The following is a 144,179-nucleotide window of genomic DNA, read 5'->3' on the forward strand; positions in this document are numbered from 1 at the left end:
GAGGTTGCAGTGATGGTAATGAATGCAGGAAAGGAAAATAATTTATCTGTTAGGAAAAAACTTCCACTTGCTTAAAAATTCTGTTTCACCTGATGAAGTTTCACTATAAAATGTTTTCTTTTTCTTTAAAAACAAGAAGATGAGAGGACAATAATTATTTTAAAAATTTTACATTAAAGAATACTGGAAACTTACAAAGAATAAATGGAATGCATAAGGCCCATATAAGGCCTTAAGTTGAAAACAGCATGCACCCATGCTAAGTAATCTGATAAATAGAACAAAATCAACATCCTTTAAGTTTTCTGTATACCTCTCATTCTACCTCCCTGCTTCCCCCCAGAGATAGCTACTCTCCTGAACATTAGTGTTTCCACAGTGTTAGCATTTATGTTTGCATACAAAAAATACATTATTTTGCTTAATTTAAAAATGTTTATAAAAATAATGCACTGTTCTTCCTTTTTTCATTTTATGTTTTGTTTTTAAGCGACATCCGTGTAGATATATGTAGCATAACTTAGTTTTCACACTGTGTCCTATTCAGTGGTGTAAATACACTGTAATTGATGCATTCATTTTCCAATCAATGGATTTGGGGACTTTTACTGGATTTTTGCTATTATGAAAAATGTTTCTCTGAGTGTTCTTGTACTCTCCTCATAGGGTGTGTACTCTAATATTCTTCAGACAAAGTATAAGCTGAATCGTCAGGTAGGCACATGTTCAAATTGTTTTCCAAAGTGATTGCAACGATTTATATCACATCAAACAGAGTTTCTAATTGTTGCCAACATCTGGTTTGTCAGGCTTTAAAGTTCTTTGCTTACCTAGGAAATGTAAAATAGTTTCTCAGTAGTGTTTCTAATTTCCTTGGGTTTTTAAGTTAGTTATCTTTTCATTTAGTTTATTGGCCTTTCAGGTTTTCTCTTCTGTAAAATGCCTGTTTTTGTCTTTTTTGTGTATTTAACATTTATTTTTTTCTTCCGAAGTTAATCTAGGCATTCTGCTTGTTTGTGTTATTAATTCTCTATAAGTTATTTGTGTCATGAATATCTTCCTCTTCTGGCTTGTCTTTTTTTTATGATTTTTTTTTTGGTGAATAGAAGTTTTTAGTAATAATGTAGGCAAATTTATTAATCTTTCTGTATTTTTAAAGCCTTTGAGTCTTTTTAAAACTTTTAATTTTACCATTCAGATAATTTCTTATTTTAGATAAATATATTCTTTTGTATTTTATTCTTTTTTATTTTTTTATTTTTATTTATTTATTTTATTTATTTATTTTTATTGCATTTTAGGTTTTGGGGTACATGTGAAAAACATGCAAGATTGTTGCATAGGTGCATACATGGCAGTGTGATTTGCTGCCTTCCTCCCCTTTACCTATATCTGGCATTTCTCCCCATGCTATCTCTCCCCAACTCCCCACCCCCCACTGTCCCCCCCACTCCCCTCCAACAGACCCCAGTGTATAGTGCTCCCCTCCCTGTGTCCATGTGTTCCCATTGTTCAACACCCGTCTATGAGTGAGAACATGCGATGTTTGCTTTTGTGTTCTTGTGTCAGTTTGCTGAGAATGATGGTTTCCAGGTTCATCCATGTCCCTACAAAGGACGCGAACTCATCGTTTTTGATGGCTGCATAATATTCCATGGTGTATATGTGCCACATTTCCCTGTCCAGTCTATCATCGATGGGCATTTGGGTTGGTTCCAGATCTTTACTATTGTAAACTGTGCTGCAATGAACATTCGTGTGCATATGTCCTTATAGTAGAATGATTTATAATCCTTTGGATATATACCCAGTAATGGGATTGCTGGGTCAAACTTTTTTTATTTTTATTTTTTAATTTATTTATTTTACTTTAGGTGCATACTATATCTGGCATTTCTCACCATGTTATCCCTCCCCTCCCTCCCCACCGCCCGCTGTCCCTCCCGTACCCACCCCAACTGCCCCCAGTGTGTGATGCTCCTCTCCCCGAGTCCACGTGTTGTCGTTGTTCGACACCCACCTATGAGTGAGAACATACAGTGTTTGGCTTTCTGTTCTTGTGTCAGTTTGCTGAGAATGATGAGCGTGAACTCCCATTCACTATTGTTACAAAGAGAATAAAATACCTAGGAATACAACTAACAAAAAAGATGTAAAGGACCTCTTCAAGGAGAACTACAAACCACTGTATTTTATTCTTAAAGATGGAAGTCTTGCCTTAGTATGAGATTCATCTGAAGCAGATCTTTTTTCTTTTTTCTTTCTGCATGGGATGAAATAAGGAACCAATTCTGTTTCTTCAGATATGTTTTGCCAGTTGTCCCAGAAATTGTTATTAAACAATGTACATTGCCACCTCTGTCATATACTAACTTTCCATTCGTATTTGTCAGGATAGGAAACATTACAATGAAGTAGCAAAGCTTGAAATCTCAGTGACTTAGTACAACAAAAGTTTATTTCTCACACTTGTTAAGTCTGAAGTTGGTCATTGGCTCTTTTTGGTGGCTCTCTTAGAATGGTGACCTTACCGGGGATCCGGGCCGCTTCCTTCCTGCAACCCTACAAGCTGGGAGTTATTTCCTTCCATAGCTTCACATATAGGAGAAAGATAGGAATGATGGAAACTCACATGAGCTCTTAAATGCCCTGGACCAGTGGCTTGGCCCCAACTATAAACAAGGGAGGCTGTCAAATCTGGGGAGCGTATATACATTTTTAATGAGCATTAATTGTCTCTGCCATATCATCTAAGTGTGGACCTCTTTCTGGATCCTCATCTAGAAATATTGATAAAAGGAAAAAGACCATAAAATATTAGGAATGAACAGGGATGTATAACTATAGAGATGGCAATATTTAAAGATAAGAGAATACCAAAAGTGACTTTAAGCCAATACATTTGAAATTTTAATTCAAAGAACAAATTCCAAGGAAAACATAAGACTAAAGAAAAAATAAAAAATCAGAATAGTTTCATACAATATTAAATATTTGATACTACAAAGAATAGTTTGTACAAAGAAAATAGTTTCTACAAAGAAAATAATTTATGTAAATGATGTTTCAGTGAGTTCTACCAAATATTCAAGCAGTAGATAACATCAATCTTATACAAAATTTCAGAGGATAAAAGTTTAAAAGAAATGCATTCTAGTATATTCTTTCTATGAAGCTGGAATAACATAAACACCAAAACTAGAAAATCCCAATATAAGAAAATAAAATTATATTTCAACCTATAGGTATAAATCTTCAAATAAAATAAAATAATCACTGTATAACCTGTAGTGATTTTAAAAAGATGAGAATTCATTACCATGTTAGGATTAGCCCAGATATAAGGATGACTTAATCTCAGGCAGCCTATTAATATTCTATATCATATACAGAGGGAGGGAAAACCTGAAATTCATAGATGCAAAAATAGTTTTTCATAGTATCCAATATCTATTCTTGATACTCTCTTGGGAAACCAGGAAGAGAGAAGGTCATTCTTAACCCAATAAATGATGTCTACCAAAAACCTAGAAGTAAATTTTGTACTCTATAAAACTCTTGTTCTCTTTAAATCAGGAGCAATACAAGAATTATTATTATCAATTATTTTATTTAATGTTTTACTGGAGTTGCTGGCCAATGGAGCAAGATAAGAAAATCACAAAAGGAAAAAGCACTGTAATAAAATGAATAGAGATGTTATTATTTGAAAATAATATGACCTGTCTACATGGTAAACCCACCAAAAAAATGCTTGTTTTTTACTGATGAGAAGCTAGGTCATATTTGACAATGAAGAATTCTGGAATAAGTTGTGTTTCATCAAATCCCTATTTAATTGCATAGTACACAGCACTGGAACTAATGAGTATGAGAGCCATGCAATAGCATAAAAACTACTTGTTAAGTCAAAAGAGATTATAAAGACTTATGTGCATAGAAAAAGAGTAGATGGGAAGATTGCAAAATGCTAAAAGGAGCTAGGTGGCAAGATCATGAATTAATTTTCCATCTTTCCTTTATGTCCTATATCTTTTGTGTTATGGCTATGTATTTCTTATAATAAAAGTATTTTTAAAATCTGTACTAATGAGAACCTTTGGAATCTTCCTGCAGATTTAGTGATGCCCATTGACTTGTGTCGCAGAGCCATTAAAGACGATGCACTTTCACCTAACATTTAACTGCACAATAAGTTAGATGCATTTATTGGGTTGTGACTCATACTTAGAGCCTGACATAAAATGAACACCAGCAATACATCATCTTACCTTATTAAACACATTAACTTCCTTATTCACTGAAATAACTGAAAATGGCACTGCACCCAAAGTTCACAGAAATGTATACCGAGGCATTGGGATGCAGTAAAAGAGAAGAAAAAGGAGTTAAACAAAGTCTGTAGATCCGAATCCTAGTCTTGGCTTTCCCATGCTAGGCTTGGTTTCCTATTTCAAAATGTGAATAGTAAGAAAGTGCCATGTTTATAACATTGATTTGTCATGAGGGCAAAATGAAGAACCCCAAGACTGAACCCCCAAATTAGAGGGCCTAGAAGAGATGGTAGAAGCAGTTTCCATTGGATGTTCGTACCTGTCCAAGTGCCCTTTGTTTGAGTTATTCCAGGGATGGGACAAACACTGTCTCTGCATTGCTGAGTGCTTCATCTATTGTCATGAAGGGTTTTTTTTACATTGGCCTCCCTGATGTCTACCCCGTTGCCCTTGTTCCATCTCTGGGTTAGGGTACCATGGTTCCTAGCATAGCCTGGTGGCTTCCGGGTGTGCAGATATCAATCCCCTTAGCCTAAGGGCCAGTAGGAGAGCTTAGCTGGTCTTCTTTGGCCATGAACAGTCTTTGTTATTGTTTTCTCTGCATGCCATGACAGGAGAATGTCTGAGGGCATTCTCCAGGCATGACCCTCCTTCGTATCAGAAGGTACACTTCCACTAGGGCAGCTAAGCACGCAGCCTCCTACCACACATGATTCATGGTGGACATCTTAGTCAGTCCAGACTCTGGTACTTGTTTGGTTTTGTTTTCCAGCAGGGCTTTGCTTTTTCATATGCCCTGTCCTGTACTTAACAATATGAGGTTAGGGAAATAAGAATGGGATTTTAGATTTGTCTGTATTGAGTCTCACGATGTCAGATTTGGCCTATGGTTCTATCTTAATGGCAATCTTTTGGGATCCTGATTTGCTCTCTCAGGGAATTCACAGTCCATTTCAACTCCAGGATTCCCAGAATGTGGTGAGCTTGCCCGTTCTGCCCTTCTGCTGTAGAAACCTGTTCTACACCTCCCAACTCCCTCCTCAGCCCCTGCCTTGGCCTAGAGGCATTCTCCTTTCCTGTATCATGGCCTCCAGGAATATTACCACACACCATCTGCACATCATCTGGTTCTTTTGGCCAATGCTCACTTGACAAGTTTTTGGGCTTCAGTTTCCAGTTCTGCTTTCTAAATTTGTATTTGTTTTCTTGGGAAAATGTATTCCTTATTCCTTACCCTCCCTTGTTTCCTGCATTCCTCTGCTCTGTACTTTCCACAGTTGAAGAGTGCCATGACCATGTCCATACCCAGCCTGGCTGTCTCTTTTCTGGGAGGAGAGGTCAGCTCCATACCTCAGAGCCAGGAGGATGGAACCAAGTTCTAGATGGAACCAACCTGGAACTGAGTGTGAGGCTTTCCAGTAGAGCACACTGTTCAGATTGACCCATTTACCATTGAGTATGGGTGTTTATACATGTATCCAACTCTGCTAACCATATTATTCATTTTGCTCACAAGACAGATATTTGTGGATACTTACATGAAGTTCTGATTCACTAAGTTCACAGCATTTGACTGTGATAATCTCACCATCTAATAACCCCATCAAACAAAAGATTGGATGAGCTTCACCAGATCTCGCTTGTTCTTAGTCAGTTCGTGCTTTCTTTTGGCCATTGCAGCTTCATTAAGTGCTGAAAGACTATCCCTGTCATCATTCATCTAGAATCTTTCCCATTCTCTCATCTGTGCTTGCAAAATCTTTTAAACTCGGTGATGGATGTGGAAACTGTCTGGAGGTATGAAGAATTAAGGGATGGCATTCTCCCCAGAGGTTTGATAGAAAGCTGAAGACACAGTGCAGTCTGGAAGAGTCATGGGGATGATCTGAATTGTTCATGAATCATTGCGTGGAGCAGGAGTATGATCAGCAGCCAGCCACTCAAGCCAGATCCTTAGGGCCTGAACACAAAGGTTTCCAGGCAGCCCTCAGGCATGGCATGGTTACTTTTCTCGAGTAAAGAGACAAAGGTTAAACTAATGGAATGTGTCACGCTGGGAAGCATTTTGGAGATCAGGTCGACTAGCGCTTACTGTGTTACTGTGCACCCAAGTCACCCAGGAAGCTTAGTCAAATGTGGATTCAAATTCAGTGGTTCTGGGGTGGGCCCTAACGTTCTTCATTTCCACCATGTGCCCTGGTGATGCTCTTGGCTCATGGGCCACACCTTAGGTCCCAAGAGTTCAGAGTATACTGTTTTTTTTTTTTTCAGATGTAGAAACTGAGATCCAGTGAGGTGAAGTGATTTTCCCAAAGACACATAGATGAAGTTAGAGTTGTAGACACACAGATGAAGTTTCTCTATAGACATATGGATGAAGTTTAACCCAGGTCTGCTGGCATCCAGGTCAGTGTCCCTCTAATTGCAGAGTTGCTGGACCTAGGGTCTTAATGACCCGTAGCATGTGAGGGGGAGTCAAGGTTAGATTCTAGGGATGCACATACTTGCACATACATGCACACACATACACACATGCTTGTGCACACAAATGCACACACATATTGTGCGTGCTTCTTCCTATTCTCCTTTCTCAATTGGGAGGTATGAGAAACACATGGATTATAGCCACATTAAAGATATTCATAGATGCAAACCAATTCTGAATGTGTAAACTTTTCCATAAGAATATTCTGGGAAAATACATGAGTTATTTCTGACCTTTTCTGTATAAACAGACATTCTGGCATTCTACAAAGACCATGTTACTGATAAAATTATATTGGAATGACGTCTTCTGATAGTTTAAATGTTAAAAGCTCTGGGCTTGGCTCAGGGAATTCTATGCTGTAGCATTCATAAAGGACCCTAGAGTTTGGGAGATTGTCCATTAACTTCTGGTATTGAATTTTTGTTGCCAACTATGACTCTATTTGTTTTCCCTGAACTCTGTAGGGGAACAACACAGCTGACAAAACCCAGGCAAAGGTGAGTCGGTAGGTGCGTGTATGTGGCGTGTGTGTGTGTTCACACGTGTTAACTAAACAGTGCAGATTCCTCAAATTTTTCTCCTTTTTGAGAAGTGGGAAGGAGGAAGAGACAAGAAATTGTCTGGAGTGAAAAAAAGGGCCAGAAAAATCCTTGAACTAATAATCTGCCGGTTAATCCAGCTGCTTGGTAATAGCCTGGAATAGGAAGATCTTTTAGGTGCCCTCCAGAAAGGGTGCCAGGAAGTACGAGACAATGGCTGCTAGGAACTTGCACTGTTCCTGCGTAGATAAGCCATATAGTCAAGTAAATTGCAGTGGATCCCTGGTAACACTTGAAGAACAGCGCAAGCCTGGGCTCCACCTGGGCTCCACCCCTGCCTGACTAAGGGAGCTTGGGGAAAGTACTTACATAATCTCAATCAGTTTCCTCACCTGTAAAATGGGCCTAAAGAATTTAAATTTCCATGCAAATCAAAACCATAATGAGATCATCTCACACCAGTCAAAATGGCTATTACTAAAAAGTCAAAAAATAAGGGATGCCAACAAGTCGCAGAGAAAAGGGAATGTTTATATACTGCTTGTGGGAATATAAATTAGTTTACCCACTCTGAAAAGCCATTTGGTGATTTCTCAAAGAACTTAAAAAATACAACTACTGTTCGACTCAGCAATCCCATTATTGGGTATATTCCCACAGGAATATAAATCATTCTACCACAAGGACATGATGTTCATTGCATCACTGTTTCAATAGCAAAGACATGGATTCAACCTAAAGGTCCATCAGGGTAGACTGGATAAAGAAAATGCAGTACATGTACACCATGGAATACTATGCAGCCATAAAAAAGAACAAAATCATGTCTTTTGCAGCAACATGGATACAGTTGGAGGCTGTTATTCTGAGAACTAACACAGAAACAGAAAATCAAATACTGCATGGTCTCACTTGTAAGTGAGAGTTAAACACTGAGTTTATATGGACACAAAGAAGGGAACAACAGACACAGGACCTACTGAGGGTGGAGTGTGAGAGGATAGTGAGGACTGAAACTACCTATAGGGCAGCATGCTTATTACCTGGGTTACAAAAGAAGCTGTACACCAAGCCACCTCAATACACAATTTACCTATATAACAAACCTGCATAAGTACCCCTGAACCTAAAATAAAATTAAAAATAAATAAGTAAATGAATAAATAATTTAAATTTTCTCAAATATTCCCTGGCACCTCTTAAGTGCTCACTCTTGCTATCTCTGTCATCATCACAGAGAGAAGGCACAGTATCAGAGTCGGGAAAATCACCCCACGATGCTTGAGCAGGGGTCTGCTTGAGCGAACGTTGGTGAAGACCGGAAAGAAGGGGAAGGGGCAAAGAGGAGGTGGGCTGTGTCATGCTGGGTGGGGTCACATTGACTAGGATAAGGAGCGGCAGTGGCAGAACTGAGGCTGCAGAGCACTGAAGCAGAGGTTGGAGCAGTGCCTCTTAGGGTCAGCAGGTGGCCCATCCAGGTGAGCACAAAGGGTTCTTGGAAAGGGTAATAAGACCGATGACAGGACGGTGTGTGAGACCAGTCGTCCCAGTGTCTTGAATGCTAGAATTGGAGGCTTGACTCTTCCTCTCTACACTGCAGAGTTTTGAGTAGCATTGTGATAGACTGGACTGTTTCATGTTGAGAATGTTCATCTGAGTGCAGGGCCAGGAGGGATTATGAGAGAAATAAATGAGGTGGGCCAGGTGCGGTGGCTCATGCCTGTAATCCCAGTACTTTGGGTGGCTGAGGCAGGTGGATCACCTGAGGCCAGGAATTCAAGACCAGCCTGGTCAACATGGTGAAATCTTGTGTCTACCAAAAATACAAAAATTAGTTGGGCATGGTGGTGGGTGCCTGTAATCCCAGCTACTTGGGAGGCTGAGGCAGGATAATCGCTTGAACCTGGGAGGCAGAGATTGCAGTGAGCTAAGATCGTGACATTGCACTCCAGCCTGGGTGACAGAGCAAGAAAAAAAAAAAAAAGAGGAGGCTTTGCAGCACCAGCTCTCCTACGTGGATCTGGCTGCGTTTGTGGAAGCTGGAGGCTCTGGCTCTCCTCTTCCTGAGTGAGGGGTGATCAGTGGTCACCCTACCTCCAGGGTGTGGCGAAGGGGGACTTCCAGAGTTCTCAGGGCACATGGCAGGGGTGGTGGGCACCATGAGAAGTGGGCCGGGGTCTGGTACACAAGCAGACTTGAATAAAGAGTTCTGCAGCATTGCCTGGGCTGCCTCTAGGGAGATTGCTCTAAGGATTGGGAGGTAGGCAGAGAGGGAAAGCTTATGCCACCACAGGCCTGGGACTGACTGATCAAGACTCTGATGATGGGAATGTGACAATGACCTGGACTCAGCCAGCAGGCCTTGTCCAGGTTCAACACAAAGTCATGAGAGGAAAACATCAGCTTCGGGAAACATTAGAGGTTACCGTGCAGTGGCGGGTGCTGGTGTTTCTTAAGGGTCTGGCACGTTTGCTGAATGATTCTGGCTGTCTGCCTGGCTCTGAGCTTCCTGTTCATAGTTCCCCAGATGTGTCACGGTCGAGGGATTAAAGCCCTAAGAGGCTCTGACACAGCCGTCTCCAAGACCTACTTTTTCCTTCCTTTGAGCCTCTGTACCAGCTGGGGCATCCGGCAAGATGTGAGCTGTCACTCTGCTGTGGCATAGACCTGAGTTAAAACTCTAGAGAGGGCTGACCTCAAAACGTACTTTCATTTTTAATAACCAACATCAGCTCAGCCTGCTTCATTTGGGAAAAGAAATCTTGCTGGATTACCCTGACAGTCGCCCCCTCCTAGGGGGCCAGCCATTCCCAAATGCCCCAGGGATGAAGAATGCAGTTGGTAAGATGATTAATTGCACTTCAGGTATTTTGTTTCTGTATTTTTTTCCCTCCTTTTTTGGGTTTACTTACACGTTAATGAGGTATTTAGGAAAGACAAACTGAATCTGATAAAAGATAATGTTATGTTGTTTGTTGAAACAAGATTTTAAGGATTTCTTGATGTTATATGGCTCTGTAGGGATGTTTAACTTTAAGATGTGTTTATGAGCCCTATTAAGAGATCAACTGTGATTATCTATGGATGATTATAAATATATGGGAAATATACTTTATAACTGTATATTATTTATAAACCATAAATAGTTACGTGACTTTTGGTATGTGGTGAGAGATGTTAAGTGAAGGGTGTTGTAAGTGAAGTCGTTTTATAAGACTATTGTTACTGTAAGAATCGAAACTTATTTTATCACTTCCCATTAAGCTTCTGCAACGTTAGAGAGGTGTAATCTCACCCAATGTTTGACTGAAAGTGCTATGTTTTGTTTTTGTGTTTTTTTTGACACAGAGTCTCGCTCTGTCGTCCAGGAGGGAGTGCAATGGTGTGATCTTGGTTTACTGCAACCTCTGCCTCCTGGGTTCAAGTAATTCTCCTACCTCAGCCTCCCAAGTAGCTGGGACTGCAGGCACGTGCCACCATGCCCAGCTAATTTTTTGTATTTTTAGTGGAAATGGGGTTTCACTGTGTTAGCCAGGATAGTCTCAATCTCCTGATCTTGTGATCCACCCACCTTGGCCTCCCAAATTTCTGGGATTATAGGCATGAGCCATTGCGCCCAGCCTGAAGGTGCTATGTTATCAATAACAGGCTCTATTCATTTCACTTAAAGGTATAATGCATTTTGTTGGCAAAACTTGTACATACTTTCTTCAAAAATGACTTCAAAGTGAATCTTAAAAGCTTGATCATGTTTTCCCCCTCAGAAGCTTTGCCATTGTTGAACCAATAGCTATAGAGAAGACCATGCACTCTCAGAGGGAATTATAAACATTGCCTTGACTTTTTTATTGGATATCCTTGATCTCCATTATTCCTATCAATAGTGTTGTCGTGTATAAGAATGAGAAAATGGGACTGAACCTGAAACATTAAGGAAAGAAAATAACAAAACAGAAAAGGAGAACCAAATGAAGCTTTTCATTCAATTCAATTTATAACTCCTTACTGCTTATGCAAAATGTGAATTTCTCACTGTGTTGTTGAAGGTGTGAGGAATGGACAGTGAAGAAGGATGCTTCAAAAAATACAGCTAAGGACCAACTGGTTTGGTGAATCATGGCATTCACCCATGAGATAGCTAGAGAATGTGTGTGTGTGTGTGTGTGTGCAAATGTGTGTGCGTGTGTGCGTGTGCATTAGATGCACAAGATTGGTGTTTACTGTAAATGTGTTGATCTGTTAGGAAAAGGAAGAAGACAAGTCTGTCCAGAAAGAGCCAGGAAAACTTTCTGAGATGAATTTGATCTGCCTAATGGTGGTGATGAGTTTAGAAAGATTTTCATGGCCTTTCCTAACACAACATGCTGTTGTTAATCATTGAACTGACAAACCCCATTGGGCACAAGCCTGTTAGTTTACTTAGGAGGAAAACCTGAGAGGCATGGTCAAAGAACGGTGAGGGTATACTTCTAAAATACGTTCTTGAGACATTTACACAAACAGCACAAGAACATTGTCAAGAATAAAATTTTAAGAAATAATAGAGATAATTTTTACAATGAATGAAAAGTAAAAACACACCACTGTGAGATAAACACTGTAAACACTTTGGCAGGTGTATTTCTCTCTGAGTACATTTACACTGTGAAGAAATGTACTTGTACTCTACATGCTGTTTGGTTATCTGCTTTTACTTCTCAGTAATGTTTTATGAGGATCTTTCATGACAGTGAATTTTCTTTTACAAAAGCTTTTCCATTTCATTGCATAGATAGTTTATAAAATCCAGTTGGCAGATATTTGATTGTTTTTCTCTTATTAACAGTGCTAGAACTAACACCCTTGCAGCTAAACCTTGGCATCTCTTCATGAGTTTTCCTTGAGGTAAATCCCCAGAGGTAGAATTGTGGGGTCAAAGGGCATGGGCATTTTAAAAACTCTAGATCTCTGCTGCTAAATTAATCCTAGGAAAGTTTTATTAATTTACATGCCTACTAGCACTGTATGAACATTTTCCAACACTCTCATCGGCATCGGGTTTTATAATTTTTTGAAAAGTGTGCTATTCTGATAATAGGCAAAGGGTATTTTGTTGTCTTAATTTACTTTAAGGAAACCCTTTGCAAAATGTGCTGGCTTCCAATTCTGCCCCTTTAGGTTCAGCCTCTTGTCTTTTTTGGTTACTCATTGCTAAAGCAGTCACCTCTTACAGTAACTTCTGCCAACCTAATTTCTGAGGACTTTGACATCACTTGATGTCTCTCAGAAAGTCTGCCGAGAGAGCAAGAGAACTGGATGCCTTTGCTCTGAATGTTTACCAATTGAGTAACCTGGGGCAAACCTCAGCCTTCGTGATTTTGTCTCCTTTCTAGCTATGAAATTTAGAGAGAAGGCCTGTGCTAGCCTCCTCACAAGCTTGTACTGGGATTATAAAGAGGCAAGATAGACGAGAGCTTTTTGAATAGAGAAAAAGTGAAAATGCAAAACGGTGTTATTATTGTCATTATTCTGAAGTTTAGTGATAAGTCTTGTCTTCTAAAATATATTGTTTCTGGAGAGCTGCATGCCAACATTTTGATGTCTTCTAATTCTAAACGTGAGAAGTGTGTGTGTGTGTGTGTGTGGTGTGTGTATAACATATTTCTATATTTCTTGATTCTTATATTCAGTAGCAGTGTTCCGTGTGTTCCAGTAGTGCATGGATACATTTTAGATTAAACAGGTTTCTATTTTGTTGCTTATTTATTCCATTCGTGTACAGGAAAACCCTCCTATTGCATTCTCATCTCCACGGGCTTTGCTCAGCTCCCCAGTGGACTGAGAGCTCCCAAAGACAGGGGCTGTTGTTATGTGTGTTCCTCTCTCTAGAGTCTGCTTTGGGGTCTGACAACTAGTGGGTGATCAATCAATGTTCCTCAAATGAGTCAACGTAAAGGAGATAGAAACATATTTACCCAGTTCTGCGAAGAAAGGAATATTTTAAAAAGGAATCCCTGAATATTAAAAAAAACAACCTAAATGGACCTTTTCTAGGACAAACTGGTTATTTATTTAGTTTTGTTTGGGTGAGTTTCAGTTACGATTGAGTAAATCTTTAAAGCTCTGAAAGGATATTAAATGAATGCAGGGATAGGACCAGGAAAATGGAGAACATTGTCTTTATAGGTGCAAGTGTCATGGACTTGGCATGAATATCAAAAGCTTTAAGGAGGCATTGATTTTCACTCTGACCCCCAGCTCAGTGCTAGGCTGCAAAAATCAGGAACAAACTGACATTTAGTAATGGTTTGAACTTGGTACTGATTAATAATAACAATAATAATAAAAGGTAATATGTAATACAGCACTTACTAGGTAGGAGACTGGTTTTAAGTACCTCTTGTGTGAAGTAATCAGTATTATTATTTTATTTTGCAGATTAAGAAACTGAGGCACAGAGAAGAGATTTGCTAGGGTTATACCAGCAGTTAGTGCAGAGCTGGAATTATGATGCAGACAGACTCACTCTGGAGCCTGTGGGTTAGTGAGGGTGGGTCTGACCGAACTTTAGAGATAATGTCACATGGTTTTAGGCTTCTGGTGATGTTTCTGCAGTTTACTTGGGTATATGACTACTATTTATTGAGTCGCCTACTACAGGAACATGCACTCTTCCAGGTTCTTTACGTATATTATCCTGAATCTTTCTCACAACCATGCAACATTATTCCAACTCCAGGGCCAGACAAGCTGAGATCGTGAAAAGTTCAGTAAGTTCCCCAAAGCCGCAGGCTAGTGATGGAGCCATCAACCTGCACCGAGTCTATCTGCCTTCTGAGCCTGTGTGCCACGCTGGCCTGGACAATTGAGTGCTGATGTGCTTGGTTCTTCCATCCAAAAGTGCTGAGAGTCCAGTTATACTGCATTTGGAGGTGCTGAGCCTGGAAACTCAGTCACAACAACCCCTCAATTTGGGGGTCAGGCAGGGCTCGGCCTCAGCTTCTCTGAACCTGATTTGATTTTTCAGACAAGATCCTCCCTGGCATGCCCATCCAATTTATCACATCAACCTAGACATGATGGGCGTTTAAAATATTGAGTGCTGTTTCCTTATATTTCCTGTCTGTTGACCCTCCAAATCTGCACTAGGAACTCCAGAGAATGTCTCCCAGGAGGCTGGGGTGGAGTGTGGTGAACGCTAGCTTGGGAGCCAAGGGCAGCTTCGTTTCTTCTGGGCAACTTATCTACCTTATCTTTGCTTAGTGTTTCCAGTTATAAAATGAGGGATGAGAATATATTTTAAAATGGACTTTTACTGTTTTTTTGGTTAAACTTTTCCATATGAGTTTGAAACTCTTTGATTTTTTTTGAGTGGATGACACATGGTTGATTTGCTTTTGAAGGGGTAACACAATTTAAAAGGTTCTTCAGTGAAGTCTCCCTCTCTTTCCTCTCTGCAGGCACCTCTTTCCCTCTTCCTCACCAAAAGGTGAGTCTTGTTAATAGTTTCTAGTTTTTTCTTCCACCTCTTTCACACTCACGGTGTGCACTATTCTGTGCCCCGATCCACAGCTGTATCAAAGTAGGTACATTTTTAGCCTCTCGGTGAACATTCAGGTTGTTTGCAATCTTTTGTTATTTCAGCCAATGTTGCAATGAGTAACAGCCTGCCCTTGTTATTTTGCAGAAGTGTTTGCAAATTGTTGGCTAAATTCCTGGAAGCAGAATTGCAGGGTCAGAGGCTGTGTACACTTGTGATTTCGATATATATTTCAGAATTACCCACCCCCACCCCACCAGGTTATACCAATTAACACTCCCACCAGGAACTTTTAAAAGAATGCTTCTCCAGGTGCTTGCCAACAGTGCCTTCTAGAAAGCTGTCTTTTATTAAACTTTGGCAGTCTTAAATGGGAAAGCTGCAAACTTAGTGAGTTTTCTAGATTTTCCTATCTCATATCATGACTCGTGCAATGTCAGCCCAATTGTGATCTCTTGTGGCAAATACAAGTCTGACAGGTGTTTTATTGACTCAGGTTGGGCATCTATTCAATTGGTTTAAAACCATTTGTGTTCACAACTTTTTTTATTTGGTGATTGTGTTTTGAGGCCTTGCTGTGTGTCCAGTCATGGGATAGCACAGGGGTGAGTGGACCCTGCCAGGTTTGCACAAAACAGCCCGGCAGCTGCAGGAGTTGGCACACATGTGCTGAGCACCGTGAAAGAAATGTAGAGATGGAAGGTTGCAGAGACAGAGACTAGTGGTCATGGTCCATGTAAGCCCAGTGATTGGGACTGTTCAAGGTGAAATGATGAGGTCTGAGGCATGAGAAGGAGCCAGCCAGGCAGAGGAAACAGAGCATAAAAGCCCAGCATGAGGAGCAGAAAGCAGCTCTATATATGGTCAGTGAAGAGAGAGGAAGGGAGGTCAAGGTGAGCTGGAGACAAAGGTAGAGGCTAGAGCATGGGGGGCGTTTAGGGCTGTGGTAAGGAGTTTGGCTGTTATTGTGAGTTTCAGGTTGACTTTAGTCATGGGCTGGGAAGATGATGCCAAGGTCTGTTAACTCTTACCTTGTAGATGTAAATGCTCACATGAATGACACTAGGGAAGCGTGGTTCTACACACAAGCACCTTTGCTACAAGAGATCACAATGGGGCTGACATTGCATATAGGGCTGGTGACCAGAATACTGTATCTCTTGGCCAGCCCTGTCCTCCATTTGAGATAAGTGGAGATATTTTACCTAAATGCATTCTATGTCTCTCCAGAATAAAGCCCAGTTTATGAAAGACTTTCTCATTCATTATCTCATGCATTAATAAACTGACTGATAATTTTGACAGATTATTATTGCATGTCCAACTTGTGCCGAGTCCTGTGTTAGGTGCTGGGGATGATAGGAAGAAAGATTGGAAGGGGAAATAGAAAGCTGAAGAAAATTCAGAGCAACTTACAGTCCATTTGCAAGACAGAATCAAATGTCAACAATGAGAAGGAAAGCAGGAAGGAGACAGTGAAGAGGACCCAGCCACCTCTAGGATCTGGACCAGAACGTGGGTAAACCTGCCCCAGGGACCTGCTTGGTGCCGGGGAGTTTAGGGGATGGGGTCTCAGGAGAGGGCTGCAAGTAGGGCTTCTCTGACATCCTTTTCTCTAGGTGTAGGTAGGGTTATCTTTCTAACTTTAGAGGTGACCAGCTAGGATCTTTCCTCCAGACCGAGGGCAGAGAGTAGAACTAGAACTTTTTCTCCACCCCTGAAATCTGAGGCCATGGCAATGTGTGCGCAGAACAGAACAAAATTCCTGAAGCCCAACCACCTGGGAAGACATTGAAGAGAGTGTCTGTACTATGCATCATCTTTCATGCTGGCCGCGCTGGTTCTGTGATGACAAGGCTGCTTCACTTATGAGTCTGTAGTGTTGGCAGGGCCCTGGGGAAGGGGTGTGCACTGTAGCATGGTCTTAGGGGCTTGGTGGCTCTAAGCCCAGAGGTGTGCTTTCATTGTGTGAAGAAACACAGGGGACTGAGACAAAATATTGTTGATCCGACACTCAGGCCCATTTTGGAGGCAAAACTGTCATAAATGGTCATTTGTGGCCAGCACAAAGTGAGGATTAACGTGTGTGTGTATGTATGTGTGTGTGTGAGTGTGTGTGAGTGTGTGTGTTGTGGGAGGTATTTGGGGGAGGTCTCAGGAACCACTGGCCCTCAGGAGGCACTAATGGATCAGGTTTCCATGGACATAGGAACATCTGAGTAGGAAGTGGGAAGACTGCAAGGTCAGTCTTCACACACTTCAGTGAGCTTCACCTCCCAGTCTAGGAAAAGGAGGGCAGGGCTCACTTCTGAGAAGGGACTTAAGGTGAATTCCAGGAACTGAACGCAGATAGAATTGCCCCAGTCAGATGTAACATGGATTGGGGGTTGTCAAGTGCTAATACTAGGTAAAAGAGGCAGCAAAAGGTGTATTTACCATAGAAAGATCTAGAAATGTAGTCATAAAATTTGAAGTGTGCCTATGCTAATTTTAATGGAAATAAATACTTTAAGATTAATAATTTTTTTTTAGGCTTTGGGTTTTCCTTTATCTGTGCACAATAGTCTGAATGTCTGTGTGTCCCCCAACCCCATAACTAAATTTCTATGTTGAAACTCTAATCCCAGTGATGGAATTAGGAGGTGGGATGCTTGGGAGATGATTAGGTCATGAGGGCAGGGTCCTCATAAATGGGATTAATGCCCCTATAACAAGAGGCCAGAGAACTAGCTAGCCATCATTCTACCGTGTGTGGATACAATGAGAAGTCAGCTGTCTGCAAATCAGAAAGTGGGCCCTCACCAGACACCAGATCTGTCACACCAGATCTGTCAGAACCTTGATCTTAGAATTCCAGGCTCCAGAACTGTAAGACACAAATATTTGTTGTTTAAGCCACCCAGTCTATGATAATTTGTTATAGCAGCCCAGGCTAAGACACTATGTTCAATCAGCCTGTGACAATGGTATGACTATCTTTAAAGACTTTCAGTAAGGATTTAGTAAGTTTCAGGTCTGAGTATTTCCTCAATCAATGAACAAGTGAAATAGACATTGCTGTAGAATAGGCTCAAAGCACGTTTGTGTCTTCTGTGGAAGCTTGCCTTCTTTATCCTTTGAGGGGAAATTATTAGAGGTGAATGTGCTTTTAAGTTATCCATCTTTTCTCCAAAAATGCTGAATCTCTAACCAGGGAGGCAGTGTCACTACCAGAGCCACTCAGTCATTTATACCAATAACATATTCCAACATGGGCCACAAAACCAACGCATTCCAAAGCCATGATTGTGCCCCCTGAATATTGGTGTGGCTTCCCTCATTCTATTCCTGGAGTTACTGAGAGGGTAGAACTTGACTGGAAATCCTGGAACAATTATTTTAGACTTTTCATTGCCGGTGATTTTATTTGCTGTCTCCATGATCTCACTTGCACTGCTCCAGGCTGATTAGTTTTGGAGGCTGTACCAATGATGCTCAGCCTCCTTTCCCTGAAGGCTGGGTACCCACCTCATCTGCCATTCTAGATCCAGCCGGTATCAGCAGCCATCCATCTCCTCCCATGATGTCTGGGAGCTTTTCACACTGCCTGTGTTCCTTACACAGGTTTTATGATTTTGATTTGTCTCTAAGGGAACCGAGGCTTAAAAAATAGCAGGTGCATTTCTTTAGGTCGTGGCAGATCAATAACAGAGTCAGAACTTGAACATGGGTCTGTTGGACTCTCTCAGCTCTATATACATCATTATGCTGAAATAGTAAGGAACACGAGAAAGGGAAACACCAGTTTATGGAAGAGCTCTTTCTCAAATGTCCTTCAAGCAGTCATATTTGTTTGGGCACTGGTTTTTGAGTCCATTCATATCAAGTATGCCATTCAGGCTCTCTTCTGCCACCTCTAAGAGTAATCCAAATTGGCGCATGATACCCATAAACTAGTTTTTAAAAGAGACATGATATGCAAGTGTTATTTATTAGTACCGAAATTGTCAGTACATAGTATGGAAGCCCAAATCAATACAAATGAAATGTATATCACAATAAAGTACAAATTCAAGTAAAGTAGGGACTTGGCAGCTGTTTCTCTGGAATGGCTAAACACACTGTGTGGATTGCATGGGGAACCTGGTTTCACAAACAGTGTCAGCTGTCTGCTAAAGAATCTGTAAAACTACATGCGAAGGTTCACTCACAGGGGTTCTTTTCTGGGGGAAAAAATACATGATTATTGTCAGCTGTGAAGGAGTGTATACTGGAATTTAATTGATTTAAAAAGTCTCATGAGAACCTGCCATGACAACCTCTTTGAAGAAGTTTCCCTCAAGATTTAAGCATTTCTCTAGATTAACACAGTGGGTTTCTGTGCTGACTCACAGGGAGAAGGGGAGGTTACATCTTTGCTATTGTGATAATGTGGGAAATTACACCCAGCATCACTCACTGTGTTTGAATCTTTATCATCAACCTCAAACTCTGGGATTTATGTAACTGCAAGATCAGAACTCTAAGCTTCTTTTTTTCTCCAGTTGAAATTTATTTTAAGTTGGTATGGAAATGTTACATATATATAGAATCTAGGCTCATAGAAAGGTAAACAATGCTTTGGATTGGAGGTAGAGGCAGACATTTACTTTAGTCTGGAATTGATGTCCAGATTGTAAATAGTTGTTCAGGGAAATCTAGTGTGTGTGAATAAGTCTCTGGAGTTGAACTCTCTTTTCTCGGCTGGGCCCTAGTCTGCCACGCCAGTGTTGAAAATGGACATTGCTGCTGCTTCGGTGACATACAAATAGGACAAATGTCTGCAGAATGGAATTACTCTTTGTGCTCTAGGCCAGTAGTTGTCAATCCCGGCTGCGTACTGGAATCACCTGGGAGCCTTTTAAAGACTGATGCCTGGATCCCACCCCCAGAGGTTCTGATGTGATGGGACTGCATGCAGCCTGGCTTTTTAAAACTCCTCAGGTGACTATACTGTGCAGTTAATGCGGTGTGGATTGAGAACCATTGACCCGAGAAGTAGACAGTCACGGAGTCAGTAAATTACCCAAGTAAACAAGAAGCTGGTTAGACCAAGGCTGTCCGTAGTGATTGCCAAATCCTGCCTGGTGGGGGAATTTAGGACCATTTCCCCAGAAAACTTTGTTACTGGAAGTTATCAAAGGCTCTCTGCTTAGTAAGAGTGCTTTCAATTTTTTTAAGGCACTGTGGACGTAAGTTGTATAAATGTAGCCACTTTCATTTATTTGGCAAATATTTAAACATCTGCTCTGTTCAAGCTATACACTCAAGCTCAGCCTACTTTTAAGCATATTAACTGAGCAGCAGGGGAGAGAATTCTAGCAATACAAAGTAGGGGTGCAGAGTGCCATCGGAGAGGGGGAAGAGGAAAAACCTGAAGGTTTCAGTGCAGGGGAGATAGTTGCCCGTTTCTTCTTGTCGGAGGTATGGGAAAATACTAAAGAAGTGGTGTAGTATTTGGGATAGGTCTTGGAGGAGGAGAAGGAGGAGAAAGAGGACTTGAGCTGGAGGAGACAAAAGGATTGTATTCTGGGTAGAGGAAACTGCGCGAACAAGAAAAGAGGTAGAGATTAGGGAAATTTGCAAGGAAACTGGTACATAGCAAACAGGCGCATCAAAGGCAAGGAGAGGAAACATGTTCCTAAAGGTAGGATGAAGGGAAACTGAGGAGCATCTGGAATGCTAGATTGAATGGTCTGGGCTTTGTTTGGGAGGCAGTGGAGCCCTGCACGGCAGGTTTTGACATCCAAGCTTAGAGCAAATGGCAAGTAAGAGCTTGCTCGGCAGCATTTATCTGGCTAATCTGGATTGTTTGGAAGGAAATTGTGTTTTTGTCTCACTGCATGGCCCACGTAGGTTGCATAGTTACAGTATTCTCAACTTTGCATTGACAAGGTGGGTGAGTTGCACTGGGTTGGGATGGTTCAGACGTCCCCCAGCGAGTTGCTGCCTTGGACATCTCTCCATTTCTGTAGCTTCTAATGCTTTCTTAGTCTCTCTTCAACCACCATGCTGAGAAAAAAGTTTAAGAGCTTTTCTTTTTTGCCTCACATAATCTTGGCAAGTAATAACAGTGAAACCCTGGAGACAGAAAAAGTGTGGATGTTAGGAGACTGGATCGCTAGCATGGCATTAACAATTTTTGGCTGTGTTGACTCTCAAGTAAATATGGTAACTGCTTTTTCTTTTCCTTTTCAAAATACAAAGATAAAATTTAAGGGGTAGCCAGATTTTGGCGTAAATGGCCTGCTCTTCTGCAAATAGCATTTCTGGATTAATTTTATTATAACCAATTGCTCTTCAGTGTATTCTGAGAATTTTATTTGTAAGAAAGTTCGTAAGTGCTATTGGTGATTAGCCAGAAAGAGGAGTAGAGAGAGGTCAACTTCCGTGCAGTTGAGATCACTTTGTCTAAGTCTGATTTTAAATTGAATGCTTTGCAGCCACGTTAGAGGATAACAATGAAACAACAGCAGCATCAGGAAGGTCATCCACCAATGCTGAAAACCTCTTCCTCTTGGGTTCGCTTTTTCTTCTAGCAGGGAAAATGGTGAAATCACATTAGCACTTTCTACTCTTGGTCCTAGTGTTTTCTTTATGACCTGGTAACATTTTCCTACATAAAATTTGCATGTCTCTAGCTTCTCCGTTCCACTTCTTACTGTTCTCATGTTCATTCATAATTCCATTGTGACGTGTTTGGCTGAGTTTGAAAGACTCTAATGATAAGTGGGGAAGGAAAAAATGACTTTTATAATAAAAGGTAATGTTTAATGACATGAATCTGAGACACATGACTAAGTAGAAAATAAAATATTGAAAGGTCTTAGTTTTGACGTCTTGGTTTTAAATATTGGGCAACACCATCACATGTTTAGCTCTTTTCTCATGAAACCGCATGTCCAATTTTGGATTAGGAAGACATTCTTACTGTACTTAAGGTACGCCTGCAATCATGGTGCCTCCTCTGTCTGTTTTTGGGTTGACCAAAGAGCAATGCAAAGCACTGAATGCCAACCACTGCAATAAGCGTTTGGTCTATATTCATCCATATGCTTGCACTTCCCCCAAGGTGGGCATTGTCATCCCCGTGAACAGATGAAAGAGGAGAGGCTGATAAAACACAGCTGGAAAGAGCAGGATGGAAGGTCATCTTGGGCCTCTCCCATCAGTGATTAGGTACCGTTTGTGGCCTCTGCAGGCACAGACATGTCTTGTTGACATTACAAAATAAAATGGATGCAAATATTATTTTTTAGTGTCTTCCAACTTCTTGGATCCTTAAGTAGCTGCTAACATTTCTATTCAGTTATTTCTGTACTCACAGAGCCATTTCTGAATATCTGTCCTAACTTTCTTCTGGCCGGTTTCCTGCATATTTATTTATTCCAATGAATCCCACCCATTCCAAAGAGAACTGGAGCAAGCTTGTGGCTTGTTTAGATGTGGCCTGAGTTTGTGTGATCCCCTCAGGAAGGTGTACTACGGATTTCTCAGAAATGGTGTTTGCGTGTAAGGGAACCCTGCTGAGCAGAGAGTGTTTACTTTGCCCGGTGTTCCCAGTGCTTGTTTCAACAGTAATTCTCGTTTATTAGGACCTTGGAAGAGTACCAAAGCTGTGAGCGCCTGAGAGTTTTCCATAAAAATTAGTCCTCCAGCATGGTAAATAATATATTTGTAAAAGATCAAGTATATATATATATATATATATAATTTTTCTAATTTTTATTATGTCACTGTATATATGGTGACATAATACAAATATATATTTGGTCTCTGGCCCTGGTTCCCAGTGCAGAGCTCTTAATCTCTTGGAATTTCCTGGGTGATGGGAGGATCTTTTGTTCTAATAAAGTGACTTGGGCTCCTAGGAGGAGACTGGTCACTAGAAAGAACAGATTGGAAGTTTGGGAATTTCAGTCCCATCCCCCATCCTCTGGGAAGGTCGGGGGGCTGGAGATTGGAGTTAATGATCAGTAATGCTCAAGTAACAAAGTCTTGTAAGAATCCGTGGACTCTGGGGTTCGGGGATCTCCTGGGGTGCTGCACATGTGGTGAGTGGCCTACCTGGAGAGGGTACGGAAGTCCGCATCCCCTTCCATACACTTCGCCCTGCACATCTCTTCATCTGGCTGTCTTCTATATCCTTGATCATATTCTTCATTACATAATAAGCTGGGAAATGTGTTTCCCTGAGGTCTGTGAGCCATCCCAATAAATTATCAGACCCGAGGAGGGGGATTGTAGGAATCCTGGTTTACAGCCAGGATTTGCATCCATTTTATTACCTCTGTCAGTCAGACGTATAGGTGACAACCTCACACTTGTAGTTGGTATCTGAAATGGGGGGAAGTCTTGTAGGACTGAACCCTTAACCTGAGGTCAGTGCTAACTCCAGTTAGTATCAGAATTGAATTGAATTGAATTGAACTGTAGGACACTTAGCTGATGTTATTCAGTTGGTGTCAGAGTATTCCTTGATATCCCTTCCCTCCCTGGTCACAGAAATGTGTGGAGTAAAGGTACAGAAAAAGAAAAATAGTTGGTTTTTATCTATCTCACATTTATTTTAGATTGCTCAAAATAAGCATATTACTCTGCTGGGCAGAGCAATGAAAACATTTACAGAAGGGTAATGATAAAAACTGCAACTTTGTGCTGAAGTGAGGTGGTAAATCTTCTTCAATAATTCAAGCATACCTAGTGAAAATGTAAGTTCTCTATTGCACTTCAAAAATATTCCTTTGTCGATAGAGGGTGTTTCTTCTAAGAACACTTTGTACTCCCTCATGAAGTTGGGATATTTGCTATGGAAACCAAATTGTACTTCCTTTGGTCTACTGAAAATTAGAAAATAAATTTTATGTGGTCAGTAGGTTATTGTTTTAAACTTTACTAAATGAGATTAACTTCTGGAACTGAGATGCCAGTGATGGAATTCCAGAATGCAATTGTTGCACTCATTAAACACTACAGGTTGGGAAAGATCCCTGACATACTTGGTGCCCAGTGGCTTTCTCAGCCTAACAGGGATGTAGTTTGAAGAGTCTTAACCCAAAGTTACATAAGAACCCCAAACCACTAGCCGTTGTTCCATTGGTAGATTTTCTTTTATTATCTTAGTTTTCAGCTTTATTGAGGTACAACTCACAAACAATAATTGTGTATATTTAAGGTATACAACATGAGGATTTGATGTATGTATTCATTGTAAAATGATCACCACAATCAAGCTAATACATTTATCACCTTACATAGTTATCTGTTTTGTGTGTGCATGGTGAAAACAGTTAAAATCAACTCTCTTAGCAAACTTCAAGTATACAACACAGTATTACTCACTTTAGTCACCACACTGTCTTTTAGGCCAGAACTTATTCATCTCATGACAGAAAATATACACGTTTTGATACCATTTCCCCCTTTCCTTTTTGGCAGCCACCACTCTATTCTCTGCAAATCATTCTTGTGGTCATTAGAAGTCTGTGGTGGCCCCTTTAGGAACTAGGTGGACAAATGGTAATCTCCTGAAATGACTCAGTCTGCAAACCTTCCCCTGAGATGTCAAAGCTTTCATTTACTACCTTGGTATAATTAACTTTCTGGCTTATTTGACCAGATCTACCTACAGCCCTCATTGGTCTTTAAAGTAAAAAAAAGTGAAAAGTCTTTAGCATGAAGCCTTTGATGTGTGCGTTGTGTGAGTGTATGTGTTTGAGTGTGTGGGTGCCCATGTGTAGTTTTATGAATCTGTGTGTGGTTTTGATGTGTGTATTGTATGTTGTATCTGAGTGTCGTATGTGTGGTGTGAATGTGCGTGTGTGTTGTGTGTATTTTGTGCGTGTTGCATGTGCTGTGTGGGTGTGTGTTGCATGAATGTGTGTCGTGTGTGCATTGTGTGCATGTGCTGAGTGCCCGGCATGTATTTTACTAGGTGCTTAGTAAACATTTGTCACGTGTAGGGAAGGTCGGAATTCCTGCCTCCATGAAGCTCACTGTGTAAACTCAGATGAATTCTCAATTCCTCAGGCACAGGGACTGTGTTGTGTTCATTTTTCTGTCCTTCAGTGTCACATAGAGGTGGGCCACTCTGGCATAAAATATGGGGCTCAGATGGGAAACGTGTTGTATAATTAAACACACATTTGCTCTCAATTCAGGTTTCTTGAAGCAGAATCTTGTTTTTTTCCAATTCACCTTTGCACACACTACACAGTCCCCTTCGCTATTATGTTTGCTGTGTATTATCCCTCCATGCTCTGTAGGTGGGCAGGAATTTTGTTGGATTTATTCCCAGATACACCTCAAATACCTGGAACACTGCCTGGCACATAGTGTGCACACAATAAAATTGGTTTAATGATCAAATGTAAGAGTGAATGAGCTCTGGCACATTTGGTCCACATCCAGGTTTTTGGCAGAACGTAGATATTATGACGTGTGTCACAGTTCACTCTGAATCTCAGTGGTCTTGGCAGGCAGCTTCTTGGGGGCGCTTCCTCTTGCTCTTGTCAGGCCATCGCATTAATCTACACAGTTTGCCTCTTAGGCTGGCATCATGGAGCTGATCCCAGGGAGATGGCCCTGCCCTTGGGTCCTTGCTGCAGCTCGTGCACTATGTGTCATTGCCCCAGGGGTCTGGGACATCCAGCCACCCAGTGCTGACCACCATGGACTTTGCTGTTGCCCACAGATGTGACCCCCTAAACTCCTGGTTTCTCTCCAGGCCTCTTCTGGTCCTCTGGTTTCTCTAGCAACTTCTATAGCCCTCCTTGGCGCCTAGGAATTCTTGTCAGCTTCCTCCGCATTGCTGGAGGCAGACCCGCAGTTGTGGAGCCACGTGTCACTGATCACTGCCTTCTCGAAGGGGACTGCTGTTTCTGTTTCCAGGTTGCTCCTCCGCCAGCCCGGTGACTCAGTTTCTACTCCTTCTTCCAGAGTTGACCATCAGAGATGAGCTCTTGCCTTCCTTCTTTCTTCTTCTGCAGATCTTCCCTCTAGCTCTACAGGGAGGGCCTCCCTGGCTATGTGGTCAGAAGGTGCCCACTGTTCAAGTCCAGCCCGGCTTACTCTAGGGTTTATGGGTCCAGTCTTTCTCCATGACTCTTGAGATGTCAGACCCAATTTGGAGAATTCAAAAAATATCATTTTTTGTCTCTCAACAAAACCTAGCACATTTTTAAAAACCACATTTTAACATCTCTGAAATTAGGATGCATCTTGCAATGGATAATAGGTCCCAGTTACTTGGAAGCATTTTTTTCTTACTGTACATATTGCAACTAACAATATTTTCACTTAGGCTATTGTCTCGCAATGAACTTAAACTCTATGCTGGAGTTTATAGCTATGTAACCCCCTTTTTGTTCTAGCCTTCATCTTCCTCACCTGAAGGTAATAGATGCCTCTCCTTTAAAGATGTGAAGCTGCCAGGCAACCAGAATCAAGAAAAGGATATATGTTTGTTTCATACATTCAAAAATAGAATTCCCAGTACCTTTCACTCTTTGAATCAATACATGTGTGAGTGGACCAACTTAAGGCCATGGACTGGTTTCCATGCTATACTTTGAAATAAGACCAAAGAATAAGTGTGTCCATCTCACAGAGGCCTGGCCTTCCTGGAAGAAGAAAACATACTGGTCAGTAAATAAGAAGAGCTGGGCCCTTTGGCAGTTATGGATGTAATTTTCCACCAATAAGACAGAATTCCATTCCACACATCTGTCTCATGAGAACATTATGAGTGTGAGACATGGGGAGCCTTTATTTCTGAGTCAGGCCTGCTGAGATCCAGGCCTAAAACTTTCATACTGAAGTCAGAGTTTTCTGTATCGGTTCTCTCTCTCCCTCTCTCCTATGCACACATGTGCACAGATAATAATGAATGAGTGGACATGAAATAGAGAAGTGCTGAACCTGGCAATAGCAATGGAATCTAAGAAAACAGTTTACTAACGGGCATGCCTGAGGGGCACTCAGTTATGAGCTGGTGATTTTAAGTGCCAGGATCAGTTATGGGCCAGGTTTGTACAAGCAAAAAATTATAGTTAATATTCAGAAGGGCCTTGCAAAATGCAAGAGCAAGGACATAGCCATGTTTCTGGAAGAACTTGGACCAGCCCGGGAGGTTGTCTGCCAGGGTCTGAAGGAGTCGTTCTTAATTCCTTGTCTCCATTCCTTTCTTTTCTCTCTCTCTGAAAACTGGCTTTCTTTGCTTTCAGAAAACACAGACACTCTGCATCGCCGAAGTGGTGTTCAAAGCTAAACAGTGTTTTCTTTCTTTTGACTCCATCTATAGCACATAGGCATTAACTGCATGTATTTCAGTGTAGAATTCTTGGGGAGAGCATGTGAATTCTGTAGCTTTGGGTCTAACAAATACTATTGGCCCCATCAGCCACGACCAAGGTAGCTTTTAGACCCATGCCTGTAGACTAAAGTAAGGAATCAGGGAAATTGGATTACTTTACTAAGAAATACAGGTATGCTGAGCAGATATCAACTGAGTAAACATCAACCCAAAGACATCTATGAAAATCATGAAAGACTGAATGCAGCATATTCACTGTGATTCTGCATTCTGATGCAATGTTTGCTGATTCAAAGGATGACATAATATAATGTCAAAGTTTTATCAATCAAATACATTTTACTGCACATGTAATAATACCATGCTATCCTTATTATCTGTGGAATTGTGTTTCTATCTTATGGGAAAAGTGTCATGAAACTCACTTTGAGAAGCAAGCTGAGATTTTTAAAATAAATACATTTAGCTTTTTATGGAATGAGGTATACCCAGCGCTCCATGCTTAAAATGAATTTGAGTAAATCAAAGCAAAATTTCCCATAAATATTAATGGTAAATGAAAAGACTAGAGGAAATCGTTCTAAATTATATCAAAATAATACTTTGTATATCCATAGTCTGGGTACAGTGGCTCATGCTTGTAATACCAGCACTTTGGGAGGCTGAGACAGGCAAATCGCCTGAAGTCAGGAGTCCCAGACCAGCCTGGCCAACATGGTGAAACCCCGTCTCTACTAAAAATACAAAAAAGTTAGCTGGGCGTGGTGGCACACGCCTGTAATCCCAGCTACTAGGGAGGCTGAGGCAGGAGAATCACTTGAGCCCTAGAGGTGGAGGTTGCAGTGAGCCGAAATTGCACCCCTGCACTCCAGCCTGGGCAACAGAGCAAGACTGTCCCAGTAAATAAATAAATAAATAAATAAATAAATAAAATAATGTAACATGAATGCAATTGTAAAAAGATATACAAATATGTCTACAGTGCTTCATATGGGTCTTTCTTGGTTGATAGCAAGGAATGAGACTTGGCAGAGATTAGGAAAGAGATGGTGAGCTAGAGGGTGAAGGAGAGAGGAGAAAGGGATGGAAAGAGGAAGAGGGAAAGAAAAAGGGGTTTATCTAGTGAGATCATCTAAGTAAAGTACTCACACACTACCCTCACTATTCTTGAGGCAGGGAAAGGTTAGACAAGGGAAGTGTGGGAGCTGGCAGGGTATTAGTCTGTTTTTACACTGCTATAAAGAAATACCCGAGACTGGGTGTGGTGGCTCACCCCTGTGGTCCCAGCAATTTGAGAGTCTGAGGCGGGCGGATCAACTGAGGTTAGGAGTTCCAGACTAGCCTGGGCAACATGGTGAAATTCCATGTCTACTAAAAATACAAAAATTAGCGAGGTGTGGTGGCACGTGCCTGTTATCTCAGCTACTCAGGAAGCTGAGGCAGGATAATTACTTGAACCCAGGAGGTGGAAGTTGCAGAAAGCTGACATTGTGCCACTGCACTCCAGTCTGTGTGATAAAGCGAGATTTCATCTCAAAAAAATAAAAATAAAAAAAGAAATACCCGAGACTGGGTAATTGATAAGGAAAAGAGGTGTAATTGACTCACAGTTCTGTACAGCTGGGGAGGCCTCAAGAAGCTTAAAATCGTTGTGGAAGGGGAAGCTAGTGCATCTTACAAGGCAGCAAGTGGGGGAAGTGAAGTGAGAGCACAGGAAAAACTGCCACTTTTAAAACCATCTGGCCAGGAGTAGTGGCTCATGCCTGTAATCCCAGCACTTTGAGACGCTGAGGTGGGCAGATCACTTGAGGTCAAGAGTTTGAGACCAGCCTGGCCAACATGGCAAAACCCCGTCTCTACTAAATACAAAAATTAGCTGGGCATGGTGGCCAGCACCTGTAATCTCAGCTACTTGGGAGGCTGAGGTGGGAGAATTGCTTGAATTTGGAAGGCAGAGGTTGCAGTGAGCCAAGATCATGCCATTGCACTTCAGCCTGGGCAACAGAGCAAGACTCCATCTCAAAAAAAAAAGGAAAAGAAAAAATTCATATCTCCTGAGACTCACCCACTATCATGAGAACAGCATGAGGGAAATCACCCCCATAATCCAATCACTTCCCATTAGGTTTCTCCCTTGACACATGGGGATTGTAAGCCAAGATGAGATTTGGGTGGGGACACACAGCCAAACCATGTCACCGCCCTTGTGCTTGCCAGGCTGATGGCCAGGAGGCTCTCTTGGAGGCTCTGAGATTTGGGTGGGGACACACAGCCAAACCATGTCACCGCCCTTGTGCTTGCCAGGCTGATGGCCAGGAGGCTCTCTTGGAGGCTCTGAGATTTGGGTGGGGACACATAGCCAAACCATATCACCGCCCTTGTGCTTGCCAGGCTGATGGCCGGGAGGCTCTCTTGGAGGCTCTTCCTTGGCTGCCACACAACTGTCTAGAACTCATTGATTCTTTAGCACATGCTGCCTTTACTCTGTGGAGTGTTTTGCTAGGAAAAACATAGGAGAGAACATATTCTTCCAACTCCCTTAATCATCTTTGCATCAAAAATAATTCTTAGCTTGGATTTAGACTGCACAAACAATGTCTCCTTTTCTTCTTGGTCATAACTCTTGATAACCTTATTATTGTTTCTTGGACTGAGAGCTTCCTGAGGAAGTGAGGGAAAAGTTCTGGCATGGGTTGAGGACAGTCATGAAGATATGTTCAGAATGAAGTCGCATGTAGCAATCAGGATAGACAGAGTGGCACCTAGGCAAGAAACAATAAAGAAGTGGGGTATCTAAAAGGGAGAAAGAAACACAGAATGTTGGGCCTTGTGAGGCCCTTCCAGCCCTATTGTGGCACTTACTGCTGGGGTTTCAGCAGACATGGTTGGGCGTAGCCCTCCTGGTGGTCTTGGGTGTAAGAGTTCAAAGCAGGGCTCACATTAGTAAAAACAAGGTCGAATGAGAAAGCTCTAGTTTTCTGTGCTTCTAAAGGAAAGCTGAGGAATGGTAAGAAGGTCTGTAATACACAATTTCCCAGGGGCCTATCCATGAACAAAACTCTTTCATAATGCCTGGGATGCAGTAAGACATGGAATTTGAAATGATTCTCCCCAAAAGACTTATTGCTGAGTAGATCACAAACTGTGGATGAGGGGAGTGGAAAACAGTCAAGGGTGAACAAGTAGACAATCAGGAAAAATCAAACAAAAGAGTGTCTTCAACTCCAATCATTAGCTTGTTTTGAGGGACTGATTAGAAGGTTTAGATCAGTGGTTCTTAACTTCAACAGACTTATAACGCTCTTTTTCTTAATAACTATTTTTTAATATCCCCTCAATGAAATTCATTGACAACATAACCTGCTTATGGATGATATTAAAACTTTAAATATATTACCTTAGCTATAATATAAAGAAGATATAAAAACTACTCCATATTCAGTTTCATACATACAGGTGTAGACATGACTGAGTTAGAAGACAGAAAGAAGCCGTCAGATGCTTGAGCTATACACGGAGAAGTCTGTGATGCAGCGGCTGCAAATGCAGACTGAAACAGCCTGTGCTTCGCTGGAGAGCCAAATAGTATAAGTGGCATTGCTGTTGGGGATGTGATTTTTTTTCCCCTATAATGAAAGATCTTTTATAAACCTTCAGAAGAAAATCAAGTTCAACTTGTTCTCAATTAACATGGTAGGTGCATTTCTAGAAAATTCAATACATATTAAAACTGTGCAAAAAATGTTTTGTGTTTATATGACAAAGAGATGACAAACAGAGCTAGGCTCCAGACTCAGATTTTACCTATATTGAAGTCTGGTGAGATGTTTGAAAAGTTTTTTTAGGATAGAGGACAATTTGTTGTGCTGTGCTGTTCTAGGTATTGCAAAATGTCTAGTAGCCCCAACTTGTTCCTGGTAAATGCATACCCTCCCAAGCATAGACAACCAAAAATGTATAGCTCATTCCCAGGCAGTGTCTGTAGAAATTCTGCTCAGGTAGGGCTCTAGAATGTCCAAGCGGCTGCCCAGCTAGGCATGGGAACCACTGATTCAAGCCCTCCCTCTCTCTAACTCACCAGATCCCTCTGACGTATCTTGGGCCAGTGGCTGTCCAGCCTGTGTTTGAAGGAGTTAGATTTCAGTAAACAATGTCAGTAGGTTCAGTTCTCTTCTCAGCCCTTTTAATGCAGAGGCCAACTTGTCAGCCTAGAAGGCTGTTCTAAGCTCCTGTGCAAACCTCTCTTGTGAGCCCTTGGGTGTGGCAGTCCTGGAGATGGTTGACTGGTCATCCAGATTTCAGCCTTCTCTCTTCTCTGCTTTGCTCAGTGTCATGTTCAGGTCCCCTGTTTTGTCAAAAGTAAGGAACACTTTGCCCTGGGTCTCAATCCTTTGAAATCCCATTGGGTGAGTCAGCTCCCTACTTAGTTTCAGAAGAACCAGGACAGGTTGTCCTAAAATTAATACCTGCACATTCATGGCCAGTGCATGGTGAGAAGAAACAAAGATGGCAGAGGCAACTATAACTGGTTGTGGAAAAGGGTTGAGGGAGAGAAGAGAAAATATTATTAAATGAAAGAGATTGAAAAATACAGAAATCAAGTGCAAGAACCTTTAATGGGCAGAGTTAAATGACACATTTATTCATTCAGTAAACATATAAAATGCATTTACCATATACTAGGCTTCATTCAAGACAATGATAACACAACAGTGCATAAAACAGACTAAAACCTACCCTCATGAAGTGTACATTCTAGTGGGGATAGAGAGTTAATTAACAAGATCAAGAAGTAATATATACAGTAAGTCAGATGGTGACACATGCTAGGAAGCTCCAGTAGGAAGTTTAGGTAAGACCGAAATGTGTGTGTGTGTGTGTGTGTGTGTGTGTGTGTGTGTCCATGCAACATCCAATGATCTGGGATACCTATTTAGCAATAAGAGAGGAAAATCTCTTTGGCAATAGTGATTTGGATGTTAGTTGTGTAGAAGGAATGAGAAAGCCATATTGCAATTATCAAGACAGGAAATGATTCAGGTTTGGATAAAACTTTTTAACAATGAAAAATGAAGAGAAACAAAACCACTTTGACATGGCAATAATTTAATTTCTGAGTTTACATAAAGAATGTTGTGAAACTTCTCATTGCAAGGCAACCTTTTGTTTTCTTTCTTTATTATCTTTGAGTGTTTATATTTCAGTTCTCAATAGTTCTTCACTTATTGACTGAGTTTGCTGTCCTATCACACAAAGATCAAGTTATTTATGCATTTCACACTTGGTAACCTTAGACTTGAGTGTTTGTGTTGAAATACTCTGCTTTTTAACTGTGGTTTTGGTAGGTGTTTTTGGAATGAGGAATTTATCAGCTGCAGTGACTCGTAGATAACTCTGTTAGCCAGAAATACTGGCCTAGTCTTTACCGAAAACTCCCTATTCCAAAATGACATCACATTATGAGTTTATGCCCAATGAAGCTCCAGTGATATTTGCTTATTTGCATAGTAGAAATACTGTCAGTTACATTAATTTTATGTAATTTTCTCAATACCTCTCTGGTATAACTGAATAGGTATATGATGCCCATTTTATAAGTTCAGAGAGGCTGAGTACATAACTACCCAAATATAATGAATGTTTGACAGGTAATGATCATCTCCACCATTGACAATGTGCTGGAAAATGTTTAAATATTTTTTTTTTATTAACTTATTTCGTTCTTCCAACAACCCAATAAGATGGGGACTATTGATAACACTATTTTGCCATCAAGGAAATTATGGCATAAGAGAAGTTAAGTGACTTGCTTAGTGCTACACAGATAGTACATAGGAGACCCTGGGATACATTTGGGGCAGTTGGACTCTGTTGCCTACGCTAGTAACCATCATTCTACACTTCCTCTGGTTCTGGATAGCAAATCTCAAATTCCTATATGTTTTAGGGTGCTTTTTAACTTTACAAAGTGACAGTTGTCAATGGTAGAACAGTAAAAGGCAACAATGTGAAGGGGGAAGACCATCAGCTTTGGAGAGTGTGTTGGATCCCAGTTCAGTTATTTTACTCACTGGGTCATCCTGGGTAAGTTCCTTAACTTCTCTAGGATGTCTGTTGCTGTCTACAAAATAAGAGCAGTAACCAGGCGTAGTGGCTCACTCCTGTAATCCCAGAGTTTTGGGAGGCTGATGCAGGAAGATCACTTGAGGCTGGGAGTTTGAGACCAGTTTGGGTGACATAGCAAGACCCTGTCTCTACAAAAATAAAAAAGTAAACAATGAATAAGCTGGTTGTGGTGGTCCAGGCCTGTAGTCTCAGCTACTTGGGAGGCTGTGATAGGAGGATCACTTGAGCCCAGGAGGTTAAGGCTGCAGTGAGCCAAGATGGCGCCACTGCACTCCAGCCTGGGTGACAGAGTGATACCTTGTCTCGAAAACAAACAAACAAACAAACAAACAAACAAATCTAACAACAAAACCCCCCCAAAACCATCAAAAACAACAAAAAACAAAAACTCGCCCCAAAACAAAAGTAGTAACACCATTCATGGTTATGAGTATTAAATGTGATGTGTCCTATTAAAGTGTCTAAATCATGGTCAGTAACCTGATAGGTGCCTGAAATCTAGATATTTCTTTCCTACATAAGGGCCAATTATTATCCATAGGTCAGATGAACAGTTAAGAAAGCTGTGATGCAGTAAATTGGAAAGGGAATTGGTGATTTTGGGAAATTCAGGGCAGGATTTGTGCCCTCTAAAGGAGCAGTTCAAATATCAATGATGACTTAGGACACAGGTCCTTATGGGGAAGCAGACAGGGGCCTCTGTGCTGTGAAGCATCACTTTGAAATCAGGGTCAGGGGTGAAGCAGCTGTTGACGAGGGTGCTCTCTCTTCTGACCTCTTTGTCTGCCCTTTCTCCTTGCTCCTAGGTAGACACTTTCATGAACTACACAGTGGTCTCAGAGGGTTGCAGAAGCTTTATGTAGAGCGACGTTCTTGAACTTTTGGTCGAAAGACCACTTCATACTCTTAAAAACTGTCCAGAACTTTAAAGAGCTTGTGTCTACATGGTTAATTCTATTGATATTAACCACATTAGATATTAAAACTTAAGAAATAAAAAAAAATTTTTTAACAATTATTTAAAAATGTTGATAAACTCATTGCCTGTTAACATAAATAACATCTCTTTTATAAAAGCATTTTTTTTAAAAAAAAAACCAAAAGTATCAAAAAGAATGACTTTCTAAACTTTGTTTACGTTGTTCTGGAAATCTCTTTAATGCTAAGCTCAACAAAATACAGGTAAATTCTCATATCTGCTTCTGCATTCAATCTTGGAGTCGTTATGCATCAAGTAGGCTCTGGAAAAGTCCCCTGTACCTGTGTATGAAAAAGACATGTACTATGTTTGAATTATTATGAAAGTACTTTTAACCCTGAGGACTCCGAAAGGATCTCAGGAACCTTTGAGAACTGATAATATAACATAACTTTTTCTTTGTAATAACGTTTTTGAACATTCTCAGTGTTCCCTCTCAACTTCCTCCTAATGCCTGTGTTCAACCAATCACAATTGCTAATGATTCTCCTTTCAAAATTCTTGGGTTTGGCAATCCTGGTGACAGCAGATTTGACCTTTAGATGTCTCCCTCCCTCTCACCTTTCTTCTTTCCTTCACAGCTGTTCTTTCCTTTTCGCTCTTGGTGGCACAACCTTGGTAGGTTTTCCATCCAGGCCGGTGCCTCTTAACTTCTCTGTCTGCCTCTAGGGCATGGCAGCTGCCAGGCTGTGCTTTATCTGACGCTGTTCACAGTTTACATCCTTCCTCCAAAGTCTTGGTCTTGACTAACATGTATTAATTCTTTGTTATGTTTTATAAAGATTTCAAAACTTTTTCAACCAAACTTTAAAAAATAAATTTGGGGGAGCATGTGTAAAGAACCTCAGGCATCCTCACTGATAAACTTCAGAAACTATGTCAGTAGATTTCTGATGCCAGCCAGAATAGGCCCTAGATTTACTTTCTAATAAGAAACAAACTAAATTACTGGACAAAATACACAAAACCAGGGTTTTTAAGATACTGGACATCAGTTAAGGAAGGACAGTTATTCATGAGAGGCAGAAAACAAAGCCCTATGACTTCTGCTTACTGATGTGAGAGTTTCCAGGCCATGGCACAGGGAAGGGTGACCCAGGCAGAGGCCAGTGAACTTTCTGACTTGATGAAACAGAGCTGAGAGCCAAGAGAGATCAAGGAAGCTACAGTTCACAGGAAAGGAGACAGCTACTGAGAGGAAGAACTTCAAAGCTCTTCAGTTCAGAGGGTCCCACTCAGGAATTTGGCACACCGCTGCATGTGAGAAGACTACCCAAAGTCAGAAAAAACACTACCCTAAAAGATTAGAGAAAATAGTGGACAAGACTAGGAATAATTCCTATTCTCACCAGCCAGACTGGAAAGTCTTATAATTCATAGGTATTTGTTGGAGAACTCAGAAGGGTCAAGCTTCAGAAGTGGGATAACATGAGTCCTAGAATGAATGGTGCTGTGGTCTTGTCTACTGAGTCTTATGAGCAAGATCCAAAAGAATCAGACTGTTCTCAATAACTCAAACGCAACCCAAGACACAAAGATATTCAGCATCTAACAAATTAAAATCCACAATGTTTGGCATCCAACCAAAAAATTGCCAGGTATGAAAATAAGGATGATAATAATAAAGAGGAAAATGAGTCAAAACCAACCAAGAACTAATAGAGATGTTAGAATTAGGAGACAAAGACATTGAAACAGTTATTATAATTGTATTCCATACACACAAAGAGGTAAGTAGAGAAACAAAAGATGTAAAAACGCCTACATTTAACTTCTAGAGATAACAACTACAATTTCTGAGGTAAAAGGTGACTGGATGAGATTCATAGCAGATTAGATATTGCAGAAGAATAAATTAGTGAATCTAAAGACATAACAATAGAGATTAATCAAAATAAAACAGAGAGGAGGAAAAACAAACAAGCAAAGAACAGAGTCTCACAAAACAGTGGGAAAATTTCAAGTCACCAAGTACACATGTAATTGAAGTGACTCAAGGGAAAAGGGGAATGACAGAAAAAATATTTGAAGAAATAATGGCCAGGGCTTTTCCAAGCTGAATTGAAAATTACAAACCCACATATCCAAGCAGTTCAGTGAACTTTAAGAAACATGAGGACAAGCACATTGTTTCATCATAATTAAATTGCTTAAAACCAGCAATAAAGGAAAAAGTCTTAACAGCATCCTTAGGCAAAAAATAAACCTACCAAGAAATAGCAGCAATACAGATGATAGCAGATTCCTCATGGAAACAGTGCAAGCTGGAAGACTTTGGAGAATGATCTCTAATATACTAGAGAAAAAAACCATCAACCAAGAGTTCTATACACTGAAAACATCCTTCAAAACCAAGAACACAATAAAACCATTTCAGCTACATAAAAGCTGAATTCATCACCAACAGATCTGCACTACAAAAATGTCAGAGGAAATACTTCAGACAGAAGAAAAAGGATACTAGGTGGAGATCTAGGTGTATCCAAAGGATAGAGCCTAGAAATGCCAAATTATTATTTAAATTTCATTAAATGAAAATTATTTAAACAGAAGTAATAATGATGCAGTATGAGGTTTATAGGCTGTGTAAAAGTAAAATGAATGACAAAAATAGCATGAAGGTCAGGCAAGGGAAGATGGAACTATACTATTGTAGGGTTCTTATATGTAGGATGTTACAATATCATTTATGGAGACATTTTTAGCACTAAGTGCCTACTTAAAAAAGAAGAAAACTGTCAAATTTGTGACCATAACCTCCACCTTAAGTAACTAGAAAAAGGAATAAATTACACACCAAATAAGCAAAAGATAAGACATAATCAAGATCAAAGCAGAAAGCAACTAAATAGAAAACAGAAATACAATCTAGAACATCAATGACAGCAAAGCTTTGATGTCATTTAATGACACCTTTGAGAAGATCAATAAAATTGATAAACCTTTATCTGGACTGATTGTGGATTAAAAAGAGAAGACAGAACAATCAATGGTAGGAACTAGGTGAAATCACTACACTACACCACAAATACTAAAAGAATAATAAGGGAATACTTGGAACAAAATTAGGCATAAGACATATACATTTAGATGAAGTAGATAAATTCTTTGAAGGACTCAAGCTACTAGCTTCATTCAAAAAGAAACAGATGACTTGAATAGCCCTCTATCTACTAAAGAAATTGAATTTGTAGTTAAAAATCTTCCCACATGGTAAATTCCAGGCCTAAATAACTCTCCTTGTTAATTCAACCAAACATTTAAGGAAATACATAATATTAATTCTACTCAAACTTTTCCAGAAAATTGAAGAGGAGTAAATGCTTCTCAACTCATGAGTTCTTCCCAACTCTGTGAGACTAATATTATCAAAACAAAACGGGACATTGCAAGAAAAGTACAGACCAGTATTCCTCATGAGCATAGATATGAAACTCTAAACAAAATACTAGTAAATCAAATCCAACAGTTTATTAAAAAAAAGCTAATACATCATGACCAAGCAGGTATTATCCCAGGAATGTAAGGTTGGCTTAGCATTGGAAAAATCCATAAATGTAATTCACCATATTTATGAAACTAAAAAAAGAAAAGCAATCATATAATTTGTCTCAAAAGATGCAGAAAAAGCACTTGACAAAATCCAACATCTATTCCTAGTGAAAACTCTCAGCAAATTAGACATAGAAGGAAACTTCTTCAACCCAGTAAGGGATGCGTAAGAAGATCTACAGCTAACATCATACTTAATGAAAACTATCCTTCTAGGATCAGGAACAAGGCAACAATGTCCACTTTCCCCACTTCTGTTTAACATTGTATTAAGGGATCTAGCCGGCACAAAAAAAAAAAAAAAGGAAGTCAAGATGAAATAAAAGGTATCCAGATTAGAAAAGAACTGCTTTCTATTTGTAGACAACATGGTGGTCTATGTAGGAAACCTTATGGAATCTATTATTAAAAATCTACTAGAACTAATAAGTGAGTTTTGTAGGTCATAAGATCAATACACAAAAATCAGTTGTATACTTACATACTAGTAATGAGCATTCAGGAATTGAAATTTAAAAACAATAGCCTTCACAATAGCATCCAGTAATATAACAACAGGAATACATCTGGCTAAAGATATGCAAGATCTGTGTGTGAAGCATGATGATGGCAGAGACTATTCTGCCCTGGAGCCCACAATGTGCGGGTGCTATTCTTGTTGGTGTTCTCTGCACCCTACCCTTTCTGGCTTAGGCTGCTCTCTCTGCAGTCTGTTTCAGAGTCTTTCCAAATTACTGGCTTTTTCTGGGTCCTTCAGATACCTGCATCACTACTTCCAAGAGGATAGCAGAGAAAACAGAGAAAGCAATCAATACTTTCTCAATCACCATGTTCTTCCTGAGGGTCTCTCCTTAAGAGACGGCATAGGGAAAAAACTCTTATCCTAGTAAACTTGTGGCTCTCTTCTTCATTCAAACTTTGACATGCTGGGATGTATTCTTCATGCTCTTAGGAAAACCTAGGTTCTGGGTGCATACCTACACCTCTTTTTGTGGGCATCTTCTAATTTAGAGACTGTTTCCCTGTGTCATTATTTTCATGCCCAGATTTAGCTGGGATCTTGTTAGGTTGTTTACAAACACACAGTTAATATGTCAAAGGAACAGGGCGGAGGACCATAACCAATTTTTTTTTTTCTTAGAGAATAAACAAAAAGGACTGACAAAAATGTAGAAAGAACATGGTAAGATTTTACAATTTTGTTGGCCAATGTAATGCTATTTAAAATCTGGTTTTTTAAAATCAAAAGGTAATAAACACTCTGTTGCTGATTTTATGACCCTATGTCTGGGAACCACAGTGTTGCCTCTGTCAGAAATCACTGTGGGGGCAGCAGAACTTTGTGGGTGATACCTACAATAAAAAAATGCTTTATATTCTCCTTTTTAGCTGACTGCTTCTGACATTCTGAGCACTGATTGAGTTGCATATGAATGTTTTGGGACAGGGAATAAAGAGATTCTTCACCCCTACAAAGTACATACATTCCTATCTCTGAAGATCTTACCTTTATTTTTACTAGAAAAATTAGAAAAGAGGCATGAATCTATGTATTTACAAAGTATTATGTTAATGAATATAACAATTATAATATTTAAACTGAGAACCTAATATACAGAGGACGTGTGAGAGCAGGTATGATTCAATCGAGCAATGAAATACAGAATGATTGATCACTTGGTTGATCAAAAGGAAAGAGAAACAATGTGAAGAAGATTCTTGCTCGAATATGGATTTTAAATGAGCAGATTGTCCATTTTGGATGAAGACTGGCTTTCCAGAGAAGGACTTTTGTTCTCGAGTCCCTGAATTATCTCAGCCTTAAGCAGCTGTGTCCAATGAACATTTTGCAGTGAAGGAATGTCCTGTATCTGTTCTGTCTAATATGATAGCCTCTAGCAATGTGTGGGTGTTGAGCTCTTGAAATGTGGCTAGTGCAACTGAGGGATTACATTTTTTATTTAATTTAATTTAAAATAGTTTAGCCACATGTTTCTGGAGGCTACATGAATTGCATAGTACAGATCTAGAGGAATAAAAGAGGAAATCTTGTAGCCACCTTATGAGAACCCACGCCTAAGTCACACTCAGGGGGCCTCTGCCCAATATCTTGTCCAGTTCTGGGTCCTGAGTCTTTTATGCCATTACCGGAGAATTCAGATCATAGACTTCTATTATTATCTCTCTCAGAAGGACTCAAGATCCAGTGGCTTTGGCCTCTGAGGACAAACAAGCTTATATTCTAGCTGGTACGCTGAGCTCATCAGCAGGTCTAACTCTCCCAGAGTAGGAACGGCTCAGCACTGCCATCCAGGCTTGTAAAACAGTGATTTACTCACGAAAGTGCAAGAAGCAAAGAAGGAATCAGTGGTCCTATGGCCTCTTCTCCCAACCCCTGGGCCCAAGGCAGAGAACTTTCCCAGCTCGTTTCTCTCTCAGGGCAGTCATGGGTAACAGTAATTCTTGATGGAAAGCCATTCATTTACTACTGAGCTGTTGCCAAGTTGTTTGTTCTGAAGAAATACATGAGGAATAGTTGAATGTGAATATAATGTTTGGACATTAAGGAAATGACTAAGCAAATATGGCACTCCTGCATCTGATTTTTCTTTTTCCTTTGCTGATAGTGGCCTGCTCTTCACCCTTCTAAGTACCTTTGTTAGTGGAGACTTATTTCTCATAGGTTGTACTAGTTCTTAGAAAATCATTGAATAACATCACTAGAAACAAAATCGTTCTAGTCAGCATTTCCTTAAAAGTACATAGTTACAGCTACTTCTTTTACTCAAAGTAGTATATTCAAAACTAAACGTATTTGACCATCTCATAGCTCTGTTTTTATTTGTTTGCTGGTGAGATTTATTTGTTTGCTGGTTACAATCATAATCTTAAGGAAGCCCTTCGTAATTGGACATTGCTGAGAGGTGATGCTGGAGAAGGGAGGACACGTGTTGCTTTAATTCTGAGATACCTTGCATGCTAGTCTGAAGTTATATGGTACAGGATAAGCCATGGAGAACTATGACACATTCCTGAGTATAGTCATTGTTTTGATAATCTATTTTTGTGCTACAATCTACCCTGAAACTCCGTGACTCAAAAAAACAGTGTGTTATTATCTCTCATGATTTTGTGGGTTGATGAGGCTCAGCTGGGTGGTTCTCATTTGGGGGCCTGTCATGCAGATGTAGCCAGATAGCCACTGACTAGAGTTGACTGGCCTAACATCCAAGAGGGTGCACTCCCATGGCTGGAAGTACTTTGGCTGACAGTTGGGGCTGTGGATTGGGGCACTTGTACATGGTCTACATGTGGCTCGAGCTTCCTAACACTATGGTGGTCTCGGAACAGTCATGGTCCTTACCTGGTAGCTCTGGGCACCAAGACTGATTGATCTACGAGGCCCATGAAGAACTTGAAAGGCTTTTTATGACTGAGCTCAGAAGTCCCAGAAAGTCAATTCCACCACATACTGTTGGTTGAAACTGTTTGAGCAAGTCACTAAGGCAGTCCAGATTCAAGGGGAGGGACATTAGACTTTACCTCTGAATTAGATGAGGAGGAAAGAATTTGCAATTATCTTTAGTTTACTACACTGATCTTATTAAAAGGAAGCCATCTAGAGAATATACGTTGACAGTTATATTCAGAAAGATTAAAAGGTTGAAAGGCTCCAACATGAAAATCTAGATTCTGGAAGTTGCTTGTGGGAAAGGAAAAGTGACAAAACTTAGAGACCAATTACAGAAAAATTGCAGGAAACCAAATGCTGGTGGGACTGTGTAGAATTATAAGGGAAAGAGTATTAAATTTAAGAATAAATTTAAAAAGGGTTGTTTTCTTGTTACATGTCTGGCATATGATGGACCACAGAGGTTAGAACAGGCACTTCCTGGGTGACAGAAGGAAGCTGGGAAGGGCTGCCTTGTGGGTGGCCATAGACAGTTCATTTCCTGGTGCTTCAAATTTTATGTGTTAAAGCAATCAGAAGCCAGTGGCATGAGAGACAAAGGCCACCAATCTGGTTCTGTTAGATGCAACAGTACTTGGATGTCGCCAAGTCTATTGGCCTCTGGAACTTGCTGTGCTGTATCTGTTAACATGGGAAAAACCAGGTGCAAGAAACCTTTTTCAGTCATTTGCCTTCACTGGGCAAGATTCAAGCTGCAATTAGAACTAACAGTTGGCTGGTCTGCCTGTCATTTATGTCTTACCTTTCTTCTCTTATTAAGGAGGTTAAGAAATGGTTTATTGTCTGTGACCATCTTATGATATATGTCACACTTTCTCACCAGCTCTTATTTCCTGTTCACATGTGGCTTTCTGCTTGGTAAAGGTCTTATTAAATCAGAGGAATATGAATGGAAAGATGGTCATAGTAGCCTACCACCAATTGCCTAGGGAAAGGGAGAGTGTTGAGTTGATTGAAACTGAGAAGTTGTAGTGAGAAGTAAAGTGAAATGTAGATAAGAAAGTGGTTACTTGAAAGTCAGCAGATAGAACACGTATGAGAGGAGCAAAAACACGTGGGCTATAGAAGGAAGTCCATCTAGGACAGTGGTTTCCAGTCTGTATTATGGTTCCGTGAGAGATTACCGGCAGTGCCGTAAATAACAAAAATATGTGTAGCAAATTAAGAATCACAGAGGCACCCCTGTGCAAAAATATAATTTTCTTTATTTCTTTACAGTTGAAGTCAACTTGGCTTATGAATTCCCATTTCCACTTGATGGCAGAAAAAGATCTCACTAATTTAGAGTTGTTTTGTCTCTACCGCTTCAAGACTCAGTCTTTTTGGGGGTAATGACACAATCTCTTCAGAATTCTTTCCTTCCAAACCCTGCATTTGTTTTTTTCTGAAGGATCAGTGGAGTTCTTTGGGGGTGGTGCGGCTGAAGTGGACAGACTTGAATAACGGTTGTCCTGGTGTCCTGGTTGGGGGTGGGGGGTTCTGGTCCGTAAGTCATCCTCTGTTCTTGGAAACTTCAGCTAGGACCATGCTTGTCTCATCAGCCTCAAGTCCAAGGGCTCCTTGGTCCTCTTATCTCCTTCACAGCCCCCTTTGAGTGTCTGGGGACTCTCAGCTACTTTACCTGAACGCACTGGGATGCAATGGACTTTTCTCAAGGCTGCCTACCCTGAGGCCCAGGCATGTCTGCTGTCAGGCCTGCTTCTTGGCTCAGGCCACGTTGAACACAGGGCTTTGCTATAACCCTGGTGGTGTCCAGAACTACATGCTGGGAAGCCAAGTGGCATTCCTCTCTTCCAGTCTTCTCCATCAACCTCTTCACTCAGGAGGAGGCCAGGTGATGCAGTTTGGATATTTGTCCGTTCCCATATCTCTTATTAAAATGTAATCCCTGGTTGGTTGTGGTGACTCACGCCTGTAATCCCAGCACTTTGGGAGGCTGAGGTGGGTGGGTAATGAGGTCAAGAGATCAAGGCCATCCTGGCCAACATGATAAAACCCCATCTCTATTAAAAATACAAAAATTAGCTGGGAGTGGTGGCCCACTCCTGTAATCCCAGCTACTCGGGAAGCTGAGACAGGAGAATCACTTGAACCTGCGAGGCGGAGGTTGCAGTGAGCCAAGATCATGCCACTGCACTCCAGCCTGGTGACAGAGTGAGACTGTCTCAAAGAAAAAAAAAAAATCCCCAATGTTGGAGGTGGGGCCTGGTGGCAGTTGTTTGGATCATGGGGTTGTATCCCTCAGGAATGTCTTGGGCCATCTCCTTGGTGATAAGTGAGCTTTTGCTCTGAGTTCACATGAGATCTGGTCATTTAAAAGTGACTGGCACCTGCTTCACCTCTCTCTGGCTTCCTCCTGCTCTGGCCATGTGACGTGCCTACACCTCCTTTACCTTCTGCCATGATTGTAAGTTTCCTGAGGCCTCCTCAGAAGCCCAGCAGATGCCAGTGGCATGCTTCCTGTATAACCTGCAGAACCATGAGAGAATTAAACCTCTTTTCTCATAAATTACCCAGTTTCAGGTATTTTTTTTTAAATAGCAATGCAGGAATGGCCTAATGTATCAGCATTTCTCTTGTTAGGTGGCGCTGAAGAGTGGAAGCTCTGGATCACCCCTTAGAGACCTTTCAGGGTCTAGTAAACAGCAGCTTCCTCCCTCTGCTTCTCCCCTTCCCACCTGCTGGTCAACTCTGTTCTTTTGAGTGGGAACAAATACTATATTTGCTTTACATTACCATACATTTTTCTGTACTCCATGGTTTATGATATCAACTTTGTGATCTAAGTTTCCAATAGTTTGGCTTTGGAGGTTCAAGGATAAAAAGCATAAAATACTTCTTTCAAGCCTAGCCTTAATGTTTGTAATGGACAATCTTTCAAAATGTCCTGCCACATGGGCCATAGGAGATGTTTTATTTTTCAGACATTGAATTATGTTGCGTCAGTCAATATGATTTTGTTTCATGTGCATTATCAGAGACTCTTCCCAAAGAGGGTCCTGGAATCTTTGGGACAGCTAGACAGGTGGAGGAGAAACTGAAAACCCTCAGAGGACAAGGTCTCAGTCAAGTCTCCTGAATGATAAGCATTTCAGAGGTGAGAGGGAGATGCTCCAGGTGTCCAGACGCTAAGGATGCTATTTCTGTTTCTTGCAAGTTTTTGTCCAAGATGTGAGCCGTTGAATTGCATGACTAGTATACAATATCAGTGTAAGTGGTAATGTTTACTCTGAAGCATGTTGATGTGCTCAGAGCATTTTTGTGGTACTGAGACCACAGCAGATAGGGATTCAGGGATGACAGTCTCCACCTTATGGGAACCTCCTACCCAGGGGATGGAGTGAGGCAGGCAGGCACACCTGTTATCCGAGGAAAAAATAAAGGGAAGGAGAGTCAGTGAAAGTGGTCAGGATGGCTGAGTGAGGGAGGAGGTGACTTCAAGGTCCCAGATAGAACAGTGGTTGTAAAGTGAGAAAGGGGAGGTCTTCCAATTCCATTTCTGTGTTGGGCGGGTGTTTGAGAGTCCCACCTGGGTCCAGAGGACTGCATGTCTACCAGGACACTGGGTAGGAGTGGCTGAAAGGGGACAACACTTAAAAAAGAGAAAATTGTAGATTTTATGTCTACATAGTTACACAGATCAATTTCACTTTCTACTTGTAAAATGCTTAAAAACCTTTATTATGTAAATGGCAAGACAAGTTTATGTTCACCAGCATAGTACTTCCGGGCTGGTTCCACAGCATCGAGCCAGGCCCACCTGCTGGAGCTTTCAGAACTGCTGTTTGGACACGTGGTTGAAGCAGCGTTCAGTTGGAGGATTCAGAGTAATGGCATCAGTGTGGGAGCTTAGAGGATCAACTGCTTGCAACCCTAGTTGTACACTGGAATCACCTGGGAACTTTAAAATCACTGCCTTTTGGGCCTCAGCCCCAGAGACTCTGATATGACTGCTCTGAACACAGGAGTGCCATATCCCCCATGATTCTAAGTGGAGTCAAGGCTGTGAGACCCTCTGCTGTATAAAGGACTATTAAGAGCTGGGACTGTTAATGAATTCTCATAATGCTACATCACTGGCCTCTGTTGTAAGCCTGCTTCCCTGAGAAAAAGGAACCATAAAAGCTTTTGGAATCAGATTGTTTAAAAATGAGAAATTGTCATGCCAGGTTGCAAGACAGTTTTTAGGGCAGTTAAGCTTCTGCTGCTTATTCCTTCATCTTTCCTCCAGCCCGGAATTGTCTGGGGGCAGCTGAGGCTCAGGTTGTCTCAATTCTTGAGTTTCTAAAGGGTCATATCCAGGGGTGGGGTTAGGGGAACAAGAGCCTGCCCAGTCTGAAAGGATGCAGGAAGGGTGGTGTGTACTGGAAGGAAGGAAGCTATCATCATTTATTAAAGTCTTCTTGGAGGATGTCCCATGAAGACCTCCAAACAAGCTAGAAGGGCCAGTCACTTGCTGAAGACTTGGAACGTGGAGGGGGAAAGCCCAGCGCCCTCCCTTCCCCTCCCTGCACGGAGCCCAAGGTGTGATCCTGCCAGGCGTTTGCTGCATGACTTTGGCTGTTCTTCCATTCCCCTGGGTGTGAATTCTTATTGGTAAAGTGAGCTGATGAGAATACTTGGGTTTTAAGTCTAAAAGTTTAAAAACCTTGTCTGCCCCCAAGTCTGGTATCAATATTTTATAGTATGACACTTAAGTTGCTTTTTTCATCCGCGCGCACAACAATAACAATGAAACCAGCAGATAACGCGTGAGTAGTATCAGCTCTGGGCCTGGCACTATTTTATATGTATTAGCTCATTTTTTTTTTTTTTTTTTTTTTTTGAGACGGAGTTTCGCTCTTGATACCCAGGCTGGAGCGCAATGGCGCGATCTCGGCTCACCGCAATCTCCGCTTCCTGGGTTCAGGCAATTCTGCCTCAGCCTCCTGAGTAGCTGGGATTACAGGCACGCGCCACTGTGCCCAGCTAATTTTTTGTATTAGTAGAGACGGGGTTTCACCATGTTGACCAGGATGGTCTCGATCTCTCTTGACCTCGTGATCCACCCGCCTCGGCCTCCCAAAGTGCTGGGATTACAGGCTTGAGCCACCATTTTTTTTTTTTTTAATGTTCTCAACCACTCCATGAGATGAGTGCTTTTACGATCCCTTTTCACAGAAGAGGAAACAACGGAGCTACAAAGAAATTAGTGCACAGAGCCAGTCGGAGGGAGCCCCGGGCCAGGCACCAAGCTCCAGAGGTCGCTCTGGCGAGCGTTTGCTTCAGGATCTGCTGCCCTGCAGTCGCTAATTCAATTCGCGGGTCGCCGCCAGATTCCAGGGGGGCAGTAGAGCCAGGTTGTGGTGGCTAGGTGAGTTGTCTCAACTAATTCTAGTAGAGCCCTCGCAGCCCTGGAGGAGCCGGGCGGCGACTCGGGAGCGCGCGGCCGCGTTCCAATGCTCTGGAACCGGCGGGACCCCCGGGCTGCCGCAGGATGCCCCGGGCAGGGCGGCGTCCGGAGGGGGCTGTCCAGCCACGCCAGCTCCTCCGGGTGGAGAGTCGGGGGCACCCGGCCAGCTCACTCGCCGCCCGCGGACTGGCCCCGCGGAGCCGTCTCCGCCCGCTCCCCGCCCCCGCAGCGGCGGGGCTGGAGTCGGAGCCGCGCCCCGCAGTTCCCGGCCGCGAGGGCGGGCGCAGCTCGTGCCCAGCGCCCGGAGCCGCCTAGGAGAGCGCGGCGCCGGCCGGGAGGAGCCGGAGCGCGGCCAGGCCGGACAGTGGGGGCGCCGGCCTGTCCCGCGCGCCCCAGGGAGCGGCAGGAATGTGACAGTCGCGCGCCCGCGCTCCGGAGCTCTCCTCGCTCGGCTTCTAGGGCTCTCGCCACTCCGATCTGAGCCGGGTTCCGCCCGGGGCTGGGATCCCCTCACCCCCGACAGCCACCCGTCCACGTAGGAGGAAGATGGAGCATCGGGGGACTAGGTAGGGGTGAGGTGGACTGCGGCCTTGACACCTTCTAGGCCCCCGCTCTGGAGGGCGCTGTGAGCGTCCTCCCTAAGTTGCACTTGGCTGTCAGCGTGTGTTGTGTAAGAAGGGAATGGCGGTGAGGTCTGCGTGTGTGTTTCCTGTGTGGAGCAGGAGTTAACGTTGTTCAGGTCGTTTGAAGGAACTTGCTGAGTGTTCTGGAAGTGGGTTCTAGGTAGGTGTGCTACTCCCCGTGTGAATGGCTTTCAGGTTTTCTATCCCGCTGCGTTCTACAGGTTCAGGAGCGTCCCTCTTAGAGGTTGGGCTCAGGACCCTCAGTCTCCTTAACCAGGTGAGGGCTGAGGCCTTAACTGCACTGGGAAGGGTAACTTGTTGCCCCTCCAGATAAAAGGATGGTGCTAGGGAATGTAACTACGATCAAGTAGGCACTGAGAAGACCCTCATTATTTCCAACAGGCATGCCCAGAACTTTACAGTTTATAAGGCCCTTTACAGAGACTGCTCTTTTATCCTCCCTACAGTCTTGTGAGGAGGGTGCTCTCATTACCCCTGTTTTACAGCGGGAAGCAGAAGCTTAGGTGACTAGCTTGCTGGAGGTTGGTGACATTGTTTTCTGTCTCAATCTCTTCTCATTTATTGTTTGATATCCCTTTTGATATTTGATTTAATATTCTATGTTCATATCCTTTTATGCTAGACAGAAAGGTAGAGCCTTTGGGAATGGGGTTTGCTGGGGCAGGGGTGTGGAACTCTGATTTATTTTCAGTCTCTTTGGCTAGCTGCCGAGCTGCTGTGTGTGAAGTCTCCTGCACCCGTTCGCCCTCATGTGGCCTCCATGCTGTTCAAGAAAGGACATCTGACCAGAATTCTCACAGGACTGTCGCAGTCCAGAGCAGCCCCCTCTATTTTTAGTAGGCCCTGCTTGTATGTCATAATGTGACATCATTTTTTTTTTTATGGTTCTGAAACCTGTGACAGCTTTTGAGTCAAACTTTCACCATTAGTGAAACACTACTTAATATTAGATTTGCTAATTTATTAAAGATTTATTGATTACTATGTGCCAGGCACTGGTGAGTGCTGGGGAGAAAACAGTGAATACAACAGATGAAAACCTCTGTCCCCTAATGGACGTGAGTCCTCTTGGTAAGGTCATAGGATCTGGGCAGTCTCTCTTCAAAAGGGAGGGTCTTTGAAATTCACCCCTTTGTACAAGGGTGTGGATGCACTGGCTGCCTAGAGGACACCACTCAGCAGCTCCAGTGCAGAGGATGAGGATGGGCACAGATGCAGCTCTGTGGTTCCCTAGAGAATAGCAGGGTTGCTATTCTCCACATTCATGGTGTCCCTTGCCTCAGTTCCTAGGATGTGGAGCTCTAGAATGTGGAGCTACATGACTTGGGCATGCACAAGGACAAGGGCGGATGGAAACCATGAGGCCAGGATGTATCAGTGAGAGTTGAGTGTCTACCTGCAAGCTGGGACATTATGGAGAAGACGTCTCAGTAATGAGAGGGGCCAAGCTGGACAATTGCGGTGAAACTACCACAGTATAGGGGGTGGAGAAGGACAGAGATCCTTATATTCTTGTGCTATATAATGGATCCACTTGGAACTTGCCATTTTAAAAGAAGTTGTCGGGGCACCTGGGACTCACCTTTGATGGCACAGCTGCACGATGCTACACATCTGTTGCTGTGAGTGGGTCCTCGGTTTGCGTTTTCCTCTCCTTGAGGTTGTGAGGTAGGCTGGTGGCACAAGACAAGGACCTGCACTGTCAGCAGCCCTTTTCTCCTCTGATTGTCTGCTGTGCTTCCAGGAAATGCTGCTGGAGCCTCCTGGGCATGCCTAGTGCAGGGAGTATGTGGGCAGCCCTGGCACTGATTTATCTCACCAAGTTCTGAAAGAGACTAGAGCTTTTTGAGGCCCCAGTGACTTGCATGTTCTTGGATTCGTGCTGTCTCCTATTTGTGCACATCTGGGAGCACACACATGGCAGCATGATGGAGACCTCTATCACTTCCCAAGAGGACTCATGCCCATGAGAAGACAGGGGTGCCATAAATTAAAAGTAGGGTAAAAGGAAAATAAGAGCGGAGATGAAGTGGAGCCTGAAATGAGGCTTGATGTGTGTAGTGTAAGCCCTGATGACCTAGATGCTGGTAAACTTACCCAAGTGGGGCCGTGGATGTGGAGGGAAGACTGAGTCTTAGCTCTGCCTGCATCTTAGCACTGCCTGAAGCACTCAGAGAAATGCCAAGACTGGATGCAGAGCAAACAAATTAGCACCTCTGGGGGCGTGCTGGGCACGCGTATTTTCAAAGCCCCCCAGGTGGTTCTAACACGTAGCCATGGGTGACAACATAAATATGCTGTCCTGTAGGCAATGGGAAAGAGGAAACCCGGCATATCACAGCCACCAGTGTCTTCAAGATGAAAGCTAAGTGCTCAGGAGAAAAAGCATTCTTGGAACAAAGAGAAGTGGGAACTTTCTTTTAAAGGTCCCTGAAAAAGAGGTGAGAATAATGAGTTTTCGGTGGTCTCTTGAAATGACCTTCCCTGCAAGTGCAGTTCGGTAATCATGGTTCAGCGAGCTGTGAACAGGAAGGGTCTAACCATGGTGATCTATGCACATTTGGCGTCCCAAACTTGAGAACTCATAGATAAAATACAGCCAATGACTAATGACCAAGAGTTAAATGAAAAGTTAGATGGTGTCACTTTCCATCAGTGGGTCTCACCTCATTAAAACTCAACATCCCTCTTAATGCAAATATTTTAAAACACCCCTTTTATAATTTTGAAATGATATAGCAAAACTTATCTACAACATAACTTGTAAAAATCAATGTAATACTTAGATGTTAAAGAGAAATAAAAACAACTTGTATTAAAATTATGCATTTCAGCGTGCAGACACTTGAGCTGAGCTGAACTAGACCCTATAAGGTGAGCCAGTGCTTTCTATAGACTTCAGGACAGCTGACATGGGGTGGGAACAGGTGAGTCTCAGTGGCCATCCAAATGCCACTGAAGGATGAGTGACTCTTGGTCAAGGTCTTGATGGTAGTCAAAGGCCATTCTTCTCTCAGTGTTCATAGTAAGTGCATTCCTGAAAAATTTAGTGTGTATAAACTTGTGCCAACAACATATACATTTTATATAAATGTGGAAGGGAGTTAAGGGCTAGGCTTCAAACACTGCAAATATGTTTCCATCAGTATGAACGTCTGTGAGACCCCTGGAGATCATGCGGGACAGGTCTTTACTGAGCAGAACTGCCTGTGTTGTTCCGGATGTCAATCATCTATGGCCTCCAGTGCTGAATGCATCCTGATCATCCAGGGTCCCCTTCCCCACAGGTTCTGAAATGCTCCCTCCAAGGGCCATACCCACCCCAGTGAGAACCACTGCTTTCCCTGCATTGCTGGGCAGTGAGTGATTAAAGTGCCATTGCAGGTGTGGGCACTGAAATAGCAGGTCACTGGACATGTCTAAGCCAGCCATCAGGAATGCACTTCCCGTTACTTGCTAAAGGATCATAGAGATCAAGTTAGAAATCAGAAAGGTTGGTGCTTTGTGTGTTGGGGTGAAGAATCACAAGGGAGCTTTGAGGGGTGGCAGAAATGGTCTACATCCTGATGAAGCATTCCTGGTACACACAGTTGTTGCAATTTATGGAACTGTCCACATAAGTTTTGTGTTTCACCATGTGCAATATGGTGAAAAATGTTTACCCCAGTAAAAAATTATAGAAGTGAAAACAATGTAAAGATTGTTGTAGAGAAGGCTTAGTCCTCTGAAACTTTCTGTGGATCCCAATCTGAGAAATAGCTGTTCTTGCCTGACTGGGAGGCAGTGCTCCAGGGAGGAGTGTTTCTCGTTCTCAGTCAACTTTTTGGCAAGTCCAGTGCAATAGTGATCTTGGCATCGTAGCCTCTAGTGGCTGGAGAGGAAGTGCGGTGGAGGCATTGGAGAGTCTGGGAAGGTCAAGACAGGGCATTTGGAAAGGGGACAAAGGACAGGAGACGAGGCCCATCCATGTCTCTGGGTTCTGGTTCTGTTGTCCAGGAGCCCTAGGAGGTTTGTAGGGGTGGGGTGGAAAAGTCAGACTTCGACCTAGAACCTAGTGGTCAAGAGGCTTGGGGCAGGTCCATCCCCATCTGTGGCGTCTGGTGACAGTGATCCTGTCTCTCTGTGTCTCATTGCCCCTTTTGCCCTTAAAAACCATGTTCCTTAGTTGAAACCACCAATCTTGTGGCTTTTCGCCTTGTATTAGCTGAATGGTTGGGATTTCACAGCGACGTCTGAAACTTCTTTGGAAATTTTTACTTTACATTCATGTGCTTTTGCATCCTCAATGATAAAAATAAAACTTTCCTTCTCCCGTTTATATGGGTAAATAAACCATTGATAACTATGAGCGAGGCGTTAGGATTCCTCTACCAGTAGGAACGTTATCAGGCTTGGTGTTTCCTGGGCTTTCTGAGGTGGTGAGGGAGTTTCTATTTCTCTGGTGTGGGAGTGTTTACTCATAGATTTGCAGAGCTCTTTCTCTGGGGGAAAATCAGAGGTGACCACATTGAACGCACAGTTGGGTTTTTGGGGTGTGTGCATGTGGTGGAGTGTGGGTGACTAATCTCCACGGGATGGAAACCATTGTGTCACGTTTGGAACACACCACGGTGGTCCCCAGAATGCTCTGTGGTTATTTCCACACTTTCCTGCACTAGCTTGGGTGTGGAACTTCCTGGGTGGGCTCTGTGACCATTAGGGGTGGGTCTCTCCATCTAACTTGCCCCACAGGTGTGAGTGTGTGGAGCCCGGCTGCTTCCATTTCTCATGATCAAGACTGGATAGAGATGACTGTGAGCGTTTACTTAGGACGATGTCTCTAGATTTTACCTCCCAGGGATTCCTTCTGAGAAATGAAAAGCAAAGGCTTCACCTGGCACTCCAAGCAGCTCACTGTAAGGGATGCTTCGATGGCTCAATTGTGGAGATTTTTCTTTCTACTTCATAATAGAGCCATGCTAGCTCTAATAGCCAAATGATAACTTCCGCTAGAAAATCTGGGTGAAATTAGTAACCTAGGGAGATAGAATTTGGGCTCTCTGGCTGTCTATAGCTTCTCCCTGGCTGTCTATAGCTTCTCCCTGGGAATTTGTGGATTCTAAGCCAGGATTTGTGTAGGTATGTAGATTTGTTTTTAACAATGATGGGGACTTTATGATAGCTGTCTGAATTCTTATAACAAAGGAATAACACAGGAGGTCAAGGCTGCAGTGAACTGTAATTGCACCACTGCACTCCAGCCTGGGCAACAGAACAAGATCCTGTCTCAAAGACCAACAAAGGGGTAACAGGAGGATATCATAATTATGGGCTTGGCTTCAGTACTGTAATAGATTCTCTGTACACATTTCCACTGATTTACAGTAGAACACATGGGCTGTGACATTTCATGAGCTAAAGAATCTGCTTTAGCCCTTGATTTTTCAGGGACTCATCCGTGGTCATTTCTCAGTTATGGCCAAATAAGTTGGAGCCTAATTTTCTGATTATTTCTCCATGACATCTGATCTACACATATGCACATATTGGTTAGTATTAGGAATGAGAGGCTGTATTAAATGATGCTGTAAATGCATTAGCCCATCACTCCGTGGGAAGGTAGAAGAGCGTGTTGTTGCTATCAGGTGGAAATGTAGAAAGTGCGGTGAGGATATTCTTGTAAATTTCAGATTGTGTCAGGTCCTTGGAAGAAGGAGGAGTCACCTGCTGTCTGTTCTCTCTTCTTGGGCTTCTGTAGAGGTTTGGCCCTGTGCCTCGGAGGGCTCTGCGCTGCAGCTTGGCCAAACACATCCCTCAGCATGGAGAGAAGTGTGGAAGGCCAAGAGGATGTGCCCACTTGGCCTAATCCTAACCCACCAGCTCCCCTGTTCTTAACCACGTCCCTTGTGTACCTGGGATCCCTGAATTCCGTCCCTAAACACCCTGGGCCCTAATTCCAGGGCCAGTGTGGTCATTTCCATGGACTCTGCTGCCTGGTTCATAGACTGGCCAGGGCTGTTCAGAGGCAGATAGACATGGATGTGTGGACTTAGACGTCTACCTGTGTGCACACTCAGGGCCCCTCCCAGTATGGGATGGAGCTGGGGAGAGGCTGAAGACAGAGGAATGGAGATGAATATAGCTACACACAGCCGGAGCCATGTGGCGGGACTGCTTCATGAAGGTCTCACGGTGAGGATAGCGCAGCCTGTGTTTGGACAGACATAGAATGCCATGTGCCAGGATGAGCTTCCCCCAGCTCTGGGCACCTCTGTTGCCACTGTGCCCAGAAGTGGACCTCCAGGAGACATCTGCTGTGTGCCACCTTGCCTGTGCCTAGCTTCTATCCTAGAAGGCAGGGCTCACAATGTGGGGGAATTCCTCAGGAATAAGAATGAATTCCTCAACATTATGGGAAATTCCTCAAGAAAAAGAAGGCATTTAATAAATGCATTGTGGCTAAAGAGCAGGAAAAATGCCTTCTTCCCCTGCACTGGGCCGTAGGCCTTGAGGAAGAAACTTGGGTTCCTGTGACAGCCCTCTCTCCCTAGCTGTCACTTTTCCTGTGCATGCACTGGGTATGAAATTCCTTGCAGAGGGACAGGAAGGCGCTGTTGGATGAAGTCAGTCCTTCCTGGAAGGGGGGTTTTTGTTGGGGGCCAAATGATCATTTTTAATTCTTGTACTTAATTTCTACTTTTATAATTTGTTTCACATTGCATTTCTCTTTCTGGGTCTAGCAGGAAATTGCTTTATGCCTCAAATATGCATTTTCATTTTATCTTTAATCAACAACTAACTTTGTGTGTGTGTTGCATGTGCTGCTGTAGTCATGTTGTGATACCTCAGTGTTTCCAAATACATCATGATCACCAAACAGCGATGAGGGCTGTGTTCCGGAAGATCTTCACAATTGCAAGCTTTTCCATGTGATTGTCACATAAAGCCGTGCTGTGCTGCAGGGAATGGACAAGGCCTCCACAAGTGGGGATGACCAGCCTAGGCCTTGGGTCACCCTAGGATCTGGCTGACTCCTTGGGTCTGGACATCAGCATCTGATGCTGATGCACTCCCTCCTGCCTTGTCTGCAAGCTGCTATGAAGAGGATGTTAGCCAGTCCAGGGGCTTCACACATAACATAGGCATCCTTGCTTGAAGGCTGAACAGGGGAACCACATACTGTGGCTTCTTAATGTATTGAGTGAGTTAATCCTTTTCTCTTTCTTATTTTATTTTATGTGGAAAATTCAATCTGAAACATGACACAGTGACATATATCTGTGACTTTTTATTGTTACTGGTATTTTCTAAAGGTACATTGTAAGTCATTTTTAAAAATTACAATGGACTTCGATGAACTGGTTCTGAATAAGGGAGGTTTCTTTACCTAGCATGCCTTCTGGCAGTAACATTTCTCAGTCTCTAGTCCTATTCCTGTAGTTTCTTCTCCTCTGGGTCATGCCCAACCCCAGCTCTTGCGACAGCCATCTGGGTGTGAGCCCTTTGTCTAACTCCTTGCAAAGGATTCCACTCTCTTATGTGATCCTGGCCATCTCCAGACCCCAGCGATGGTTCCCCTTGCAATCCTATTATCTGACCTACATCCTGTACCCTTATTCCATCCTTCCCCTTCTTTGATTCTAGGCTGGGTTTTCATCCCCATGTGTCTCATGCAAAGGTGGTGGTTAGGTAAGCAGGTGGATTCCTTCCCTCTTTCCCTCTCTTCCTCCTTCCTTTCTTTCACAAGTATTTATTGAGCTATTATAACAGACATGCAAGATGTGTAGGATGGGCCTCCTCGTGGGTATGGGAGAGGGTAGGGTCTACTCTGCACTGCTTTCTTCCCTGGCCCAGGTAGAGAATGCCAACAACTAGGGGAGCTGCCCAATGTTGCCAGAGCCAGGGGGCCCAGAGCCAGCAGTTCAAGGCACCTTGGTGTGTTGTACGAGGGAGAACCTGTGTCGGTCGTCACACCTGGCTTTGGAGGAACGGATGTCTGCAAGGGCCCTGGGAGAAGCTTCTGATCAGAATCACCTCTGAGATGGTCAGAAATCCCAGAAGCTGCCAGGCTAGGAATGGAAGAATTGACTACCAGACCCGCAAAGTGCCATAGAGGCGCATGGAAGTGGAATGGCACGGTGCTTATAAACGGCAAGGCGGGGAGCCAGGGCTGGGCACAGACCCATCTGGACAGTGAAGGCAGAAGAGTAGGGGGCACTGATCCTCATCCCAGGGGTCAGGCGGGAGGGATGGTGGGATGGCCAGGTGCTGGAGAGATGTCCAGTGGGCTGGAGACGGAGGGGTCCTGGCATAGAGAACCTAAGAGGGGTGGTGGCCTGGGCAGTGCATCTCAGAGGACCAGCAAGCTTAGAGAGCACACGGTGGTCGCTTCAGCAATGGATGAGGGATGGAGACAGTGAGTATATAAATTCTTAAGTGAAGTTTCTGGGGAAAACGGGAGGGAAAATGAGGCCATTAGAAGAGAGTGGGGAGTCACCTTCTCTGCAAGAAACTTCCTGGGCCTCCCAAATAAATCCATCCTTCCCACCTCCCCCATTGCATCCATTTTGGTGCCATTCACTATATAATTCCCAACAGCCGCTGTCATATCTGGGGCACACTCACAGAGGTCAGTCAGGAGGGTACTGTCTTAGGATGGGGAGTGGGAGGATGTGGGAGTCTCTCCTTTGAGATTGTGCTATGATATGATTCCTATTGATGGGCCAATGCATCTCTGATACCTTGTGTTACGCTATGTACTGCCTAAAAGTGAATAATAACTTGTAATTTAGTTTGTGTAGTCTAAGGAAAATATTTTGTGTTGAATTAGTCAGGCTGTTTTATTGATGGGAATTCAAAAACCTTATGCTTAGGTCTTACAAGCTTTTCAAAGGCCCAAAGAAATGATTCAGATAAGAAAAAAATTTGAACTCTAAACACTAAAAGCAAACCACAAAAACAGGTGAATCAATGGTGAAAGAGCTGTAGGACATTGCAGAAGGGCTACCACAACTCAGCTTTTTGAGGTTGACTTAAATTATATGATATGGAGTGCAGGGATATTAATGTGCTTGATAATGGAAGAATGAGGATACCTCCTCTTAAACAGAGCCTGCTCATTTTTTCTGGCCTCTGGTGCATTTCTCTCTGGCAAAGCTCAAGCTCTGTTTTCATGTGCATTGATGCATGACTTCCCTAGAGGTGGTTTGATCCATTTCTGTACCTGGTCTCTAGCAAAGTGTCATGTGCACATGTTTAACCAAAATAGCATGTGGTTGTCAAGCTCTTCTTCCCTCCCTGTGATTTGATTTCCTGAAAGTATTCTGTCCCAAGGATTATGGGACATACACTTGTTAAACATTGGCCTCATTTTCATGGCCATTTAAATGTCACGACCTTTCTGACACTTTGATATGGTTTGGCTGTGTGTCCCCACCCAAATCTCAACTCAAATTATAATCCTCATGTGTCCAGGGAGGGACCTGGTGGGAGGTGATTGCATCATGCGGGAGGTTTACCCCATGCTGTTCTCATGATAGTGAGTGAGTTCTCATGAGATCTGAAGGTTTAAAAGTGTTTGGCACTACCCTCCTTGCACTCTCTCCCTGTCTCTCTTTCTCTCTCTCTCTCTCTCTAGTGCTGCCATGTAAGACATGCCTGCTTCCACTTCCACCATGATTGTAAGTTTTCTAAGGCTTCCCCACCCGTGCAAAACTGTGAGTCAATTAAACCCTCTTTCCTTGATAAATTACCCAGTCTCAGGTATTTCTTTATAGCAGCGTGAAAATGGACTAATACACACCTTTTGAGATCCTCACAGCAATTGGTGCCTTTAGACCTCTTCGTTCACACTTCACTTGTGTGTTCTTTCTTCCCCAGGTAGATGCACCCACTGAAGATGGTGACTCCCTCCTGAGAAGCTGGACTCCTTGGTAAAAGTCAAGGCCTTCTCCAAGGTAACAGGGAAGGGTCATGCTAGGGTCTGACGGCCAGCCTTTTCTCACAAATAGCTGAACTCTTCCACCCTCAGATCTAGGGGCCCTGGACTATGTCCCATTGTATGCAAAAATATTTTATTCCTCTTTCCCAGGTCATCTTGGCTGTGCTTCAGGGGAGACTTGCGAAATGGTGGGTCCCAGTGCTGCATCCAGGCTTTCCCCAATTTCAGCCCCTTCCAGGCTTTGCTGTTCATTTTCACTCCACTGTCACTACATGCTCAAATTCTTGCTTTCTGCCTACCTCATCCCAAGAAACCTGGGTCCATGATGCCATGGGTGACACCCTCTGAGCATCTTTCCCGAGCTGTCTGTGGGTACCTGAACCTGCCCCCCAACCTGGCCCTTGCTCTCCCTGGCCCCAGCTCAGTGAGTTTGGCCCAGTTGGTCCCTGCTTCTCCCCTCTGGCCCTGAGTGTTCTCAGATATGTCCCCTCCTGCCTGTCTGTCACTACGGCTGGCCCACCCCTCATCCTCTCTCCCATGGACCTCTGTGGTGGCCTGCTCTTCCCAGCTCCCCTGTCTCCAGTTTATATTCCACAAGGTGCCAAAATGTCTGCAAAAAATGGAGATCTAACATACACCAGTCCATGGCTTAAAATCCATACCTACTTCTCTGCCACATGCAAATGACAGTCCGAGTTCCTCAGCAAACGTCCGCATGTTGTGGGAACCTGTGGCGTCTCAGCCTCCCCCTCAGAACCCACCTCTGGTTTATGCTCCAGAACATGATATAGTTGGATGCTCCCCTCTGCCTCCTCCAGGCTGAGTTAGCCACTGTCTCCCCTCCTGCCTTGGTCATGGCTCTTCCAGTAGACACCCCCACGTTATAGTCTAACTCTGTCTCCACATCCCCTGAGACTGCTGAGTGGACCCAGGCCCTGGGACCATTGTTCCTATTTTTGTTCCCAAAGCCAAGTAGATATTTGAGATACGATTGTTGAATGCAGCAGTGAGTGAATAAAGAAATGAATGGTTAACTGAAAACATTTTATGAAAACTGTTATTTGTCATCAGAGCATGGGGCAATTTCCCATAGCTAGCATTTGGGAGTGACCATTTGTCAGGCACCTTTCTAAGCCCTTTGCATGTGCTCACTCATTTCACCCACATAGCACCATCAGTGACAAATGCTGTCATTGTATTGCTTGTCAAAAGGGGGAACTGAGGCACAGAGGCTGAGCTTTTACTCAACATGTTATCTATGTTGAGGGACTTCTGACTTGGATAGCCATTCAACTGTGAGCACTGTAGAGGCCGGTCAGGTCTGGCTCTGCCTTGGAATATCTGGGTTATTCAAGGGCATAATGGGGTCTGTGTTGATTTTTGTTGGGAGTGTGTGGGTTAATCTAGGTGCAACCCTCACCTCCTTCCCTTCTGATGTCCTCACTCCCTTTGGTCACGTGATCCTTAACACCCATCCCAAGCTCAGTGTCAACTCTTTGCCCCAGGGTCCTAGGGATCTATGACATGGATTCCAAAAGCCCACTGCTGAGGGGACATGGCCACTCCCAACCCCCGACTGTTTCCCAGAGCAGCTCTGGGGCAGAAGTAAACTTGGACCCAGGGGACATGGCTCTTCACTTTTTTATAGTCTATTAGAGAAGGATGGGGTCCAACATCAGCTGGTTCATTGCCTGTCATGCAGATGAGCACACTGGGGCCCAGGGAGAGTCGTGTCCAATATCACCCTGCCTTGTGGTACAGGCCACCAGCCCTGGACCTGTGATTAAACATTGTCCACAGTTAATTTGGATTTATATCTCATGATACACTCCATAAAGTTCAGTCAGACATCTTTTTCTTCTCCCCTGCCTAACCATCAAACAAGCCAGATCTTGTAACTAAATGAACCAACAGCTGGCAGTGTTCAGATGACTTTGCAATGCCTTTATTTTGTTGTTGATAAACTAATGCACGTAGCAGACTAGCCTGGAACTGGTGACTGGGAAACATTTTAACTCTTTCTTTCCTTCCTCTCTATCACAAAGACTTAAAACACACTTCATGCAATCACAGAAAGAGTTCATAGACCAGGATATAGGGCTTCAAAGACTTCTATCTTATTTAATCATCTGAACATAGTTTAAAGGTAAAGATGGTAATAATACTAGTATTCTAGACTGTTTTGGGAAGCCAATTAATGTGAATAAAGGGTCAGAGTTAAAGGATATTGAAGGAATGCAGTTTTACCGCTCTGAGGTAGGTTTCAATGCTTGAGCCAGACTCGGGGATCATCGTCCTGATACTGGGGGTAATGTGAAGAGAATATGAATGGGTATGTCTCACATGCTTAGAAAATCTTTCTTCCCTGTATTTGTTTAAAAAGCATGTTGCAACTTAAAAAAAATACCTATATACTTTTTTTTTTCTGAGATGGCGTCTCATTCTGTCACCCAGGCTGGAGTGCAGTGTCACTTTGGATTGATCTTTGCTCACTGCAACCTCTGCCTCCCGGGTTCAAGTGATTCTCCTACCTCAGCCTCCCAAGTGGCTGGGATTACAGGCACACACCACCATGCCCAGCCAGTTTTTGTATTTTTGGTAGAGACAGGGTTTCACCATGTTGGCCAGGCTTGTCTTGAACTCCTGGCCTCAAGTGATCTGCCCACTTTGGCCTCCCAAAGTACTGGGATTACAGGGGTAAGCCACTGCACCTGGCCATAATACACCTTCATAAATAGAACATTTTCCAGCTAATATTCAAATGACTGCATGTTGTTAGAATCTGAATGAATATCATGTTAAAATATTTTATGTTTTCCTATTTATTAACTTATAGCTACAGATAAGAATATAGGTAAATTTTATCTCCTGTAAAAATTAAAAGGCAGATGTTTTCAAAGCACAGAATTATGTGGTTTACTTTAGACATTGCCCCTAGGTTGAACAGAAGGGATAAGAGTTTTTTCTCTTTTTTCCTTTCCTTTCTCTTTTTTTCGTACAAATTTCATTGTAGGTATTTTAGAAAGTATAGAAAGCCCCAACAAGGGGAAACTCACCCAACCAATTTGAATATGTTGTTATCATTTCTTTTAGTCTTTTCGGGTGCATTTCTATGTAGCTATATCCTATCATACCAGCAATTTATTATCTTGCAATATAAAATGAAGGCATGACCTTTGAGCTGGCCTAGAAGTATGGGTTGATTTTTTAAAGTGGGTCCTGGTAGCAGGGCACATTCCAAGTGGGGAAGTAGGTTCATTATTTTCATTCATCCCAGGAGACTTTATTAAGGGCTTGTGTTGCTAGCACAGTGCTGGGTGCTGTGGGTGCAGAGGTGAGCAGGCCTTGATTCCTGCTGTCATGAGGTTTTCTGGCCAGAACAACTGCAGCACAGTGTGCTCAGGGCTGTGGCAGGTGAACACATGGGTTGTTGGGGGCTCAGAGGAGGAAGAAGCCAGGCAAGGGGTCTGGGGGGTTCCTTGGAGCCAAGATGCAGACAGATGTGGGAGGTAGTCAGGTGAAAGGTGGAAGGAATAGAGAAGGCGACGTCTCTGAGGCTGGAGCACCTGCCCAGGTGAGGCCTGAGTGTGGAGTGTGCTGGGGGACGTGGGGTGTGGAGAGGCAAGTCAGAGCCTCTCCATGAGGAAGCCGTAGGTTTTGCTGGGGAGTTTGGAGTACTTAATAGGTGCACTGGGGAGCCAGTGAAGGTGTTTTGAGCAGATCATATGGTGATGGGTAGTTTGTAGGCTTTGGATTGACTGAAGGCATAAATCTGTAGGCAGAGAGCCCAGTAGGGAGCCTGTTGCCATAATGAATCCAGGCAAGAGCTGGAGATTGCTTGAACTAAAGCGGCATCACCAGTGGCCATGAGTGAACTGGGGCGGCGGGGTGGGCATGATGATCTAAGGAGACAGACTGCTAGGGAGAGAGCACAGCTTTGCAGGGCAGTGGTCGCAACATCATTTATCCCTGGTCTCTTGAGTAATCCCAGTAGGTTCAGAGCAGTGCTGTGCCTGTCACTGCAGTGGGGAGCATGGGGTGAGGTAAATTTGGTGGAGTGAGAATGGGTTTGGTCTTGGGGGCCTACTGAGTTTGAAGTACACAGGGGCCTTTGAGTAAATTTGTGCAAAATTCAGCTGGAGACACAACACTGGAGCTTGTGTATCATCGCAAGTTCTGTGTTCAGGAGCAGGACAGGAATGCTCAGGAAGAAAAAGGCTATACTGAATATTAATGTGGAAAGGTAGACAGAATAGGATGATTTTTTCTTGTACATTCACTTGATACTGTTTTGTAGGTAAAGCCACTGGCATGCTCTCCCTGTAGACTTGCTGTATTGGGCAAGTACCTAACCTGATTCTGTCCCCTGCCATGTATGTGGACAAGCCTTATGTAATTAAATCAATCAGTTACCAGGACCTCAGTTTAACACGTAGTCCTGTTGCTAACCCATTATCTGTTGTAGCTGATGCTGTGTTGGTGGGGACTTTTAAACTACCAGGGGATTGTGGAGATTTTCCTCTTTTCCTTTCCAGTCCCTTTTTTTTCATACAAAGTTAATTGCAGATATTTTAGAAAGTACAGAAATCCCAGACAAGGGGAAACCCACCCGACCCAATTTTAATATGTTATCATTTCTTTCAGGTTGTTTTTGGTGATTTCTATATAGCTATATTGTATTCTATAAGCAATTTAGTATCTTGAAATATAAAATGAAGGCTGGCCTAGAAGTGTGGGTTGATTTTGCAAGTGGGTCCTGGCAGCAGGGTACATTCCAAGTGGGGAACAAATCCACACAAGTGGAGGTGAGCTGGCTTAGGGGTGAGTGCATAGCTGACTTCGGATGTAGACTAGATTTGGGGAAATTTAAATGGGATGCAAGACTGGAAATGTATAATGGGACAGCAGATGAAAATGTTTAAAATCTTAAGTCATTGAGTTTGTTCTCAATTTTTTGAAAATTCTTTATCCCTTTTTGTCCCCATCCCATTCTCTAACCAGAAGTCAAACATGATAACATTCATGATGTAGAAAAACTAATTCATCGGTGTGACTTGGGGGTGAGGGTGGGAACAGGGCGGGTGTTGACATATTTAGTTTTAGACATTTGTTGGAAAAGTAACATTTTTGCTTTTGTCTTTCTTCCATTCCTCCATTTCTCCAGGAGAATATGAAAGTGTTACTCAGACTTACTTGTTTCATAGCTCTCCTGATTTCTTCTCTGGAGGCTGGTAAGTTAACTATTTCTTCGTGTTCTTGTCTGCTAAGAAAATCTGTTATTTAGAATACATGAAGCGCTTTCCCTAAGAGAGTCATTTCTCATACTCGTTTCAGTTGAATCCCTGGGCAGAGAGCCTCCTGGTCATAGACCTGGACTGCTGGAAGTTCCTCTCAGCATCTTCCTCTTGTTCTCTCACATATAGACTGGGAAACTGAGGCCCAGTGAGATGTAGATAGTTTTGGAGCAAAAGCTAAAATCTAGGTCTCCAATCTAAGTCCAGCCCTCTTTCCACATGGCTGTTGTTTGAAAGTGTGATACAGAAAATTCTGACTTTCATTTGGACGAGATATTATGCATACTCTTTATGAATCCACAGTTGGAAGTCATCAAGCTACAGTTCTTTTTCTTTTTCTTTCCGTTTCTTCATTTTCTCTTATCGCTTCTCTGTGTGCCAGATGTTAGCTACTGGGGATACAGCAGGGAATAGTCCAGATAGAAATACCTGCCTGCATGGGGTTTACATTCCTGTAGAAGAGAGAGATAACAGGTAAGTAGATATATGTTGTGTCATATGATGACAAATATAGGGAGGAAAACAGAGTATAAGATTTTGGAATTAGAGTGGGCAGAAGATTAATTTTTTGTGTGTGGCCAGAAAAAACCTCGCTGAGTAGTTGACTTTTGAGTGACCTTAAGGAAGGGGAAAAGAGAGCAATTTGGATATCAGATTGGGATGTGGAAATATTCCAGGCAGCATGTGCAAAGGTCCATAGGCCAAGAGTATTTGGCATGCTTTCAGAATAAAAATATCAGTGTGGCTGGAGCATAGTGAGAGATGGGGGAAGTCATAAGGAACCAGGCTATCTGGGTAATGGGGGGATGGCAGAGGGTTGATTATGTAGAATGTTACACCCTTTCTTAGGGTCTTGGCTTGTAGTTTGGCTGAGATGGGAAGACTGCAGAGTTCTTTGTTCAAAACCAGAGAGGTGATCTGACTTACGTTTTGATTACTGTTTTGAGAATAGATCCAAGGGAGCCAAAGAGAGAAATAGAGAAGCCAGTTAAGAGGTAAGCCATGATGATGGCTTTTTCTAAACAAGTATTGTTGATGGCTTGTGAAAGGGTGGCAAGGAGAAATGGGAAGCAGTCAAATTTTGAAATGTTTTGGGAACAGAACCAAGAGGGATTTGGAGTTGGGCCAGATGTGAGGTGTGAAGAAAAGAGAAGAATCAAGAATGATCTCAGGGAATTTTGGCCTGAGCAAATGCAAGGTGAAATTTCCATTGATGGGATAGGGAAGATCAAGTTTCCATATTGGACATGTTAAGGTTAGCTGTCCATTAAATATTTAAATGGTGACTTTGACTAGGCAGTCTGCAGCCTGAGGGAGAGGTCTGAGTCAAGTACACAAAATTGGAGACCTCAGCAAGCAGTTGGTATGAGAACCATGAGACTGAATAGGATCATGGAGTGTAGTTAGGAAAGATAAGAACTTTAAGGACTGAACCAGAGACTGTCTTAAATTCCTTGGTCCAATAAGTAAGTTTTTTCCCCTTTGCTGAGGGGCTCCATGTGTGTCGGAGCATGCCTTCAACATTAAGGCTGTTTACAGCTCTGCCTTAGCTTTCACTTCCTGCTTGTGTATGACCTCAGAGTCATCCAGAAATGAGAGTCTGGTGCCTTGTCTGCAGTATCCTGGGCATGCACACAGCCCTGCATACATGGGCATCTTTCTAGGTTCCCCAGGAATGTGTCAGAGCTTTTCAAAGCCCTCTGGTGGTTATGGCTCTGGTACTGCAGCCTTAGGCAGTTGTAAAAAAACAACACTGAGTTTTTCCAGCAAACACCTTAGGGATAGTGCTTTTACTGTGGAGCTCTTGGTGAGGTCAATAACAACACCACCCTATGAACGTTCCTTTGAAGACCTGCCATTCAAGTCAAAGAGTGGCAATGCTTTGGGAACTGGACTTCTTGAGGAGCTCCAAAACTTCTCTGTTCTTGCACACCTGCTGGTTTTCAAAGCTTTTGTGTCTGCAAAGCTCCTGAAACTCATGGCTGTTGTAAAGCAGGAAGAGTAGGATGGGAGTTATTTAAGTTATAAAGCTACAAACTCTGCTGATCTACTCTGATTTGGCATGTTTCTGTTTATTTCCTTATGTTTCTGTTTATTTCCTTATTTTCTAATAAATACTTTTCTGGTTATTACAAGCCTGTGATTTTTTTGAAAATTTTTTGCCAGTCTTTTTGTTGCCTCTATTGAGGAATGATTTATGAGACCCTCATTTCACCATATTGGAAATCTTGCAAATTCAATTTCTTTGAATAAAATATTGTATTAATAGATAATAGGGCAATTTAGGCTATCTATTTCTTCTTGGGGAGCTTTAGTAGTCCAGAGAATTTGCTCATTTATGTTATTAAATTCATTGGCATAACATTGTTTATAATATTCCCTCACTACCCTTTACAAATTATTTTAATAAGAGATGTCATCTCTTTTTTCTTTTCTTGATTAGTCTAGCTAAATATTTATTAATTTTATTGATTCTATGAAAGAACCAGCTTTTGGTATCTCTGGTTTTTCTTCATTGTTCTTGTTTTCTATTTTGTTGATTTCCTCTCTGATCTACTATTTTCTTACTTCTTCTGCTATATTAATTGTGTTTTTTATTTTCTGTATCTTACCATATTTTGACATTCTGGAAGGTCTTTCATACCTAAGGAGGGGCTGCCCCTCCCAAGGGCTAAGCAGTTCCTAAGTGTGTTGTGAACAGCTTACATGGAGTGTCCTGCCCTTCATGTGAGACTGTCTGACCCAAGACTGTGCCCCACTCATCTCCTTATCCAACTCTCATACCCCAAACCAATATTACCCCAACCTCAGTCAACCCAGGATCAGGTACTAGAGAACTAGGGACAGCCTCTATGCCCACAGCCTGCAAAAATGGTTCAAATGGGCCAGTCTGAAGCTGTTTATGCTTCCCTGCCTTGCCTTTCCCATGAGAACTCCAGTAAAGACTCTGGCCTAGGCTTTCTTTTTGTTTCTGCCTCTGCCTTCTAACTCAGTCTGGTGAAGTCTGGTGATTTTCCCTGTGGTTTTGCTTGGGGTGACATACCCCTTCTGTTCAGACCATTAGGTAATACAAATCTTTCAGTGGCATTAGTCTCTGTTTTGTCACTCAGTCACCTTTGTCAATGAAGACCCAGGTATAGAATCTCTGCTTGCTGCTTACTTTGGATATACTTTGTTCTTATTCTAGGTTCTTAAGGTAGAAGCTCAAGTCATCAATTTGAGATTTAAAAAAAAATATATGCATTTAGTGCTAGCAATTTCCCTCTAAGTACTGCTTTCATTGAATGCCACAAGTTTTGATCTGTTATGTTTTCCTTATCATTCAGATAAAAATACTTTATAATCTTTTTTATTTTTTTTACTCATGTTATTTAGAAGTATGTTAGTTTTCAAATATATAGGGATTCCTTAGATATCTTTCTGTTACTGATTTCTAATTTAATTCTATTGTCACCAGAGAATAAGTTTTGTCTAATTTGAATCCTTTTAAATTTACTGAGTCTTGGGTTATGCGGAAGAATATGGAAAATTTGCTGAGTTTTATGTGTGCACTTAAAAAAGAATGTAATGTTCTACTGCTGTTGGTTGGAATTTTCTGCAAATATCAATTATGCCAAATTGATTGATAGTGTTGTTCAGATCTTCTATATTGTGACTGATTATCCGTTTAATTGTACGGCTTGTTCTGTCAGTCCTTGTGAGTGGGGTTTCTCTAGTTCTTGCAATTCTATCAGTTTTTGCTTTGTGTATTTTGAAGTACTGTTAGCAGGTGCATAAACATTTAGTATTATTGTGTTCCTGTTGATGAATGAATTCTTTATTTTTTGTTTTTATTTTTTGAGACAAAGTCTTGCTCTGTCACCCAGGCTGGAGTGCAGTGGCATGATCTTGGCTCAATGCAGTCTCCACCCCCTAGGTTCAAGCGATTCTCGTGCCTTAGCTTCCCAAGTAGCTAGGATTACAGGTACCCACCACTATGCCTGGCTAATTTTTTTTGTATTTTAGTAGAGACGGGGTTTTATCATGTTGGTTAGGCTGGTCTCAAACTCCTGACCTAAGGCGATCCACCCACTTCGGCCTCTCAAAATGCTGGGATTATAGATGTGGGCCACCATGCCTGGCCAACTTCTTTATTTTTATGAAAAGGCCCTTTTCTCTTGTAATATTTTTACTGTAAAATCTACTTTGATAATAGTCACTCAAGCTTTCACTAATTACTTTTTATTAAGGCATAGTTGCCAAATTCATATATATTTACAATGTACAATGTGATGTTTGGTATATGTATATATTGTGAAATGATTACCCCTAGCTATTTAATCTAACTTTCTTTTCATGAGTGTTAGCATGGCAAATCTCTTTTCTTATTAATCTATTTTTATCTTTATTTATAAAATCTGTGTATGTAGATGTATGTGTTTATGTTAGGTACCACATAGTTGGGTCTTTCTTTAACCAATCTGATCATTTCTGCCTTTCAATGAGAGTGTTAAGACTATTTGAAATTTTAGTGTGATTATTCATATATTAGGGTTTAATTCTGGGATCTTGCTATTTGGTTTTCTATTTGTCCCATCAATTCTGTTATTTTTTTCTCTTTTTTGCTGCCTTTTGGATTAATTGGCATTTTTAGGATTCATTTTACTTCACTTGTTGGCTTATTAGTCATAAGTTTGTTGTGTATGTGTTTTTTAACAACTGATCTGGGGCTTAAATAGCTACCTCTAAGTTATTTCTGTCTGCCTTCAAGTAATCCTATATGGTTTCACATATAGTATAAAGAGTTAAAATAATATATACCCATTTCTCCTTTCTTGAACTTTGCCCTATTATTTCCATATATGTTACTTCTTTACTTGTTATAAACCTTATAGCATTTTATTATTTTTTTATGTAAACACTCAGTTATCTTTAAATAATAAGAAAGATGATCTTATAATTGCCCATGTAGTTAACATTTTTGTTGCTATTCATTCTTTCGTGTAGATTCATTTTCTTCTTAGAATATTGTCCTTTCTGAGGACTTAAGTATTTCTTGTAATGCAGGTCTACTGTTGATGACATTTTACAGCTTTTGCAAATCTGAAGAAGTCAGTATTTTTTTCTAACTTTTAAATATATTTTCACTGGGTATGGAATTCCAGGTAGACTTTTTCTTTCAGTACTTTAACAATATTGTTTTACTGTCTTCATGCTTGTACTGTTTTTGGAAAGAAGGCTGCATCATTTTTGTCTTTGTCTTCTGCAATAATTGTGTCATTTCTCCCTAGCTACGTAGAAGATTTTATCTTTGTTACTGGTGTTGAACAATTTGATTATTATGTGTTTGGAGTAGTTTGCTTTATGTTTCTTTTGCTCGAGGTTCATTGTGATTTGGGGGACTATGTATACATCATTTTTGTCACATCTTGAAAAACTTCAAATATGTTTTCTGTTTTCTACATTTTTCTTCTTCAGTGATTCATATTACATGTATTGAAGTCCTAAGCTAAATAATTCCCTGTCGAGTATACTCTGTTATTTTCTTCTCTGTGCTTAATTTTGGATCATTTCTAGTGCTGTGTCTTCAAGTTTACTCATCTTTTTTTTTTTTTTTTTTTCCTGCAGTATCAAATTTGCCATTGGTCCTATCCATTGGTTTTTGTAACTCAACATTGTTGTTTTCATTTCTAAAAGTTTCTTTTTAAATCTCTTTCATGTCTTCACTAATTGTATTTGATCTTTCCTCTAGCATCTTTAATAAATGGAATACAACAGTAATAAACTATTTAAATTTTTTAATTTATTAAGTCTATTGTCTGTGTCATTTCTGGGTCAGTTCTGATTGATTGATTTTTTTCCCTCCTTATCATTGGTTGTATGTTACTGCTTCTTTGCATGCCTAATGATTTTTTTTGATGTTAGACATTGTGGATTTTACTATGTTGGGTGCTAGATATTTTCATATTCCTCAAAATGTTCTTAGCGTTGTCCTGCCACATGACTGTCACTTGGAAATGGTTTAATCCTTTCGGGTCTTGTTTTAAGCTTTATTAGGATCAGGAAAAAGTTTATTCTAGGCCTAATTTCCCCCAATTACTGAGTCAGAACCCTTCTGGGTACTCTGAGGCCTTATCATTAATGAGGCTTTCCACTCTGGCTGTTGAGAACAGCAACATTTCCAGCATTGGGTGTTCTCCAGGTGTTACTTCCTCCAGTCATTTTGGCAATTGTCTCTCTAGCCTTGAGTCATTTTCTTACATTCTTACACTGACTGATACTCAGCTGAAAAATTGGGGGAGACTCTCAGTTATCCTCAGACTCTTTCTCCCTGTCCTCATGCAGCTCTAAGTACTTGGGTACTCCGTCCTGCAAACTTGGTCAACCCAGGTTCTCAGCTTCATCTCAACCCAGGTTCTCAGCTTCATCTCAACTCACTGGGCTTTGCCTATGTTTCTTCTCAGCAATGTCATGGCCTGGCTATAATTTTGGACAATGGGAGGGCTCACCTCCTTTTTTCCTCATCTTTCTGGGGTTTCTGTCCTTTGTTTTCTGATGTTCAGTGTCTTGAATAGTGTTGTTTCATATACGTTGTCCATTTTTTAGTTGTTCATGTGGGAAGGTAAATCCAGTTTCTGTTGCTCCATCTTATACTGAAATACATGTCTCTCCTTCTACATTCTCCCCACTTTTTAGATGAGTAAAAAGGAAGTGAAGGAGGTTACATAACTTGCCAAAGGCACAGTACACAGGCAGTAAGTGACACAGCTGGACTTGAACATGCTTCTCAGACTCCCAAGATAATGCTCTTATCACAAGACTGTAAAGCTTTTATATGTAATGTGAATTGATGTATTTAATAATCAATATATTTCTTTGTAGATATTAAATTAAGAGACGCTGGCAAATTTTATCTTTAAATTGCTTACCCCTTCTCCCTTTTAAAGATAAATGCAAGGAACGTGAAGGAAAAATAATCTTAGTTTCATCTGCAAATGAAATTGATGTTCGTGCCTGTCCTCTTAACCCAAATGAAAACAAAGGTATTATAACTTGGTATAAAAATGACAGCAAGACACCTATACCTACAGAACAAGCCTCCAGGATTCATCAGCACAAAGAGAAACTTTGGTTTGTTCCTGCTAAGGTAGAGGATTCAGGACATTACTATTGTGTGGTAAGGTAAGAAAGGAATTAGTATGTTACAAACATGTATTCTGGGTTCCTGCAGTCATTAAGGACAGAAATACTTTTAATAATGCTCAATTTACCTATTTTATTTTAGAAATTCATCTCACTGCCTCAAAATTAAAATAACTGCAAAATTTGTGGAGAATGAGCCTAACTTGTGTTATAATGCACAAGCCATATTTAAGCAGAAACTACCCATTGGAGGAGATGGAGCACTTGTCTGCCCTTATCTAGAGTTTTTTAAAGATGAAAATAATGAGTTACCTAAAATGCAGTGGTATAAGGTAATTTTATTTTAAATATGATATTTCACTTTTCTGGAAAATAATATAGTTCCCTGGACAATAGGATGAATCTGCAAAGTATCTTTTTATTTTGCATATTGTTTTCTCTTTAATGGTGAAGCTTAATAGAGAACCTAAAAAGAATTGTAAGACTGCATTCACTTAATTTGAGGCTTAACTAGAAACTTACTTGCTATTGTTTTTATTTAATTTAATAAGATGTATTTTAGAAAAGTAACAGAAATAGATGTTTAAAGAGAAGACTGACTATAAACTTAAGGTATTTAAGATGTAACTATTTATTACAAAATACATTATATGTATTTTACTAAAGATATGGTCTTCAAATAACCTGCTAGTTTCCATAACTGTCTTAAAAGTGGGTTGACTAGCTTTCCATGGAACATGCCATGTTTTGGTACCTTTAATCTACCTAGTCTGGTGGAACTTAAATGGGGAATCATCTTGTAGTGCTTAAGACATACTAAATAAATCATATCAGTGAAGAAATGAAGTGCAGTATTGTTAGGAAACTATATAGTGTTAACGTTTTCTTTCAAACATGTTTTTCTTGCAAAATAAATTGGTCTTCACTATAGCACAAGGCTCACAGACTTAAAAACTTAATGCCATAGGAATATACTTAACTGTTTCCAAAAAACCAATATTAAAACTTACTGTATGTAAGGAACTTTTCCAGTCACTTTCTAAATATATAATATTTGCTAATGTGAAAAAAATGGAGTTGTAGATCAGGAAAAGTTACTAATTGGTTTTCAATGCTTCTCTCTCCCTTTATCTAGGATTGCAAACCTCTACTTCTTGACACTGTACACTTTAGTGGAGTCAAAGATAGGCTCATCGTGATGAATGTGACTGAAAAGCATAGAGGGAACTATACCTGTCATGCATCCTACACATACTTGGGCAAGCAATATCCTATTACCCGGGTAATAGAATTTATTACTCTAGGTGAGTCATAGTTCCAGCCCTAGAAGGTTTAGATCTGGGAAGGCCCAGAGACTATGATTCTAATATTACTTTCATTGTCCATAAAGAAACTAAATCCAAGATGAGCTCAAAGATACCACAAAAGTCATGTGGCTTTAGTTTTGTTTTTGTGTTACTAAATACTATGTAATGTTTTCCATTCCTGCTTCAGATGTAGTGCTAACTAAATAGAGACATTATGAGCTGTGTTTTCCAACTGATCTAAGAGGGTTGCTCTTTGGCATGGCTAAAAATGGTTCTTACTGAAAGCTTTGGGGCTCCCTGTGGCTGGTATATGGGAATGTTCTGTACTTAGGGAGTCTCAGTGAGTCTCAGTGTCTAGCAGCAAGCATCAGTGTGGACACTAATGAGCTTTGAAATAAGTCACATTTCCAGAATCTACCTCCTGTTCTTTCTGCGTTAGCTGTTAACCTCTCTAAGCCTGTTTCCTCCTCTGTAACAAGATGATGCAATCTCCCGAGGTTATTGGGAAGATTAGGGATATGGGGTATACTAAACTTGTGTGCCTGATGCAAAGAAATGCTTGGTGCTAAACAGCTATGCAAGTAATAGGTGTACAATGATTGTTCTTGTTAATTTTCTTGTGTCTTTCAATTCTGCATAACCATGTTTCATATTTAAAACCATATCACAACAAAATGAAACAAAATGCACAAATTACCTGGGGTTAGTCAGAATGCTCAAACTTTTTGTAAATATTGAGATTTTTGTAAACTTTATGTAACATAAGAAGAGTTATTTCAACCAGAACTTTTTTTTGCAGGTTAAAGAGGTGTCTATTAGTAGTTATGCTGGGACAACAGATATAAATTGGGAATATCTCAAACAAACTCATAATATGATCACCGTATAAATAGCTTCACTTTTCCTGTTATATACTACTTTATTTTCCAAAGACTAATTTTATTAAATAAAAATAAATTCCTTGCCATTGTCCCACAAGCATCAGTGAATCCTAATTTTCAGTGGTCTTTGTATCAAACCATGTTCTTGAGTTTTTAGCAGCCTGTGTCCTGTCATTGTGGAGCTCTGCTCTGTCTTTCCTGAAACATAGCAACCAAACCAGCAAGTAGAGCTAGAGAGAGATCTGGGCACTGGGGAATATTTAAGCTAGGTTAAGTGTATTTTAGATACTCTCTGTTCCTTTTACTGATCCCATTTGTAGAAACAATATACTCTACTTGGGGCGAGGTAATATTTTGTTTTCTTCCCAAGACCTGCCCCAATGATGCCTAGCACTTTTTGTTTACTCAAGGATTCAAAAATACTTATTGAGCATTTACTATGTTTCAGGAACTGTTATAGGTATACATTAGGGAATGAAAGAGATAATATCCTACCTTCACGGCGTTCACTTTTTTTTCGACTGGTGGAATACTGAGTGATCAAATTTATAGTTTCTCATAGTTTCTTCATGGCCACAGATCAACCCCTGAAGCCAATCTTTTCATAAATAAGTCAGATTAATTTCTGGGGCTCCTTGATACTTTTTGGGCCTATTTTAATAAATTACAGCATTATTCCATAACCCTGTAGTTGTCTCTATTGGGTCATTACCACAGTTATTAAATGCAAACAGGTCTAGTACTGACTAGCCCTGCTGGCCAGTAACACCCAGTTCAAGGAGGTGACTATTCTCGCCTTTCCTGACATGCTTTCACTTAAGAGAGGCACTTGTCTAGGGACCTAGGGTCCTGATGATGTGTGTGTTTTTCAGTAGCACCTCACTTTATGGGTTCCGAAGGTCTAGCTCTGCCCCAGGGTTCACAGTGTGCTGTGGCCTCTGCCTCAGCTTTCTTCCTTCATTTCCTCCCTCCTGTCTCCTGGCGTATGTGCTTTGAATACTTGATGGAGTATCTGGCCAGAAGTCATTTAGTATATTTTGCTAAGTGTTGTTATCACTTGAGATCATGATCTATAAGGGACTGACAAACCCTATGGGTGTTTCTCTTTCAGAGGAAAACAAACCCACGAGGCCTGTGATTGTGAGCCCAGCCAATGAGACAATGGCAGTAGACTTGGGTAAGTGGGCTCCAGTTAGGATATACTGGAATGAGTTTTTTTTTTTTAACATAAGAGTAAGAAAAATTGTATCTTTACTGTATATAATCTAAGCAATTTATTGAATATATCTATAATTTGAGGGAAAGTGACACAAATTATATCTTAATTTTTTGCATTTCTTGCCTCTATGACAAACATCTTGCTATGTCTGATATCTCCACTGCTACTTTTCTATGGACACTTTACCATGCAAACACCAGCCAGACACCAAGGTCAAAAGGCCTAGGAACCAGAAATGCCATTGACTGGTAAAGGATTGGCTTTCTCTTGACCAGAGCCAAGCTTTGAGTCAGAAGAGTAAGGCTACAGGTCCCGAAGATGGTAGTCATTCTAGAAAAGTACTTTTCAAAGTTACTGGACATTTTTTATTCAAGAATAAAGAAAGAACCCCACAAGCATCTAGTTCTGCACTGTTCAGTGCAGTAACTACTAGCCACATGGAGCTATGGACATGTAAAATTAAATTAAGTCAATTGATTCATATTGTTAAATTTAAAGTTAGTTTCTCTGTCACATTAGCCATATTTCAAGGGTTTAATAGCCACATGTGACAAGTGACTACTGTATAGACAAGCATGAATATAGAACATTTTCATCATCACTGAAAGTTCTATTGGAAACCACTGATCCAGAGAGAAAAAGTGATTCTTTGTGTTAGAGGACTCAAAATAGGCTGGCCTTGGAATTGTCTTCTGTAATAGTAACTACGTGACAGCAGTCAAGAACCATGCAGAGGTTAGAAGGTACATGTTTGTGATCTGTGAATTCTGTACTTGGCCAATTCTGTACTTGTTTTTATGGTGGGAGGTGGTAGAAAAACATCCTCAGAAGGAAACAAAAATGTCAAAACTCAAAATTAAATATGGGCCGATAGACTCTAGAACAGTGTTTCTCAACCATTTTTTTTTGTTTTAAATTGTTCTCCTTTAGAGTCTAAAAAGTCTTCCTCCACCTAATTCTCTTTCCTGTCTTCAAATTTCAGTACCACAGCTATCTTTTATATCTGCTGATATGCTGTGGCCCCTTGGAGTGCCACAAACTGTGTAATATCTAAGGTTTTCTTGCCCCTTCCCCAAGAACCAGTTTTGCCCTGCTGGCCACAGCCCTGTTGAAAATGCCTGCTCCAGAAGTATGTAATTCAGAGCTCTGTCACCTAGGCTACATTGATCTCCCAATCTTAAAAAGAAAAAAGCTTCAAATTAGGAAATAACTATTTTAATATATTATATTGACAGTGGATCAGAAGAATATAGTACCCTGTATATATTTATCCTGAAGGGTGTTAAACAGGCATTCTGTAAGATCCAATACCATTTACTCATAAAGTGACTTAGAAACATAGGAATTGAGAGATAATTCCTTAACTTAATTAATAACATCGGTGCAAGCCAATAGTCACCAACATTCTTAAAGGTGAAATACTACAGACCTTCTCACTAAAGTCAAGAGCAAGACAAAGATGCCCATGTAACCAGTATTACTGAACACAGTCTAGAAGTGCCTAGTAACACAATTGAAGGAAAAAAGCAAGGTATGCTTACCACAAAAGAAAAGAGACATTTTTCTTATTATTTCCAGATCTTACAAATCCCAGGAAAATTGCTCGTAAAAACTAGAATTAATTTTATATTAATTAGTCAGATAGCAAATTAACATTTAGAATTAACATTCTAAAATATAAGACTTATTTAGCAATAAGCAGCTAGAAAACATGATAGGAAAACAAACCATTTGTACCAGTAAATGTCTTAGAAGTGTCCATAAAATATCTTAGAAAAATTTTGAAAATATGTGGAATTTATAAGAGAGGAAAAAGCTCAGAAAACCAAAACCCTGAATATAAGTCTCAGAAAAACTGAGATTTAAAGCATGCATCCATCTAGGTGCGATGGTTCACACCTGTAATCCCAGCACTTTGGGAGGCCAAGGAGGATGGATCACTTGAGGCTAGGAGTTTGAGACCAGCTTGGTTAAGATGTTGAAACACTGTTTCTACTAAAAATACAAAAATTACAGGCATGGTGGTGCACACCTGAAGTTCCAGCTGCTTGAGACGCTCAGGCATGAGAGTCACTTGAACACAGGAGGCGGAGGTTACCGTGAGCTGAGATCACGCCACTGCATTCCAGCCTAGGTGACAGAGTGAGACTCTGTCTCACTAAAACAATGCAATTAAATAATAGATAGAGTCATAACAGTTTTTAAAAGCAAGGCTGATGAGCACCAAGCTAACAAAAAGCATGTTGATTCACCATGAATTCAGGAAACGTAGACGAAAATTTAAGGGACATTTTCTTCTCTCAAATGGCAATGTCTAATCAAAAATACTTATTATCAGGAGGTTTTGGCAGAAATCATGCTCATATACACTATTGGAGAGAGTGTAGACTGATATAGCCTCACTAAAGAGAGGGGCTTGGCTTTTACGATACATTTCTTTAATTAATCTTACTTCCAGATTTTAATACTTCAGGACATGTGCAAACACTGATGTACAAGAATATTCATTAAAATATTAATCATAATAATGAAAAATTAGGAAATTGTGTTCATCAACAGAAAAATAGTTGGTCATAGTGTATACATATTTATGGAGTACTAAGCAGCTGTGACAGTCTATTTTGGAAGACAAATCATGCAGGCCCAAATTCCCAATCCACAGTAATTACAAAATAGTAGGGAATAAGACCTCATTTCAAAAATTGCATATTTTCACAGAGAAGGTAAGAAATGAGATACATAGAGTTACTAATGGTGGTTTTCTCTGGGTGGTGAGTTTAGGGCAATTTTCCTTTTTCTTTGTGCATTTCTGTATTTACAATTTTAATTCAATAGCCATTTGTTAATCTAGATGGATCAGAAAAAAACCCATTAATGTTGTGATTAAAAATACATGCTTTGCAGGATCCCAGATACAATTGATCTGTAATGTCACTGGCCAGTTGAGTGACGTTGCTTACTGGAAGTGGAATGGGTCATTAATTGATGAAGATGACCCAGTGCTGGGGGAAGACTACTACAGGTATGTATGCTAAGAGTCATTCAGTTTGCTATTAAATCCCACGTGATATTTTATATAACGTTGTTGGTTTAATTTAAAAGCAAGTGTTAGTTGGCTGATTGGTCCTAACCCTTTGCTGTCCAGTTTTTTTTTTTTGACTAAACTAAGCAGGATTTATAAGATCTTGAACATTTAAGGTAAAAAACACATACCATTGTGATGCAAATTCCAGACCACTTAGAAGCCTTTCTCTTAAATTGTACATGTTGCATCATTTCAACGAAGCAATTATCTTTCATTATTATTTATGTTCCTTAAGTAGTTTAGAAGCCACTCATTAAATGGGCTCAAGAATCAGGCAATCCACTGCTGGGTTCCTACTACTCATCTATGGGACAAAGATCTCCTGGCTTCCCATGACCTCTCCTTCACATCACCTGCAAAGCACTTTGTCATCTGCCCCAATCTCCTCTTGTTTAATATCTTTTTCTCACTGCCCCATAGAGACCACAATGCATTTGTTTACATTTTTATTTTTGGAAGTGGTAGTGTTTTGCTTTCTCTGCTACTGAGTCTGTTACTGACAGCGGTCTTGAGGTTGGAAAATCTCAGATTAGTGTTGCCAACAGTCTGATTGTTTTGACTGTGATTGACCAAGGTGATTATTTCAGCTGCAATTTATGTCACAAATAAGGAAATATACAGGGTATACATGTCTTATTTGTAGTTGATGCAATTTACTTACACAAATGTATTTGCTCTCTTTCTCTCTCGAACAGTGTGGAAAATCCTGCAAACAAAAAAAAGAGTACCCTCATCACAGTGCTTAATATATCAGAAATCGAAAGTAGATTTTATGAACATCCATTTACCTGTTTTGCCAAGAATACACATGGTGTAGATGTAGCATATATTCAGTTAATATATCCAGGTAAACAACAAGCTAATTGAAATGCAATTTTGTTTTACTGTAATAAGATTCCATGACCTTGACGTTTGCAGTGCCATTTCCTCTGCTTAGAACACTCTTCACTTCCTCTTTACCTGGATACCGTCTATTCCTCTTTTACTACTCTGCTGAACTCTCTCTTCTAGGAAGTTTTTCTGTCCTGCTGCCTGCCCTTAATCCAGCTCTTGGCCCAAAGAGAGAAGGGTATGGCCTCTATATGTACTTCTGTAGCACCAAATGTCACAGGATCTGTTGTACTTAGTTTTCTATCCTTAACTGTAAGTTCTGTGATGGTGGCAAGCATTTATCTTAGTAATCATTCTATTTCCATAGCTAATGGCAAGTTAGGTCTGGTACATTGTGGGTATTTAATGAATATATATATATATTTTTTATGTACAATTATTTGTCAATTAAAATTTTTTATTTTATTTTATTTTTCTCCTCCTCCATCAATTAAAATTTATATATATATTTTATGATTTAAAAAATATATATATATAATAGTACATTTTAGGTTCTAGGGTACATGTAAACAATATGCAGGATTGTTGCATAGGTACATACATGGCAATGTGGTTTGCTGCTTCCATCTTCCATCCCCTATATCTGGCACTTAATGAATATTTTTAAGTAAATGATTACATTGATGGATACATAGGTTAAGACTAAATATCCACTTTCAAAGAGGATATCAGATGTCACTGGGTTTCATGAATTGGTATAATAAAACATAATGCTGAAAGTATTTGTGAAACATTTTAAGGTAATTTTTGGTTTAATTAAAAATAGGATATTATAATTGCATATATGGAAGAATATCTGAAAGACCCTATAAACTAACTTCTATGTATGTTTAAATACCAGCAGCATACAAATAGAAATTACATTTAAAAGATAACATTTACAGTAGCATAAAAAATCATCAAATTCTTAAGAATAAGTCTAGCAAAATCTGTTCAAGACTTCTCTAATACAAACTAAAAAATATTGAGATAAATTAGAGAAGAACTAAATGGAGGGATATACAATGTTCATAGATTGAAAGACTCAATATTATGAAGATGTCAGTTCTCTCCCAAATGAATCTATGTGTTCAAAACAATTTCAATCAAAATCTCAGCAATATTTGTGCAAGTGAGCATCAGTGTTTGTATGGGTGTGTTTTTGTGGACACCTGTGAAAGTCATAGGGAATTGTAAAGGACCAAGAATAGTCATGGTGGTCTTAAATAAGAAAAATAAATTTAGAGGATTAATACTACACATGATCTTGTATGAAGCTACAGTACTTAAGACTGTAAATGTGAACTATCAATTGGGCCAGCTGGACATTTGTCTGGAAAATGGTATAACTTGATATTTATTTTGTACCCAAATCATCTAAATAGGAAAAGTAAATAAAGCTTTTAGATCCTCTTTTCTGGATGCTTACATGGTTCCTGATATTGAGAAGGTGCTTTCTTTTTCTTTCCTCTTTCTTCTTCTCTAGCCTCCTCCACATCACCGACTCTATCTGCTCCCTGACTTCCTCTGAAATTATTGGACAACTAAGTAGAGAAGGAGGCCAGGAGAATGTGGAAATGCGAAACTTCCCTAAGCCTCTAACTTTTTCCCTTTCTACCAGTCTTTGGCTTTACCCAATGGACTCTCTTACCTCTGGGAACTTTTGTAGGCTTTTGAGTGATTTTGACTTTTCCCTGTTTTACTGTGGAATGCTCTGTCTTGTGGTCTTCGGTGTTTTTTTTTTCCATGTTATCATATATTATGCTATTTAAGTAGAAACTTCATAGACTGCACCTTAGTTTTATAATTCATACTAGATTGCTTTGTACATTAGTATCCACTACAAAGTGATAATAATGAAAGGGTTAATACTGTCTGAATGTAGGCCAGTCCCAAATATGGTCTCTCTGAAATGCAGATATTTAATTTGCTGTGCCCAAATTTTTAATTATTTTTGGTGCTAATATTTTTTCTCTTCTTTTTTTTCTATAGTCCCTAATTTCCAGAAGCACATGATTGGTATATGTGTCATGTTGACAGTCATAATTATGTGTTCCGTTTTCATCTATAAAATCTTCAAGATTGATATTGTGCTTTGGTACAGGGATTCCTGCTATGTTTTTCTTCCAGTAAAAGGTATAATTTTATATTCCATGCAGTATTTCTTGTTGGAGATAGGGGATAGTTAGGAGATATAGAAGAGGACTAAGAGGATTTTTACTTAAGTTCTAAAATGAAAGGTGGCATATAAGAGAATAGTAGTTAGTCTTACACAGAATTATAGTTGTATGACTCATTAGGCTGAATATCATTGTTTTCTAAGTTCCTTTCTCAGCATTCACATTGGTAGAATAAACAGGTATTTAAAGCATCTGTTTATAAATTCAATTATGCAGAAGCCATTGGGAGACCTTGCTCTGTGACGAGTAGAACAGACACAGGTCATGTACCTTAATGATAGAAATGAAATGACTAGATCTTCATGCATCAGGGAGGCATTCTCTCTCTCTCTTTTTTTTAAACTTCACACACACACACAAGGAATACCAAAATATCTTAAGAAAAAAATGAATGGATAGAATTCAGGGCTGAGAACTTTGGGGGAAATGATGAGAACAGGGAGACTTTAAGGATGGCTCCATACTAAGAGGATGTGAGGCAGCCACCAAATAGAAGAACAAATTTGCAGTAAAACACAAGAAATAGGAATCTAATAAGAGATGAACACTTTTAAAAGGGATTATATTTTTGGTATTGCTGCTTCAACCATGCCATTGTATAAAAAAAGATTAATAGTTCATGATGTAATGAATGTTTGTGATACCGACTTTATCAAATCTCTTATTTTTGCCTTGTGATTCTAAATACATTATGTTTTTTCTTTAGCTTCAGATGGAAAGACCTATGATGCATATATATTGTATCCAAAGACCACGGGGGAAGGGTCTACCTCTGACTGTGAAATTTTTGTGTTTAAAGTCTTGCCTGAGGTCTTGGAAAAACAATGTGGATATAAGCTGTTCATTTATGGAAGGGATGACTATGTTGGGGAAGGTATGCATGTAATGGAACAAAGTAAAGGCTTATTGTTGTAAAACTACTTACTAAAATCTGAATTCCATCTTTCTAGAAGGTTGTGGCATAGGTGTATATGTTTCACAATTTTAAGAACCTTTTCAGAGGTGTATGATGATTTTTACATTTATTAAATGCAAAGCATTTACTTCTCTCATATTTTGTCAGAGCAATAATTAAGTGATTTTCATTTAGTTTTGAAAAACTTAGTGGCTAGTTAAATCCAATAGTTGCTTTACAACTGATACAATAAAACAGGAGTGGGAGAGATCAAATGATTTAATAATAAGTTTCTAAAATTCCAACGAAGTTTCCTGAGTTCTAAATGAAATATTTGTCTTTTGAGGGCCAATTTTTAAGTTAGTCAATAAAATGGGAAGTTCGCAGTGGCTCATGCCTGTTATCTCAGCACTTTGGGAGGCCAGGGTGGAAGGATCACTTGAGCCTAGGAATTTGAGGCTGCGGTGATCCAAGATCATGCCACTGTACTCCAGTGTGAACAACAAAACAAGACCCTGTCTCTAAAAATAAATGAATAAATAAATAAATAAACTCCTTTAATTTTAAGTAAAGCAAGAAAAAGGTATTAGGAGCCATAGGGTTGGGAAAAGCCATAGGGTTGTGTAGCTTTGGTTCACAAGAGAATGATGATAAATATAATTTTACTTACTGCATTGTGCTTCCTGTTTTTCAGACATCATTGAGGTCATTAATGAAAACATAAAGAAAAGCAGAAGACTGATTATCATTTTAGTCAGAGAAGTATCAGGCTTCAGCTGGCTGGATGGTTCATCTGAAGAGCAAATAGCCATGTATAATGCTCTTGTTCAGGATGGAATTAAAGTTGTCCTGCTTGAGCTGGAGAAAATCCAAGACTATGAGAAAATGCCAGAGTCCATTAAATTCATTAAACAGAAACATGGGGCTATCCGCTGGTCAGGGGACTTTACACAGGGACCACAGTCTGCAAAGACAAGGTTCTGGAAGAACGTCAGATACCACATGCCAGTCCAGCGACGGTCGCCTTTATCTAAACACCAGTTACTGTCACCAGCTACTAAGGAGAAACTTCAGAGAGAGGCTCACATGCCTCTTGGGTAGCATGGAGAAGTTGCCAAGAGTTCTTTGGGTGCCTCCTGTCTTACGGCGTTGCAGGCCAGGCTGTGCCTCATACTGACTTGTAGAGTTTATGGAATGTAACTGTATCTTCCTTTATCTCTGAGGTCACCTTTAATCAGATTGTTAAGGGAATAAGCCATGGCGTCAATAGCAGGCCAGGGCACTTCGAAGTAGAGGGCTTGGGAAGATCTTTTAAAAAGGTAGTAGGCCGGGCATGGTGGCTCACGCCTGTAATCCCAACACTTTGGGAGGCTGAGGTGGATGGAGCACCTGCGGTCAGGAGTTCAAGACCAGCCCGGCTAACATGGCAAAACTCCGTCTCTACTAAAAATACAAAAATTAGCTGGGCATGGTGGTGCACGCCTGTCATCCCAGCTACACGGGAGGCAGAGGCAGGAGAATCGCTCGAAACCGAGTGACTGAGGTTGCAGTGAGCCGAGTTCATGCCACTGTACTCCAGCCTGGGCAACAGAGCAAGACTCTGTCCCCCCGCCCCCACAAAAAAACAGTAAATGCCTTTTCTGAATGTTTGAACTGCCAAGAAAGGGCATGGAGACAGCAAACTAAAGGAAAGAGCATGCAGGAAATGGCTGCCATCTGTAGATGGCTTTGTTAAGTCATCCACAGCCCAAGGGTGGGGCTATGCCTTGTCTGGGGACCCTGTAGAGTCACTGGCCCTGGAGTGGCTCTCCTGAGCGGCACAGCAGGCGAAGTGCGATTGATACCTCACTGAGGAAGGGAGACGTATTCTTGGAGAACTATCAATTTGCTTGCATTTTTCACACACATCTCCAGCCAGAAGTTAGTTTCCAAAGACTGAATTTTATTTTGCAGATCTTGAAAACTGTCACTTCAGTGAACAAAGGGATTCTCCAGTATTCCAAGGTTTTGAAGTCATCTTAGCTTTCCGCAGAAGAGAGAAAACTTTAAAAAGCAACAGTAGCAGGGAACAGATCCACTTCTTAATGGTTTCCTCCCTGGCATGACTATCCTGTCCTTCGTTATTATTCTACATTTTATGTCTTTGGAGGGACAGCTCCCTAGTGACTTCCTTTCTCAGCATTGTCGCTGGCACAGCTCACGCATGAACCATCCTTCCTGGGATGCTGCTTTTCTGTCATCCCGCTCCTGCTGAAACACCTCCCGGTGGCTCCACCTGTTCAGGAGCTGAAGCCCATGTTCTCCCACCAGCTTGTCGCTCCCAGCCAGACTCCCTGCTCTGTCCGCCAGCCTCCCCTCGCTGTCCCACTGTATGAATTCCCAGGTTGGCCTCATGGTCGTGGCACCTGCCCCCAGCACTCTTCTGTCTTTGCTCTTGCCTGGCCCCTTCCTCCTCCTCTGCCTAGAAGGACTTCTCGCATTTTCTCCAGCTGATCAGAATTTTACTGAAATTCAGAACATCCTCCAATTCCACAGTTCCCAGGAGACTTTCCCTAAGAGGCGACTTCCTCTCCAGCCCTCTCTTTCCAGTCAGGTCTATGGTAGTGATGGCTGTGAGCATGTCAGGGAGGCTGGTCTCTCTCCAGCTGGAATCGCTGCACTCTGTGCGAGAGGCTGTGGGTGGCTGTCTCTGTCCCCCACTACCTTCCAGGAGCAATTTGCACAAGTAACATGGATTTATATAGTGCTTTATTGTTTTAAAAAATTCCCCAATTATCTTATTAAATTTTTGCAATTATTCTAATTTTATATAGAGAGAAAGTAACCTAGTTTTTTTTTTTTTTTTTTTTTTTTTTTTTTTTTTTTTTTTTAAATCACACTCTAAGTTCCATTGAACCCAGGACTTGAGCCTCCATTTCTGTCTTTTAGTCTGGTGTTCTAAGTACTTGACTTCAGGTCAGTAACTGTCCCCCTCACTCTACACTGGCACTTCTGTGAGAAGAAATGACATTTTGCTAGGAAGTGACCCAGTGTAGGAATGCTTTTATTTAAGACACCATATTCCAAACTTCTGAATGTTGACATTTTCAAAAATTATGTTTAGATTTTTTGAAAAAATTCTTCTATTTTCATATATTCTTTCCCTAAAGGCAGACATTTCTTAGTTCATTGAAAATGAAAGCACTTACTTTCTTTCGGTAATATATATATATATATATATTTTAAATGGTATGACAGGCCTCAGAAGAATTGGAGAAACCCTGGAAAACCACAAAGCCAAATTTGCATGCCACTGATTGCAGGACACAAGCACAGTTTTACGAGTTGTATGAACATGGACAGGCCTTCTGGTGTTTATATTTCTGGTATTTAATATGAGTGAACACAAATTTTAGTTGGAATAATAATTTTCCTCCTAAACAAAAATACATTGAGTTTAAGTCTCTGACTCTTGCCTTTCTACTTGCTTTCTCCTGGGCGCACTCTGCCAGCTTGAAGGAACAATGATTTTCTGAAGCTGCTGTTCCAACAGACAGAGCCTAGCTTTCATTTGGCACACAGACTATAGCCAGAAGCCCATGGAGCAGGGATGCCATGTCCTAAAAAGCCTATTAGATGCTTTACAAATTTAATTTTGCAGATTATTTTAGTCTGTCATCTAGAAAATAAATCAGCATGCATAGTGCCAAGAAAGCAAGCCAATTTAGAAACTTAGTAACAAAATTGACCAGAGAGTGGGGTTGGTGAGGACCAAGAATTACAAGTAGCATGGCACCTGGAATTTAAGGACAGACAAGAATCAATGGGTAAAACTGAGTGGAGGAGGGTCCAAACAGAAAAGTGCAAAGTCATTCCCCATCTTCCAAGGGTTGGATTCTGGAGGAAGAAGCATCATTCCTAGTTCCCATGGACTTCCTTTGACTTACTGTTCCCTACTAAAAACAAAACAAAACAAAAAAATCTTTAATGCCTTCCACATTAATTAGATTTTCTTACATTTTATGGCAGTTTTTTAAGATAGCTTAAGTGTTGAAGAAGAGTTTGCAAGTGCAACAAAATATTTAATTACCAGTTGTTAAAACTGGTTTAGCACAATTTATATTTTCCCTCTCTTGCCTTTCTATTTACAACAAAACAAAAGATATTGAGCCATGTTTTAAATGACATTTTTGATAAATTATGTTTGTACTGGTTAATGATGAAGGAGTTTTTAAAAATCTGTTTATATAATTTTGCAGCAGAAGCCAATTTTTTTATATATTAAAACATAAAATTCATGTACAGCATGCATCATGGATCAACAGACTGTACTTGTTTTCCAATAAAATTTTCAAACTTTGTACTGAGTGTTATCCTTGAAAATCTGTTACTTGTCTGGTTCACAGCTTACCTGCACATTCCCAGGCCTGAACAAGGTGAGGAGACTTTGTACAGAGAGTTCTTCTTGATGTGGGAAGGGGGTGGGGAGGGGCTGGAGGAGGGGAGGGGAGTGGAGGTCAGAGGCTATTGGCTTAATAGTGAGCCCTAACTCCCTTCTTGTAGTTAAACTCAACTTCATCTGCTCACTTGCTTCTAAAATGGATTAAAATGTGAGCCTACCTCCTCGTTGGGCAGGGCATCTCTGAAAAAAGGCAGCAGCATGACAGAAACTTATAAATAAAGCCCCACCTTCCTGGGACAGAGCACCTGGGGAAAAAAGGCAGTTATGAGTTCCAGTGCAGCAGACTTAAACGTACCTGCCCAGCAGCTCTAAAAGGAACAACAGAGCATACAGCTCAGCACTTGAGCTCTTATAAAGGACAGACTGTCTCCTCAAGTAGCTCCCCGACCCCCATATATCCAAAGAGTCACCTCATAAAGGAGAGCTCTGGCTAAAATCTGGCAGGTATCCTTCTGGGACAAAGCAGAAGAAGAAACTGCCAGCAAACCTTACTGTTCTGCAGCCACTGTAGGTGATTCCCAGGCAAGCAGGGTCTGGAGTGGACCTCCAGCAGTCCTACAGCAGAGGGGCCTGACTATTAGAAGGAAAACTAAGAAACAGAAAGAAATAACTTCATCATTAACAAACAGGATGTCCACTCAGAGACCCCATCTAAAAGTCACCAACTACAAAGACCACAGGGAGATAAATCCACAAAGATGGGAAGAAATCAGTGTAAAGAGGATGAAAACACCCAAAACCAGAATGCCTTTCCCCCTCCAAGGAATCACAACTCCTCACCAGCAAGGGAACAAGACCAGATGAAGAATGAGTCTGATGAATTGACAGAAATAGGCTTCAGAAGGTGGGTAATAAGAAACTTCTCTGAGCTAAAAGAACATGTTCTAACCCAATGCAAAGAAACTAGGAACATTGAAAAAAGGTTTGATGAAATGCTAAGGAGAATAAACAGCTTAGAGAGGAATATAAGCGAATTGACGGAGCTGAAAAACAATAAGAAAACTTTGCAAAGCATGCACAAGTTTCAATAGCCGAACTGACCAAGCAGAAGAAAGGATATCAGATATTGAAGATCAACTCAATGACATAAAATGAGAAGGCAAGATTAGAGAAAAAAGAATAAAAAGAAACAAACAAAGCCTCCAAGAAATATGGGATTATGGGAAAAGACCTAATGTATGTTTGATAGGTGTACCTGAATGTGACAGAGAGAGTGAAACCAAGCTGGAAAACACTCTTCAGGATATTATCCAGGAAAACTTTCCCAACGTAGCAAGGCAGGCCAATATTCAAGTGCAGGAAATACAGAGAATACCATGAAGATATTCCTCAAGAAGAGCAACCCCAAGGCACATAATTATCATATTCACCAGGGTTGAAATGAAGGAAAAAATGCTAAGGGCAGCTAAAGAGAAAGGTTGGGTTACCCACAAAGGGAAGTCCATCAGACTCACAGCAGGTCTCTCAGCAGAAACCCTACAAGCCAGAAGAAAGTGAGGACAAATATTCAACATCCTTAAAGAAAAGTAGTTTCAACCTAGAATTTCATATCCAGCCAAACTAAGTTTCATAAGCAAAGGAGAAATAAAATCCTTTACAAACAAGCAATTGCTCAGAGATTTCATCACCACCAGGTCTGCTTTACAAGAGCTCCTGAAAGAAGCACTGAACATAGGAACAACCAGTACCAGTCACTCCAAAAACATACCAAATGGTAAAGAGCATCGACACAATGAAGAAACCGCATCAACTGATGGGCAAAACAAATAGCTAGTATCAAAATGTCAGAATCGAATTCACACATAACAATATTAACCTTAAATGTAAATGGACTAAATGCCCCAATCAAAAGGCACACAAGACACACACGGGCGAATTGGATAAAAAGTCAAAACCCATCGGTGTGCTGTATCCAGGAAACCCATCTCACATGCAAGGATAAAGATAGGCTCAAAATAAAGGGATGGAGGAAGATTTACCAAGCATATAGAGAGCAAAATAAAGCAGGAGTTGCAATCGTAGTCTCTGATAAAATAGACTTTAAACTAACAAAGATCAAAAGAGACAAAGAAGGACATTACATAATGGTAAAAGGACCAATGCAACAAGAAGAACTAACGATCCTAAATATATAAACACTCAATACAGGAGCACCCAGATACATAAAGCAAGTTATTAATGACTTACAAAGAGACTTAGACTCCCATACAATAATGGTGGGAGACTTTAGCACTCCACTGTCAATATTAGACAAATCAACAAGACAGAAAATTAACAAGGATATTCAGGACTTGAACTCAGACTTGGACCAAGCAAACCTAATAGACATTTACAGAACTATCCACCCCAAATCCACAGAATATACATTCTTCTCAGCACCACACCACACCTACTCTAAAATTGACCACATAATTGGAAGTAAATCACTCCTCAGCAAATACAAAAGAATGGAAATCATAACAAACAGTCTCAGACCACAGTGCAATCAAGTTAGAACTCAGAACTCAGAAACTAACCCAGAAACACACAACTTCATAGAAACTGAACAAATGACTCTTGAATGTTGACTGGATAAACAATGAAATGAAGGCAGAAATAAAGATGTTCTTCGAAACCAATGAGAATGAAAACACAACATACCAGAATCTCTGGGACAGATTTAAAGCAGTGTCTAGAGGAAAATATATAGCAATAAATGCCCACATGAGAAGCAAGGAAAGATCTAAAATCAACACCCTGTTGTCAAAAATGAAAGAGCTAGAGGAGCAAAATCAAAAAAACTCAAAACCAAGCAGAAGACAAGATATAACTAAGATCAGAGCAGAACTGAAGGAGATAGAGACACAAAAAAACCCTTCAAAAAATCAATAAATCCAGGAGCTGGTTTTTCGAAAAGATCAACAAAATAGACCACTAGCAAGATTAATAAAAAAGAAAAGAGAGAATAATCAAATAGATGCAATAAAAAACGATAAAGGGGATATCACTACAGATTCCACAGAATTACAAACCACCATCAGAGATTACTACAAACAGCTCTATGCACATAAACCAGTAAATCTGGAAGAAATGGATACATTCCTGGACACTTACACCCTCCCAAGCCTAAACTAGGAAGAAGTCGAAACCCTGAATAGACCAATAACAAGGGCTGAAGTTGAGGCAGCAATTAATAGCCTACCAACCAAAAAAAATCCCAGGTCCAGATGGGTTCACAGCCGAATTCTACCAGGCATACAAAGAGGAGCTGGTACCACTCCTTCTGAAACTATTCCAAAAAATCCAAAAAGAGTGAATCCATCCAAAATCATTTTAAGAGACCAACATCATCCTGATACCAAAACCTGGCAGAGACTCAACAAGAAAATAAAACTTCAGGCCAATATCCATGATGAACATAGATGCAAAAATCTTCAATAAAATGCTGGCAAACCAATTGCAACAGCATGTCGAAAACCTTTTCCACCATGATCAAGTAGGCTTCATCCCAGGGATGCAAGGCTGGTTCAACAAACGCAAGTCTATAAACGTAATTCACCACATAAACAGAACCAAAGACAAAAACCACATGATTATCTCAATTGATGCAGAGAAGGCCTTTGACAAAATTCAACAGCACTTTATGCTAAAACCCCTCAATAAACTAGGTACTGACAGAATGTATCTCAAAATAATAAAAGCTATTTACAACAAACCCACAGCCATTATCATACTGAATGGGCAAAAACTGGAAGCAGTCCCTTTGAAATCTGGCACTAGACAACGATGCCCTCTGTCACCACTCCTATTCAATATAGTATTGGAAGTTCTAGCCAGATCAATCAGGCAAGAAAAAGAAATGAAGGGTATTCAATTAGGAAAGGAGGAAATCAAATTGCCTCTATTTGCAGATGACATGATTGTATATTTACAAGACTCCATCGTCTCAGCCCAAAATCTCCTGAAACTGATAGGCAACTTCAGCAAAGTCTCAGGATACAAAAATCAATGTGCAGAAATCACAAGCATTTCTATACACCAATAACAGACAAATCAAAAGTGAACTCCCATTCACAATTGCTACAAAGAGAATAAAATACCTAGAAATACAACTAACAAAGGATGTAAAGGACCTCTTCAAGGAGAACTACAAAGCACTGCTCAATGAAATAAGAGAGGACACAAACAGGTGGAGAAACATTCCATGCTGATGGTTAGGAAGAATCAATATCATGAAAATGTCCATACTACCCAAAGTAATTTATAGATTCAACGCTATCCCCATCAAGCTACCAATGTCCTTCTTCACAGAACTGGAAAAAAACCACCTTAAGCTTCATGTGGAACCAAAAGAGGGCCCACATAGCCAAGTCAATTCTAAGCAAAAAGAACAAAGCTGGAGGCATCACGCTACCTGACTTCAAACTATACTACAAGGCTACAGTAATCAAAACAGCATGGTACTGGTACCAAAACAGAGATATATACCAATGGAATGGAACAGAGGCCTCGGAGGCAACGCCACACATCTACAACCATCTGATCTTTGACAAACCTGACAAAAACAAGCAATGGGGAAAGGATTCCCTGTATAATAAATGGTGATGGGAAAACTGGCTAGCCACATGCAGAAAGCAGAAACTGAACCCCTTCCTGACACCTTACACTAAAATTAACTCCAGATGTATTAAAGTTTAAACATAAGACCTAACACCATAAAAACCCTAGAAGAAAACCTAGGCAAAACCATTCAGGACATAGGCATAGGCAAGGACTTCATGACTAAAACACCAAAAGCATTGGCAGCAAAAGCCAAAATAGACAAATGGGACCTAATCAAACTCCACAGCTTCTGCACAGCAAAAGAAACAATCATTAGAGTGAACCAGCAACCAACAAAATGGGAAAAAATTTTTGCAATCTACCCATCTGAGAAAGGGCTAATATCAAGAATCTACAAATAACTAAAACAGATTTACAGGAAAAAAAACAAACAAACCCATTCAAAAGTAGGCAAAGGATATGAACAGACACTTTTCAAAAGAAGACATATATGAGGTCAACAAACATGAAAAAATGCTCATCATCACTGGTCATTAGAGAAATGCAAATCAAAACCATATTGAGATACCATCTCACGCCAGTTAGAATGGCAATCATTAAAAAATCTGGAGACAACAGGTGCTGGAGAGGATGTGGAGAAATAGGAACACTTTTACACTGTTGGTGGGAGTGTAAATTAGTTCAACCATTGTGGAAGACAGTGTGGCGATTCCTCAAGGACCTAGAAATAGAAATTCCATTTGACCCAGCAATCCCATTACTGAGTATAGATCCAAAGGATTATAAATCGTTCTGTTATAAGGACACATACACACGAATGTTCATTGCAGCACTATTTACAATAGCAAAGACTTGGAGCCAACCCAAATGCCCCTCGATGATAGACTGGACAGGGAAAATGTGGCACATATACACCATGGAATACTATGCAGCTATAAAAAATGATGAGTTCGTGTCCTTTGTAGGGACATGGATGAATCTGGAAACTATCATTCTCAGCAAACTGACACAAGAACAGAAAATCAAGCACTGCATGTTCTTACTCATAGGCAGCTGTTGAACAATGAGAATACATGGACACAGGGAGGGGAGCATCACACACTGGGGTCTGTGTCGGGGAAGCAGGGGAGGGACAGCGGGAGGTGGGGAGTTGGGGAGGGATAACATGGGGAGAAATGCCAGATATAGGTGATGAGGAGGAAGGCAACAAACCACATTGCCATGTATGTACCTATGCAACAATCCTGCATGTTCTTCACATGTACCCCAAAACCTAAAATGCAATAAAATAAAAAAAGACTTTGTAAATTAAAAGTGATACATAATTTTAAAAAATGTGAGCCTTATATTAAATATTTATTAACTTATCAATTTATTATTAATTTATCACTTTACCTTCCAAAAAATGATAAAGGCAATATTTGTGTAGACTTTTACATTTTACAAAGGGCTTTGATTTATTTTTTCCTTTGACCCAGAAGGTGGGCAAAATTGGTGAACTTGCTGTACAAAATGCATGCCCAAAAGCTTGTTAATTCTGATGGTCAGAGATGACACCTGGTCAGTGCCTCCCTCTTACAGCACTGCTAAGGGGCAGGTGACCGTCAGTATCTGGGGAGAAGGGGCAGGTGGCAGGATGGCTTAGAGTTTGAGTCCACTATAAACACTGCCTCCACTATCTACCTGGGGTAAAACCTTAGGAAAAGTATTTAAGCCCCAATTTACTCATTATATAGGTATAATATCTAAGTCATAGAGTTAGGATTAAAAAGATTAAATATATTATGACAAGCATAGTGCTTAGCATAAAGTGGGTTCTTAGAAAATGGTTGCTTTGTTAGTAGCTATTTTATGAATTGCTTATCTGAAGTCCTATTAGAATCTGCAAATAGGATGGATACAGAGGAGTTATAAATTAGAAATGACAATTGACACTAAGGACAAAGTACACAATGTCAAACTGAAGTTGTACAACCACAGGGACCAGGAGCTCTGTCCGGCCTATGGCCCCTCCACCAGCCCCCAACCTGAAATGGTGTTTCTCACTGGAAGAGTTCAGAGAGCTTTGCACCATATTTTGGTTATGCTACCAGGTAACGTGCAAACCATTAGGAAAATCAGTGCCAATCACCATTTAAAAGTCATATTTTTTCCCTCTTTTTATCAGATAACTTTTCCCCAGTAAATGCAAAATAGGTTTTTAGGGAGTATGTGGAATTATTTTACAAGAAGAATGCCATCTGGTAGAAAAAGACCTGGGAGTAAATTCCTTCACTGTCACAGCTTTGAAACCAGAACAAAGCACCAGGTTGTATGGAACCCCCATTTTCCCATCTGTAAAACAGGACTTCCTGTGTTACAAGATGTTTATATGTAGAAAGCCTCTGTCCAGTATATGGGACAGAAAGAATCTCAAAATATGTTTTCTTAGTTTTATCACTTGATGAGTACAGATAAAGCAAAAAACTTATTCATCCAAAATATATATTTTTCAAATTCTAGGGTTTTAGGAGTGTGCGGGGGTTGGAGGGCAATATAATGTTGATGTTAACTTTTTAATGTGTCACAGCTGCTGCTTACTCCCATTTTAGCAAGTCAGGACCTGGTTTAGTATTTTTAATATAGTACTTTCCCCAAGTAGTAATTGAAGGACTTCTAAGTATAACTACCACGCAATTATAAAATCAGAGATTTCCTCTAGCTTATTTGTCAAAAGAAAATCTTTTCTCCTTTGAAGTGAGACTCTGGGAGTGTGGTGAGGTTGGCTTAGCGTGCAGGGCATAGGGAACATGGCAGGTAGGGCTGGAAGAAAAAAGGTTGTTCCTCTTTTACTAAAATAAAATACATGCATGAATCACCACAGTGGCAATAATTCATAAAATAGAGTACACATGAGAAAGTGTGTGTGGGAAGACAGATGAGAGGGATAATTTTTTGATGTGATAGCATTTATTTTACAACCAAAGCGTGCTTGTGTGTGTGGGGTGAGTAGTAAGATTTAAGGAGAGGAAGAGTTACGGGAAATAGGTGATGCTGTTTAAAATGAGTATTAATCATTCAAAACAAAAACATGCTCTTCTTACCACAGGCTGCTCAGATTTCTTCTGAAGAAGGCTTGGCTGCTTAAAGTACATAAATCCTACCTATACTTTAAATCTGAACCACAAGCATTAGCACAACAGTCTCAAAATCTGCAGCTGTTAGACCAGTTGAGCCAGTACTACCTGACTCCAGACTCAGAGGAGCCTGCTGACTTCTCTAAAGCTGTGCTCAACCAGTTGAGAGATTAATTTACCTACAGGGTGAAGTCGATGAAGCTTGTTTTTCTTAGGCCCTTTAACCTGGAAGTGATCCCAAGTGTCATTTGGTTTCTGCTTCCAGGTCTGGGAAGGGCTGCTTTGATACCATTCCACAGTGTTCATTGGTTTTCCTGTCAATCAACATGTCCTGAGAATGAGATTCCTCAAGCTTCTTTAGTGAAAGGGTATTGCATGTTTCACAATCTATGTGGGACCCACTCATGCTTTGGTTCAAGTAGTTAATCCTTCCCTGGCTCACAGAGCATTTTCCCTCCTCAGCCATCTTATGTCACTTACCCTGCTTAGCCAGGGACAGACTGCAGCTTCTCATTTGCTTTCAAGGCTTTGGACAGTGGCTATCTGTTTCAACACTTTCTATTGTCAGACGCTATTCTGTAGTCCTGACTTCCACGCTATATTTGACAGCTTCTGAATGCTTGCCTTTCCTAAAACTGGACCCATGTCCTCCCTCAAATTCTAAAACACAGGGGAAATGTTTGTGTTCTCAAGCCTACTCTTAGATTTTTAAAAAGTGCCAACCATGTGGTTAACATTATGCTAGACACTGAGAAAATTACAAAGTAAGAAAAAAATAGAAATCTAGCCAGAGAAGAAGAGTGTGAAGAGAAAGTTGGAAACAATCTCATATGACAGAGGATCTTAAATCCATGACTGAAACATTGGACTTTACCACTGGGAGTAGGTATATGGGAGCTATTGGAGGCAACCAGTGGGAAGAACTTTAGACATAAAGAAATAGTGATAGGGCACTATTGTGCAGCAGAATTGGGAGGAAGAAAAAAGTTAAATAGGGAGGTGGTTAGGAAGGTGGTATAGTAATCCCCTTGAGAGTCAATTACATTTAAGACATTTTATGAAATAAATTAGTAGAAACTTTTTTTTATCAAAGCAATAATGGTTTGAGAGAATCTGGAAATTTCTAAAACATATAAGGAAGAAAAATATCACCCATAACCTAACAACCTAAAGATAATTATTGATATTTTATTACCTTTCTATAGATATAACAGACCATATAATACATGGAGTTTAACTCTTTTTAAAACTTAGCATGAAGATTGCCCACATTACTATAATTTGAAATATAATCTATAAGTAGTCACTAAGTCTATTAAATGGCTAGTTTCATACTCTAGCTTTGCTGTCTTGGTTGGATATTCAGATTATTTCTGTTTTTTAGCTATTGGTAGTCAAAGTGCAACAGCTATCCTTTCCCAAATATCTTTACTTCGCTAATCATTTGCTTAGATTCAGAGGGCAAGGTTCCTTTTCATGTTCTTGATGTTCTGTAGAGACATTTGCTCCTCTTATACAAGCAGTGTGTGGCACTGAGAATAATCATTATTAAATCATTGCTAACTTGATGGACAAAAAGCTTACCCTTTGTGATAAGCATTACTTTGCCAGTTAACTATTAATGTGGTTGAAAATTTTACTTAACAATGACAGTTTGAGGCAGAGAGATCACTTGAAGCCAGGAGTTTGAGATGGTGAAACCCATCTCTACCAGAATAACACAAAAGCAAAAAACAAAAATTAGCTGAGCATGGTGGAGTATGCCTGTAATCCCAGCTACTAGGGAGGCTGAGGCAGCTGAGGCTGTTAGCTTCCTCTGTGACATTCTGAAATTTACAAACTGTTTCCTCCTTTGAGATTTTGCACTAGCTGTTTCTTACTTTGAGGACAGAACTGCTCCCAGACCTCCACATGCTGGACTCTTTGCCTTGACTCAGGCCTCAGCTGCACCATAGTCCCTTCTGTAGGGAGGACTTCCCCAACACCCTCTTCATCACTTCATATCTGCCTTCAGGGTTCTCACCAACCTGAAATCATCTTTCAAAATTTTCTTATTTACTTGACACTAGAATGAATGTAAACTCTAAGAGGGTCTGTCTTCCGTATAGCTGTGTTTCCGGCACTCAGAATATCACCTGGCACATAGTGGGAATGGTATAAATATTTGATGAGGACTGAGCAAACTAATGAATGGAGCTTGAGGGAGAGATTAAGCCCAGGACTGTGGGACACCAAGTGCTTTAAGGACCTCCCTCTAGTCTCCCTGGCTGATTCTTCCATTTTTGGAAGTTCATTTCATCCCAACAATAGCAGTCTACTACAGAAATGCTGCTGTATATTACCAAGCCTCACAGAGGGGAAACATGAGAACTTAAGGGCCTTAAAGGTATAAAGATTTTGGTGGAGCCCCAAACCCCATATCCCAACCTAATACTGGGTTTTGGAAAGTTTAATTGTTGCACGTGAATATATTTGTTTCATTCTCATTGGGAAATATTATCTGTGAACTATGGCCAATGGGAAGTCATCAGATATTTAGTTAGAACAAATAAAAGGTAGTATGAATTATGTAAAATATACATTTGTATATGAAGTCTTTAATCCAAATGATTGCGCTGCTACCCTTCTGAAGAGCCATCATATCCTAGTCTAAGGGTCAAATAGATTGAAGGTCAAATTCATCCAAGCCAAATTCTGTAATGCCTTTATCACACACAGATTTTTTGGTTTTTGCCTGTTCTCAGAATAAAGTAATGAATCGCTAGAGGAAGTTGATTTACTTCATTAAAACAAACAAACAAAAACAAACGAAGGACAAAAAAAAAAAAAAAAGAAAGAAAGAAAAAAAAAAAACCCCGGGCCAGGCACGGTGGCTCACACCTGTAATCCCAGCACTCCGGGAGGTTAGGAAATCAAGACCATCCTGGACAACATGGTGAAAACCTGTCTCTACTAAGAATACAAAAATTAGCTAGGCATGGTGGCACACACCTGTAGTTCCAGCTACTCGGGAGGCTGAGGCAAGGGAATTGCTTGAACCAGGGAGGCGGAGGTTGCAGTGAGTAGAGATTATGTCACTGCAGATCAGCCTGGTGACAGAGCCAGACTCCATCTCAAAATAATAATAATAATAATAATGATAAAATAAACAAAAAAATAAAAAACCAGAAACCAACTGAAAGCAAATTTCCCATGACTATTGCCTAATGCTAGAAAACATTAAGAATATTCCCATTGCAAAAATATCTGCAAGTGGGAGAGAATTAGACAAGGAGGGGTTGGTGGCTGGACGGTGATACGCCTCTGTTATATATTACACACTCTGTTATGGAGGCTTTACAATTGTCACCTCTGAAAAGTGGGCATAACCTCCCTATTTAAAGGTATATAAAATAAAATTACAGGATAGCTTTTACACCAGACCGGCAAAACTGGCAAAATTTAAAAGTCTGACATTACCAAATATTGGTAAGAACATGAAGCAATGAAATTCTTATCCTCTAAAGGATATTGCTATGGAAAAAAATTAGGGCTTTTTCTAATACAATTGAAAATGTACCTACCCAATGATTCTGCAATTCCGTTTACTAAACGACCCCTGAAATACATGCACAAGAGGACATTATCAGAATCTTTGCAGCAGCACTGTTTATAAGAGCAAAATATAAATTTGGAAAAACTTAAATGTCCAAAGGAGAGGAATACATTTAAGTTTTTTTTTTTTTCAAGATAATTGAGAACCTGCAGTGAATGTTATGGTTTCCTGTTATTTTTAATTAGTAAGGTTATAATGCCTGGAATCAGCTCTGCCTTCAAAGCCAAGTGTTCATTTTCCATGTATCAGGAAACCCATTTGGCATAGAGACCATCCCAGGAAATGTAAGTTTCAGATCCACAGAATTACTAGCAAAGAGTAATGTCAGAAGTGTCCAGTAAGAGGCACTGCAGGGGACTGGGATAGCCTGTCTTAACTTTATACATTTTGGGGCAACTATACCCATTAGTCGTGGCATACATACTAGTCCTCAGGCTAAGAAACAAGATAGGACACAAATGCATCTATTCATAAAGTGAAAATGAAAAAAATGATAGCATAAATTAAAAGATTTAGAAATAACTTTCAGCACAGCTCATAGCAATAGTTCTGAATGCAAATCATATGACTTTTATAAAAATAGTAATACCTTTGTTTTGTTTTGGATGAGGACATAAACCCTGAAGAGCATGCATATACAGAGGAACTTCATTTACTGCTGATGGTAGGGGAAATAAATAATAATCTCTATTTACAGCTTAACAAAGAGCTCCTGAAAGAGTGGGAGCCCTATGGGTCCCTGAGAGACCCTTGAAAAAGATCTGCGAAATCAATACTATGTTCATCATAATATTAAGATCTTATATGCCTTTTTTATTCTCATTCTCTCATTAGTGTGTGGTGGACCTTTTCAGAAATGATATGACATATTGTATCATGAGACTGATTGCAGAAGCAGATTATGAGAATCATCCAGTCATCTAGTGAGCCAGACATCAAAGAGATCTGCATCTATGTAGAACAATGCTACTTTTCTCAATAAGCCTGTTTAGAAAGTAATTTTTCATAAATTGTATGACATTTGCCTAACCATGTAATGGGTTTATTGTTACTTAAGAAAGTAAATGTTTAAAAATTACCACTTTTCATTTCTAATATAATAATATTGACAGGCATAACTAAATAGACAAAAGCACTTTGGAATCCTCAATATTTTTAAGAGTGTACAAATCTGCAAACAACTGACCTTCAGCTTATCAGAGGAAGCTTTGCTGCTAGCACAATTATTGCATCTCTGCTCCTATGGTTGCTTTTGTCTCACTGTCCGTGGTCTTACAAAGACCATCAGGAAGAGCTTGACCAAGAATCTGTTGAATGGAGATTACATTTTCCATCTTTTCCTACATCTCATTGCCCTGTGGGATAACTCTGGGGTGTCTCCTGATGACTAGGGTAGCAGGTCCCTGTTGATATCGCATTGGTAAGTTTTAGACAGGAACAGTCTTCAGGCTCTGAAGTTATTGAAGATCACAATGGGACACCTGCCTTACAGAAATTAATGAGCATGACTCAGGCAGATTCATGATACTCCTTAGAAGCCATTTGGGATAACTTCCACTTTGGGGTCATTCCATATAGGCCAATGCAGAGCATGCAGTGCTCAAATGGGATTTGGAAAGGAATGAATAACTAATTTAGACGTTCAACTTGGAATAGACTTAAGAAGACATTCCTGGTGATGAAGGACTTAGATACTAGAAAATCAGGCTCAAAGACTTTCATGCCATTTCCTGGTGTGATGCCACATTTCTTCCTATGCTCTACTGGGGAAGGCAGGTCTGCCCTGCCCATGGTGGCAGGGAAATACCTAGTGTAAGGGTTCTTGGGTTCTTGCCAAGTTTAAAAAGAAGAAACTGAGGCCAGCACAAGAAGATCCAATGCGAATTTATTTCGCTCCTGGGTGAGTTTCTGCAGTCCGACATGAGGGACCGGAGAAGTCGCATGGACTCCTCTCAGACGTGGGGTTTTATAGGAAGTGGAGGCGTTTGATTGGTTGTGGGGGAGCAGGGCTTGGGCAGGGCAAGCTTACTATTGGCAGGTAGGCAGGGTTTGAATGCTATTGGGTAGATTTACAAGACTCGACTGCTATTGGGTAGATTTACAAGACTTCTTTTGCATTTGGGTGGGGTTAAGGGGGGGGACTAGGATGTGTGTGGGGGGGTGGGCGTGTCCGAGCTCCTGGAGAGGGAGGGGGCGTGTGTCCCAGCTCCCCGCGAGGGAAGGGGATGTGTCCAAGCTCCGGTCCAGGCGACCGGTCTTACACCTAGGCATGGAAGTGGCATGACAGGACTCGGGTCACTGTCGTATTTTCCATGCTCCACGAGATCCTGCACGTTCCAATCCGGTAGGCAGATAGACCCTGGGCCGGGAGTCTGTGGCTGAGCCAGGCATGGGTGGGGTGACGGTAGGATACCTGTGCAGGAAAAGAGGTGGCAACAATGTGCGCCACCACAGGCCAGGGATCAGGCTCCTCGGGTGGGCCCCCGACTCCCTAGGTGACCGTGGGGGAGCCGACTCAGTCTCTGGGCCCAGGTGTGGAGCCCGGCTACTTTCAGCTGCAGAGGTTCCCGGCCTTCCTTGCTCCTTTCCCGCCGGCCCTTGCCAGGTTGGCCTGCCCTGGCTGCTCCCCAGTGAGCTGGTGTTTGGGGCTTTTGTTTAGACAGCCAGGCGCGGGCGGATCCTGAGGCCGCAGGCGCGTAGGGGAGGCTATGCGCGACGCGGGCGGGGATGGGGTCCCACGTCCGGGACCCAGGCCGCGGGATGCGCTGGGGGGCGCCCTGGCCCTCGCGGGGGCTCGGGACGCGAGCCTGCTTCGCTGTCAGGTGGCAGAAGGGGCTCCCACCGGGTCCCCGCCGCCGCCGCCGCCGCCGCCCACTCTCCGCCCATCCCCCTCTGCGGCGCGGCGAGCTCCCCGCCCTGGATCCTAAAGGCCAGGCGCCCAGAGGAAGGAGACATGGGAAGGGCAGTCTTTGGGGAAACGTGGGGGCAAAGACGGAGGGCTCCTCAGGAAGAAGGGAAGGTCAGCGACCTGGGCGGTTGTCTTTGAGACTCCGAAGTCGCCCAAGCCGACGCCTCGGGCCTGGCCCACAGTGCCCTCCTTGCAGCCGGGTTTGGGAATGTGGTCCTTGCTGTTCTGCGGGTTGTCCATCGCCCTTCCACTGTCTGTCAGAGCAGGTATGTTCCGTGTGTCCTCCGTTCCCAGAGACCGCCCTTGTCCACAGGCTCCTTGTACCTCATAGGGAGTCCCCAGTGCGAACCCCGGGGATCGCGCCAGCAGGAGCTTGGCTCCTTACTCTCCCCAGACCGCCAGGCGGAGTCCCGCGGAAGAGGAAAAGGCGACTGGTGGGATGTTCAGCCCTGAATGTCGCCTTGGAGCTTGGAGGTGACTTCGGGGAGGGGAAGGAGTTAGGCAAATTGCAAGTGAAGACTGGAGTAAAAATGCTCAAATGGAGTTACTACTGCCTATTTTATATGATAAAGGTTATTTTATGACACAAGGTGAAAGCAAGGAAATCAGAACAAATTTCTTCTAGGAAATTTGGTGGAAATGAACTTTAAAAGTGAAACTTTTTTTAAAAAACAATCTTTTTGGGATGAAATACCTTTTACTCAAGACAGAGTAAAATAACTGGGTGGCAGAGCAGAAACAGAAAAGACAAGAAGGGCTCCTTTACTCTGTGGGAGGGAGATGAAAAGAATTATGGGTCGTAGACTAGAAGGGAAAGAGGAAAATCATTCCTAATGAGGAAGACTTGTGAGGAGGGAACGGAGCAAATTATGGATGCATTTGAATAACTTATGGATACATTTGAATAACTTGGAAATATACTTTATAATAAGCAGGTTATTTTTGAGAAATTTCCAGACTCAAGAAACTCCCAAATAAAATTTCAAATTGGCTGGAAAATTGAAGTGGCATTTTAAAACACTAATAGTAAATAAAACCGAAGTTTTCTTACATGGTTGTTTTGTTTTTCTTTCCCTAGATGGATGCAAGGACATTTTTATGAGAAATGAGATGCCTTCAGCAAATCAACCTTTTGCTTTTAATTGTACATTCCCTCCAGTAACATCTGGGGAAGTAAGTGTAACATGGTATAAAAATTCTAGCAAAATCCCAGTGTCCAAAAGCATACAGTCGAGAATTCACCAGGACGAGACTTGGATTTTGTTTCTCCCCATAGCATTGGGGGACTCAGGAATCTACCAATGTGTTATCAAGTAAGTTCCTCATTTAAAATAGAACTAACTTGTGTGTGTATGTATAAATTCTTTTAGGAAAATTCTTAATGAACATAGAAAACTCATTGAGAAGAAATATGTTGTTGTATGTTTTTATAATTGTTACAAGAAGATTTCCAATGAACACCTTTTTAAACAAAACAGATTTGTAAACCATTTTTGGAATCTGATATGCATCTTTTCCCATGGAAATGGCACCTCAGGCCAGACCCGCTCACAAAGTGTGTTTATTTCAATATTGTTGCCATCTTCCTTCCCTCCTTCCCTCCTTCCCGCCTTCCCTCCTACCCTCCTACCCTCCTTCCCTCCTTCCCTCCTTTCCTCTTTCCTTCCTTCCTTCTCTTTTTTTCTTTTTTGGACAGACTTTCACTTTGTCACCCAGGCTGGGGTGCAGTGGCGCAATGTAAGCTCACTGCATCCTGTGCCTCCCCGGTTCAAGCGATTCTCCTGCCTCAACCTCCTGAGTAGCTGGGACTATAGGTGCGCTACCAGGCCTGGCTAATTTTTGTATTTTTACTAGAGGCGGGGTTTCACTACGTTAGCCAGGATGGTCTCGATCTCCTGACCTCGTGATCCGCCTGCCTCGGCCTCCCCAAGTGCTGGGATTACAAGTGTGATCCACCATGCCCGGCCACTGCCATCTTTCTTGAAATGCCAAAAGTTTTTGTGGGAAGTGGCATATCCAGATAGGAATAAGCCTCCTATGCGCCCTTTTCATAAGGAATCTGATTAAGGCAGGGAGTAAGCATCAAGTATGCTCCTGACCTCAGTGGAGAACCTGTGCTAAGAAATACGAATGAGTAACATAGGCCTGGTGGTGACTGTGGTCAACTGGAGAGCATGTGCCCCTCAAAGGTAGCCGTCTATTCAGGTCAAGCCCATCTTCTCACTTTTCAAGGGAATCTGGAAATTGGAATTTGTGTGTGCAACTTTTATAATTTGTAAAACTTTGTGGGGCCTGAATAAAACACATTTGTAGACCAAATTTAGCCTGAGGACCACAACTTCGTGATTCTCCCAGGCTAGCTTGCATGACCTTAACAAATTACTTGATCTCTCTGAGGCTTGGCTTTTTCTGAAAAATGGAAGTAATGCTGGCTGATAGGGTTGAGGTGAAAGTTAACTGAGACCATGTGTAAAATAGGTACTCCATTCTCTCTTGTTTTTATTCTGCAGTATTTGCTGGCCCCTTTCTGTGTCCCAGCATGGCCCGTGGGACGTCCCACTCCGATTCCTGCCAGATTCCTCATTTCTATACACCAGACAGACTAAATGCACAAAATTGAGTGGTTCACAAGTGGAAGTGGTCATTAGCTCTGCCTGGCTCCTTTCCACAGATTTAGTCGCTAATAAACTGCTCAGAGCATGTGGAAGTCTACTTTCCTATTTTAGTCTAGGCTGTGAATTATTAACTAGACTTGAAGATCATACATCACATAAATGAATCTGGATGTCACAGCTAGATTTAAAATATTTAAATCCGGGTGCTGTGAAATGAGGAAAAATATTCTTTAATAGAAATTAGACAAAGACATTATCTGTCATGAAAGAAAATGAACATGAATTCTCCAAGATTTTTATTAATAACATTCAGATAGAATACATGTTTAGTAAACTGTATATGTTTACCTTTTGCTTTGAAATAATTTTAAATATACATAAATTTTGCAAGAATAGTATCAAGAACTTCTTTCTACCCTTTATCTAGAGTCCTCATTTTTAAGAATATATTTTTAAATTTATCTTTTAATTTTCTCTTTCACCATATATGATATAAATTATAAACAATATTTTTCTCTTAAACCATTTCAGTTGTATGCATCATATCCCCTTAGCCCTTAACATTTCAATGTATGTTTCCTATCAACAGAGTATATTTCCCATTTCCTTTCAATGTGTATTTATTTATTTCTTACATAATCACAGTATAGTTATCAAATTCAAGAAACATCACCATCATATAATACCTTAATCTGTAATCTATGTTCTAATTTTATCAATGGTCTCATTGAAGACCTTTATAATTTTTCTCTTTCTTTCCAGTACAGTTACCAATCTAGGATCATGCATCAAATTTGGTTGCCATGAATATTTAATTTCTTTTAATCTGGAACATTTCCTTAGTCTTTTGGTTTTTATGATACTGACATTTTTAAGGACTATAGGCAATTGTTTTGTATTATCTCCTTCTTTGAGGTTTGTCAGGCATTTCTTCATGATTAGGTTCAGGCTGCGCCATTTTGGCTGGAATGCTAAGTGAGTACTTTTTGTCCTCTTCAGAATATTACTCAGAGGCACGTGGTTTCCACTTTCCCCTAGATGGTGATGTTCTTTTTCATCACTTGGTTAAGGTGTTGTCCAGTTTCTCCACTGTATGAAAACTATTTGTCCTATTGTAATGAATAATTCTTGGGGTGCTTTGTTAGAGGCAGAGGGTTTGCACAGTGCTGTGAAAATGATTGGAAAACATTTGAAAATGAGCTGAATTATTTTATTTTGTGATTTTTTAAAAGAGTTTATGAGGTCTCAATCTATCTTACAGGGGTAGAGACAGCTGTCATAGAATACATGTAAACCTAACTGTTTTTGAAAAACATTGGTGTGACATTTCTGTAAGTGGTTTGCCGAATTTATCAGATGAGTACAAGCAAATATTACATGTTGGAAAAGATGATAGTCTCACATGTCACCTGCACTTCCCAAAGAGTTGTATTTTGGATTCAACAATGTGGTATAAGGTAAAAAAATTATTTTCTTATTGACATGTTTCCTCCTTTTCTTTAAAACCCACTGTTTTTTATAGGTTAAGTTGTATTTTTAAGGCAGAATTGGTAAATAAATTTGTGTGCCTAAGATAGTTAGCTAGTAGTCATTGATAATGTTACCTTCCTAATTACTTGTTTTTTAAAAAATTTAGTTATTATAACTTTGTAATATTTTATTATTTGGATCCAACCTCTTCCTCCAGTTCTTATTCTTATATTTCGGGCTATCCTTGGCTATTCTTTATTTTCTAACATTAATTATGTTTGTTTAAATGCATACTACATGGGCATGGTTCAATAATCACAAATTATAGGAGGTCACCCCTTGAAATTATAAGAGGTCACCCCTTGAAAACCTCTTTCCTGCCACTGTTCCATATTTGCTCTAGGCTCCTCACACCTTCTTCGACATGTGGCTATCATGATCGGTGTCTGTGATTATTCTTGTATAATGCTATACTAGCAAATGAAAATATATAGTCTAGGTCTTCCTAGCCCTTCCTTTTTTATGCTCATCTTTCTGCACTTTGTGTTTTCATCTTCAAAAGTTCTCTTTTCTGAATGATCCTAGCATACATTGACATAGAAGGTAACCCTTGACATGGAAGAGCACAAGCTAGTTATTTGAGATCGGAATTAGTTTTTCCTGCTTGTTAACACTTGCCAGTACACCCCTCTGGGTCATGAGTTTTCTTTATGGGAAGGTTTTCATCTATTGATTCAATTTCTTTAATGGCGAAAGGATTATGCAAATTTCCTACTTTTCCTTGAGTTAGTTTGGTAAGATTTTGTGTCTTAGGAAGTTTCCTATTTCATTAAAAGTTTCATATATTCTGGAAAATTGTTTAGCAGCTCTTCTGTTTTAGTGTCTGCTTCTGCAGACATTAAAATCTTCAAAGTATGGTTCACCTTTAGTCATTATTCATTCTCTCTTTAAAAAAAAGGAAGAAAGAAAGAAAAAAAAGAATGAAGAAGAGGAAGAAAAAGGAAGAGAAAAAGAGAGAGAGAATGGGAGTATTGCTTTCTTGACCAGGCTAGAATGCAGTTTAGAAATGGGTATTGAAAACCTCTTTCATACCAACAATTATACTTAAGGAATAAGGGAAGAAAATAACAAACAAGCGGCCAACCAATATTTCATTTAAACCTTTGAAATGCTATGCAATTACTGAGGAGTGATTTACTTCAAATTATGTAGTCACTTTTGGAATAGGTGTGAGGTGATAATGTGTGTTTTGTGTATTTAAAGTGAAGAGTTCTATAAATGTTTATTAAGTTTACTTGTTCTGGGTCTGAGTTCAAGTCCTAAATGTCCTTGTTAATTTTCTGTCTCATTGATCTACAGAATCGTTAGCTCTTCTTGTTACATTGATCCTTTTGCCATTATGTAATGTCCTTCTTTGCCTCTTTTGATCTTTGTTGCTTTAAAGTCTATTTTATCAGAGGCGAGAATTGCATCTCCTACTTTTTATTAATTTGTCTATTTTTACTCTCTGTTTGGTTGGTAAATCTTCCTCCATCCCTTTGTTTTGAGTCTTTGTGTATCATTGCATGTGAGATGGGTCTGGATGCAGCATACCGATGGGTTTTGGCTTTTTGTCCAATTTGAATATATATGAGTTTACTACTGCCATTTGATGCTAGCTGGCTGTTTTGCCCATTAGTTGGTGTAAATTTTTCATTGTGTTGACGCTTTTTGCTTTTTGATATATTTTGTAAAGGCTGATATTGGTTGTTCCTTTATATGTATAGTGCTTCTTTCAGAAGCTCTTGTAAAGCAGACCTGGTGGTGGTGAAATCTCTAAGTACTTGCTTGTTCGCAAAAGATTTAATTTTTCCTTCGCTTGTAAAGCTTAGTTTGGCTGGATATGAAATTCTGGGTTGAAAGTTCTTTTCTTTAAGGATGTTAAATATTGGTCCCCACTCTTTTCTGGCTTGTAGGGTTTCTGCTGAGAGATCTGCTGTAAGTCTGATAGGTTTCCCTTTGTGGGTAACCTGACCTTTCTCTCTGGCTGCCCTTAGTATTTTCTCCTTCATTTCAACCCTAATAAATCTGGCGATTCTGTGCCTTGGGGTTGGTCTTCTTGAAGAATATCTTTGTGGTGTTCTCTGTTTACCTGGAGTTGAATATTACCCTGCCTTGCTAGGTTGGGAAAGTTTTCCTGAATGATATCCTGAAGAGTATTTTCCAACTTGGATTCATTCTCTTCATCACATTCAGGTACACCTATCAAACGTAAATTAGGTCTTTTCATATAGTCCCATATTTCCTGGAGACTTTGCTCATTCCTTTTTATCCTTTTTTCTCCAAACTTGTCTTCTCATTTCATTTCACTGAGCTGGTCCTCGACTTCTGATATCCTTTCCTCTGCTTGATCAATTCGACTGTTTAAACTTGTGCATACTTCGCGAAGTTCTTGTGTTGTGTTTTTCAGCTCCATCAATTCACTTATATTCCTCTCTAAATTGTCCATTCTCCTTAGCATTTCATCAAACCTTTTTTCAAGGTTCTTAGTTTCTTTGCGTTGGGTTAGAACAAGTTCTTTTAATTCACAGAAGTTTCTTATCACCCACCTTTTGAAATCTGCTTCTGATAATGGAACACATTCGTTCTCCATTAAGCCTTGTTCCGTTGCTGATGAGGAACTGCGATCCCCTGTAGAGGGAGAGGCATTCTGATTTTGAGTATTCTCTGCCATTTTAGGCTGTTTTCTTCCCTTCATTATATATTTATCCCTCTGTCGTCTTTGTAATTACCGACTTTCTAACTAGGTCTCTGAGCGGACGTCCAACTTGTTGATTCCCAGTGCCAAAATCTGAGCAATCCACTGCGCCGGCCAAAACAGCGGTGTTAAGATTGATGGTGCTTTTCTGCCCGGGAATCTCTGGACTCTGCACCAAGAACTGCCGCGCTAAGGTGCCAGCAAAACTGCCGCACCGGCCACAAGAGTCGCCCTGGCGACCCATGGGGCTCCTCTGCTGGGAATCTCTTGATCCGTGAGCAACAAAAATTCGTCTGAAAGTGTGGCATCCTCTCGTTCTCTGCGCTTTCACTGGGAGCTACGAGCCCGAGCTGCTAGTGATCAGCCATCTTGGATCTCTCTCTCCCATTCTCTCTTTCTTACACACACACACACACACACACACACATACACACACACACACTTGATTAGTTTCATCAGAGCCTTGTCAGTTCTATTACTCTTTTCAAAAGCTAACTTTTGGCTTTATTGATCCTTTCTGTTATGTGTTTCATGTTCATTTAGGTTGTTCAGTTTCCTTTCACAAGAAATGTAGAAGTGAATGTCCTTATACCTGTCTGTTAAGGCACATTTGCCAGTGCATGCATTTCTCTGACATATGACTACTGGCCCTAGAATTGCTAATTTGCAGGGCATGCCGACAAATAAAGTATTCAACTTTGTTGATGTTGCATAAATTGCTTTACAGGATTTTGTATTAGTTTATACTTTTGCCAGGGGTATTTTGTTTTATTTTATTTTATGACAGGGTCTCACTCTGTTGCCCAGGCTGGAGTGCAGTGGTGTGATCATCACTCACTGCAGCCTAACTCCTGGGCTCAAGTGCGAGACCAGCTGATTTTTTAAATTGTTTATGGTGACAGAATCTTGCTGTGATGCCCAGGTTGGTCTCGAACTCCTGGCCTCAAGTAATCCTCCTGCCTTGGCCTCCTAAAGTGGTGGGATTATAAGCATGAACTGCCATGCCTGGCTCACCAGGAGTATTCTAGATTTCCTACAACTTTGTGTCAAACTTTGTATTATAAGACTTTCATTTTTAAAATCAATTTGGTGGGTATAAAATATACTTATTTGTTATTTTATTTTGCTTTTCCTTAATTATTAGTGAGATTGACCATTTTTTCCATATGTTTATTGGCCATTTCTGGATCCTTTTCTGAACTGACTGCTTATATTTCCTTGTGACTTACAGGAGATTTTATATCTTTATATATATTGGGTATCACTGTCTGGAACACATTTAAAAAAACTTTTTAATTGAAGTAAAGCATATACATATAAAATGCAGAAATCATAAGTGAACAAGCTTGATGGATTATCAGAAAACAAACATACCTTTTAATTATTCTTCCCTATTAAGGTCAAGAAAGAAAACAGTACCAACACCTCTGAAGGCCTGCCTCTTCCATCTTGCAAAACTATGCCTACCTAGTCACCCAAAATAACCACTTTCTGGATTAATACTATCATAGATTAGATTTGCCAGTTTTCAAATTTTATTTAATTTGAATAAAATCATATGTCATATTTATGTCTAGTTTCTTTGGCTCAATAGCAAACCAGTGGGAATTATCCATGCTGTTGCATGTGGCTATATTTCATTCATTTTCATTGCGGTATACTGTTTCATCATTATTGTTGTTAGACTTTTGAGTCATTTCCAATTTCTGGGTCTTAGAAACAAAGCTAGTATGAACACTTTTCTCACTTATGAATGCAATTTTGTGGGGCATATTGCATGAGAGTGAAATAGTGGGCCATAAGAGTATGTGGAAAATGCCAAAACATTTTCCAAATTGGTGTGCCAATTTACAGTTCCAGCAGCAGTGTATAAGAGTTGTTTATGCTCCTGTGTCTGACAACACATGGTACTATTAGTCTTTTTAATTTTTGCTGTTTGGATAAATAAGTAATTGTGTTTCATTTCAGCTTTAATTGACAAATGATAATGCTGATATTCTTAAAAATTTTTTTATTGGCCCTTGGGTGCGTGCGTGTGTGCGCGCGTGTGCTGCGTGTGTGTGTGCGTGTGTGTGTGCATGTGCGTGTGTGCATGCATGTGTGTGCGTGTGTATGTGCGTGTGTGGCTGTGTGTGTGCGTGTGTGTATGTGCACGTGTGTGTGTGCGTGTGTGTGTAATTTTTTTGAGTACTTGCTCGTGAACTTTTTTTTTTTTAGACAAGGTCTTGCTCTGTCACCCAGGCTGGAGGGCAGTGATGCAATCAGAGTTCACTGTAACCTTGAACCCCTGAGTTCAAGTGACCCTTCTGCCTCAGCCTCCTGAGTGCCTACAGGATACCCTGTCCAGAAGATACCATTTTTTTTTCTGTAAAAAGCCAAATAATAAATATTTTAGGCATTGTAGGCCAGATGGTCTCTGTTTCAACTACTCAACTCTGCTTTAATAGCACAAAATCAGTTGTAGACAATATAGAAATGAAGGAGTGTGGTTGTGTTTAAATAACATTTTATTTACAAAAACAGGTGGTGAGCCACATTTGGCCAATGGGTGGTTTGCTAGCCTCTTGTCTTGTCTATTTCTCATTGATTTGTAGTAGTTCTTTATATATCTAGATATCAGTAATTGTTACAATGTGTTCTTCTAAGCAATGGCTAGCCTTTCTATTCTGGTAATGAGGTCTCAACTTCCTAGTTTTAATGCAGTCTAATGTATTGATTTTCCTTTGTGATTGGTACTTTCTGTGACTTAAGAATCTTTTCCTACCCCAAGGTGAAAAGATATTTTCCTACATTTTCTTCTAGAAGTTTCATTATTTTCTTTTTCCACTGATTTTTAAGTGTGTAGTGTTGGTAGGGTCAAGTGGAATTTTTTTTCTGTATGGACTTATAGTTTACCTGTTCTTTTCACATTGCTTTCCATGCCACCTCTGACTTAAAGCAAGTTGCTCTTTGTGTGTAGATCTGTTTTGGAACCCTCTGTAGTGTTTCCTTCTATTTCTTTTTCTTTTCTCTCTTTTTATTTTTTTGAGACAGAGTCTCACTCTGTCACCTAGGCTACAGGGCAGCGGCATGGTCTTGGCTCACTGCAACCTCTGCCTCCTGGGTTCAAGCAATTCTCCTGCCTCAGCCTCCAGAGTAGTTGGGATTACAGGTGCAGGCCACCACATCTGGCTAATTTTTTGAATTTTTAGTAGAGACAGGGTTTCACCATTTTGGCCAGGCTGGTGTCAAACTCCTGACCTCAAATGATCCACCCGCCTTGGCCTCCCAAAGTACTGGGATTACAGGCGTGAACCACTGCACCTGGCCCTTATCCTTGCTAATTATTATGGCATTAGGTAAGTCTTACAAGTTTTGTGTAAGTTCTCTGCTTTTTCCTTTTCTGAAATGTTGCCTTGGCTATTCTAACTTCTGTTTATGCAGCACTTGGAGATGGACTCAAGAGTTATGACTAAGAATCCTAAGAAGGCATCAGATTTGATCCTATGGATCTTTTAAAAATTCAGATGTTCAGCCTCACCCTCTACTAACTGAAGCAGATCACACATGGGTGGGGCTCAGATGCCTTTATTTTAAAAACAACCCTTGGACTTGTGAAGGTGGTGAAAGCTGGGGGCTAGCAGTGTTAAGCAGGAGAGATCACCTGATACTGTACTACCTGCTCAGATTTGGTGACCCAGGTACGGCTGTTTTTGCCACAACCTTGTGCTCAGACCTGGAATCACTCTTTGGGCCTCAATGTTGTCATCTGTAAAACCAGAGGGTTGGAATCAATTTTGCAAGTATTTAGAGTCTGTGATCTTCCTGGTCCCGTGCCAAGTGATGTCATATGTCTTTAAAGAAGTTACAATTTATCAGAGGAAGCAGACAAATAAACTAAGAATTTTATTACAGTATGAGAAGAACATAAAGAAAGCAAAATTAGAGTAGACCCTGGAATGTCTGTGGCTATGCTTCCTGGAAAAGGTGACTTTGAACTGTGCTTAATTAGCCTGGTGGGTATGGGAAAGGTCAGTAATTAGAGGGAAGCAGCAGGTGCAAAGGCATTGGGTTAGAAAGAGAATGGTGTTTGGGGGCCTTGGTTAGAGTTTAGGGTACATATAGAAAGATGGTGCTATAAAATAAAGACCATTTATGCCAATCTAAAGAATTTCGGCAGTGAATCCTACCATTAGGAGAATGGCATGAGCAAATTCACATTTGAGAAAAGTCCTTTTGTAGGCACTGTAGTGAATACATGGGAAGGGCTTGAGAATGGTAGCATGCTAATCATTTGGACTATCCTAGAAATCAAGTTAAGAAGTGGGGTTCATTTCAGAAAGTTATAAAGTAGAACTGACAAAATAAGAGAAAAGGAAGGGGAGAGGAAGTGGGAGAACTCATATCTGAGGGCCTCTATTTTTTTCTAATTGTAAGAAGACATTATGGGGAAAATTTAAAAGAGTAATGTAAGTAAATAGATGGCGACACAAAGAATTTCTAAGGTGAAGACCATGAATTTGTAGTGGTACCAAGATGCCCGTTTATGTGATTATCTCCTATAGTGCTCTGCTCATCTGGTTGGAAGCATGTAGCAGAGGGATGAAGGGATCCGTCAGAATGGGGGCTTTGCAGGTGAAGATGCTGGAAGGACCGAGGGCTACAGAGTTGAAGTACTGGAAGGGAAGTGATTAAAGTGATGGACACGTGAGTCCAGGATGGACAGGAAAGGAAATGATAGCTGAACCAGCCTTGAACTTTGAAGAAAATAGAGAGGTCAGGTTGGCTAATCCAAGTTAAGATAGAAAAGTGAGTTGAATGGATCGAAAGTTCAGGTGGAAAAGTGTGATGCCCACAGTGAGTAGACACTTATCATCCATGGTGAGGCTTTTTGTCTTGTAGAGGCCATAAAGCTAAAAAGTGACAAGAACAAAACAACCAAACCACCTTACATTTTACTGAGTCACCTACTGCTAAGGCTCTGGATGGAATTCCATGTATCCAGCTGGCTTCAGTGAAAGGCTAAGGTGAGGATGGTGCATCTTCCTGGTTTTTCTACTGGAAATCACGGTCCTGGAGACATGGAAATTTCTCCAGCAGTATTGAAGTGTCTAGTCTCCAGTTCTGTGGGAGCTGAGTCTTCTGGTTTATTTGTTGGGGTGGCTCTTCCTGATGCGGCATGGCTTGACACACTGGAGTTGCATAAGTGTCAACCCCTGGTCTCTGAATTGCAAGTGGTGTCAATTCCTCACTTGCCAGGTTGTGGTAGAGGTAGCAGCTCTCAGGGAAAGCTACTTCTGCAGTGTGGTTCTAGCCTCGATGCCACTTCCTAAGTACTTTCACAGATTTTGCAAAGCATCTAGTATCTTGTCTTGAATTGTTTTCCGCATATAATACAGAATGGTTTTTGTTTGCTAAATCCAGACAGAGGTATATGGCCTCATGGCTCTGTTTCAAAGATTAAATGACCTAATCTATCCATGAAACATTTAGTTCAACATGAGTACATAATAAGTACCTAAAAAATAAATATTAGAGATTATTATTTAGTTAAAATAAAGGAATGAGTGAGCTGGAATAGGGAATCAATCAGAAAGTAGTATATTTAATCTTAATAATTTGGAGACAGGGGTTCTGGATAATGGCAAATCCCTATGGCAAACCCTGGCTTATGTCTGGGAGGATTGAAAACTGAGAGAAGTCTCCAGGAAGTCTTCGAAACTGAAGAGCTTACAAAGGACAAGGTTTGTGTATTAAGACATCTGCGTACACCTGAAAAAGTGGTAATGTCTCCAATTTGGTTTTTGTTTCAATCCCAAATTACTCCTCAGCACAGTAGTTTTGGACCCCTACCACTGCTCAATCTGAACTTGCTAAAGTTACTTCGGTCTCTCCAGTTGCTAAATTGACATTCATTTTCAGCCAGATTGTGGCATTCAGCATTGCTGGGCACTCCCATCAGCCGGGAGCTCCCTTCTCATTTCTTTATAAGACTTACTGATTCTCTGTCTCTGCTTATCATTTTTGTTTCTGGCGCTTCCTTTGTAAACATCACTGAGTTCTTTTCCTCTATATGTGGGTCTTATGATTTGGGATTCCCCATGGTTTCAGCTGTGGTCGTCTTCAGTGCTCACTTTGCTTGCATTCAAGTGGATGATTTATAGAACCTTCCATTTGGTTCTATATTCTCCATATGGCTCCCAATTCTCTTCCACTTTGAGCTTTCTTCCAAACTCCAGATTATTTTGTCCAATAGTCTGATATACGTTCTCCTTAGACCCTCCCATCCCCACCACTCACCTCATGCACCATGGTTAGAGCTATTTTTTAATCTTACCCCAGATAGGATCATTTTCTCCATTTCTTCGCATTCCTTCTTCTACCTAATAACACCTTTGCATACCTAAGCTCGGGCTGTAGAAGTCCTGCTCCCTCTGTGTATTCCAAATTTGTCACTAAATTTTGTGGATTGAAATTGCTTAAAATCATTGTTTTTTGTTTGGTACTTGCTATCCCTACTGCCCTGCCTTAGTTTAGGTTCCATTTGGCTTCAGTTTATGGAAATAAAATCTAAATTGCTTATATTTAGATTTTATTTAAAAATCTTAGATTTTATTTCAATCTAAAGGGTCTTTAGCATTGCACTATTTTAATCCTTTACCACACGGCAACTGAAGGGTCTTTCTCAAAAGAAAAATCTGATTATCTTACTCTCTTGCTCAGAAAGCTTCTGATGCTCAACTCTTCTTCAAGGTTTTCTATGACAGGGCTCCTGACTGCCTCACCAGTTTTATCTCCATCATGCTTCTGTACCCACTGAATCTTTAGCAAGAATTCTCAGGCTATTTTATGTCTCTGAAATATTGTACATTCTGGGTCAGGAGTTTTCTTCATGATGCCTGGAATATATAAGGTATTCAAATGCAGACTCTATTGTTCTTAATATTTTAATCTTAAATCTTGTTAGTGAGACATTACCCTAAAGATTTTGAATTTAAATCCAAGCTCGTTTAAAGTTTAAACTTTGAAATAATGTTCCAGTGGATCAGAATAGAGGCAGTCCAACTTATAGCAAAGTGACGGAATGGCCCTCAGCTGTCAAGGCTGAACTTTAAGATGATTAAAATAGTTACATCTTGAAAGAATGAATGAATCCATCAGAAAGAGATATAGGTGATGGGGAGGAAGGCAGCAAATCACACTGCCATGTGTGCACCTATGCAACAATCTTGCATGTTCTTCACATGTATCCCAAAACCTAAAATACAATTAAAAAAAAAAAGAGAACTGCTCGACCATGGAAGCACAGAAAGGGAGGCCCAGAGACTGTGCCTAGCCAGGGACTATCCAGGGAGGACTGTCCAGGGAAGAGGTTTATGAAGTCCAAGGACTAAACATTGTGCTTTGTTTGGGCTGTGTGCGTGGCTTATGCCTGTAATCCTAGCACTTGGGGAGTCTAAGGTGGGCAGATTCTTTGAGCCCAGGTGTTTGAGACCAGCCTGGGCATCATGGTGAAACGCTGTCTCCACTAAAAAAACAAAATAGGGCATGGTGGCGAATACCTGTAGTCCCAGCTACTCAAGAGGCTTGAGTGGGCGAATCCCCTGAGCAAGAACCTGTCTCAGGAAAAAAAAAGTGCCTGTCTGTATCCTAAGGAAGGACATCACAATATCAGAGTCAGATGCCTTCACACATCTAACGCTGATTAGTAATTCCAATTTCGTTTGATAAGCAGTTGTCAGAATTGGTTTCCAATACCAGGTATTTACAGGGAAATAATGTAAGCCTTCTAGGAAGTAGCATTTCACATTATAAATGAACAAATGCTTGTGGCATTAATTATTTACTACGTCCTGCTGGGTGGCTCTATTCATGCTGCTCCAAGGGTGGAGAACGAAGTGTGACTCTGAACCGTGCCTAGGTGTGGATAGAGCTTCACACTTGGGCAGTTAAATATTTATTTAATTAGGGGTTTGCATGTTGATTTTATCTTTTAGATTGTGCACTTCCTGAGGAGAGGGACTGCATCTCAGTCCTACATGGCCAGGCCGGTCACAGTGCAAGCAAACTGCAGGAACTCAAATGTTTGAATGAACAAATGAACTTAATTAGCTAAGCAGTCACTCTGTGGAGTGTAGCTTCTTGAAGGACAGGGAACATGTTTGGGAAAATTCAGAAGTGGGCCCAAGGGATGAAAGAAGTGATTATTAACATGAGAATGTGAGCCTAGGACAGGACAGAGGAATGGTGAGGCTTGCCTTCTGGGTGGCTGCTGAGAGAGAAAGCATTCCTGAGACTCACTAGTCTTCCGGTTGGTTGGGTGTGAGGTTGTTGCCTTGTCCATGGAGGAGGCATGGGGAGTGTGAGAAGTGATGTGACATCTGCCCTCCATAAACTTGGCCAGCATCCTTTGATCACGGTTCAGTCCTTCAAATTGGATATTGGTGAAAGGATTTCTATAAAGTCCAATGCTTGATAAATGCAGAAAGTGTAATTGGTCCCACAATGCTGGGGAGCAGTCATTATTCACCTGAGTTTCCAGTAAAGGGACTTGGGCCATTAAGTGGTAGTCTGCTGGGAGACATGGGTCCCTGAAGGTGGAGGACGTTCATATCCTCCTGCCAAAAACTTACCCAGGCTCAGTTTTCCTTCGTGAAGTCTTCCTTCCAACTCACATAGGCCATTCTTCTCTTAACTCCTACTAGACTTAATGTTTGTATAACTCACTTTAGCCTGTAAAATATTCTTTGTCAAATCTGTGTATATCTATATACACACACTTGAACATGTATATGTATACACACACATACATACACATTATAAACAAACTGGGCAAGGAATTCTGCTGTGTCTGTCTGTCTATCCATCTATCTATCATTAATCTATCATCTATCTATTTTTCCATTTACCCATTTTGCTAGCTGTTTGTTGTCTTCCAGTTAGATTGTAGATTACCCTAATTCTAGGGATCACACAGGTTTCTAAGAATTCATTGAATTGAATTTTGTTTTTATTTGTATTAGGACTGTAACGAGATTAAAGGGGAGCGGTTCACTCGTTTGGAAACCAAGCTTTTTGTGAGCAACGTCTCGCCAGAGGACAGAGGGAACTACGTGTGTCAAACCATACTGTTACACTCAGGGAAGAAGTACAGGGTTTTAAATGGCATCACTGTGAGCACTAGTAAGTATGCTCATGTATGCCCGTCGCCTTGTCTTCTCTTGGCTTTGTGCAAACTGGCTTCCGGCTTTGGATTTTAGGTAGGAGTGATTCTAGGTCTTGATTTTCCTGAAGGCTAGCAGGGTCTCAGACCTGCCACTGTTAGAATCAGAAGCTGGGAAGAGTGAGGCAGAAGGGCATGAGCAGCTTAGTCCCCTCATCTGAACAACAGAACGCTCAAAACTCTTGGTTGATTTGTGAGAATAAAATGAGATCATGCACATAGACTAGCTTCTGGAGTGCCTGATGAAACGTAGGTATTTAGAAAATGGTAGATGTGATGAACATGACTCTCATTTCAGCCGAGGTCTCCCCTGCCTTGAGTACTGCAGAGCTCAGAGTTCTGGATATGGTCCTGGGATATCCTGCTGTGCATGGGACCTGTGTTCTCAGATCAGAGCAGCCAGCTCTCTTGAACATATGCCCTGGAGGTTTGAAAGTAGAGCCTTAGAGGAAGAAAATCCCTAAAAGTAATTTAGCTCAAACCATTAATTTAATTTAATTTTTAAAATTTTCAATTTGTGTGAGTACATAATAGGTGTGTATATTTATGTGGTACATGAAATGTTTTGAATACAGGCATGCAATGTGTAATAATCACATCATGGAGAATGGGGTATCCATCCTCTCAAGCATTTATCCTTTGATTTACAAATAATTCAATTACCCTCTTTAAGTTATTTAAAAATGTACCCTTAAGTTATTATTGACTATAGTCACCCTATTGTGCTATCAAATAGTAGGTCTTATTCATTCTATTTTTTTGTACGCATTAACCATCCTCACTTCTCCCCTCATTCCCCCTACTACACTTCCCAGCCTCTGGTAACCCTCCTTCTACTCTCTATGTCCATGAGTTCAATTGTTTTGATTTTTAGAACCCAAAAATACGTGAGAACATGTGATGTTTGTCTTTCTGTGCCTGGCTTATTTCACTTAACATAATGATCCAGTTCTATCCATGTAGTTGCAAATGGCAGGATCTCATTCTTTCTTATGACTGAATAGTACTCCCTTGTGTATGTGTGCCATATTGTTTTTTTCTGTTTGTCTGTTAATGGACACTTAAGTTGCTTCCAAATCTTCACCATTGTAAACAGTGCTGCAACAAACATCAGAGTGCAGTTATCTCTTCAATACACCGATTTCCTTTCTTTTGGGTTTACACTCAGCAGTGGGATTGCTGGATCACATGGTTGCTCAATTTTCAATTTTTTGAGGAACCTTCCAACTCTTCTCATAGTGGTTATACTAATTTACATTCCCACTGACAGTGTACAAGGGTTCTCTTTTCTCCACATCCTCAGCAACATTTGTTATTGCCTGTCTTTTGGATATAAGCCATTTTAACTGGGTTGGGATGATCTTACTGTAGTTTTGATTCCTACTTCTCTGCTGACCAGTGATGTAGAGCACCTTTTCATATGCCTGTTTGCCATTTGTATGTCTTATTTTGAGAAATGTCTATTCAGGTCTTTTACCCATTTTTTTGATCAGATTGTGTGTGTGTGTGTGTGTGTGTGTGTGTTTTTCTATAGAGTTGATTGAGCTCCTTATAACATTCTGGTTATTAATCCCAATGGGTGGTTTGCAAATATTTTCTCCTCCTCTTTTTGCTTTGTTGATACTTTCCTTTGCTGTGCAGAAGCTTTTTAACTTGATGTGATCCCATTTGTCCATTTTGTGCTTATGTAGTATTGCTTAAGAAATTTGTTTCTCAGACCAAATAGTGCAGATTAAGTCAGATGTTTCTTCGTTGATTTTCTGTCTGGAAGATCTGTCCAGTGCTGAAAGTGGAATATTGAAGTCTCCAGCTTTTATTGTATGGGAGCCTGTCTCTCTCTTTAGCTCTAATAATGTTTGCTTTTATATCTCAGTGCTTCAGTGTTGGGTGTTATGTCCTCTTGCTGAATTGACCTTTTTATCTTTATACAGTGACCTTCTTTGCCTTTTTTTTAAATAGTTTTTGTCTTGAAATCTATTTTCTCTAATTATAGCTACTCTTGCTCTTTTTTGTTTTCAATTGGCATGGAATATCTTTTTCCATCCCTTTTCTTTTCAGTCTATGTGTGTCTTTATAGGTGAAGTGTGGAAACAATCAATGGGTCTTATTTTCTTATTCATTCAGCCATTCTATGTCTCTTTATTGGAGGGTTTAGTCCATTTACATTTAATGTTATTATTGATAGATAAGAACTTACTCCTGACATTTGTTTTCTGCTTGTTTTGTGGTCGTCTCTTCCTCCTTTCTTAAATCCTTCCTGTCTTCTTTTAGCGAAGGTGATTTTGTCTGGTGATACGATTTGGTTTCCTGCTTTTTAGTGTCTCTATTGTATGTTTTCTGGTTTGAGGTTTCCATGAAAATTCAAAATATTATTTTATAATCGATTATTTTAACCTGATAACAGCTTAATATTGTTTGCATAACAAACAAGCAAAAAGAAAGCTTGTAAATATTATTTTCTAACCCATTGTTTTAACCTGATGACAATTTAATATTGTTTGCATAAACAAGGAAAAAGAAAACTAATAAAAATTCTACATTTTAACTTTATCCCTCTGCTTTTTAACTTTTTGTTGTTTCTATTTATTTTTTTATTTTTATTTTTTATTTTTATTGCATTTTAGGTTTTGGGGTACATGTGAAGAACATGCAAGATTGTTGCATAGGTACACACGTGGCAGTGTGATTTGCTGCCTTCCTCCCCTTCACCTATATCTGGCATTTCTCCCCATGCTATCTCTCCCCAACTCCCCACCTGCCGCTGTTCCTCCCCTATTTCCCCCAGCAGACCCCAGTGTGTAGTGCTCCCCTCCCTGTGTTCATGTGTTCTCATTGTTCAACACCCGCTTATGAGTGAGAACATGCGATGTTTGATTTTCTGTTCTCATGTCAGTTTGCTGAGAATGATGGTTTCCAGGTTCATCCATGTCCCTACAAAGGACACAAACTCATCGTTTTTGATGGCTTCATAATATTCCATGGTGTATACGTGCCACATTTTCCCTGTCCAGTCTATCATCGATGGGCATTTGGGTTGGTTCCAGGTCTTTGCTATTGTAAACTGTGCTGCAATGAACATTTGTGTGCATGTGTCCTTATAGTAGAACGATTTATAATCCTTTGAATATATACCCAGTAATGGGATTGCTGGGTCAAATGGAATTTCTGTTTCTAGGTCCTTGAGGAAGTGCCACACTGTCTTCCACAACGGTTGAACTAATTTACACTCCCACCAACAGTGTAAAAGTGTTCCTATTTCTCCACATCCTCTCCAGCATCTGTTGTCTCCAGATTTTTTAATGATCGCCATTCTAACTGGTGTGAGATGGTATCTCAATGTAGTTTTGATTTGCATTTCTCTAATGACCAGTGATGATGAGCATTTTTTCATATGCTTTTTGGCCTCATGTATGTCTTCTTTTGTAAAGTGTCTGTTCATATCCTTCGCCCACTTGTTGCTTCTATTTATATTGTATTGTACTGACCACATCTTGAAAAGTTGTTGTAGTCATTACTTTTAATTGGTTCATCATTTAGTTTTTCCACTTAGGATAAGAATAGTTTCACACCACAGTTACAGTGTTAAAATATTCTGTGTTTTTCTGTGTACTTATTATAACCAGTGAGTTTTGTACCTTCGGGCATTTACTTACTGCTCATTAATGCCCTTTTCTTTCTGATTGAATTACTCCCTTGAACATTTCTTGTAGGACAGTTTGGTGTTGATTTTTGTAGTTTTTGTTTGCCTAGGAAAGTCTGTTTCTTCTTCATGTTTGAAGGTTATTTTTGTGGATATACTATTCTAAGGTAAACGTTTTTAAAATGTGTTATGACACTCTTTCCTGCCCTATAAGGTTTCCACTAAAAAGTCTGCTGCTAGATGTGTTAGAAATCCATTGTATGCCAGCTACTCAGGAGGCTGAGGCAGGAGAATTGCCTGAACCCAGGAGGCGGAGGTTGTGGTGAGCCGAGATCACGCCATTGCACTCCAGCCTGGGTAACAAGAGCGAAACTCCGTCTCAAAAAAAAAAAAAAAAAAAAAAGAAATCCATTGTATGCTACTTGTTCTTTTCTCTTGCTGTTTTAGAACCCTTTCTTTATCCTTCACCTTTGGGAGTATGATTATTAAATGCCTTGAGGTAGTCTCCTTCGGATTAAGTCTGCTAGGTGTTCTACAACCTTCTTGTATTTGAGTACTGATATCATTTTCTAGGTTTGGGAAGTTCTCTGTTATAATCCCTTTGAATAAACTTTCTACTCTTTTCTCTTTCTCTACCTCCTCTTTAAGGCCAATAACTCTTAGATTTGCCCTTTTGAGGCTATTTTATAGATCCTGCATGCATGCTTTATTGTTTTTTATTCTTTTTTATTTCATCTCCTTTGGCTGTGTATTTTCAGATAGCCTGTCTTCCAGTCTGCTAATTCTTTCTTCTGCTTGATACATTCCACTATTAAAGGACTCTGATGCATTCTTTAAAATGCAAATTGCATTTTTCCATTTCCAGAATTTCTACTTGATTTTTGAAAAATTATTTCAATCTCCTTGTTTATCTGATAGAATTCTGAATTCCTTTTCTGTGTTACCTTGAATTTCTTTGCCTTTCCTGAACACAGCTATTTTGAATTATCTGTCTGAAACATCACATATATCTGTTTCTCCAGGATTGGCCCCTGGTGTCTTACTTAATTCATTTGAGGAGGTCATATTTTCCTGGATGATGTTGATGCTAGTAGATGTTCTTCAGTGTCTGAGCATTGAAGAGTTAGGTAACTATTGTAGTCTTCACTGTTTTGGCTTATTTGTAGTTGTCCTTCTTGGGAAAGCCTTCCAGATATTCAAAAGGGTTCAAGTGTTTTGATCTAAGCTGTATCTGCTTTAGGTGGCACCCTAAGCCCAGTAATGCTGTGGTTCTTGCAGACTTGTGGAAATACTGCCTTGATGATCTTGGACAATATCCGAGAGAATTCTCCTGATACTAGGCAGAGACTGGTTCTCTTTCCTTACTTTCTCCCAAACAAACCAGTCTCTCTGTCTTTTCTGAGCCACCTAAAGCTAAGGGTGGTGTGACACAGGCACCCCTGTGGCCGCGACCACTATGACTGCTGGGTCAGACCTGAAACCAGCACAGCACTGGATCTTACCCAAGGCCTGCTTTACCCACTCCCTGGCTTCTGCTTATGTTTGCTTAGGCCCTGGTGCTCTACAGTCAGCTGGTGGCATAGCCAGCCAGGCCTGTGTTCCTCCCATCAGAGCTGATTGCCACTGGTGAGGTCTCTCAGGCCCTGGGTGGATCCAGAGGTGCCGTCTAGGAGTCAGGGATTAGAGTAAACAAACCTTAGAAGTCTAGCAAGTGTTTTTTTGTACTGCAGCTGAGCTGGCAGTGAAACCACAAGATGTAGTCCTTCCCACTCTTCCCTCCCTTTTCCAAAGGCAGAAGAGCTTCGCTATCCATAACCACCACCACCGCCAGCCACAAGGAGTACTTAAAAGGCCCAACAGCTCTTAAATCAGCTTGTGGTGAATGCTGCCTTGCGTGGGACTCACTTTTTAGGACAGTGGGCTCCCTTCTGGCTCCAGGCATGTGCAGAAGTGCCATCCAAGATTCAAGTCCTAGAATCAGAGACTTCAAGAGCCTGCTTCGTGATCTACCCGCCTGTGGCTGTGCTAGTACCTAAAGTGCAAGACAAACTTTTCCCTCTGCTTTTCTCAAGCAAAAGGAGTTTTGCCCTATAACCACCACAGCTGGTAATGTGCTGAGTCTCACCTGAAGCCAGCAAGTTTCAGAGGCTCATGCAAGGCATTCAGTGTAGTACCTGGAAAATTGCTTCTGATTATTCAGGGCACAGGGGCTCTTCAGTCAGGAGGTGATGAATGCTGCCAGGACTGAATCCTTTCCTTTAAGGCAGCGGGTCCCCTTTGGCCCATGGTGTGTCTAGAAATGTTGTCTGGGAGGCCTGGAACATGGGCCTCATGACTCTGATCATTGTCCTCTCTTGCTGTGACTGAGCTGGTATCCAAGATGCAGGATGGAGTCCTCTCCACTCTTCCCTCTCCTCTCCTTAAGCGGAGGGAAAGTGCCTCTTTTAGAGCTGCAAGCTGTGAAGTCTGGGGTGATAAACAGGGGTGATGCCCACACTCCCTTGGCTGCCCTAGATGGGAACACTGAGGTATATTGCATTCCCCACTCCAGTCCATTGTCTCTGGCAGCACTAGGACTCATCTAAGGATTGCAGTCCCTGTGGCCCAGACTGCCTCTCAAGTTTACTTCAAGACCCAGAGCACTTTAGCTTTTGGTGGTAAGATCTGCGGGAACTCAAGTGCTGATCACTGGATCAGTAATTCCCCTCTGTCTAGGTTGTTTTAAATGCTCCCTCCATGGGCCGGTGGCAACTGAGTTTGATCCAGTTTTCCTTTCTGCTCTAACAAGACAGCACCGAGTTCAGTGCCTCACAATTGCTGTGTTCTTCTTCCCCCAGCAACCAGCAACACTCTCAGTCCCATGCCTCCACTGTCGAGGACTGGGGAGGGTGGCATTGGTGATTGAGGACTGTTTTTTCTGTCTTGTTAGTGTCCTTTTCTTCGATACAGAGTTAAAGCCAGATACTATAAGTGATTTTTGGTTCTGACGAAGGTGTTTCTTCTGTGTAGATAGTTGTTAACTTGATGTTCTTGTAGGGGAGACAATTGGTGGACTCTTCTATTCTGCCGTCTTGCTCCACTTTCTCTCCCCAAGCCGTAAATTTTACAGAGGTCCAGGAGGGGAGCAACTTACTGAAGGTCACAAAGCTGGTTATTGTCAGAAACAGAGCCAGAACTCTGGCATTCAGTGCCCAGGCCAGCATTGGTTTTTCCAAACACACTGGGCAAGAAGTCAAGGAGTTCCTGCTGTGGCACCTTTTGCTCTTTCTTTGGTAGAAAGTTGTTTTCCATATTTACGCATCTAGATGAGAAGAGCAAAAGGCTCAATACTTCTTTGATGTAGACCTTCCTATTTGTCATTAGTTTCCATCACACTTCAGAGTACTTGGGGAGACTGAGCTATTTCTGGATGGTTTGGATCCCTAAGGGGATCTGCTCAGCATGGATGGCTCCCTGCTGCCTTTGCAGGACAGGGCCCTTTACTCTGTATGGTCCATTGACTCCCTGTCTTCCAGCTGTTCTCCCAGAGAGCTCTTCCTTTCTAGTCCTTCCATGTTCTTTGCTGCAACTGCTCACTTGATTTAAATATTTTTGGGTGGTCTTCAATTTTAATTATTCTCACTAAAAGCACAGTAATTAAGAAAATTAATTGTATAAGATGTTTTGATTTTCATGCATTTGGGTTTTATGCTGACCATTATCTCTCTGAAAAAAGCACCTTCCTCATCTTGTTCACAGTTGAATCCCTGGCACTGAGCTCAGTGCCTGGCCTAGACCAGGCACTGGTTAATCTATTTATTAACTGGTTAATCTATTTATTAACCAAATGATTAACTACTCTAATGAATTAATTTTACATTAGTAACTGAAGGAAAAATTTGAAAGGTGAAATTTGTCAGGTAAAATGAAGAATCCCTTAGGAAGTAACTGGGTTCAGTAGTCTCTACTTCATGTTCAATAAACATTTATTTATGATCTGTTTTATGCCAGTATTATGGTATGGCCTGATAATTAAAAAATGAAAAGCATTGTTTCTTCTACTGAGAAACTGTCAGCCTGGTGGTGATGAATCTGGAGATTAAATGGATCATTTTAATATCATGTGCTAAGGGTAGAGTCATAGACAGTGTCTGGGGAGTAGGAAAAGAATAAGAAGGAGCCATGGGTGGCAAGCAAATGGTCTGGGAAGGCTTTCCAAGAGGAAAGGAGTTCCCAGGCGAATTTCAAAGAATGAATAGGATTCATAAAAGTAAAGAATGAATATGATTCATAAAAGTGAGAAGGGGTCTCTAGGCAGAGAGAACAGAGAGAACATTGTAGGACAAAGCATGGAAGTGTTAAGCATTATGTTTATGTTGGATCTAAAATGATTTTGTTAGAGCCTATGTGAGTATCTGGTAGGGAGGGTGGGAGACGAGACCATGGAGTTAAACAGGGACAAGGTCCAGGGGGCTGCTTATGCATAGGCTTTACCATGCAGCCACTGAAGGGCCTGTGCAAGTGCAGAGTCCTGGGGCTGCATTTGTTTTGGGAGACATCAGTATTGAGATGGATGGAAGCCAGAGGTGAAGAAGGCTTTGCAGCTTGGAGACCACTTACGAGGCTGATAAAATATCCAAAAGAGTCCTGTTAGTCCCAAATTGGGAGAAGGCCATGGGTGATTTCTTCTTAAAGCAATCATTTAAGAACTCTTTGCTGAGTACTGAACAAAGATAGGTTCTGTGCCAGGCAGAGAGAACTTAGTGGTGAAGAAAGCAGCCAGTACCACTCCTCTGATGAAGCCTGAAGTCTGAGAGGGAGGGGAGGCGGAGATTAATCAGATAACTCACTAATAAGACGTGTAAGAAATGAAAGATGAAAGATGAAAGAGGAAAGATGAAATGAAGAAAAGGAAAAATCTGAGATCGAACAGATGAGGGCCTGGTGAGAAGGCAGTGGCTCGGAGAAAGCTTTCTGATAATAGTCATGTTGATGGTCAGGAAGCATTATGTGAGTGATAGAGTTGGGAGATTTTTTCCAGACTGAGGAAGTAGCAAATGTGAAGGCCCTGGTAAGAGAGGGAACTTGGAGTATCTGAAGAGTAGAAATCAGGGTTAGAGTGATGATGAATGAGAGAAATTATGGTAAGTGATGAGGTTGGATAAGTAGTCAGGGGCCAAGATGAAGTAGGAACCAGCAATTCAGGGTAAGTAGTATGAATTTTATTCTAAAAGCAATGACAGACAGCCAGACAGATTGAAAGTAGAAGAATAGCATGGCTTGATTCTCATTTCTGAAACAGCAGACTGACTGCTGTGCACAGAATGATCCATTGCAGGGTGGATCAGAAGTGCAGGTGCAGAAGTGCAGGTAAGGCATGAAGGCACAGGTAACATGCTATCATTGAAGATGGAGAGATATGGATGGGTTCAGGGCATCTTAAGAGGTAAAACCCACAGGGTTTAGTGTTGGGCTGAATATGGGGAGAAATATGGCATGGTCAAAAAAGTTAACTAGGCTTTTTGACATGTGCTATTGACTGGATGGTGATGCTATTTAGTGAAATAAAATAGCTTTGGAGGAAAACCAGATTTAGGAGTGAGATCATGAGTTTGGTGATTGCTGCATTGAGTAGTATGAGGTGCCCTTGGATGGTGGAGATCCAGAGTAGGTTATGGCTTGTGTGGGCCTGGAGCTTAGAGGAAGGACTGGAGATATGACCTTTAAAGTCATTTGCCCTGAAATGATATTTGAAGAGGTGGGTGTGAATGAGATTGCTTAGAAAAAGAGTGGAAAATAGAAGGCTTAGGAATGAAGAAAAAGACAGACTGAGAAATGAGGAGGTAAAAATAGTTGAATTTGGTAATTGATAAGTTGAAGAAGGTGAAAGAAAAGCTGTTGCCTAGAATGGTTTTTGGATTTTACATATGTGTGTTCTAGTGGGTGACGTTACATTAACTAGCTGGGGATAACTTTGTTTGAGACATGGTGCATTTAAATAGTTTGTGGAATATATAATTATTATTGCCATCATAAAAGATATGTATTTTTGTATTTTTCCTAGCTCCTCTCTTACAACTTTTCCATATCCCACCCCAAATATAAAGGAGGAATAATGGAACTAAGTAGATGATTGTTAAATTTTGGTAGACAAATGGGAGAGGAAAGAAGTAGAGAAAGACTCAGGGACAGGGAGTCCAGGGAGTCAATACAGGGAGACAAGCTAAAGTTTGGTGGTAGGATGAAAGAGCTGGAACAATAATAGAAGAGGAAGGGATATAAAAGAATATGGAAATGCAGAGTTGGAGGAGAAAGATTAAAACTGAAGATGTGATGAACCCTCATGGATCTCTCACCCAATTTTGACAATTATCAACTTCTGGTTAGACATTTTTCATCTTTACCTCTACCCACTCCCACCAATTTTAAAGACTATTTTAAAGTAATTCAAAAACATGATATTATGTATTTTCCCATCTATATAACATTCTTAAAAGGACGAAACTATAGAAGTAGAAAACAGATTAATGGTTGTCTTGGAATAGGAATGGCATGAGGGAGTTTTTTTGAAGGTAAAACAAGAGGGTTCCTATTTCTCTCAAGCTAGCACCTAAGCCAGGCCTTTGCTTAAAGCCACTACTTGAAAAGTGTTATTGGATTATTAGGTAATGAAATTTTATTATACAAGCTTACTAGTTTATATTATAAACAATATAATATATAGTTTATACCAAAATATAATGGCCAAAGTGAACTCTCCTCATAGCTCAGCTTCTAGCTTTTTTTTTTTGGCAATTCAATTACTTCCAGTTGAAAATGTGTATTTATGGAGTGAGATTTTGTCACATTGTGGGTTTTGATTTTTCTTCGACAGAGCTGATTGATGGTCTGCTTTGCAGGGCTTCATGTTATTGCATCAAAGTTTTTGGGAATGTGTCATGTGATTCTAATACAATTTCCTGTGGGTATGATTTCTTAACAGAAAGAGTTGAATATGGAGGAAGTATCCCTAAAATCATTTATCCAAAAAATAATTCAATTGAAGTACAGCTAGGTGAGTAAAATCATTGAAGCCATTGAAATCACTAGGGGAAGAGGTTATTATGTCTGCTTATCCTGGTGAATATTGTAAACATTAAGGATGAAGATAAATCCCATACACACCTAGTTTCCAGCTTTGGATATTCCTGACTGAGCTCATGGGGAGAGGAATCAAAATAAAACACCAGAGAGCTGAAGCCTGGAAAAGTTGTGGTGGCGAAGAAGTCTGGCAGTGAACACTATGGGCCTAAAGTGATGACTATAAATTCATTTATGCAAAGGCAATGAAAATGCAAATATTCTTGAAAAAGACAATACATAATATAATATAAAACTACTATTAAATAATATTGACCAGGAGTTCTGGATTATATTCTCTCACACTGCAGGGTATATTAAAGGAGTGAAAAAAATTATTATATTGTATTGCTTAATCTACATCGAAAAGGATCAATAACCATTGTCTCAGTTTGTGATCTAACTAGAAAAAAGGGGTCAAATTATTCTTTAAAACTTAAAAATAATCACTAGTAAAATAAATATGTTGTATAACATCTGAAGAAATTAAGCAAAAATTCCAACACCTCCCAAAATAGAAAGTTATATGTGTCAAATAGTAGTGTATCAAAGTACATAATGCTAAAAGTCTCAAAAATATAATACATAAAACAACACAATTGTTTCAGTTGTAGCGAGAGACTTTAACATACTCTTGCTTTGAGAAATTTACTAGGAAAGTAAGATTCTACATGGTTAGAATAATAGAGTAAAAGTAATGAGTCTGATACATAGATCACTTTCAGAAACATCTATGTAAAACTCAGAGTCCAAAAGAGAAATTGTATAGATCATGGGGTATAATCATGATGCAGTGAATGTAAAAATTTATAACTAAACCAAAACAATAAAATAATCACACTCATTAAGTATGTGAAGTGATGGCTTTGTTGATTAGTTTGATTTAATTATTCTATAATATAAACATATATCAAAACATCACATTGTACCCATAAATATATATAATTATTGTCAATTAAAACTAAACAAAATTTAAAAATCTAAACAACAGCAAAAAAATCCATCTTTCAATTATTGCATTTTTGGTTAGTGAACCAAAGCTATAGTTAAAGAATATTAGAAAATAATGAGAGTGAAAATACTTCATATCAAATTTCATGGCGTATGACCAATGCTGTACTCCAAACAAGTTTATATGTTTAAATAACACTATTATTAAGTGTAGAAATAATTAAAATATACAATTAACCATTTGATTCTATAAAAAGACCAACTAAACAACAAGAATAAAAGTAGAAAATAATGAATTTATTAAAGGAAAATAAGCCAGTACAGTCTGTCCCAGAGTTGGTTAAGGGCAGAAGAGCTATGGTGGGGATGGAGGAGAAAGATAAAGTTCCAGCAAATCTAATCCCCTAAATGCAGAGACAATCACATATAAAACATTTAGAAATATAGGAAAGTATATATAAAACAACAAATGATAAAGAGATGAAATCTGTTTAAAAACTACTAGGTCCATATGTTTTTAGAATACTTCTTTTAAACTTTCAAGGAAATAATAATGCCCATAATAAAGGATAACTGACTACACATTACTCACTATATGAATAGTCTTAAAAGACAAATTTGGCTATTTTATCTCTCTTAATTGACTTCCTTTCCCATTCTTGCCTTTATAAATTCTAGCCAATGTGTTTAGATAATTAAAAGGCAAGAGAGGGAGTTTTAGAAGTCTTAGAGGAAGGAAGATAGAATTTGTAAAACTTGATCTGTTGGTTTCTACTTAGAAATTTTAACAAAGTTAAGTAAAAAACTATAATCACTAGCATTTGCTTACTAATGTTATTTTAATACAAAATAAACACTCAAAGTTAATAGAATTTTTACATGCCTAAAATAGCATATATTTCGTAATTGGGGAAAATGGCATTCACATTTGCAATACAAGTAACAAAATAGTAAGGAACAACTGAACAAGAAATTAGAAAGACTTGTCTACATGATTAAAAATGTAACATTTTAAAGTGGAACAAAAAATAATATGTGTTTTAGTGAAATTCCAAAAGATGTTTCTAAATAGAAACAGTATTAAAATGTTATTTCTCGTAGATTAATAATTCAAGTTTAATATAATACCAATTAAATTTTACTGAATATCCTAAAACTTGTCAAAGCATTTCTAAAATTTCTGTCAAAAATGCTGGAAAGAGTTAACCAAGAAAAACTCAATAGAAGAGAAAAGGGAGCCATTTCCTTGTAAGTATTAAAATGTATTATAAAAATATAGATCACTAGTATGTCAACAAGATTGCTAACTAGGGGTTTCTAGCACTAATTCCCCTACAAAAGGGCCAAAATATCAAATAAATAGCTACATTTTGATTAAAGTGTCTGAAGGAGAGCACTAGAGTACAGCATAGAAATGATGGAGTCCCTGAGGAACATAGAAACTCAGGATGGCAGCATAGACAGGGGAGGAAATCACCCTTTCTCTGTAACTCTGTTTTCCCCACCAAGATTGACTTGGAGTCAAGAGAAATTTCTTGCAGCAAAAAGGTAAGCAGAAGGCCCCTGCAACCTTCATTAGTACTACAGACACCTGCAGTTCTTGCTACAGAAGAAATCTGCAGTCCTCACAGGCCCTGAGCAGTGTGGGGAGCAGCCTGGAGTTCTCATGGCTGCATTCCTCCAGTGCAGGAAACTACCTTATGCACACTCTTATCCCCCATGACCAACTCTGCTACAGCATGGCACTATCTTGAAATTGTAGCTACTGTTAGAGTGAGTCCTGTTGTGACTGATGCAGGGCCAGTAGCCACTGCATCTCTCCACCCCCAAGGCTCTGCCATCATTCCACCATGTTCATATGGGTGGCTACAACTCCACAATCCTGGTTACTTGAAGTATAAGCCCTGATCCTCATGCTCAAATGTACATAGTGCCCTGCTTTCTGTATGGACAAGCAGTCCTGCACAATGGGGAAACTTCCCCTGGCCAGCAGTTCTACTCTGCTCACCCTCATACCCATGAGGGTGTATATACTCACCCTCAGCCTGAGAACCAGGCCAGCAGTCTTGCCCTTGGCAAGGCCACACCCCTTTTCCATTGGACCTACTGTGCGTGCACACACATCCTTGGCCTGAGAACCAACCTGGTGGCCCAGCAGCCTGCAAAGCCATGCCACTGCCAGTGCAAACTCTTGCAGCCTAGGTCACTGAGATACTCAAAGATATTACAGATGTGGATTGTAACTGAAGAAACTGCATGAAGACTACACTTCTGTGACTCTAGAACCAAAGCCAACATGCCCTATTTAACTGACATGCTAGGATGCATCTACAGAAAAAATATTTCTCTAAGAAAGCTCCTCCATAAAATTAGAAGAGGTGATTGTTGCACCAGATGTGTGGCTATCAACATAGGGACACAAGAAACATGAAAAAAACAGGAAACATGACATCTCAAAGGAGCTCAATAATTCTCTAGTAACAAACCTCAAATAAAATAAAATTTACTAAATGCCTGAAAAGGAATCCAAAATAATGATCTTAAGGAAACCCAGTTAGATAATAAGAGAATATAAGCAAATAATTCAATGAAATCAGAAAAACAATTTATGATCTGAATAAGAAATTCAACAGAGATAGATATTATAAAAAAAGAACCAGAGAGAAATCTGAGCTTAAGAAATCAATGAATGAAATTAATGCAATTGAGAATTCAACAACAGACTAGATTATTATATAACAACTTTCTTTGTCTCTTCTTATAATTTTAAACTTTTACCTGATATAAGTGTAGCTACTCCTGGTTGCTTTTGTTTTCCATTTGCATGGAATATCTTTTTTCATCTCTTCACTTTCAATGTGTATGTATCCCGACTGGACCTACTGTGAGTCTGTGAGTAAAGTAAGTCTCTCGTAGGCAGCACATAGTTGGTTCTTGGTTTTTGTTTGTTTGTTTGTTTTTGTTTTTTAATCTATTTTGCCACTATATGTCTTTGAATTAGAAAATTTAATCTATTTACATTCAAGATTATTATTGATCAGTAAGAACATGACTCCTTCTGACATTTTGTTAGTTGTATTCTTGTTGTTTTTCAGATCCTTTGTTTCTTCACAAAGAATTTTGTGATTATAATAGACTATTTTAAGCTGATTACAATTTAACTTTGGTCACATAAAAATACTCTAGACATTTATCCTCCCCCTAACAGTTTATATTTTTGTTGCCTTAATTCACATCGTTTTAGATTATGTGTTCCCTAATAACTAATTGTGTCTGTAGTTATTTTTGAACATTTTGACCTTTAAACTTAGTACTAGAGGCTTGAAAGATTTACATAGCACCATTATAGCATTGAAATATTCTGAATTTGATTTTGAACCTCTGCTAGTTTTGCGCTTTCACATGTCTTTATGGTGGTAATTATCATCCTTTCACTTTCAGTTGCATCATTTTCTTAGGCATTTTTTGTAAAATTGGTCTAGTAACAATAAGTTCCCTCAGTTTTTGCTTGTCTGGAAGGGACTTCATTTTTCTTACATTTCTGAAGAATAGCTTTGCTGGATAGCAGTTTTTATTTTCATTCAACACTTTGAATATAATATCCTTTGTTCATGAATTGGAAAAATTAGTATTGCTCAAATGTCCATACTAATGAAAGCAACTTACAAAAAAAGCAACTAAAAACAATGTCCATACTACTGAAAGCAACTTACAAAAAAAGCAACTAAGTATGGAAAGGAAATATTCGGTGCAATCCCTATTAAAATACCAATGACATTATTTTGACAAAAAGAGAAGGTACAGTCCTAAAATTTGTATAGAACCACAAAATACCCTGAATAGTCAAAGCAATCTTGAGGAAAAGACCAAAAGGCCAAAAACCAAAAACAAAGCTGGAGGCATCACACTACATGACTTCAAAATATACTAAAAAGCTATAGTAATTAAAACAGCATAGTATTAGCATGAAAACAGACACAGATCAATGGAACAGAATAGAGTCCAGAAATAAACACACAAATAAACCTCCAACGGATATTTGACAAAAGTGCCAGGAACACACATTGAACAAATGACAGTCTCTTCAATAAATGGTGATGCGAAAATTGGATATCCACATGTACAAGGATGAAACTAGACCCCTATCTTTTAACATATTCAAAACTCAACTTGAAATGATTTAAATGATTTAAAGACTTAAATATAAGACCTGAAACTATGAAACTACTAGAAGCAAACGTTAATGAAATGTTCATTTCATTGGACTGGGCAAGGATGTTTTGGATAAGACCTCAAAAGCACAGACAATGAAAGTAAAAATAGATAAATGTGATTATATCAAACCAAAAAGCTTCTGCACAATAAAAGAAACAATCAACAGAGTGAAAACACAATCTACAGAATGGGAGAAAATGTTTGTTAACTATGCATCTGACAAGGGGTTAATATTCAGAATATATTAGGAACTCAAACAGCTGAACAGTAAACAAAAATAAACAAAAAACAACACAAATAATTTGATTAAAATATAGACAAAAGACATTGCTTCTGGGATTCAGACAATATCCTGTTTTCTTGATGGGGTGAAAATGGTATGGATATTTGCTTTATGATAATTCATTAACTCTACATTTCTATTCTATACTCTTTCATATATGTGTGTTGTATTTCACAATCCAGTTTTTTTTTTTAAAAAAAAACAGAATAAAGGACACTCCTTGAATGTTACAATTTACTATACTCATGGGAGAAAATCCACTGAGACTATAAACTGATGAAATATAATTTGTGAATGCATGTAGAGGCAGGATAAGGGAAAGAGGGAAAGCATTGGGGTCACATTTATTGAAGTCAAAATATCACTGGATTTGGTGTTAGAAATCTAGAGTTAATATCTCATTTCTTCCTCTAATTAATTTGGGTAAGTCACTCCATCTATCCAAAGTTCAGTTTTTGCATCCTTAACATAGGCATAATAGCACCTCCCCTTTTCCTGCCATGTAAAATTATTTTTACATGGCATTTGTATACTTGATGATGTTTGGCAATGTATGCGTATCTGTTTACAACGGATGTCCTGGAAATCCACTTGCTCCTCATGATTTCTCTCCAGGAAAAGAAAAAGGTAGATTAACATTAGCCTGGGGGGTATTTCTGGTAATCAAAAGGTATTCAAGACTCGAGAGTAAGATGCACTTGTTATCCAGGTATTAATAAATTTGAAAGTTTATAGAATTTTCATTGAATATTGATGATTTTGTTTTTTTAGGCACCACCCTGATTGTGGACTGCAATATAACAGACACAAAGGATAATACAAATCTACGATGCTGGAGAGTCAATAACACTTTAGTGGATGTTTACTATAATGAATCCAAACGAATCAGAGAAGGGGTGGAGTAGGTGTTTTGCTTTTCTGAATTATCTAAAAGCTGTCAAGGGTTTCTCCATCTAAGTGAATCTGGTGTCTCTGCCTTCTCCTACTGTTTTTGCCTCTCAATGATTCGTGTTATCAATTCCACCTACCATATAGTGAGGGAGATATGTATCCCTGAGAGCAATAAGATCCATTTCTCTCCGCTACTACTTAAGGTTAGTCCCATTTCCATTCAGTTATATTGTGAACCATAGGCCTTCAAAGCTTAATGCCCTGGGAATACTAGGCAAACATTTGAAATGACACAAATGTGTATTTTGCAACAGTAAAAGAAAGAAATAGTTCATTACTATACTAAAGAAGCACCAATGGGGACTCTTAGGGAAGATAGTGCATAATCATTAGCTAATTGAATGAATATAAACTCAAGTTATGGTGGTATAAATGGAGTGGTGTAAATAAAACTAATGAAGTCAGAGAGCAGAGGAACTTGTATTGGGTTCTGCAGTGTGGGTAAGTTAGGATATGTAAAGAGGAATAGGGGAAGGGCCTGTGGGACTGAGGATGGTGTCTGTAGCTAACAGAACCATACATCCTTGACACCATGCAGAAGAAAATGCAAATTTGAAAATATACATTCTACATACCTCACTGGGCCAGTCAGCAAAGTATTCTTAGGATAACATGATAGTCCAAACTGTTCTCCAAGGAAGCACTTTATCTCCAGAAAACAGATTATAAAATATGTTGGGTAAATATAACTCATGTATTAGTGACTGGCTCTTTTCTTTTGTAGAAGCTATGTCTCTTTTCAGGAACATAATTTGTACACAGTAAACATCACCTTCTTGGAAGTGAAAATAGAAGATTATGGCCTTCCTTTCATGTGCCACGCTGGAGTGTCCACAGCATACATTATACTGCAGCTGCCAGGTAATACTCCAGTGGGTTACACACTGTTCAGAGTGTTCAAAACGACGGCCTGGAAACACATCTGAAGGAGGAGTGACTCTAAATGCTCAGTGTGAGGCATCAGGGTGAGATTAAAAGGACAAAGTCAATATGAAATCTACAGAAAACCTCATGCAATGGCTCATCATGTTCTTGGAGCAAGGCTGTGATTTTATTGCAGTGTATTTTGAAAGTGCCATATTTTCAATACATTGAGATTTTATACACCAAAACAGAAAGAATACAAAAGGCTTTCTTTATTTAGCATGATTACCAAATGTTTTGCTTTTGATTTTGAGCTTTTAGATTTTTCATAAATAATTTGATATAAAGTCAAAATGCCTATATATGTTTTTACCATGTAACTTTGTAAAATTATCTATAGAGGCTGAATTCTGAATATTTAAGCAGGAAGGCTTCTGTCCGACTCAATATGTATACAAATTACACTCTGAGCACCTTACAGAGCTAACTGATTATCCATTGGAAGTGATAAAGTCAGTGTATAGGTAGTGGAGGGTAAAGCCAGAATCTTGAGAACAACTTTGAATTCATAACATATCAGGGGAAGTGTATGAAATACCTTGCTAAATGCTGTGAGGTTTACGAAGACAGTTGTTCTTCTTGATTCTATTAATATCGTGTGTGTGTGTGTGTGTGTGTGTGTGTGTGTGCATGTGTGGCTAGCTACATGAGAGAGGACTTGAATTTACTGGTGTTCTTTAATAATCAATTAAACTTACGCTTGCATACATTCAGCTAAAGTCCCACCAGAAATGTTTTTCTAGACCCTAACAGAAAACACAGTGGTTGCCGCATAGAGTTAGCAACTGTGCCTTTGCCCTTGCCAAGCTCCTAGCCTCTCAAGTGTCCCTGACCTCCCTTAGAATACTTAGATGGTGAATAGGCATCTGCGCACAGCAGCTTGCAGCTCTAGGTGTGCACATTCTCTGCCTCACTTTTGTGTCCTGAAGTCCGGTGTCATTCTGGCCTCAGCTGCCTTAACTGTGAGTGAGCACAGTACCCTCTCCTCACCCTGGGCTCATGGGGAATCCTTGGGTTGTGTCATGTGGAAGGACCCTTGGGCTTATCTGTCACCACTGCCTATTTTTTCTCTTCTCACTGACTTTTCCTTGTCGTAAAATGTCCCTTTCCATCACTTTTCTCCAGTCAGTCTTTTGTTTGCCATCTCTCTCTCTGGTACCTCTATGAGGTTCCATCATCTGTGCTGATTTTCCTTTTGTGTCCTCATCCCTGTAATCTCTTTCCTCGTTATGGTGTCAACTGTTATACCCAGGCAGGTGCAAACAAATTCTAAATATCCAGCTGTGTTCTGTCTTCCCCCATGACAGCTCCGCATTTCCAACTGCATATGGGAGTACAGATACACTGGCTGATGTCAGAAAGCATGTTTAAACTCTCCAACCTCCTGGTTCTGTTTTTCTTACCTTTGTTAATGGGACTGCCGTATCTTTCACATTGCTCAGGCTCAAAATCTGGAATCATTTTGATGCCTTCCCTAATCCTCCCTCATGCCAAGGCCCAGTGAGTTGCCAAGTTCAGTGGATTCCTCCCCTTGTGTCCACTCCCACCAACAAGCTGGATGGTAGAGTGGCTCCTGCCCTGGACTTTAAGGCCAGGTTTTCAGGGTCAGATCCTATCTTGTCTACTTAGGAGCTGTGTGAGCACAGCACTGTCACTCAACCTCTCTGTGCCCGTGTCTCCTCACCTGTGAAATGAGGAGAATAGCATCCTTCTTCCACAACTGTTGTAAGAATCAGCTGGGATTTTCTTTCATACCTTTTTATTGTGGAATATAACATACATATATGTTATAACACATGCACATGTATGATAAAGGACAAACAGAATATCTGCATCATACAACAAGTCATTGTATAGCAAACACTCATGAAACTATCACCTGGAGTAAGAAAAATGCATTGCCTGAAAAACCCCTGGGTGTTCTTCCTCATCTTCCCTTCTTGATAACCATCCTCCAACTTTTAGGAAAGTCATATCCTTGAGTTTCTATTTATGCTGCTAGTCGCAAAAATACAATTTATTTTTGCCTATTTTTGAGTTTTATATTAAGAGAATTGTACAGTATGTTTTATTTTCTTAGGTGTGGGGGCTTATCCCTGTATCACTGATATAGCAGGTAGCGTAGTTCATTGATTTACATTGTTGAATCCTATTCCATTTAATAACTAGTCACAGTTTATCCACTGGGCTATAAATATGTGGCTTGCACTGTTTTGAGTTTGGAACTATTAACAAATAATACTGCTATGGAAATTCCTGTTCATGTGTCTGTGTACCCATGTAGAGGCATCCCTCCAGGATGTATCATTGAGAGTAGAACTGCCAGGTGCGAGTCTGTCATTAACATTTCTATATAATGCCACACTGTTCCTCAGTGTGATTCACTGATATTTACTACTCGGCGATGCAACGGAAACTCTGGCTTGGCATTCAGGGCCTCCCTGATCTACCTGTTGCCGCTCATTTCCCAGTTTTCACCTTCCTCTACGCCACAGAACAGAGAGCCAGATCAGAGACAAAGGTGGCTCTTTTGCGGGCTCATATTGTGACGAAGGAGATGACTTTGAGACGAGTGCAGAAATGTGTGGTAGGTCAGTGAGGACAGGTTGAAACCCTGTTTCCACCCAAGCAGAGCCTGCTGGTGTTTCCTCCCCTCTGACTCCCAGTAGCTTACTGCAGAAATGCAGCCTGGCTTAGGCCAGAGAGAGCGAGAGACTCAAGGCCCACCTCAGAGAAAAGAGGGAAAGCTGTTGTAAGAAGCCTTGGAGATTCTACAAGACCTGAAGTGGTTACAACTTAAATCTGCCCCAATCTAGAAGTTTGAGTTCTTTATTGGATAACCTAGACTGAAGCTGACCAGTGGTGATTTCCATGCCAATACTGACTTATTGAGCTATCTGAAAGCACTGTGCTTCGAAGGATTCTGAGGCCAAGTCCAGGCTCAGAGGAGCTAATGCTGTGACCAGTTGGTTAACACTTGTCAAGCTTGTGGAGGGATGGAGTCCTTTATCCTCTTTGTTTTAAGCTCATGCTTCCTAAATCCCTTAGTTCCTGGCAACACTTGTTTTATCTCAAATGTAGAGTAGTATTGGTTCTGCTGATGGAGTATTGTCTGTCCTGACTGAGTTCCTAGGAACTTCACCCTCTTAGGTCCAAACCTCTTGTTGGTTTACCTGGGGACAGAGCTAACTTTGTAGCTTCTCCGTTTGACTTCCTTATGTTTGTTGAAGACACTTCCAGATTTGAATCTTATTTGGTTTTTCTGAAGCAGGGTCTCTAGAAAGTTGTTTAAATTGGCTTTGTTCTTCTGTGAATTTGCATATTACTTGTGCTCACCCACCATCTCAGTTGAAGGCTGTAGTAGTCAAATGACCCAGATGGTAAATACCACCGTTAACCTTAACAGGACATCTGGTACATCAAAAGTGTGCTTTCCATTTATTTCTATTTCAAAGCCCCAAGTCCTCTGGACTTATTCATTAATGTCCTGTTTCCAATTTAATTATCTTCTAGCTTGTTTACAGAACAGAGGGCATCAACCCTCCTCATCAGTACTGTGGGCATAGTCTTCCTGTCATGACAGTTAACAATACCAAGATCTCTGAAATAGACACTGAACACTCCCAGACACAAGCCTTCCCAAAGGGAGAGGTGGCAATGTTGCCCCCAGAAGGATTTATAACAAGAGCTGGGAAAGGGCAAAGAGGAGTAGAGGACGGGAAAGCAGGAAGGATCTGTCTTATGATTGAAGTGAGAGGTTCTCACGAGTGGCCAGGATTGGATTGGACACCAGTGTGTAGTGTAGCACATCTATACTGGCTGCACTGGGACTTAATGAATTTTTTGGGCACCAAATGTGTTCTTAGTTATTGTGCCATGTATTTAAAGACATGCAATAGTAAATAGGAAATCTTGGGCCTCAAGATGTTTACAACATGGCCTGGCCTAGGGTAGGTGGCCATAAGCTCTTTGATGAGTATTTTACAGCCACTATGGAAAACATTATGGCGGTTCCTCGAAAAACTAAAAATACAACTACCATATGACCCATCAATCCCACTGCTGCTTATGTACCCAAAAGAAAGGACATCAGAATATTAAAGAGGTAACTGCACTCTCATGTTTATTGCAGCACTGTTCACAATAGCCGAGATATGGAATCAACCCAAGTGTCCATCATGGATGAATGGATAAAGAAATTGTGTCATAGATGCACAATGGAATATTATTCAGCCATTAAAGAGAATGAAATCCTGTTATTTGCAGCAAAGTGGATGGAATTGGAGGTCATTATGTTAAGTGAAATAAGCCAATCACAGAAAGACACATATTGCATGTTTTTACTCATATGTGAGAACTAAAAAAATTGATTTCATGAAGGCAGAGCGGAGAATGGTGGTTACTGGAGGTTGGGAAGGGTAGTGGTGAACGGAGGATAAAGAGAGGTTGGTTAATGGGTTAAAAAAAATACAATTTGATAGTAGGAATGAGATCTAGTGTTTGGTAGCTCAACAAAATGACTATAGATAACAATAATTTATTGTATAATTCAATATAACTAGAGGAATGGATTTGGAATATTCCCAGCACAAAGAAATGATGAATGTCTGGGGAGATGGTATCCTAATTGCCCCGATTTGGTCAATACACACAGTATGTTTGTTTCAAAATATCACCCATAAACATGTGCAAACATGTACCCCATAAATATGTGCAACTATTATGTGCCTATAAAAATTTTAAAAAATTAAAGTGCCTTAGGGACTCAGAAAAAAGAACCCCATCTTCCTCTCCTCCTCTGCCCACCCCACCATTCAGTGAGGACTGGAGAATCAGGAAGAGGCTGAAGAAGGAAGTGGTGTGTGAGGTGGGTTTTAAGAATAGGGAGGATTTTCCTTCCTCTCTCCTTCTTCCTTTTTTCTAATTCTTTCCTTCTTAGAGGGCCTTCTTTGGTGGTATGGGTTTGGGCTGTGGTGAGGCAGAAGCCATGCTGTTCCTTTTCTTGGATGTGTAGGAGCATGTTTTCAGGGACTTGAAGTTCCAGAGGAGCTGGTTCTGCTCCTTGGCTGTCTCCTGCCCACCAATTAGGCTCATAATTGCTCTGCAGTGTACTCATGAAGCACAGTAGGGTGTAAACATTCTTTCTGAGACTGTGTCTTTTGCACAGGCACCCAGTCTGGAAATTGATGGCACAGAAAGGATGAGGCAAGAGTTTGGCTCTTGGCCTGTCTTGTGGAGTGAGCGGTGCTGGCTTCCAGAAGAGATAATTGTTGGCTCTTTCAAAATGATGGGAGTCCAGCTGTGCAACTTTGAGTGGCTGGGAAAGCGGTTATAATAGGATTGTCATCAAGAACAGGCAGCAGAAACATCTGGAGAAGGTGCCCCATGAACATACTCACCCTTCACCTCTGTCTCATGTTGACTCAGCAGAACCTGGACATGTATGTTCTGAAAGCAGTCCTCATGCAGTTGGGTCCATCCTGCGTCTGCCACCGGAAACTAGGGCTCTGCAGGCTTTTACTCTCATAGGTTCCCAGGAGCTGGCTTGTTTCCTAACAATCATGGTCCAGATTAGATTATTATGTTCCCATACCCCTTATTTGGCTTTAAAGAAATATTTAAGCAGTGCCCTCATTGACATCCAATACCTTTCCATTTGGCATTCATAACGTGATCTATATTCATAAAGAATGTAATGGACTCTTTGTATCATTATCATAATTACAATTGTTTTATTTTTTTGCTGTTACTTGTAGCTCCAGATTTTCGAGCTCACTTGATAGGAGGGCTTATTGCCTTGATGGCTGTGGCTGTGTCTGTTGTGTACATCTACAACATTTTTAAGATTGACATTGTTCTTTGGTATCGAAGTGCCTTCCATCCTACTGGGACCATAGAAGGTAAGTGTGTGTAATCACTGAAAAAATGTCTCAAAATTGGCAGCCTCTTATACATATACAACTATTTCAAATATACTTTGGTGTATTTTACTAAGTTGTTGGCAAATTTAGGAAAAGGAATCTCCTTGGAACTGCCTATGCTTTAGAAAAATGATTTGTCCTTAATCACCAGCATCATTTGGTCAGATAAGGTTTAAGGCTCTTGTGATTGAGGAAGTGTTTGCTAAGCAGCAGGAGGAGATCATCTTCTACGTCCTGCTGCAACCATGTTACAAAGGTTTCCACGTCCATCCTCCATCCACTGCAGGAAAGTTTGTCCAAGAGCAAAGTTCTCTCCATCCATCATGTGTGCTCAGCGCAGCGGGTGCTTTTGGAGAATCTGTTTCATGGAGAGGGATGAGCTGCCTGCGGTTGGAGCTCTCTCTAGGTCCTGTACTTGGTGCCTGAGGGGATTTAAGTCTTCGACTCTGAGATATGGAGAGAGATCAATGCAAGTTTGAATGTGACTTCTCCACTTACTCCCTGTGTAAACTTAGAAAGATACTTAACTTTTTTCTTTTTCTCAGCTATAGAAAGGAATAGAGGAAGGAAGGAATGAGACAGGGAGGGAGGAAAGAAAGAGAAAGAGATAGAGGAAAGAAGGAATGAGACAGGGAGGGAGGAAAGAAAGAGAAAGAGATAGAGGAAAGAAGGAAAGAAGGAGAGAGGGAGGGAGGGAAGAATAGAGGTTGGGAGAAAAAAAGAAAGGGACATGGTGGTCAGGGGAAGAGAGGGAGGAGAAGGGGAGGAAGGGAAAAAAAAGGAAGGAGGCTGGGCACGGTGGCTCATGCCTGTAATCCTAGCACTTTGGGAGGCCAAGGCAGGTGGATCACAAGGTCAGGAGTTTGAGACTAGCCTGGCCAACATGGTGAAACCCTGTCTCTACTAAAGATACAAATAATTAGCCAGACACGGTGGCACGCGCCTATAATCTCAGCTGCTCGGGAGACTGAGGGAGGAGAATTGCTTGAACCCAGGAGGTAGAGGTTGCAGTGAGCTGAGATCACGCCATTGCACTCCAACCTGGGCAACAGGAGTGAAACTTCACCTCAAAAAACAGAGAGAGAGAGAGAGAGAGAAAGAGAGAGAAAGGAAAGAAAGAAAGAAAAAGAAAGAAAGAAAGAGAAAGAAAGAAAGAAAGGGAAAGTGATTAAATCCTGCTTTTTGACAGTGGGAATAACTGAGTTGAAGTACAAGGAAGCATTCAGCTGGGCGTGGGGCACAGGGCAGCGTCTATTGCTTGTCTGGAGGTCAGAACAAATCCCCATTACCACAGCTGTGGGTTTCAGTCTCCCTGCCAGTGCTGTTTGGCAGGGAAACGCCTCAGTGTGATCCTGACTCCTGAGAGCCTGGCATTTCCCACAATGCTGGTTGTGACTCTTCATGCTACCTTTTTTTCTTTTGTTTTGTCTCAGAACAGACACAGTCTATTAAGGCCTTGAAAAAGTAATAAATCTGCTTTAATGTCCCCTAATTAGATGGAAAAATAAATATAAGCCCAAAGAAGCTCGTGCAGCTGAACCTGGGTGGAGATGCACAAATTTATACCTTTTAAGTCCAGAGGCTTGAGTGACAAGGGCAGGAAAGGGAGGGAAACTAGGTGTCCAAGAATGTTTTATGGGCAGCTAAAACATAAAGGAGGTCACTGGCATCAGATGCCTGCTTTGCACATACAATTCACAGCACAAGTTGTTATCCACATGTTTGATAAAACATATATATTCTAACTTGGACTTTTTCCTAATTAAATTTCAGAATTCAAAATTAGCAACCCGAGCAATGTAGAAAGCAATTAACTCCTTTTTAATTACAAAAGTCACCGAACCTTGAGTGTCCAGTACAACCTGAAGTGCTTCTAGCACTGTGGATAGTCCGATTGGGCATGAGGGAGTCTTTGTTTTTGGCTCTGGCCTCTGCAGAAGCCACCCTGTCTAAGCACACCTATGTCTTTGAGAAGAAGACAGTTCAGTACCCCACCACTTACTGTTTTCTGACACAGTTGTGAGTGGTTCAGTTTACGTATTCTTCCTGGAAGCTCAGGCCCCATAGCGTGTCTCTCTCACGCTCTCTTTCTCTCTCACTGAGTCACTGCGACTCCCAGGAGCGTGACTACAGCTGTGACTTATGGGTGTTGTGCAGAGTGTGTGGGGAGGCTGCTAGTGAGGTCGAGTTTAGCAGGAAGAGAAAACAGGAATAGTGACTCACGCTGAGTAGCGGGGGCTGGGCAGATGAGAGAGTTAGGCAGCCCTGCCCTCTGCCAAGACTGGGACTTAGCCCAGATTCTGCACCAGTGGGAAGAGGATTTGGCAAGGGAGGCCGACAGGCAGCCGGGGGTCCTTCTTTTCTTTATTTTTATTTTGCTTGATTCAGGAAAGTATGTGTTCATTTTGTGATGAAATTCTCTACAACTCCGCCTATGAGAACGACCCTGTGATATCTTTGTGTGTTGGCTTTCACAGTGAGCTACTAATGAGACTCTGAGATTAGTCCCAGATCCTGTTTACGTCCTTGTTCCCCTTAAGGATAGTTTCTGAGTTAAATCAGGAAATACTGATTAACAGATGAAAATGAGGAAGCGAGAAATAATGTCCTTCTTAGTATGAGTTGTTTATCCTGACTGGGTTAGCTAAGCTTTATCACTCAATTAATAATTTGATGTGCATGACTCACCGTTTTAGGAGGAGTCATTGACAGGCCTGGCTGAAGTCAGCAAGTTCTGTATCTTCTCTAGCAAGCAACTGGAGCTTTGAAAATTCTCCTGGCAGGGGTGCATGTGTGTAGGAGGATGGAAGGGTCTGTGTACACATCTCCTAGAGAGATTTCAGTATGCCTCACCTTACTCCAAGTAGGTCTTTGGAGAACGTGCATGTAGAATGGAATGGTTAAAATGAAGCCAGGTCAAATAGATCCAGTGAACAAAGGGAAACCAAGAGGACAACGGGGAAACAAGTCGGGGTAGAGTGACCGACGTCTTTAACAGTTGTTAAAGGTGAATTTTCTTTCCAAGCTAAAGCAAAGGCAACGACAAGATCCACTGTGTGCTGTTCACAACAGCCTTTCAAATTTTCATGCAAGAACACGGCTTGTTCTGAGACTAATTTCCAAAGGGAGATTTTGTGTTTTTTTTCCATAGGGAGTCCTCATTTCAAAAGGGCGTGGCGTAGGGAAGCTCGATTGTAACAACTTTCCCTTGGTAAATGTAACAGCCCGTTTTGTGTGGAGTTTCTTCTAGTGTTTTCTATGCCTGTTGGGGCTAAACCCACCAAACCTCCTGCAGTTCAGTAAAAGCATTTGTGTGAAGGCCAGATTGAATCTGACGTTTCCACTCTTCTGGTTTGATCAGGCCTAAAATTGAGAGAAAGTAGGGAATTGAATGATTTTTAGGTAATATTTCATAAATATTAAAATCTGTGGAATGAGCTTTTACATATTTTTGCCAAGAGCCAAGAAGGACATAACAGTTTTAAGGGAGTAGAAATAGACTCTGTGTCTTTGTGGGGTGTGGCAAAGTTTTGGAAGAACATGTGGGACTGGAAATGTTGCTGGAACCACTTCTGGAAAATTCAGACTGACACAATTGCACAGGACTAATCAGGGATACGTTTTGTGAAATTTCCTGCTCCCATTTCTCATTTTAGCCACAGCAAAAGGAACGGTGGACCTGGGTTTAGATCAAGGCTATGCACTCACCAGCCGGGAGACTTTGGAGAGATCATGCAGCCTTGCTGGTCTCAGCTTCCTTACTTATAACCTGAAGATACAACCGTGTCCCACACAGTTGATCATGAGAGGCAAAGCTGGGAAATGTTGAGGTGCTGTTGCCTGGGAAGGCTCTTCAAAATCAGTGGCCTGACACAAAAAGCAAAAGACTACAACTTGATCTTTTGCTATTAATATATTGGTCAGTAAATTATGAATTAGTCATTTGAAAGTGATGAAGACTCACTACATTTTGAGAATATCAGCAAGTTCTATTTTTATTCAAAAGCTTAGTTAGACAGAAAGAAAGAAAAGATAACCAAAAAAATTGGGTGCATTTGTGTATTTTGAATTTTTAAAAGATGTGAGACTTTCTTGCTACTCAGATCTCTTCTGATCTTGCAGCTGGACAGCGACAAGTACCTTTATCCTCAGACACCTTGTTTAGAAAGAGGAAACATTTGCAAAAGAGAGAATACACTTAGCAGACATGGTTTATTTGTTTTTTAAAAAAAGGAAGCAGTAGGAAAAAAAGGAGAAACAGATTGCGAGAAGAGAGATACTAGTGGCAGGGCCTGAGGCAGGTGGCAATAAGCTTGTGTGTCTGGTGTAGTTTAGAAGTTTAGAAAAGACCAGGAAATACTGTATTTACTGGAGAGGCTATTCTCTGTGGTGAACCCAGCATCAACTCACCCAGCCCTTTATCAGAAACCAAAGGATACATATCACATTTTTAAATGGGAAAATTAATTCCTTCTCCAAAAGTTCAGAAACATAAGAACCTTATGAAATGTTTCTTTTTCCATCTTCTATCTACAGAAAAAAAAATCCTTTGGCTTTGGAAAGTCAAATGTGTGCCATGAAATTTTACACAGAAACATATCCACTTATTTGAGTGGTGCTCCCAATCAGTGACCTTTAAGATTCCACAAGGAGTTTAAGTTTTGTTGGGTTTTTGACAATTCAAGACACAAATTAGTGATCTCTTTTGTACCTGCCCTGTGATCAAACTTTATAAAGCTGAGTCTGACCTCAACTTTGTCCCCAACATAGATATAAGCTCTTTGAGCCTCCTTAAAATCAAGCTTCATTTGGACATTTGGTGAGCACTGGTGGAGGCCTCCTCTGAACCCAGTCCTGCTCCAGGGGCTGATGGTAGGGCAGGGAGCCAACAAAGTCTCCACTCTCACACGGCTTCCTTTCATGATGGGGTGGGGAGGCAGAGAAGGAGTGTGCACATACGTGCATGGGTGTGTGTGTGCATGCATGTGTATGACGGCATGTGCATGCATGTGCACGTGTGTACGTGTGTGTGCATTACCATTCTCCATAAGAGATGGCCAAGAATGGTGAGCAGGGACCCGAAGGTCAGCAGTGGTAGGTGTGAGAATTGATGGAATGAGAAAAGGTGATATGTAAACTGTCAAGATCTGTGCATGTTTTTATTTCTATTATTTGGACAAAAACTGGAAGAGTACAACGTTTTCCTTTCCCTTGTTAATCTTAGAATCACCCCTTTCTGCGAGTCTATTCATCAAACAACCTCTCATGAAAGGGGAATAGAAAAGGACACCACCCCTCTCTAGTACCTACTAGGCTGCCTGAGTTTCTAAACAGCCTAAAGCTCGAAATCACGTTTTCCAATGAGACACTCACACTTACCTCTTCTTCCACTCAAGCCCTCTAGTCCTGCCGAAGTTCCTTATTCATTCACACGATTCATGAGTAGGGAATTATTCCTCCTTCCATGTCCTTCTGATGATGC

General features: G+C 40.7%; 2 protein-coding genes across 8 annotated transcripts in view; both read left to right on the forward strand.

Annotated features, from left to right (window-relative positions):
- The first annotated feature begins 9,759 nt into the window (after window positions 1–9,759).
- IL1R1 (interleukin 1 receptor type 1) lies at window positions 9,760–84,428 on the forward strand. Of its 3 annotated transcripts, none has more exons than XM_064371469.1 (12): window positions 9,760–10,142; window positions 57,175–57,251; window positions 62,400–62,466; window positions 69,456–69,690; window positions 69,794–69,983; window positions 70,787–70,955; window positions 72,951–73,016; window positions 75,963–76,080; window positions 76,839–76,990; window positions 79,006–79,149; window positions 79,900–80,067; window positions 80,783–84,428. In XM_064371469.1, the coding sequence occupies exons 3-12, from the start codon at window positions 62,406–62,408 to the stop codon at window positions 81,187–81,189; spliced, it is 1,710 nt and encodes a 569-aa protein (XP_064227539.1). In that variant the 5' UTR covers window positions 9,760–10,142; window positions 57,175–57,251; window positions 62,400–62,405; the 3' UTR covers window positions 81,190–84,428. The 3 variants fall into 3 exon arrangements, with proteins under 3 accessions (XP_064227539.1, XP_012326939.2, XP_012326940.2); XM_012471516.3 differs by lacking the exon at window positions 9,760–10,142 and adding an exon at window positions 47,097–47,238; XM_012471517.3 differs by lacking the exon at window positions 9,760–10,142 and adding an exon at window positions 47,369–47,455.
- A 13,634-nt stretch (window positions 84,429–98,062) lies between these two features.
- IL1RL2 (interleukin 1 receptor like 2) overlaps window positions 98,063–144,179 on the forward strand; it is a 54,555-nt gene continuing 8,438 nt past the window's right edge. Inside the window, exons 1-8 of one of the 5 annotated variants that reach the window (XM_012471514.2) lie at window positions 98,743–98,956; window positions 99,769–100,003; window positions 102,567–102,762; window positions 114,515–114,674; window positions 125,316–125,387; window positions 131,673–131,802; window positions 132,577–132,713; window positions 138,533–138,676. In XM_012471514.2, coding sequence (XP_012326937.1) covers window positions 98,899–98,956; window positions 99,769–100,003; window positions 102,567–102,762; window positions 114,515–114,674; window positions 125,316–125,387; window positions 131,673–131,802; window positions 132,577–132,713; window positions 138,533–138,676 — 1,132 coding nt within the window. In that variant the 5' untranslated portion in view covers window positions 98,743–98,898. Of the gene's footprint in view, window positions 98,131–98,742; window positions 98,957–99,768; window positions 100,004–102,566; window positions 102,763–114,514; window positions 114,675–125,315; window positions 125,388–131,672; window positions 131,803–132,576; window positions 132,714–138,532; window positions 138,677–144,179 lie in introns of those variants that run through there. The other 4 variants (XM_021677398.2, XM_012471515.3, XM_021677399.2 and 1 more) reach the window with 4 other exon arrangements.

This window comes from Aotus nancymaae, unplaced genomic scaffold, assembly GCF_030222135.1.
Source record: "Aotus nancymaae isolate 86718 unplaced genomic scaffold, 86718_ANA_hifiasm-v0.15.2.pri h1tg000131l, whole genome shotgun sequence".
NCBI lineage: Eukaryota > Metazoa > Chordata > Mammalia > Primates > Aotidae > Aotus > Aotus nancymaae.

Bases quoted from the DNA above. Each gene is read 5' to 3' on its own strand.
- IL1R1 (XM_064371469.1), top strand. From the start codon at position 62,406: ATGAAAGTGTTACTCAGACTTACTTGTTTCATAGCTCTCCTGATTTCT. The intron at 79,150-79,899 runs GTATAATTTTAT...TTTTTTCTTTAG, and splicing joins TGTTTTTCTTCCAGTAAAAG to CTTCAGATGGAAAGACCTAT. The intron at 80,068-80,782 runs GTATGCATGTAA...CCTGTTTTTCAG, and splicing joins GGATGACTATGTTGGGGAAG to ACATCATTGAGGTCATTAAT.